This window comes from Chiloscyllium plagiosum, chromosome 36 (genome assembly GCF_004010195.1).
Source record: "Chiloscyllium plagiosum isolate BGI_BamShark_2017 chromosome 36, ASM401019v2, whole genome shotgun sequence".
Classification (NCBI taxonomy): Eukaryota; Metazoa; Chordata; class Chondrichthyes; order Orectolobiformes; family Hemiscylliidae; genus Chiloscyllium; species Chiloscyllium plagiosum.
The window spans coordinates 2,701,521-2,816,021 of record NC_057745.1 but is presented as its reverse complement, the minus strand read 5'-3'; the positions used below and the strand labels follow the sequence as shown (position 1 = coordinate 2,816,021).

General features: G+C 44.2%; 1 protein-coding gene across 18 annotated transcripts; it reads left to right on the top strand.

Annotated features, from left to right (window-relative positions):
• Nucleotides 1–26,313: 26,313 nt before the first annotated feature.
• On the top strand, nucleotides 26,314–100,139 carry LOC122540892 (transducin-like enhancer protein 3). 18 transcript variants are annotated; one of them, XM_043677151.1, is made up of 21 exons: nucleotides 26,314–27,023; nucleotides 27,198–27,295; nucleotides 27,651–27,714; nucleotides 28,333–28,377; nucleotides 49,571–49,633; nucleotides 51,700–51,774; nucleotides 61,238–61,264; nucleotides 63,441–63,642; nucleotides 65,307–65,323; nucleotides 73,539–73,655; nucleotides 74,433–74,483; nucleotides 76,655–76,807; nucleotides 79,839–79,965; nucleotides 82,105–82,286; nucleotides 82,415–82,491; nucleotides 84,485–84,734; nucleotides 88,049–88,296; nucleotides 89,749–89,896; nucleotides 92,913–93,063; nucleotides 96,237–96,313; nucleotides 97,498–100,139. In XM_043677151.1, the coding sequence occupies exons 1-21, from the start codon at nucleotides 27,000–27,002 to the stop codon at nucleotides 97,603–97,605; spliced, it is 2,304 nt and encodes a 767-aa protein (XP_043533086.1). In that variant the 5' UTR covers nucleotides 26,314–26,999; the 3' UTR covers nucleotides 97,606–100,139. The 18 variants fall into 18 exon arrangements, with proteins under 18 accessions (XP_043533086.1, XP_043533084.1, XP_043533085.1 ...); XM_043677149.1 differs by having other exon boundaries at nucleotides 63,438–63,642; XM_043677150.1 differs by having other exon boundaries at nucleotides 61,235–61,264.
• Nucleotides 100,140–114,501: the final 14,362 nt, after the last annotated feature.

The window sequence follows — 114,501 nt, the reverse complement described above, 5'->3', positions numbered from 1 at the left end:
GCCTTACTAAAATCCATATGCACCACATCTACTGCTTTCCCCTCGTCCACCTCCTTAGGCACCTTCTCAAAGGATTCAATAAGGTTTGTGAGGCACGACCTGCTGACTATCCTTGATCACATTATTCCTATCCAGATGTTCATAAATCCTATCCCTTACAATTCTCTCTAAGATTTTACCCACAACAGAAGTGAGACTCACTGGCCTATAGTTACTAGGGTTATCGCTACTCCCCTTCTTGAACAAGGGAACCACATTTGTTAGCCTCCAATCTTCTGGCACTACTCCTGTAGACAACGAGGACATAAAAATCAAGGCTAATGGCTCTGCAATCTCCTCCCTTGCTTCCCAGAGAATCCTAGGATAAATGCCATCAGGCCCAGGGGACTTGTCTATTTTCACCCTTTCCAGAATTTCCAACAACACTTCTCTACATGCCTCAAAGCCATCCATTCTACTTAATTGTGTCTCAGTACTCACATTGACAACAATGTCCTGTTCCTGATTGAATACTGACGAAAAGTATTCATTCAGTGTCTCCCCAATCTCTTCAGCCTCCACACGCAACTTCCCTCTACTATCCTTGACTGGACCTATTCCTACCCTAGTCGTTCTTTTATTCCTGACATACCTATAGAAAGCCTTAGGGTTTTCCCTAATCCTACCAACTAAGGACCTTTCATGACCTCTCCTTGCTGCTCTTAGCTGAAGGATGTTGTAGGTTACAGAGGGACATAGATAAGCTGCAGAGCTGGGCTGAGAGGTGGCAAATGGAGTTTAATGTGGAAAAGTGTGAGGTGATTCACTTTGAAAGGAGCAGCAGGAATGCAGAGTTCAGGGTACTGGGCTAATGGTAAATTTCTTGGTAGTGTAGAGGGGCAGAGGAATCTCTGTGTCCATGTACATAGATCCTTGAAAGTTGCCACTCAGGTTGATAGGGTTCTTAAGAAGGCATACAGTGTGTTAGCTTTTATTGGTAGAGGGATTGAGTTTCAGAGCCACGAGTTCATGCTGCAGCTGTACAAAACTCTGGTGCAGCCGCATTTGGAGTATTGTGCACAGTTCTTGTCACCGCATTATAAGAAGGATGTGGAAGCTTTGGAAAGGGTTCAGAGGAGATTTACTAGGATGTTGCCTGGTATGGAGGGAAGGTCTTATGAGGAAAGTCTGAGGGACTTGAGGCTGTTTTCGTTAGAGAGAAGGTTGAGAGGTGACTTGATAGAGATATATGAGATGTTGTGGTTCTGTTCGCCGAGCTGGGAATTTGTGTTGCAGACGTTTCGTCCCCTGTCTTGGTTAGAGGGAAGAAGATTGAGAGGTGACTTAATTGAGACATATAAGATAATCAAAAGGTTAGGTAGTGTGGACAGGGAGAGCCTTTTTCCTTGGATGGTGATGGCTAGCATGAGGGGACATAGCTTTAAATTGAGGGGTGATAGATAGAGGACAGGTGTCAGAGGTAGTTTCTTTACTCAGAGAGTAGTAGAGGCGCAGAATGCATTGCCTACAACAGTAGTAGACTCACCAACTTCAAGTGCATTTAAATAGACATTGGATAAACATATGGATGATAATGGAATGGTGTGGGTTAGATGGGCTGCAAATTGGTTTCACATGTCAGTGCAACATTGAGGGCCGAAGGGCGTATACTGCGCTGTAATGTTCTATGTTCTATGTGAAAGGACCAGCTTCTGCTGCTGAACTCCAAGTTCTGTTCCACTTAGAAAGCGTAGAGTATTAGGGGCTTTGCCACGTCTCTGTGTTGGTACTTGTTGCAGGAAGTGAGAGCTGTTAACTCCTACTTCGCACTGTCGATGGGAAAGAGAAAAAGCATTCAGTAGCATTTAAACTGATCAAAGCAGGTTTCTCATTACAACAATGCAGTTGTAATTATACAATCATTCAAAGCACTGAGAACTGTCAACAGAGTTTGGTGTGCAGTACTCTACTCCAGTATTATACACAGCCTCTCGTTTGAAACCAGTCTTATTTATGTTTCATTTTCCTAGCCTTTCCTAGGGAACATGGAAACTGGAGAAGACCATTCAGTCTTCAAACTGTTCCAACTTTCAATAAGGTCATCATTGGTTGGTATCCTAACTCAATCTACCCCCTTCATTCCACCGTCCTTGCCTAACGAAAATCTTTCAATCTCAGTTTCGAAATTTTCAGTTGTTGACAGCTGGACCAGCTTCTTGGGCAGTGTGAGACAGATTGCCCCCTGTGCTTTGTGTGATGAATTGCTTCCCTGAAGTGCCTGCCTTTAATTCTAAGATTCTGCAGATACCCCCGCCCCATGCTCTGGACTTGCCTCCACCAGAGGGAATCATACCTCTATCTACCCTATCAGAACGTTTAATCATCGTAAAAACCTCAATTCGCTCATGCTCCCCTGAAGATTCTGTCTGACTCTTGCTGGCTTAGAGTGTCACAAATTTCAAGCACTCTCTGTCACGTTGCCAAAGTGCCTATTGTGTATGCATGAGCACAAGTGTGTCAGCTGCAGCTCAGTTGGTAGTACTCCCACCTCTGAGTCACAAGGTTCAAGTCCCACTCCAGGGCTTCAGCACAGGAAACCAATGTTGACTCCAGTGCGGTGCTATGAAGGTGCTATCTCTCGGATGTGATGTTAAATGCTGAGCCTCCTGGGGCATGTGAAAGAGCCACTGACATTTCTTTGAAGGAAAAACTGGGAGTGGTTATCCATCATTCAAAAGAACAGGCTAGCTCACTGCTGTCAATGGGAGCATGCTGTCAGAGAATTGGCTGGTGCCACATCTCAACAGTAACTCCATTTCAAAGGTACTTTATTGTCTCTAATGTGCTTAGAGCTCCACAAAAATGAAATTTGTTAAATCAAGCTGCAAGCGTCAGCAAGCCATTTGACTGCAGAGTGTGGTACAGGGCAATCTCTACACACAAGGTCACAACAAACTAGCAGATGAGGAAGGCTATTCAGCCCATCTTAATTCTTCTAGCCAAGAGCTGCTATCCATTCCTCTATAGCAGCTTCTAATTGTTCCTTACGTACCTGAGGGTTAATAGTTCCAGTGCTCTCTCTCTCTCTCTCTCTTTCTTTCTCTCTTATAAATTTATCCATATGTTAATAACTCTTTCTGTAAGCAAAGGACAAAAACAATCCCAATATCAATCCTAAAACTCTCCTTTACTGTGAACCCAGCTCTAACCCACAATTTAGGTTAATATTCTGGTTACAATTTTCTATAAATGTATAAAATCACCAAACAAACAAGTTTAGATCATTCCCCTACCTCACCTTTCCTCCTAACTCAGTCCCGACTCTGCGTTCAGTCTCCAAATCCTCTCCGTAAAATCTCCAGCACATCCAGTTCTGTCCGGCTGAACTTTTATTGAAAGCACTGTTTACCTGGAAATCTCTAACATGGGGTCAGTTCCTCCTTTGACAGGGACTCTGGCCTGGTTGAACATCTTATGGGTTTTACTGGTTGCCACTTTGCATGCTATTGATGATGTGTTTGAGTCATAGTCTTAGAGTCATACAGCACGGAAACAGGCCCTTCAGCCCAACTTGCCTGCACTGACTAAAATTCCCAACCTAATCTGATCCCATTTGCCAGCACTTGGCCCATACCCCTCTAAACCCTTCCTATCCATATATTCCTCCAGATGCCTTTTAAATGTTGTAATTGTACCAGCCTCCACCTTCTCCTCTGGCTGCTCATTCCATGCACATGTATGAAAAAGTTGCCTCTCAGCCCCCTTTTAAACTTTCCCCCTCACCTTAAACCTATGCTCTTTAGTTTTGGACTCCTCCTTCCGGGGGGATAAAGACTTTGGCCATGATTCTCTTTAAAGACTCTGACAGAAGCACTGCAATATAGCTGATCTCTGTCAATCTACCAATGACACCTGTTCCCTAAACTCTGGAATTTCTCCCAAAAGTCTCAACCTTTTTTTCTCTGCTGCTTTAAGATGTGCTGTTTTCCTAAATCTCTACATGTGACTGGGTGGCAAGTTTAGTTTACTATGTCAAGGATACTATACAAATGCAAGTGGCTATAGTTGCTGGTCTGTGATGCGGGGGGAGGAGGCAAACATTGGGCAACTCCACTCCCCTCATCCCTCATCCCTCTCCATTTCAGCTGTTCTGCAATCCAGTTACAATAGTATAAGAGTTGGGCCATCACCTTATGGCTGTAGAGACATTGGTGAGGCTACTTTTAGGATACAGCATTCAGTTCTGGTCTCCCTGCTGTAAGGAAGATATTGCTAAACTTGAAAAAGTTCACAAAAGATTTACAAGGATGTTGCCAGGGTTTGAGGGTTTGAGCCAAAGGGAGAGGCTGAATAGGCTGGGGCTATTTTCCCTGGAGTGTCAGAGGCTGAGGGGTGATCTTATAGAGGTTTGTAAAATCATGAGGGGCCTGGACAGGGTAAATAGACAAGATCCTTTCCCTAGAGTGGGAGAGTCCAGAACTACAGGGTGACAGGGGAAAAGTTTAAAAGGCACCTAAGGGGCAATTTTTTCACACAGAGGAGCTGGCACTGTGGATTGTCTCCCAGTGACCTCCACTACAAGTGTGCGGCAGGATTCTGAAGACTCCCACTGTCGATCAACCTGTCAGTATCAGGCCGCATGAGGATGGACTGTGAGAGTGAGCTGGAGTTGCATCATCACCTTTTCCCCAAACAGGAGTCAGTTCCAGCACACCAGGAGTTAAGCTGACTCCACAGCCAGACTTTCAGTGAGCTCAGTATGATTCAACCACATGTGGCAGAGATGGGCTGCACATCCACTCCAACTGCAAACCCAACATGTGAAATGGATAACAGAGAGACTCAGAATCTAAACAAAACATGAGCCGTTCACCACTAAATAACCACTAAACTGAGAAATGTGTACTGTCTGGATTACATCTGGCAGAGATTTGAATCTCGATAGCATCGATCTCCAATGACACATACAATCCTAAAACTGCATTAAAATACTGCCGTATGCACCATATAAACAAACTGCATTCAGCCCATTTTAGTTCATTCATGCAGAGTGACTCTGCCGCTGCAGCAGGAATGTTTACAGCAGATTTTTACATGGTCCCGAGGTGTTTACTTGGGCTGTTCTCAGACAAAATCTGACACTGAGACCAAGGGTGGAAATAGGGACGAATGTCAAAAAGGCCCAAAGCAGCATTACAAAGGAGAGATGTGTGTGTGAGATGGACATGTTTATGGTGGAAATGGTTAGGTTTGGTGCTGAAGGCAAGGCCACCATTATCCTAAAGCAGATACAAACCAACCTCACACAGCCTGCCCTTAAGGCATTCGTGTAGCACAGTGGTAGTGTCCCTACCTCTGAACCAAGTGACCTACATTCAGATCCCACCTGTTCTAGAGGTGTGTAATAATGTTTCTGAACAGGATGATTAGAAAATATCAACACAACCTGCCTTCACAAATTTAACTCTTTAGACTCTGATCTGTTCAGTTAAATGGGTAACCATCAGTTAGTGATGGAAATGTGTTGCTGGAAAAGCGCAGCAGGTCAGGCAGCATCTAGGGAACAGGAGAATCGACGTTTCGGGCATTAGCCCTTCTTCACTAACTAACCATCAGTTAGTGTTTGACAACCCTTCTTGGCCATTTATCTGTATCTCCTGTCACTTAGCTTCCTGCCACCACCTGGTTAATAATGAAGAGGAATTGGATAGACTGGGGTTGTTTACTTTGGAACAGAGGAGACTGAGGGAGGACATGAGTAAAATGATGAGGAGTATAGATAGGGTCGACAGGAAGGAACGTTTCCCCTTAGCGGAGGGATCAGTGACAGGGGGTGTGGGGGGAACATAGATTTAAGGGAAGAGGCAGGAGGCTTAAAGAGGATGTGAGGTAAAACCTTTTCCATCAGAAGGTGGTGGGAATGTGGAACTCACAACCTGTGAGGATGGTAGAGGCAGAAACCTTCATTATATTTAAAAAGTATTTAGATGTGCTCTTACAATGGGCCGAGTGTTGGAAAATGGGATTAGAATCGTTCAGTGGTTGTTTTTCAGACAGACTCAATGGGCTGAAGGGCCTTTTTGTGTGCTGTAGACCCCCTATGACTAACTGCTCCCACTCAGTTAAAAACCTGTTTTCCTGAAGTTCCAGATTTTGTTTTCAGACAGCTAAAGAAACAAAACCCGAGCAAAGAGAGTTTTCTTCTGATACATTTGTTGCTTTCCCTTCTGTGTCGCTCAAAGTGTGATGAAACAGGCCTGAGAGTCCAGGCCAGAGTCAAACCCATCCCTCCCCCCCAGTGTGGTCACACTGCTTGTTCTGGTAATCAGTGGCCCAGGGGTGGAACGTCACCGAGGGGTTAGCAACAGGGTACAAGGCTGAGCTGTTGATGCTGTTCAGGCAGATTGTTACGCCACTAATTGGCTTCATCGATCACAAACACACACAAGAGAAAAAAATCTTCTGTGACTGAGCAGTTTGGTGCCAGCACCCAGGGATTGTTGGTGACACTGGGGAGGGTGAATAGTCACGGTTTCTCCGTGGCTACACCCATTCATTCTGCCCGCATTGATTCCAGCCAAGAAACGGCTATTCCGAGGCTTTGGAAGGCATCCAACCCCTTCTGTCAGACACTCGACTTCACTAGTTGTTGGAATGCTTTCCTTTTGAGCTGCTAACCCCAAACATGAAAGCTGTCTTATAAGTTTCAAATTATGCACCCTTTGTTTCTTAATTATATTCATTCTGGGAAAGGATTCTTTTCATCCCACCATTTCATCTCGCTACAGCGAGCGAAAGCGAATGTATGAAGTAGACAGGAACAGAATGACTCGGATTTACACAAGCCATTTAGGCCAGGCATATAAAATTAGGCTTTAGACAAAGCCTTTGTTCCTTTAGTGCTGCTGCCTTCAAAGGCTTCTTTTTTGTTCAGTTTTATTTTTTGTTTCTTTTTTTCCAACAGGACTGTTGATTCTGTCTAAGGTCACGAAGCTCATTTGGGATCATCCCCTAGGTGAAGATAAAGTCACTGTAGCCCCATAGGGCTGCGCTCTCATTACAGATACACAGAGAGAGAGAGAGAGAGAGAGACGATTGGTGGTGGTTTAACCTGAGGGCCACCATGCCTCAGGTGCAGAGTAAGGGGGGAGGTTGAGAAAGTGGGAGCTATGTGGTAACCTCCGCCAGTGCAGGAATTTAACCCACGCTGTTGGTGTCACTCAGCAGTCCAGACAACTGAGCTAACTGACCCCCAACCTTTAGGTACCCCAGTCATAGTATATTTTGCAAATGCAATGGAAGAAAAGTTACACTTACATAGCACCGTTTAGTCAAAAGTGCTTTAAAAATAATGAATACTTTGCTTGTTGTAATGTAACAATCATAACAACCAAACAGCAAATTCCCACAAACAGCAATGTGATAATGATCAGATTTTTAAAAATGTTATTAACTGAAGAATAAATATTGGTCAGGACAACAGGGAGAACTCCATTTCTCTTCCTTGAATCAGGATATTGTCTATCCCTAAGAAGGCATTGCTTTAATGTTGTATCTCAAATATAGCACCTCCAACATTGCAGCTCTTCCTCAGCACTGACCCTCCGACAGTGCGGCACTCCCTCAACACCAACCCTCTGACAGTGCAGCACATCCCGGTCAGTACTGACCCTCCGAAGTGTGGCATTCCTTCAGAACAAACCCTCCAATAGTGTACCACTCCCTCAAGCACTGACTCTCTGACAGTGTGAGATTCCCTCAGCACTGACCCTCTGACAGTGCAGCACTCCCTCAGCACTGACCCTCCGACAGTGTAATACTCCTTCAATACTGACCCTCCGACAGTGCAGCTCTCCCTTAAGCACTGACTCTCTGACAGTGTGGCACTCCCTCAGCACTGACCCTCTGATAGTGCAGCACCCCCCTCAGTATTGACCCTCCGAAGTGTGGCATTCCTTCAGTACAAACCCTTCAACAGTGTAACACTCCCTCAAGCACTGACTCTCTGACAGTGCAGCACTCCCTCAGCACTGACCCTCCGACAATGCGGCACTCCCTCAGCACTGACCCTCCAATAGTGTAGCACCCCCTCAGTACTGACCGTCTGACAGTGTGGCACTCCCTCAGCACTAACTCTCTGACACTATGGCAGTCCCTCCACACTGACCCTCCCTCCATGTAGTACTCCCATAGCACTGACCCTCCAACAGTGCAAAATTCCCCCTCAGTACTGACCCTCCGAATTGCAGCACTCGCTCAGAACTGACTTTCAGATAGTGCGGCACTCCCTCAGTATTGACCCTCCGAATTGCGACACTCCCTCAACATACACCCTCCGACAGTGCGGTACTCCCTTAGCACTGACCCTCTGACAGTGCAGTACTTCCTCAGCACTGATCCTCTGGCAGTGTGGCACTCCCTCAGTACTGACCCTCCAACAGTGCGGCAATCCCTCAGCACTGACCCTCCACCAGTGCGGTACTCCCTCAGTACTGTCACCCTGACACTGTGGCACTCCCTCAGTGGTGTGTCAGCCTTGATTTTTCACTGACATGGTGAGTAATAAAGTTTGGCCCAACATGTTATCACAAGATGGAAACACAGTTTGATACTCCTTCTTGCTCAGATGCTACCAATAAGAAGAAACGTGCGGGCATGTGCGCAGAGTGTCTGTGGGTGACCACAATGTACTCGCGACGATCCAGCTCAGACATTAATGGAGATATTATCTGACTGCACGCTGTCGCATTGCATCTGTTTATCTGCAGATCTTTGTCAATGCTGTTTGAGTAGCATATCTTTGAGTGCTACATTCATACTCTGGGTCTCTGCACCTTGCTAAAGATTACAAACCCCAATTAAATTATGCAGTGGGTTCTCTCACATTGGGGTTTTGTCCTGAGGATGATAGGCAGTAAAAACAGTGGTGGAGAATGGAATCTGCTGGAACCCTGAAGGTGATGGCTCCATTTCCACTTTGACCTTAATCAGTTTGAGACCTTCCTGCATTTCATACTGACGTGGTCCTTAGCAAAGAGAAAAGAAAGCCAAAATTGAAGAGGCTTTTCTTGAAAGGAAATTTGCGTTTTGGTATAATTAGAAATTAAATTGGCAGATGGGAGGAAATCTGAATTTGATTCTTTCAGAACAATGTTGGCTGTTTGGGATTTTTCCGTGCCTTCAACTATAGATAACAAAACTCTGATGAATAGTCATTGAGCTTGGAGAGACTCTGTTTTTCTCTCGACACAGATGCTGTGTGAACATCTGTGGTGTTTTCATTTCAGATTTACAGCATCTGCAGCACCTTGCTCTCTGTAAAAGCAACAGTTTCCGCTGCCCTTCCCTGGGGAAAGATGGCACTGGTCTTGCAGGCAGTCCAGAAACATTTCACTGGGCCAACTCCAGTATAGAAGGGCTGCCTTATGAGGAGTGGTTGAGTAGTTCGGGCCTGTACCCAATGGAGTTTAGAAGAATGAGAGGTGACCTTATTGAAAGATTTTAGGCTCTTAGCGGGTGTAATGCAGAGAGGTTGTTTCCCCATTTGGAAGACTTCAGGACCAGTGGGTGTAATCTCAGATTAAAGGGGTTACCTATTTAAAATAGAGATGGAAAGAATGTTTTTCTCTCAGAGGGTAGTGAATTTATGAAATTCTTTACAGCTAGGGTCATATAGGTGAATAGCGAAATATATTTAAGGCTGAGGTATTTCATTAGCGATGGAGTCAAGCATTCCCGGGAAAAGGCAGGAAAGTGGAGTTGAGGATTAGCAGATTAACCATGATCTCATTGAAGGGTGGAGCAGACTTGATGGACCGAATGGTCTAATTCTGCTCTTATGCCTTAAACCTATTGGACTATAACCTGGTGTTGTGTGATTTTTAACTTTGTACACCCCAGTCCAACACCAGCACCTCCAAATCATGACTTACATCTTATGGTTGTATGGGATAGGCTGTAACATGATACTGGGATAGTTTATTAAATGAGGACTCTCTGGGATTCCAGGTAAAACATGGTTAAGCCTTGAACAAGATGTGTTCAGTCGCATACCCATTACCTCAAGGTTTTCCCCAGGAATACAGGGGGTCAGCCTGGTCAAAGCAAGCTAATGTTTGTTTACCATTTCCAAAATTAGCAAATTACGTCCTCGACACAATGCCCTAGTGTGCATACTGAGTGACTGCATGCAGTGACTCAGAAGGGTTACACAGATTCAGCAAACTGATACCAGGGTAGAAAGGGTTAAATTACAAAGTTACATCGACTGGACTTGTATCCCCTTGAGTGTAGACAATTAAGGAGTGATCCAAACCATGGGGAAGAGGAAAGGTGGCTGGGGGGTTTGTTGGGGGGGCCAGGGAGAATAAGATGATTAAAGATTCTGATGCGGTGGATGGGGATCTATTTTTTCTTTGGTGGGAGGGGGAGTCTGTAATGAAGTGGAGACAAGTAATGTTAACATTAGAGCCAAACTCTTCATGCAAAAAAAAGAGTGAAAATGCGGACCTCTCTCCCACCCCCTAACTTGGAAGAGGGTACTGATAGTAGCAGTCAGTTTTCAGGCCTGAGTTTAATAGGTTTTTGTTGGGTTAAGTTCTCAAATGATAAAGATCAAAGATGGATAAATAGAATTGTGTTTCTGCATCCATTCATGGAATGTGGGTGTTGCTGTCTGGGCCTACACTTACAGCCCCTTCCTAGTTAGCCTTTGAGTTACAAATCAGCTGTAAATCAATTAAATATCAGTTCAGGCCCAATGGACCAAATGGGAGAAAGTGAGGACTGCAGATGCTGGATTAGATTACTTACAGTGTGGAAACAGGCCCTTCGGCCCAACAAGTCCACACCGACCCGCTGAAGCGCAACCCACCCAGACCCATTCCCCTACATTTACCCCTGCACCTAACACTACGGGCAATTTAGCACGGTCAATTCACCTGACCTGCACATTTTTGGACTGTGGGAGGAAACCGGATCACCCGGAGGAAACCCACGCAGACATGGGGACAATGTGCAAACTCCACACAGTCAGTTGCCTGAGGCGGGAATTGAACCCGGGTCTCTGGCGCTGTGAGGCAACAGTGCTAACCACTGTGCCACCGTGCCACCCACGGTGAGGCTTTTGCCTGAACCCTCGATTCTCCTGGCCCTCGGATGCTGCCTGACTTGCTGTGCTTTTCCAGCACCACACTCACAATGGTCTAAGTGTCCTCCTTCATATTATATTCAACCTGAGAGATTTTTATTGTGTTTAAAATTTTTTTCTTGAACACTGACTTCTCAATTGAAAGATTACAGGCTGGGCTTGGTGTCACCTCCTGTGTGACTTTATCAACAACAACAATTTGTATTTGTAAAGCACCTTTGATGTAATTAAATGTATCATGACTCTTCTTGGGATTGATAACAAACAAAATTTATCACCAAGCCACGTGAAGTGCTTTTGGGGCCAATGACTAATTTGAAACCTTGGACAGAGAGGTGAGTTTTAATGCCTGTTTTGAAGGAGGAGGAGACAAAAAGAGGAAGGGAAAGATAGAGGTTTTGGGAATGGAATTCCAGAGATTACAGCCAAAGGAGCAGGGTCACGCCAATGATGGAATGATGAAAATCAGAAATGCACAAGGGGCCAGAGTTAGGAGCTCAAAGATCTCAGAGAGATGTAATGCTAGAGGATGTTAGAAAGATAACGGGGAAATGGAGAATGGGAGATGAAATGAAAACAATGCTGAGGCACGGGTGGCACTGTGGCTCAGTGGTTAGCACTGCTGCCTAACAGCACCAGGGTCCCAGGATTGATTCCAGCCTCAGGTGACTGTCTGTATGGAGTTTGCACATTCTCCCCGTGTCTGCATGGGTTTGCTCCAGTTTCCTCCCACAATCCAAAGATATGCAGGCCAGGTGAATTGGCCATGCTAAATTGCCCATAGGTTAGGTGCATCATTCAGAGGGGAAATGGATCTGGGTGGGTTACTCTTTGGAGGGTCGGTGTGGACTCGTTGGGCCGAAGGGCCTATTTCCACACTGTAGAAACGCTAATCTAATTTTAGAATCGTTGCCCCTTGGGAAAAAAGGAGTGAGCAAAGGAGGGGAAAGGTCACGGGGGCTTAAGGTACAGGCAGCAATCAGTATACAAAAAAAATCAAAAATACAGAGAATATAAAAATTAGAATTCTTTTAGATCGAATTGTTAATGCAATTTGGAGAGCAACACTGTCTCTTCAAGAGCTACATACCTTCCCACAACAGTTCCCAATGGATTGGAAAATGCAACATAATCACTATTGTCATCAGCTGGGGGTGTATGGAGGCCAGTCGGCCTGGAGATTTGAGTTTGAATGAATTGCTGTCAGGGGGACTGTAGACGGTCTTGGATATTGGGAGGGTTGGAGACTGCTTTAATGTAAACGTCAGCTGAGGCAGTCATCAGGATACTGCTGAATAACGTGGTAATACAGTGAGAGGAGTATACCAACAACAGGACACTCTGGCCTGCATGAGGACTGAGTGATTCAAGCCCAGCTTCAGATATGGTGAATTACATGGAATTAACTGTGCAGGAGCAGATGTCTATTACCATTATAATGAAATGACTTTTGGATTAACCGAAGACAAACAGAACATTCAGGACAGGTTCACACTGACCTCTTCCCACTCTCGTTCACCTTATTCCTCCAACTCCCTTCTCCTATGTTGGTTCTAGGACAGTTCCCCTTAATGGTATCTATACACCTCAGCTCAATGGTGTAGCGAGTTGGAAGGACTTTTGTTCTGAACTTTTTATTTCAGTATTTTCTCATTTATTCCTACGATGTGTAGTGCTGGACTTTTTATTTCTTTATTATTCTAATTTTTTTCCCTAAGAAATTGTACTGAAGAATCTGTACCCCTAGTTATGTTGTACTTAAGATGGCGACTTGTAAACTTTTCACTCACTGTACTTGTGTGAGTACATGTGACAATGAAGCTTTTTTAATTCAGTTCAGTGAGTTCCAAATTCTAAACATTCTGTGGATGAATATATCTTTCCTGAAATCATGAGGACGGGAGTAGACCATTCAGCCTCTCTAAACTGCTCATTTCACTACAATCATTGCTGCTTTGATTGTAGCCTTAACACCACATTTCTTTTATCCCCAATAGTAATAACTTCCCTGTTAGTATTTCAGGATATCTTTGTTACAGTCTTATATCTACAACACCCTTGTGCTGGTCTGGCCCACCTGTAGAAACAGCTTCATTACATTTAACCCGTCCAAACCTTGCACAATCTTAACAACCATGAACAGGTCACTATTCATTTTTCTCTCTTCAAGAGAAAGGAGCCCCAGCCTGTTCCGTCATATTCCAACACCAAAAGATCACAGTGAAGCTGTGTCAGATGTTGATCCTTGAAGGAAATTCCTGGATTGAGAATTCTGTGGGATATGAAAAAGCAGGAATGGTGATCAGAATAATTGAATTTGATCTTAACTCATTACAAGATCTAAAATCATTGACACTATAAACTTTTCTCCCTTATTTGCTTTGTGCAGTTGATCTTGGGATCCATTTACACTGAAACCAGCCAGACAGTGAGGATAAAGCAGGAGATTAGGGCTAGCTGAGTTCCTCTAACAGAGTGACTGTAAAAATTCCATTGCTTTTGTACTGAAAAATCAATAACCCAAAATTCAAGAAAATGTTGGAAAAACTCATTGGGTGGCACGGTGGCTCAGTGGTTAGCACTGCTACCTCGCAATCCCAGGTTCAATTCCAGCCTCGGGCGACTGCCTGTGTGCAGTTTGCACATTTTCCCAGTGTCTTCGTGGGTTTCCTCCCACAGTCCAAAGATGTGCAGGTCAGGTGAATTGGCCATGCTAAATTGCCCACAGTGTTAGGTGCATTAGTCAGAGGGAAATGGGTCTGGATGGGTTACTCTTCGAAGGGTCAGTGTGGACTAGTTAGGCCAAAGGGTCTGTTTCCACACTGTAGAGATTCTAACCTTTCTTGTCTCTGAATTTACACCAACCAGATCCATTGGAACTAAAGAAAAATAAGGTAGAAGTTGCATTTATATATATCACCTTTTATGACTTCAGGCATCCCAAAGGGATTTACTGTCAAGGAAGTACTAATGAAAATTACTTCAAAATATAGGAAAGACAGCAGTCAATTTGCCCACAGCAGGTTCCAGCAAACAGCAATGTGATCATGACTAATAAATGTGTTCAAAATTATGAGGAGTTTAGATTGAGTAAATTAAGGACAAACTGTTTCCAGTGGCAGAGAAGAGTTGGTAACTAAAATTATAGGAAGGATGTTATTAAACTGGAGTGGATGTAAAATAGATTTACGAGGATGTTGAGACTTAAAGGTTTGAGTTGTAGCAAGAGGCAGGGATTATTTTTCCCGGAGCGTAGGAGGCTGAGGGGTGACCTTTTAGAGGCTTATAAAATCGTGAGAGGCATAGATAAGCTGAACAGCCAAGATCTTTTTTCCCAGGGTATGGGAGTCCAAAACTAGAGGGCATAGGTTTAAGGTCAGAGGGGAAAGATTTAAAAAGGACCAGAGGGGTAACTTCTTCAGGCAGAGGGTGGTGAGTGTGTGGAACGAACTGCCAGAGGAAGTGGTGGAGGCTGGTACAATGACAACGTCTAAAAGACATTTGGACAGGTACGTGGATAGGAAAGGTTTAGAGGGATATGGGCCAAATGCAGGCAAATGAGACTAGTTCAGTTTGAAAAGCCGGTCGGTATTGAGCTGAAGGGGCTGTTTCCGTATTGTATGACTCTATGGCTCTATGACACAGATAGTGATTGACAGAGGAACCAGAGGTGACATGAGTTCTTTTAATCACAGTGAGTTTTTCATAAGTGAGTTAGAAAATAATTGATGTTGGTTGAGTGGTAAATATTGACTCAGGTTGTGGGGAAACTGTGCTACTTTGTATAAAGCCATGAGATCCTTCAGATTCCGTATTGTTACAATTTGAATATTATGCTACGATTTGCCAGCAGAGACATTTTGCATTTAGAGAACACCACATCAGATTATTGCAGCAGCTCCAAACACAATGAATTCTTTCAGAAACACATAAAACACTGGGTCTATGGGCAAACACATCCAGCAGACACAGCCAACTAACTTGTTGGAGACCAGCCAAGGTAGCGAGATAACTCCCTGTTTCACAGGTATCTCCTTCAGGGAAATCTTTCATTCCCACCCCCACTACAACCAAACAGGTTACATTGTATTCAGAAGAGAGTTCTGTATTCCAAGGAAATTGACAACATAACACTCTGGGTGTTGAGATGATCAGACTCAAGGAGTGTGTTGACATTGTGGAGCTGGAGTTGAACCTACAACTTTCTGACACAAAGTCAAGAGAGCTACTAGCTCACCAAGTGAAAAACTAAAATCACAACTTAATGTTTTCCATGACTGCAGCCAATATACACACTCACAGAAAGGTTATAAAAGAAAATTTACACTATTCCTAAAAGTAACAGTAGCCCCAAAATACTATTTCACTGTCTCTCAAGGCTGCTTGTTTTCTAGCTGGGTGTTTCTTCTCTTAATATAATTCTGTTGTCAAATAATTTATCTTAGTCCCATAGAACCTGTCAAAGCTGGTTAAGACAGCCACTAAGTTTTCACAAGGGGCAGGTGTGTGACAGCCTGGCAGGCTATGCAGCTCATTCAAAGATGGAATCTTGTGACAATTTACTTCTGCATTTTTAAGGAGGAGTTTCACAGGCAGGCAAATTTGCTTCAACTTGATACGACTATCTTTGTAAATGATATGAGCTCTGTAATTCACATACAGCCCATTGAGGACTGAGGCCTCTTTTGATCTGCAATTGTGTGTTCATTAGTTCTTGTCCTTCCTTCACTTTAGTATGCTGTTATTTGCTGCTCGCAGTCTCCTCTTCACTGGGGAATTCAAATGCAGTATGGGTACTTGCTTTGCTGAGTATCTCTGTTCAGCCTGTGAGTGTGACCCTGTGATCCCAGTCACTTGCTATTTTAATTCCCATCCCACTCCCGTTCTGGCCTGCATCTCTGATACTGTTTCAATCAAGCTCAAAGAAGAACACTTCATTTTCGATTAGAGCCAATACTGAGGTCACATAATAACCACTGCTCCCATTCCTTTAGACCACTCACTGCTGTTGGTAATGTCACTGGCACTGTTCTTTGCACTTTCCTCAGATTTATTGCCATTCATTTTTGTCATTAAATCTCTCCTAACTTATCATAGACATTCCCTTAGTTTCCTCCCTTTCCTTGCTTTGATACTTGCTCATAATCTCTGACACCTTGAACACATTCCAATATTGATAAAATGGGACCAATGCAAAAGGCAAATAGCATATGAGAAGATGGTTGTGGATGTCAGAAATCAGTTATCTCAGCTCCAGGACAACTCTGCAGGGGTTCCTCATGATAGTGTCCTCGACCCAACCGGTTTCAAATGCCTCATCAACGACCTTCCCTCCAACACGACAGAAGTGGGGATAAAAACCAAAACAAAAACAGATGTTTCTGGAAAAGGTCAGCAGATCTGGCAGTATCCACGAAGTGAAATCAGTTAATGTTTCGGGTCCAGTGACCCTTCCTCAGAATGGGGATGTTTGTCGATGATTGCACAATGTTCAGCCCCATTCATGACTCCTCAGGTACTGAAGCAGTCCTTGTTCAAATGCCGCTAGACCTGAACAATACCTGGTTCTGGGCTGAAAAGTGGCAAGTTGCACGGTGGCTTAGTGGTTAGCACTGCTGCCTCACAGAGCTAAGGACCCTGGTTCAATCCCAGCCTTGGATGTTTGTGTGGAGTTTGCACATTCTCCCCATGTCTGTGTGGATTTCCTCCCACATTCCAAAGCTGTGCAGGTTAGGTGAATTTGCCATGCTAAACTGCTCATAGTATTCAGGGATGTGTAGGTTAGGTCGAGTTGGGGAATGGTCCTGGGTGGGATATTCTTTGGAGGGTCAGTGTGGACTTGTTGGGCTGAAGGGCCTGTTTCCACACTGTAGGGATTCTAATGTTCACACCACGTGACTGCCAGGCAATGACAATCTCCAATAAGAGAAAACCTGACATCACCCCTTGACCTTCAATGCCATATGCATTACTGAAGACCCACTATCAAATTCTGGGGGGTTACCATTGACCAGAAGCTGAACTGGACTAGCTATTTAAATATTGTGGCTGCAAGAGTAAGTCAGAGACTAGGAATCCTGCAACAAACTCTTGACTTCCCAAAGCCTGTCCATCAGTCACAAGGCACAAGTCAGGAATGTAATAGAATATTTCCAACTTGCCTGGATGGATGCAACTCCAACAACACTCAAGAAGCTCAACACTATCCAGGATAAAGGAGCCTGCTTGATTGGCACCATATCCTGAAGCACCCTCCACCATCGACGCTCAATAGCAGCAATGTGTACCATCCATAAGATGCACTGCACAAATCAACCAAGGCTCCTTACACAGAACTTTACAAATCCACAACTACTACCATCTCGAAGGATGAAGGCAGCAGATATATGCCCATAAGATTCCTGTCCGAACCACTCATTGTCCCAACTTGGAAATATATCACCATTCCCAGTGTCGCTAGTTTAGAATCCTGGAACTCCCTCCTTAAGGACATTGTGGGTCTATCTTCAGCAAGTGACTGCTGCAGTTCAAGAAGGCATCTTGCCAACACCTTCTAAAGAGCAAGTAGGGCTGGGCAATAAATTGTGACCCAGTCAGTGATGTCCACAACCATGAGTGAATTTTAAAAACCCTGAAATGCTAAATCCGTCTCGGCCTCTCTCTCTGAAACTGCTGCTGGGTATGCTGAGTATTTCCATCATTTTGTTTCTTTCCACTTGTTTTATTTTTGATTAATAAAGCGTCACGTATATTATGGGATCTTGCTATTCCTAAATCAGGTCAGCCATGTGTTAATGTTCTTCTCTGCTCCAATGTCTAAAGATGTTCTAAAGTGCTTTCTAGCCAATTAAAAATTGTTGAAGTAAAGTCCCTATTGTATCATGGGAAATATGGCAGTCCATTTGCACAGCAAGATCCCACAAACAGCAGTGATAGTAAATTAATAATCTGCTTTTGTGATGTTACTCACGAATAGATATTGATCAGGAAATCATCAAGAACATATTTGTATTTCTTTGAAATAACTTCAGGGAATCTTTTACAGGGTAGAGGAATCCAAAGCTAGAGATAATAGGTTTAAGGTGAGTGGGGAAAGATTTGAAAGGGATCTAAGGGGCAACTCTTTCAGGCAGAGGGTGGTGCATGTATGGAATGAGCTGCCAGAGGAAACTGGTATAGTTACAACATTTAAAAGGTATCTGAATGGATATATGAATAAGAAGGGTTGAGAGGGATATGGGCCAAATACTGGCAAATGGGACTTGATTAATTTAGGATATCTGGTCATCATGGATAAGTGGGACCCAAAAGTTTGCTTCTGTACTGTGCATGTCTATGATTGTACATCCACCTGAGACAACGTGCACTTTAACATGTCACCTGTCAGCTGCCATCTCCAATGTGCTTTTGTGCTCAAGTCCTGGAGTGGGATTTGAATCTACAACTTTCTGACTCAGAGTGAAACCCACTGAGTCACAGCTGTTCGGCAACCTATCCACCCTTAAGGTACTCAGAGGCCTCCCTATACTCAGCCAGCACATGGCTTCTCATTTACTTCCAGGGGTAATTTGGAACGGAACCCAATCTGCCGTTGACACATCTGCCTCTCCAGATCACTCAATGAGTCAGGCTTAGGAAGAAAATAAAGTCCAGGCTTTTACAGCAAACTGCCAACTGCTAAACTAGCTGCATAAGTAGAATTGTGGACTTCAATTGATTATGTTTAATGAAAGTGGTTACTCTGTGAGACTGTGAACCCATGAAATGACTCAGCTGGTGATTGCACTCTAGAAGCTAAAGGTCAAAAAGATTCCTATTGTACAGCCATTGTGCAGTGATCACTGCTGGCTGTTAGTCCTGATTGCTTGGGGAGAGATTAACTAGTTACTCACATTATAAGGAAGATCTTTCCCAGCTGCCTAGGAGGGTTCCAAACCCAAAGTTTAATTTTAAATCATGAGACCGGTCTCTTTGGATCCATAGCTTTTCAAATTGCTCATCTCTCCTGATCCCTTTAATCTTCTCCAGCTCCAAAACCCTCGGAGATCTCCGCACTCCTTCAATTCTGGACATTTCAGCATCTCCATTTCTAACTGCTCCAACACTGACGACTGCACCTTCAGCTGTCTCTGTCCTAATCTCTAGAATTCCTTTCCATCTCTTTATCTCCCTTTCCTCCTTTAAGACACTCCTAAACTCCTTCCTCTTTGACCAAGACTTTTGGTCATCTGGCTAATTATCTCCTTGAGTGACTCAGTGTTTTTGTTTGATAATGTTTGTGAAGGGATGGTTTATTAGTAAGGGCGATCTATAAATGCAAGGTGTTCCTGTTGTAAATGCTAACAGCTCTGTGATACCTAACCTTCATGAGTGGGTTGAGAACTTGATTTCAGGTATTCAACCGTGAACAAGTTTATTTCTGTCATAAAAGAGAAAAAGAGTTGCATTTATATAGCACCTTTCAAGAGCTTCAAATGTCCCTAAGTATTTTACAAACAATGATTGTTTATTTTTACTTGAAGTGTAACTATTGCTGTAATATAGGAATTATGGCAGCTGAGTTGTGCGATAGCAAACTCCCACCAACAGCATTGAAGTAAATAGCCAAACAAGCTATTTCGTGATGTTGTTTAAGGGATAATTATTGGCCAGACTACCAGGGAGAACTCTCCTGCTTGCCTTTGAAATAGAACCATGTCCTAAATAAAAACTGAAAGAACTGCTAGACTTCTGAGGAAGGGCCACTGGACCCGAAACATTAGCTCTGATTTCTCTCCATAGATGCTGTCAGACCTCTTGAGCTTTTCCAGCAATTTCAGTTTTTATGTCCATCTGACAGGACAGTTGTAAAGCTGCTAAATAGGGCTGCTCTTCAATAAAAAAAAATGCCAGAATGTTGACTCTGATTCTGTCTCCACAGATGCTGCCAGACCTGCTGAGTTTCTCCGGCAATTTCTATTTTTGCTCCCTTCCTGAATTTTACTTTCAAATCAGACCACCCATCTCCTCCCTTCCATCAGTGGCAATCATCTGTGATACTTCCACTTAAGAGGATAGAGGTGGGGGAACCTCAGTTTAACCTCTCATCAACAAGAGGTACCTCTGGCAATGCAGCATTCCCTCAATACTGCACGGCGACTAACGGTCTGGATTCAGAGTAGAAGCAGGAGCAACAACCTTCAGTCTCAGAGAGGAGGCTATTCCCCATTGAGCAAAAGCAGACAGCCAGAAAATAGCAGGAGCATGCAGAAAGTGCAAATTCTGTGAAGTGTTCACTAGTTGAATATCTAGCCAACACTAAATGCCAAAGCTTCATACTAAAGGACATTATTATATTCCAGTGAGACTATTATTAAGAATTCAGTTGGTAAATAAATAATGAGCTTTCTACTTCTGTTTCACTCAGTGATGCCAGCTCAATTGATGGATGCCTAGATACTCTTTATAGCCTTTTAAAAAGATATTTCTCAATTACTGCATTGGTCAATATGCGGAATATGGTGTAAGTTGTTGTAGATACATGGACTTCGGTATCTGAGAGTCTTGGAGACAGATGTCTGGCGCCCATCAGCCACAATCTTTACAAAGGCTGGAGCTGTGTGTCTCTGCAGAGAAAGGAATGTGTCTTGGCATCACATCCATACACATTCCATGCCCACGAAAGCTTCTTGGGAATTTTTGCTGAATCAGTATGGTGAATACTTCTCACCAGCTGAGTCAGCAGGTCATTGGTGTAATTACCCACTCAACAGCCTTCAGCTCCGTCATCCATTCTCCCACTGCCGGTACTGAGAGAGCAGCGCACTGTCAAACGTTCTGCTCTTTGAATGGGATTTTAAGACTGAAGCCATGTCTAATGTCCACTCTGAATGTAAAAGAAACCATGAAACTATTTAGAAAGGCAGGCAAGTTCTTTCCCAATGTTGTGGCTGCTATTTAGGCCAGCATTCATTGCCCAGAGGACAGTTAGGAGTCAAACACTTTGCTGTGAGTCTGGAGTCACATGTAGGCCAGACTGGGTGATGTTGGCAGATTTCCTTCCCTTAAGGGCATTAGTTAACCAGATGGGCCTTACACCAACTGACAGTTGCATTGCCATTAGACCAGCTTTCCATGATTTTAGTCTCACCATCTGTCATAGATGGATTCAAACCCATGTTCCCAGATCATTAGCCTGGGTAGTTCTGGTAACTAGTCCAGTGACATTACCACGAAAGCACTCCCCTTACGTTCCAACACTTCAGAAAGTGGGAATGTCTTGGCAGGCGCTGTATATACAAAAGCCAATTTTTCAGAGCAATTAGTTGTAGCAATAACCATTGCTTTGAAACTGTCTCCCACGACCCAGGAACGAATAACAGAAAGCAGCTTGAGAAAATCAGCATAGCAGTGGACCATGTAACTCTGAAGATTGAAGGTCAGGACTAGTCACTGATAACGGCTGGGAGATGGACAGAGCCTGGGGTTGGATTTCTCAGAGAGCTGCAGGGCTGGGGGATTCATTTCCAATGATGAGGGAGAAACTCAGTCAACACTCAAAACTGGTTCGTGGAGGTGGATGAAAGGGAAGGGTTCGAAGGGCATGGGAACAGGACAGTTCAATGTGATACAAACTATTTGATGTGTAGCTCAATGGCTGTTTGTATTTTGTAACGTTGAAGCATACGCTGTACCCTTTCTGATGCTGCCATGATACTGAGAATTGGGCGTATCTTTCAAACAAGAATAGCAAAATGTTACATTTAGGTCACAATCTGGATTCTCTATGTACACATAGACATTCTAAAAATGATAAGTTAATAACTCAAATGAGAAAATGCACTGCAGATGGAATGTGGAAAGTACTTGTTCAAAGTTCATGTGGAATTTTTACCTCCGAACAAGGAAGGGTTTAAACCTGAGGCAGGAGCAACAACAATCTATATTTATCTAGCACCTTAATGCAATAAAATGGCATTTCACAATAAGTGTTGTCAGAGCAAATTTGACCAAAGGACAACTTTGACCATAGCAAAGGACAGATGAACAAACACTTGGTCAGGTCAAAGAGCTACATCTTAAAGTTTGTTCTGAAGAAGATTAGATTAGATTACTTACAGTGTGGAAACAGGCCCTTCAGCCCAACGAGCCCACACCGACCCTCCAAAGAGCAACCCACCCAGACCCCTACATTTACCCCTTCACCTAACAGTACGGGCAATTTACCACGGCCAATTCACCTGACCTGCACATCTTTGGACTGTGGGAGGAAACCCACACAGACACGGGGAGAATGTGCAAACTCCATATAGACAGTTGCCCGAGGCGGGAATTGAACCCGGGTCCCTGGCACTGTGAGGCAGCAGTGCTAACCACTGTGCCGCCCAAGATGGAGGAACAGAGATTTAGAGATGAAATTCCAGAATTTTGGGCCCAAGCAACTCAAGGATTAAATCAGACTCAAGGATTAAATCAGACTCAGACTCCCTACAGTGTGGAAGCAGTCAAGTCCACACTGACCCTATGAAAAGCATCCTACCCAGACTCACCCCATCCCTGTAACAATGCATTTCCCATGGCTAACCTAACCACCTAGCCTACACATCCCTGGACACTATCAGCAACTTAACACGGCCAATCCACCTAATCAGTACATCTTTGGTCTGTGGGAGGAAACTAGAGTAGACACAAGGAGAATGTACAGACTCCACACAGTCACCCAAGGCTGGAATTGAACCTGGGTCCCTAGCGCTGTGAGGCAGCAATTCTAACTGCTGAGCCACCATGCTAGTTGCTGCCAGTTTGTCAAAGTGATGGGATTCAGTGATGTGCAGGAGACAGGACCAGATAGTTAGAGAAATCTCAGAGAATTGTAGGGCTGAAGGAGGTTTCAGAGATGAGAAGGTCAAGGGAAATTGATTTTTTTAAAAAAGTAGTAATGTGCACCCTTAAATCCACCACTGCAGATAGAGGAATTTGAAATCAATCAAAACAAAGTCTGGAATTAAGAGTCTACTGATAAACATGAATCCATTGTCAATTGTCAGAAAAGGGAATATCTGAATCATTAATGTCCTTAGGAGAAGGAAACTGCCATCCTTACTCGGTCTGGCCAACATGTGGGAGAAAGTGAGGACTGCAGATGCTGGATGCTTCAACTCTGGCCAACATGTGACTCCAGACTCACAACAATGTGGTTGACTCTTAACTGCCTTCTGGGCAATTAGGGATGGGCAATAAATACTGGCCTAACCATCGACGCCCTGATCCCATGAATGAAAAAAAAATCAACATGCATACAAAGGCAATATCTAATCATTATGATAACTGTTAATTCCTGGAAAAGGCAGATTTTATCAAATACTTTTCATTTTTTCTTTTTTTCAATTGACAAGATTCTAATCTCCTGCTTGTTTTTCCCTTTGTCTTTTGCCAAAAATCAGTGGTGCTTATTCAAAGACTTCATTATGCAACACAGCCAAATATTTTAGAAGAAATCCACTTCAAGAGCAAAAACCAGACTGTATGAGAGGAGACTGCTGATTGGTTGGCCTCTGAACTCTTGATTGCTTGAGGGTGTACCATGGAGAATGCAGTAGTTGATGATGATTGACAATTAATTGCCACACTTCATTTAAAATTTTAAACCAAGCACTACTGCACTTAGGTGGTAGTGTGGGGGTTAAATTAAAAAAAAAAGAAGAAAAAAAAAGAAAAAAAAAAAGAAAAAATTTTAAACCAAGCACTACTGCACTTAGGTGGTAGTGTTAGGGTTAAATTATAAAAAAAAGAAAAAAAAAAAAAAATAAACCAGGCAGGTTGACACTGATTGGTCAAGGCATTACCTTGAGAGATGGGCTGCTGAGTGGCTGTCACCTATTTTGGTAAAATGAAGAACTATGGATACTGGAAATCTGAAATGAAAACAGAAATTGCTGGATAATCTCAAGGGGTCTGGCAGCAGCTGTGGAGAGAGAAACAGAGTTTGGGGTAGCATGGTGACTCAGTGGTTAGCACTGCTGCTTCACAGTGCCAGGGTCCCAGGTTCGATTCCAGCCTTGAGCAACTGTCTGTGTGAAGTTTGCACATTCTCCCTGTGTCTGTGTGGGTTTCCTCCAGGTGCTCCTGTTTCCTCCCACAGTCCAAAGATGTGCAGATCAGGTGAGTTGGTCATGCTAAATTGCCCATGGTGTTAGGTGCATTAGTCAGAGGGAGATGTGTCTGGGTGGATTACTCTTCAGAGGGTTGGTGTGGGCCAAAGCACCTGTTTCCACACTGTAGAAACTAATCTAATCTCAACCTTTGGACTCCAGTGACCCTTCTTCAGAACTGATAGAACTCAAAATGGAGTGTCTTTCTTGATGCTTTTTGCCATTTGCTATGTCGGGCTCATATGATGCAGTAATACTGCCCTTATATCTGAACCTGAAGGGCAAGGTTCAAATCCCACCTGCTCCAGAGGTGTGTGTTAACAGGTTGGCTTTAAATATAAAAGCTTGCTGTGAACAGATTGGTTGCCACCATGCATGCTTCGGGGCGTCCTTCGATTATGAGAGGCGCTATATTAATGTAAGTTTCTGTTGAAAATATTGTTGAGGCCCTGTTATACTTGCCTTGTTTTCGACATGTTAACAGGGCGGGCTGCTGAGCCAGAAACTCCGCTCCTGGATTTCCTTCTTACCGTCAAATTTCAGCCAAGCCTTTGCCAGTCAGTTTCAGTCCCACGTGGGATGTTTCCAACGTTCTCAATTAACCGGCCAATGAAAACTAATCTTTTCAGTAGCAAATGACCCTGACACTTCATGTAATATAAACAGTTGAAACGATTCCAATTAGGATTCGAACACTTTAAAAATAATTGTCAAGCGCTTGAGATTTATGCACTAAGGTCATAATTTATTGCATGGAACAGATCACGACAAGATGCAAACAAAATAAGATATTTTTTCGCTGTTTCAGTACTTGGGTGATAGAGGAGGCTGAATGGGAAATTAAACAATGACAAGAGTTTGGAGAATCAACTTGCAGCCTGGCTTTCAAAATGACCATTCTGCTCTAGATATTAAGATAATGGGGAAATTTCCCCAATCGACCTTTGCCTCATTCCCACATCTGCCCTTGTTATGGAAGTGTTGATTATAGCTTTTTTTTGAGGAGGTCAAAGTCTTGGAGTTGGAAGTAAGGATCTATCAATACTTAAGTTTTTAAAAGCTTCTGAATCGGGGCAGCAACCCCAAATAGCCTTTTGGTGGGTAGGGAACTTATCTCTTCCAACACCCCCACCACCCCAATGTCCATGAAAGGCGATGGTACAAATTGGCTGCACTCCCTTTCAAAAAGCGTCCCGCAATTAACGTTTGCTAAGTATCGACTGTCACCGGAGCTGATGGGTTTTGTAGTGATGTGATCATCACATTTTATTAATGTGTTTTGAAAAGCGCACACGTTTTAAAAAATAAAGAATTCTGATTTTCTATTTAATCTTTTCCCCCTCCCCAAACTCCAAAACAAAAAAAATCCTCGCGCGCACACACACAGATCCTTCTACCACATGGTACTGACAGATTGTTTGAGCTGTTGGGGGGAAAGACATTCAAAACTAATTAAGCAGCATTCCAGCCGCTATTTGCAAGCAGTAGGCAGAATCAAAGGCATTTGTCAGCGCTACAGCCGCGGCGGCCCCTCGTGGGTTTGATTGACAGCTCGGAGGGAGCAGACGGGGAGGCGGGGCCAGGGCCGGCTTTGACTGACAGGGACCGGGGACGCCAACCAATAGCGAGGCAGGACGCAACCGATTGGCCGGAGGAGCCCACCCCCCCCTCCGGGGATGAAGCTGAGCCCCACGTGGGGCGCGCGGTCTTCGGATTGGCTGAGGCCGGGCCCCGCGGAACGTTGGTTACTTTCCACCCAAATATGGTCAGGCTCTCGGGGCAGTTTCGGAGAAGGAGAAAGGAGAGAGAGAGAGAGAGAAAAAAATAGGAAAGCAAAGGAAGGGGAAGCCGCGTGGTGTGGATTGTGGCTCTGTCTGTGTGTGGCATTCCGTCTGATCGTTCCCAATTCGCAGGAAAAAGAATCCCTGTCTGTCGTCTTGCTACAAAACTGTAACAGTAACAAATATTGTTGCAAAATAGAATTGCAACTACAAGGTGGAGAGAGAGAGAGAGAAATCGGTTTGGGATTATGTCAATTGCAACAATCGCCGCGCATGATCTCTCCGTCGAGGCTTGCGGCTCTGGGATTCGCCGTCGCCCCGCAGCTCCGAGCCTCTCCCCTCGGCTGCTGAGCCGATCCTCCAGGAGGAGGACGGAGCTGGATCCCGGCACAAACTTCCAGATTGCCCGGCCGCACCTTCGCAAAAAAAAAGTGGACGCTATCGCCCTCCTCTTCTTCCTCCCCCCCCCCAATTTCTCTGCCTCCCTCCGGACCACGCTGCCATTCTGTTTTAGGAAACTGAATCGCGACTTTTCTGTCTCTCTCTGTGTGAAGAGAAGCTGATCCTTTTGTTTTTACAAAAAAAAACACATTGTGTCTTTGCTTTTCCCCCAACCCCCCACCTCAGCCGGAGTCGCTGCTGACTGACTGTTGTACCATGAGCTCCCTTAATCCAAACTGTGCTGTCGGAGCTCCCCTCGTCTTTTAGCACAAAGGGACTTTTTTTTTAAACAAAATCTCCTCGCCTGCAGCCCGGAGGACTTGCTGCTTTGTTGTGTAGCATTGGGAGTGGTTCTGATCGTGAGCGGCGTGGCCGTAGACTCTTCACAGCTTTTCTCTTGTGTTGTGGGCTTGCATCTTGTTCATCGATCGTTGGAATTGTATCTCCCTCTTCTCCCCCTCCCGTGGGGTTCTTTCCCCTTTTACCCCTTCCCCTAATCGGGGATACATTGTTTAAAAGATGTATCCTCAAGGCAGGCACCCGGTAAGTGTGTTTCACACTCTCTTTTGATACAAACAATCCTCTTAACTTGAATAGCGAGAGTTTTTGTTGTTGCTCTTAGACGTAACTAGCACCTGATTGCGCCGGTATCGAGTGAGTGGTGTTTGTTGATTCGGAGGTTTTGTTGTTTTTAAAAAATGCTGTTTGTACTTGCAGGCTCCTCATCAACCTGCTCAACCATTTAAATTCACCGTGGCGGAATCGTGCGACCGCATCAAGGAAGAATTTCAGTTCTTGCAAGCTCAGTATCACAGGTGGGTCAATTCGATGGTGTTTACGCTGAGTCGGTTCAAGAGAGGAAGCGATCAGAATCTAGTCCATCACCCCCTATCTCCCCCCAAAATCTATCTTTCAGCCTACACCACTTCCCCCTTCCATTTACAATTCACTAGACAATAAGCAGACTGTATTTTAAAGTGATAATATTGAGCAATAAAGCAGTGAGCAATTTATTTGCTTTGTTTAGGTTAGTAGATGCCATGTAAACAAGCTTTTAAATTATTCAGCGTGTGATGTCAGTTCATTGTTTGGTTAATGTGTTGACACAGTCTCGGTTCCCTGAACCCCTTGAAATTGATACTTTTTCCTCTACGGTTTCTTTTAATTCAGTTTAAAAATGGAATGTGATAAACTGGCAAACGAAAAAACAGAGATGCAGCGTCATTATGTTATGGTAAGTCTCTTTCTTTTACCCCCCCCCCCAAAAAAATATATTTCTGTCTCTCTTTTCAATCCGGGATGTTCCTGTGTTAATCCATGTGAATATTTGTCAGTAAATTTGTTGGCCCTCATTACGAGCTGATTAAAATAGGACATGACATAACCATTGACACCAACTCAATCAAACTTATTCAGTTGTCTGTTTTGCTAATTTCAAGATTTTAAATCATTGTGCTGGGGATTGTTGCTGAATTTGGGAAATACTTTTAAATTACAATCTAATGTTGAGTTGTAAGTAGTTAACCTCCCTTTTGTGGTGGAATAACACTAGTTACTAAACATTCGGCTCTCCTTTACATCTGAGTGAACAGTATTTGGATGATTTTCTTTTGAAAAGGTAAACATACTGTCCACGTGGTCTATGAGTGAACAATTTTATAATTTCCATCACCACAGCTGTTCATTAAAAGGAGGCAGTCAGAGATGGAAGCAGGAATCTTTAAAATCAAATTTAGGTGGAAATCAATTGATGGTACACAGAAAACAACAGACAAGTGGGAAATTTGCAGGGAGATTTTCAAACATCCCAAAATGTAAATTTAATGCATTGACAATTTTTTTATTGTTTCAGTATTACGAGATGTCTTATGGGTTGAATATTGAGATGCATAAGCAGGTAAGAACAATGTGGAAATGTTTCCTTTGGGATGGGAAGATGAATTGCTGTAATTTTGAGTATTGGCTGTGCATAAAACTGGTCCCCGTGATTTTACAGGTGGAGGGTTCGATTGGTCTTTGTGTGCCCTATTTCTGCAGGGGGAGTGAAATTTGGGGTTTGTTTTGAATAGTTTGGATATAGTTTTTTTTTGAGTTGTGAATGGCAGTTCCACTTTCTGCCACAAGTTGGGGCTGCAATCTGCTTCTGACTGATAACAGCTTCACTTTTTGAAGAGAACTCATTTTGCAGTGCTCCAATTCAAACATCAGTCAGTCCTGCTTTCCCAAGTAGCATTGTGTGCTACTAATTGGAGGTAATGTGAAACTTGGGTAATCAGTCAGGGACTTAAAGGGACAGGGCTCCTTTTGTCTCTCCCAAGCAGGCTTTGGAAGGGATCAGTCCCCACCTTACATATTCTTCTTTATAAAAGCTCAGCGATCCTTTCAATGTCAAAGGCATTTAAAATTAATGAGAGGATGTTCCATGAATAAAAAAAACAGCTTGTTTTGGGGGCAATTGTATTTGGCCTTTCCTCTCTCCACCTTTAAGGGAATTATAGTAAGTTTTTAAAAAATATCTTGTTTGTTTTCAATGGTGCTTGAGGAATTTCAGTCCAGTGATAAGTTGATACCTTGAAGCCAAGCAAAGAGAGGAGGTTCATGAGCAAAAAAAAAGCCAGGAATCCAAACTGAGATTCTTTTTTTCAATTTGCTTTGTTGAGTCTTTAAATGGGGAGTGTTCCATAGTGGTCCTATCTAAATGGTCAAGCCTCCAGTAATATTCAGGCGCTTGTTCAACTGCTCCCTTCCCTGACCTGTTCCACAACACTCTTGCTCTCTTTATGTATGCAAGCCCAAGGGCCGTAAAAGATTTTTTTTCTCTGCCCGTAGCTACCTGTAACTGTGCAGTTACAGACCTTTTATCCCTGTTGGCTCGGAATTTGACCAACCTTTAACTTGTTGATGCAGTGTATTCGCAAACCAGTGAATGTCAAATTAGTCCATTTGATTGTTTTCAATCTTGAGCATGTTTCCTGCCCTTTCTTGTGCAACAAGTTTATTGTCAGTTATGTTTGTCTCCAGTTTTCTCTGGTACCCGTCACTTTTTTAGCTTTTTTTTTTAAATGCTGTTTTTCCCTCTGGTACTGATCTGAAATGACTTCAAGGGAGAAATGAGTGCTGTGTTGGAATGTGACGTGTTCAGTGGATAAGATACTATCAGGGTGGGGCTGTGTGCCTGCTGGAGTGAAGATCACTAGATTGGAACAGATTCTGTTTTGGTTACCATTGATTTTGCTGTCATTGCTGTGGCGTTTTTATTTTTTGTCCAGCAGGGAGTTGCCTGGAGGACTGGCTGGATCTGCCACTGTATTGCTGATGATTCTTTCACCTGTTGGTTGGAATCTGTGGACCTTTTGAGGTTTACTGCACTGATGAGGATGCTTTCTTTTTTGTTTGAAGGATGGAGTCGTTCTTCCCAGAACTCTGGGCAAAATGTTTCCCTCTGTCAACGTTTTTTTTTGGGATGGGTGGCAGGGATGAAATAACAGATTATCCAGTTACTGGGAGCTTGTTTCATGTAAATCAGCTTCTGTGTTGTCAATGTTATGACAATGATTTATACTTTGCTGGCTTCCTGAGGTCATGGTACAGTAAAAACCATCGCAGGAATGCAAGCTCTCGTTCTCCGCAGAGCTGCCGATTTTTGGGAAATGTTTCGGTGGCTCCTGCTCTTTGATTTATTGACGTGTGTGCGGCTGCGGCTGGTGCAAGGCGGCCTGGGGTGCTGAGGCGAACAGTCTGACTCCTGATCGAGACTTTTTCAATTCAGCCCTTGGTGTGAATCGAGCAGAGTTTGTGGGTGTCTGTTCACTGACCACTTAGCGGCACGGTAACTCAGTGGTTAGCACTGCTACCTCAGACCCAAGAACCCAGGTTTGATTCCAGCCTCGGGCAACTGTCTGTGTGGAGTTCTGCCTGTGTCCACATGGGTTTCCTTCAGGTGCTCTGGTGTTCTCCCTCAGTCCAAAGATATGCAGGTTAGGTGAATAGGCTGTGCTAACTTGCCCATTGTGTTCAGGGCTGGTGCATTAGTAGTTGCATTAGTAAGGGGAAAATGTAGAATAATAGGGTTGGGGAATGGGTCTTGGTGGGATACTCTTTGGCGGATCGGTGTGGACTTGTTGGGCCCAAGGGCCTGTTTCCCCACTGTAGGGATTCTATGATTCTTGCTGCAGCCGTATCCTTGTAACTGTGAGAGACAATCTGGAGAGCAATTGCATTTTAAACATTGTTTTCACCTTCTGCAGATGTCAGTGAATTATTTACAACGTAACCGATTTGGAAGCGAACAAGACTGTGATAAATTTACTGGTTAGCCTCCTTTCACCAATTTTGCAAGTTAAACGATAAACATTGGCCTGTTCACCAGGAAGAACTCTGCCTCTCTATGAAAATAGCACCATGGGATCTTACCATTCACTTAAAGGACAGGCAGGGCTTTGGTTTGACTTTTGTGACTGAACGTCTGGCACACCCAGCAATGCAGCAGGCCCTCAGTCCTGATCCTCAAACTATTGGAGTATAGCAGAAATTCTACCTGGATCACAGTCATCCTTTTCAGAAAGGAACGTTGCTGTCTATTGCCTGGTCTGGCCTGCATGTGACTCCAGACTCTCGGCGAGCTGGTTAACTCCAGGTTTCCCTCTGAAATGGTCAAGCTGACCCCTCTGCTTTAGGGAGCTCAAGGACATTAAGGGACCGGCAATAAACTGCTTTCCATGTGCCCAAGAATGAAACTTTGAAAGGAAACCTTCCAGCTCAGAATTAAGGGTAGTATTGATCTTATTGCTTGTAAAATATGTGGTTTTGAGACTTTTTTTTTTCTCTTTCTTCTGGAATTCTTGATCAATGTTAGTGAGTTGGAACTTGGTGTCTATCTAGCTGCTGTGTTCTCAGTTTGAACAAGCACAGCAAGACTCTGTCTCTGGTTTCTTCGTGTTTAGTTTATTTGACTGTAGATGGGATGGGAGGCCTGTGTCAAGACCACAGTCTATGTGTTGTGATGTTTTGCGCATTCACAATCTCTCTAGTCGCAATGACCTTTACAGAATACGATTCATCCTTGTCCACATCCATTTCCACACACCGGCTTTCGGTTAGTATGGGGTTTATTGTTGGTAGATTTGTATTAATCAAGTGCAACCTGTTAGAGACCCTCAGTGGAACTGTTCCATTTTTTTCTCTCCACCTTTCCAAATTCTCTGAACTTGCCCCTTCCCTATTTTTTAACCTCCCAACCCCTCCGTCTCCCACCCCCCAGCAGCCCCTACATCCCTCCCCTGTCTCTGTCACCTCTCACCAGCCCTTGCCACTGAATATTTATATCTTTTGCCCTGTCTAAACAAAGCTTTCTTTGTAAAGATCAGGAAAACAATGAAGCAACTTTCAAGAATGACAAGATAATAATCCATTAGTCTTGTTCCTTTAACGGAGCTGAGAGATTTATTTTGAACAATAATAACGGCTGTACGTGATTTTGGCTTTTGCAGTGGTCCTCGCTGGTTGCTGTTTTGTGTTGGAGTGCAGAATAACTGAGCTAATGAGCTTTTGTATCACTGGAATTTCCCAGCCTGCAATTGGACTTGTGGCATGTTGTTTCCCAGCATATTGCCATGGTTACTGGAGGAGTGCATGCTGGGTGTTGTCTAACAGAAACAGTCACTTTTCAGTAAACACTAACACCCTGTTGTTGTAAGTGAAGAATTCTTTGTTAAGGGAGGTCTTGGATGGACAGTTGTTCAAAGGTCCATTGTTCAGTGTCTCTGGACCATTCCCATCCTTAGCCCAAACCTGGTGTTCACAGTTTGGGGACTTGACTGTGTCCGTTGGCCTGGGTCCTGATACAAAGAAAGGATGGAGTTGTACTGATTTGTCTCTTCCTGCTTTCCTCCAAAAGCAGGTTACTTGCAATTGAGCAGTACGTTTTCCAGCCTTTAGGACATCCAGCAGCGTAGAGAGAGAGAGCAGGAGAAGGCTATTTGGTCCCTCGAGCTTGCTCTGCCATTCTGTAAGATTTAAGGCCGATCTATTTGTGGTCTCTACTTCACACACCCACCTGCCCGTGATCACCTTTTTGACTTTTGTCTAGAATCCAGCTACCTCTGTCACCTTGATGTTCAACGATTCTGGCTCTATTTCCACAGAGTCATGAACCTCTGAGTCGAGCCCAGTTTCACCTCCCCTCCAACTTCAGTGAGAGATCCCTGTTTTTCTTTCTTGAACTGTGCCCTCCCTGATTCAGACTCTTCTCACAAGTGGGTCTTCTGTCTGTGCTTCACTTCCTTGCCCTGTTTCCCCTTGGATTCCAAAAATTCATCTCTGTATTGAAAATACCCAATGACTGGCTCTCCAGGGAGCAGCATTCCAAAGATTTGCACTCCTCTGTACACTGTTTAAAAATGATTGATCCCTCATTCTAAGATGTTCCTTTTTTATGCTTTTCTTTTTGGAAAATGTTTCAACTGGTGAATTTGAGTTTTTAGGTTGTGTAAGATGACACTCAGTCTAGATGTCAAAAAATTGCAGTGTGTGATGGATGAATCGAGTTTATCCCCTAATTCACTTTTTTTTTCCCCTGTGTTATTCTTTAAAGTATCTTGTGTTTTTATATCATACAATCCCTACATTGTGGAAACAGGCTGTTTGGCCCAACAAGTCCACACTGACCCTCTGAAGAGTATCCCACCCAGACCCATTCTTCTACCCTATAACTCTACATTTACCCCTGACTAATGCACTTAATCTGCACATACCTGGACACTATGGGCAATTTAGTATGGCCAATCCATTGTAATCTGCCACTCTTTGGATTGTGGGAGAAAACCCACAGAGACATGAGGAGAATATTCAAACTCCACACAGTCACCCGAGGCTGGAATCGAACCCAGGTCCATGGTGCTGTGAAGTAGCAGCGCTAACCACTGAGCCACCACGCGCTTCTATATATAATGGTCTGTTCAAATGTAGTCCCTGGGATGTAGGAATTGTCACATGTCTCCCAGCATTTATTGACCATCAGCCCGAGACTGACCGAGTTCTAGCATGTAGGAGCTGTAAGATCTCTATAACTTGGAGCATCTGAGACAGTGCATAGCATTTTATGTCCTTTCCAATCACTCAAACAACATTTTTGAAGTTCCCTTTTGTACAATATGAAGATGACATCCCATTGTTCTTTAGGGAAATTGGGGTCGCAGTTTCTCACAGTAAGATCCCATAAGAAGTTGTGAGCTGACTGTGGGGCAGGAACAACTTTTATCTGAATCTCTCTAGGAGGGATGAAGTTGGTACTGAGTTTGTTAAAATCCTTCCTACATCTTGACCCCATCTTCCAACTTAGAAGCATAAAACCAGAATCTCCTGAGCTGTTCGATTAAAATCTGGTAACTGATCTGTTGTTAATTGATAACTTTGAGGGAGGGATATTGGTTTGAACACTCCCACAGCTGGTGCCAGTGCCTTGATTTTACCTCCCACTGAGGGAACTGTGCCTCTGGCTCTGTGGTACTCCTTCAGTACTGCATCCCTGGTTCTGTTATACATGTGGTGCTCACATTGGGTGAGAACCTTCATTCCTAAGCCTTTACGAAACATAACAAACAGATGAGCAAAGATGAAAGTTTAAGGAAGACAGTGCAATTACGTTGCTGAGTGTTTATTCAGTTGGTGACCTGTTGGGGGTGGGATGGATTTGTGCCATGGTTACTCGTGGTGTTTGGCAGGGGGTGGTGTGTGTAGGGGATGGGGCAAAGAGAGAGTGGGTAAGTGCTACATGCAGCAAATTCCAAACTCCCCTTGGGTGCTGTTACTCTTTAGTGGTTTTGTTTAAATTGATCCCTCCCAGAGGCCTGCCTTTGTAATTCTAGCAGGATTACCCCAGGGGTTATCATGGGATACCTATGGCTTATCCTTGTAAACATCAACTTGCGTTTCAGTAGCACCATTTTTTTAAAAAGTAGCAATGAGTCCTGAAGTATATCACTGGAAACTGCTGAGTTGAGATGTTAGCATGTCTGAACAAATGTGTGGTGAATTTTTAAGGTGAGGAAGGAGAGGGTGGGAGGGAATTCCAGGGGTTGGACTGGTATCAGTGATTTCAGCCATTGATGGGATGATGAAGACTCGGTGAGACAGTGGTGTGAATTGGAAGGGCGCAGAGATTTAAGAGATGATGAGACAGGTTTTGAGGGTGGGGTGAAGCAGTGGGAGTAAGTTTGCAAACCATCCTGGAATCAAAGCAGCTGTCTGTGTAGTGGCGAGTGGGTTGGGGTAGGGCTGGTGAATATTTCAAGCAGTGTCCTATCTTCCAAACCTGTCTGTCTGACACCACATCAGGCATTCCTGATAAACCTCAGTGGGTCTGGCAGCATCTCTGGAGCAAAATCAGAGTCAATGTTTCGGGTCAAGTGACCCTCCCTCAGAGCTGTCCATTTCATTGTCCATCTGTGCTGAACCCTGACTCTGCCCAGGAAATGGAGTGCAGCCACTCTGCTGTTTTTCTACCTTGTGGGATGGTTTAGTTTGGAGCTTCGAGTGGGATCCGACATCTAGGGTTAGGGGGTGGGGTGGGGTGAGCACATTGATTGGTGTTAACCGCTTTGGGAGAGAGCATGAGCTAGTAACCAGGGCAGTGAGATGAGTGAAAATGCTCTTGAGTGGAATGTTGCCTAATCAGCTGGTGCTGATACATAGAGTCATAGATACTTTTTGGTAGTGGCCTGGAGCACGCAATAAAAAGCTTTGTGTACATTGTTCAACACCTGCCCTCTGTCGGTTTCTTCTCTCTCTTTTTCCCAAGCCTTGGTTCTCTGTGTTTTAAGCAGCAATTGTGATTCTTTGCCCTTCTCACATTACACGTAGATATTATAAGGTAAAAGTGCTGGCAAAGTTACTGCCTCTTAAACGCATCCTGCAACACTTTAAATAGTAACATCTTGTTCCCATTTTATATCCCAATCCTGCCCCAATAAAAAAAATTTACAGCAACAACACTTGCCTTTTTAAGTGGCACTTTGTTTGAATATAGTAGAGTCATAAGCATGGAAACATAGACCCTTCGGTCCAACCAGTCCATGTTGGACTATGTTCCCAAACTAAACTAGTCCCACTTGTCTGTGTTTGGCCCATATCCCTCCAAACCTTTCCTAGTCTCAACGTCTCAAATATTGTAACTGCCCCTGCATCCACCACTTCCTCTGGCAACTCATTCTACACGTGAATCACTTTTGGGGAAAAAAAAGTTGTCCATCATGTCTTTTTTTAAAATCTTTCTACTTTAAAATATGTCCCCATCAGGGGAAAAGACCCTCATCATTCACCTTATCTATGCACCTCAGTGATTTTATAAACCTCATGCTCCAGTGAAGAAAGGTTTCCAGCCTTTCCTTCGAACTCGAGTCTTCCCATTCGTGGCAACACCTGGTAAATCTTTTCAGAACCACCTCCAATTTAATATCCTTCCTATAGCAGGGTGACCAGAACTGCACACAGTACTCCAAAAGTGACCTCATCAACATGTACAACATGTTGAGGCACTCTGTAGGATTCCCATCCAACAAAGCTTGACATTGACGTAGGGCAAACGCCCCATATAATTCAGTCAAGGGGCATATCTTCCTGAATGTTTGATTTGAGATGATCTGGAGTGATTTCCAGAGTTTTAGCTCTCGGCAACTGAAGATGTGACTTCCAGTGGAGGGGCGATAAGAATCGAGACAGTCAAGAGATTGGATATGCCAAGAGATCTCTGGGCTGGAGAGGTTGATGTATCACTCTGACACCAAGAAGTAACTTTTCTGGTCGTGTCAGTGAGAGTAGGCTTCGTTCTGAGCTGTCCATTCCGTCCTAAATGGTGGAGACAGGCTGGCATTGCTCCAGGATTGTCTGTTCTGCAGACTTGCCTCACATTAGGATTTTTAAATTGTTCTTAACTGACTTGTTTATAATCTAAAACATCAAATGCTCCCAAAGAGGACAGTGATGACATATTTAATAGTAGCCATGATGTGGAGGTGCTGGTGTTGGACTGGGGTGGACAAAGTCACACAATACCAGGTTATAGTCCCAACGGGTTTATTCGGAAGCACTAGCTTTCGGAGCGCTGTTCCTTCATCAGGTAAGCTTCCAGATGAAGGTGCAGTGCTCTGAAAGCTAGTGCTTCCAAATAAACCTGTTGGACTATAACCTGGTGTTGTGGTTTTTAAAGAAAATATAGTAAGTGCTACCATTTTCAAGAATGATTGTAATAAATATTGATTTGGTGAAGGATATAAAATTCAACACTGACCTGAAAGTGGCATACAACAGCCTGTGTCCCCATATTTCCAGTCCATTGTTTGATCATGACACCCCCATTATCCTCTAGTCCTTGCTTTATTGCTGAGACAGGAAGAGACCGCTCCTTGTGTATTTTGGTGGGTCAGTGGTGCTGGGTATTGCTGATTGCACATAGTGGCACTTAGTTTCCAAAGTGAATCTTTTTTAAAGATTTTCTGATCCGTTTTTGTTGAGAGGATCTGTCATAAATTAATTAGTTTTGAACTGATTGCAGTCACTAAGATGGGAGATCTGCAACCAATTTGTGCACAGCAAGCTCCCACAAGAGCAACGTGACCAGTTAGCTTGTTTCAGTCATGCTAGTTTATGGGGCATAGTTACTAATGGGAATGTAGGAACAGTGTGGCTGCTGGGATGGGAGATCATGGGGACAATTCTATGATTTGTGAATCATAGAATCCTTATGGTGTGGATGCAGGCCATTTGGCCAATCGGGTATGCCCTGACCCTCTGAGGAGAATCCTACCCCATCCCTGTAACCCAGCATCTCTCATGGCTAATCCACCATGTTCCTGGTTACTATGGGGCAACTTAGCATGGCCAAGCCACCTCCCCTGTGTATCTTTGGATTGTGGTATGAATCCCATGCAGCCACAGGGAGAATGTGCAAACTCCACACAGTTGTCCAAGGGTAGGATTTGAACCCAGGTCCCTGGTGCTGTGAGGCAGCAGTGCTAACCACTGAGCCACCGTGAACTCCAGTGACTTGTGTACACAAAGTAATTCATTGCATAAAGTGCTTTGACATTTTTTCAGCATGAAAGGATATCTTTTATAGATGCGATTTATGGCTATTAATTGAAATGGTTGTTGGAGTCTCCTTAGCTTCAACAAACACTGCTCACTGCTTTGATTCTTTTCCCTTGTGGCATCATAAACACCAGCCACTTAAATGACATGTTTGCAAGAATTATTCAAGTGTATGTTCACTGGGGGGAGGGAGGGCTGTGCTCAGCTCATTTTTTCTCCCCTTTTCCTGTCCCTCCCCCACCCGTATGTATACTCTGTCTCACTTCTCAGTTCCTAATGATAGTGTAAGGTCAAATAGCTTTCACCATGCTTTTGACGGGAGTACTGAAGTGAGCACTTGAAATGGTGCTAGACAGCAGAAAGTGCTGATAATTGTGGAGCAGGAGTGTGACCACCAGTGCTCTGGGGCTTGTTTTTATTCACTTAATGGATGGTGTAGTGTAATGGGCCTTGCCAGCTCATGTTTTCTCTTCATTTTTAATCTGTCATTCGCATTGTTCATCCTCTCATTCAGACTGATGTGCACACGTATTTGTGGATCTGTGACACTGGCACACATCCTCTGGTTTCTAGTTAAATGCGAAGTTGCTGGTTTGGGTGGTCATCCAGGAATACTACTTGCTGTGACAGCTCCAAGCCACAGGAGTTGGTTTAATACCTTACAATCCAGATCTCTTCCTGGTGATCTTGTCAAATGACCTGTACGTGTCATCCCACCCAGTCCTCTCCCTTTCTCCCCCATTGCAATGCTCTTTTGAAGAACCTTTTTAAAGAGGAAGGAAATCTGTCTCTAATGCTTCAGTTTTTTTTAATTGTTCGCAGCAGGACATTGGAAATTAACATTAAAGGCCAAGAAACTGCAGGGTCATACTGGAGCCTTAGCAGCCCTCCTGGGCATACTTGCTGAGACTTTCCTCTTCTGCATCTTTTTAGAGTTTAGTTCGGACAAAGTTCTAGATTCTGGGAGCATCTTTGCTGTCGAGTAGCCTTTGCCTGATTCGGTCTGAACGAGGACTGGGTCGGAGCAAGTTACACTCGATGCTGGAATCAGAACTGTAAACAAAAGCTGCTGAGTTTAACATTGAGTCCAGATGACACTCTTTGCAGGTCTGGACTTGATGTTAGCCTGCTCTCTCTTCATGGATGCTGTTTGACCTAATGTGATCTCCAGCATTTTTTGTTTTTGGTTTTCAGTTCTGAAAGGGTTAAGTGTTTGCAGGAGCAGATTCCAGTCCTTTTTTCTTTGCCCCGAACCTTTTGTTTTACTTGTAAAGTATTTCTGGCATCACTGTGTCCCAGCCTTTTTTTCTCTCCTCTCTCCTCCATTATGTTTTGACAACAATGTCACCACAACATCTTTGAGAAAAATGTAACCTTGAGGTTGTTTTTGCTATTTTTTAATCTCCGTCCTTATCTCTCACCTGTTGCTGGCATTTACTTGTGGATAGCTTTCCAATCCTCTCCCTCTAACCAGCTGCTGGAACTATTCCACCCCACCCCTCTTTTTTTATCTGCCCCTCCCCCCCCCCCCACCACCACCCCAACCCTGGGTTTAAAAAAAAACACCCAGCCTGTTTGAAGCCATCGTCATCAGTGTTGGGGTGTGGGTGGGATGTCGTTGTAAAATTTGCTCCCTGTTCCAGTTTTGCTTCCTCCCTGTTGCAGTTGTCACCAGGCCAAGATTTGGTCAGTGGGGAGCATTAGTACGTCGTTGGCCCCCCCTGCCCCTCCCGGGGCGGTTTTTCATGGTAGAGTGTCTCTTTTCAAACTGGGAAGCTTGCACATATTGGTTGCAGTGCTCAACCTGCTATCAATTGCTGCCCTTTCCCTCACTAATCTAATCTGAACCCAATTGGATTTTTTTTTTGAGGACGATACTGTTGCTAGAATTATTTCCTCTCTGGAGACTGGAACAAAGAGGCTAAACTTACACCATGTGCTCCAAGTGTGGTGTCACCAAGACCCTGTACCTCATTACAATTGTCCCTGTTTTTGTGTTCCATTCCCTTTGCAATAGATAGCAACGTTCCAATTGTCTTCCGAATTGTGTGCTGTATGGATATCTATTTGTGTGCTGTATGGATATTGTGTGCTGTATGGATATCTATTTGTGTGCTGTATGGATATTGTGTGCTGTATGGATATCTATTTGTATTCCATGTTCCGTGATGCTCATTGCGCTTCGCACTTCAATTCTCCATTTAATAGAACATAGAAAGATACAGCGCTTTGGCCCTCGATGTTGCGCCGATCCAAGCCCACCTAACCTACACTAGCCCCCTATCCTCCATACTGCTAAAGTGGGTGAATTCATGTTTTTTTTTCTCCCCCATTTCCACCCCCCCCCCCCCCCCCCCCCGCAATTATACACCATCTGCCAACATCTTGTTCACTCACCTTAGCCTCACTCTATCCCTCTCTCCACCACCTTGACATCTTTCCTTCCCACCTCTCATGGTGTCATCGGTTATCCAATGTAATTTCGTTGCCCCGTGTAGAAGTACAGTGAAGAGCTTTTGCAATGTCTGTCTCCTTATAGTGACATCTTAGGTTCAATTCTTAGATACAGCAGAGGAATTAAAAGTAGTTGCATTACTTTAGAGTTGAAAAATAAGTTTTTAAAAATAGGACAACATTAGCCTTACTGAAATGGCACCCCTTTCAAGTAGCTACCGTGTGTTCAGTCCCTTTATCCAAATCGGGGGTAGAGATTGCCCTAGTACTGATCCCAGTGACCCTCCCAGGTTCTGGCTTACTCACTGCACCATGTTGCCTGATATGGGGGAGAGAGTGAGAGTGAATAATGTATTCAACCGCCCTGTTGTTTCAGATGAAATTTTAAAGAAAGATATTTGTAGCAAAGGATAGAGCTTGTTTTAAGCAACTTAGCCCAACACATTCCTCTCCAGTCTGCTTTCTCACTGAGGACTTGTTCCACTCGCTTATCGTGAAGAGTCAGATAGTGCCAGACAAAATATTGCAGATTATTGAATTTCGTTCTCCTGAATGTGGCTTTGCTGTCAAGGATGGTGTGTGTTATCAGTCCCTTACTTGCCCCAAGATCCATGTATTTGACTTGCATTTTGAGCTGATGTGGTTGGAGCAGCTTATTACAAAAGGGCAACTTGGGGAAGGAGGCTTGCTTCCTTAAAGAGCACAAGTTTCCTTCATCAACTATTAGGGTTTCTGTGACTCTGACAGCTTAACAACCACAGGGTTATCAAACTATTTGCATCATTGGTACTTGCGATGTTTTCAATTTGATATTTTCTCATCAACTCTATCCAGATTTTTTTATTGCACATCTCTCTGAGCAGATGGCGCTTGAATCCAGACCCCCTGGCTCAGATGTAGGGCACTACCACTGCACCAAAACAGCCCTACTCTTGCAATTTGACTATGATAGTGAAAAGATTTTGATTTAAGACTATGGCTGATTAATACAGAGAAAGCTACTTAAGCTGTTTGCCAGTCCCCAGTGTCAGTGAAACGGAACTCTGACTAGGAAAGTTTTTCATGTGTTCGGACTGTCTTAGGAGGATGCTGAAAAGCAATTTTGTGAATTTATTTCCAGCTTAATCTTTCTTTCAAAAGACTGAACTCTTGGGTAATGCATGCATATTTTCTTAGAATCCCTACAGTGTGGAAACAGGCCATTTGGCCCAACTAGTCCATAGTGACCCTCCGAAGAGTAACCCACCCAGACCCATTCTCCTACAGTTTCCTGACCCATGCACCTAACGTACACATCCCTGAACGCTATAAGCAATTTGGCATGGCCAGTTCACCTAACCTGCACACCTTTGGACTATGGGAGGAAACTCACGCAGACACGGGAAGAATGTGCAAACTCAACACAGACAGTTGTCCGAGGCTGGAATCGAAACAGTGTCTCTGGTGCTGTGAGGTAGCAGTGCTAACCACTGAGTCACTGTGCTGCTCTTCTGTTGCTGACAATATTGTGAGATATAGCCTGTGGTGCAATTTAAAGGTAAAACTTTTAATAAAATACTGCAGTATTAGCTTATTTGATAGCAGGACTTTTCAATGCTTGACACTTGGGGACTAGTTAAATTGGCGACAACAATGAGAGGTTGCAGGAAACACCAGGATCTAAAAACAAAAGTGTGACTTTCCAGGTGTGTGGAATCTGAAAGAAAAACAAATCCTAGCAATACTCAGCAAGCTTGATGATGTTTGTGAAGAGAGAAACCGAGTTCACGGTGTCCTTGACTGGAGGGAGAAAAATATTACACTGTTTCTCACCTGAGGCTGAACTGAATATTTCAGGCACTTTCTGGTTTGTACTTATCAGGTCATGTCGGACAGGAAGTTACTTTGCTGGTTTTTGGAGGCGGAACTTCAAATCATTTCCAGTTTATCCCAAAATATCCTCCCTCCATTTCAATATGGGATTTGTGGAATGGGTCCTAACATCCGTTTACTTTGATCACCTTTTTGGTTCTATTTAAGCTGGCAATGTTATTACTACCAGTTAGTATGTGTTGTGATATTAGCAAGGTGGGTAATGGTGGTGGGGCTGGTTATGTTGGGATTATGAAACAAACTGGGAGTCGGTGTGTGAATGGAGACTGGAGAAGCTTGGGGTTGTTCTTGGAGCACCAGAGGAGTTGGCAATTTAATCAAGGTGTTCGCAATTCTATACGATTTAGATACCAATTAACTGAGGCTGGTTTTTAACCTTGAAAATGTTTATGGTGGGTGACTAGAGAACGAGAGGTGACAGAAAGTAAACCCCTTTTACACCACTATATGTATGGCTGGAAGCAGGTGCCATAGTCGCTTTCTGAAGAAAATTGAATAGAATATTTTTAAGGGGAGATGTTTCCTGGAGACTGAAAGCAATTGGATAGCAGTTTCGAAGGGCCGGCACAGACCCAATGGGCCGAATGGCAACAGGGGTGCTTCCTGTGCTTTTTGATTCAATGATGGTGTCACCCGGAAGAAGTCTGTCAGAGAATGTTAGACCTTTCCGCTCTTCAGAGTCTGTGCCTTCTGGCACTGCACATTACTGAGGGAGCTTGTCCCAAGAAGAGTGTTGTCCATATCTGTCTTTTAAGGATGGTGTAGACAGACGGTGTTCGTCTTGACAGCCAAGTCTGATCCTGGTCTAAATCCAACTGCACACTTCCCTCTGGGATCACTGCTGTGCCATTGAATTGGAGGCTGAGCCAGATGCAGGATAAGCTTGTGGGATGTAGCTTGGTGAAATAACTCCACAGAGGCCAGTATCCTGTCACCAAGTCACCCCTTTATGTAACCATGAGCAATCCTTGACTTTAGTACTGCCTCTTCAGAGTCCACTGTGAGTGTTAGGGGACACCGTGTCAGAGAAACTATCTGTCAGCCAGGGCTCCCTGATTGGACCAAATTAGCAGACTATCAGGCAACTCATTGAGCTCCAGCTGACTGACCTTGTTACAATCACTACCCTTAGAATATCTTGAGGTGCTATCTAAATGCAAATAGAGTGCTGCTCCAATTATGCTTTCCCACTCCTGTAAATCTGTTCTGAATGTAACGAGTCATAACTTTGTGTGTTGCGATATGTGACGTTACCTGAGAAAGTGAAGCAAGATAAATTTGTCTGGGTTATGGTTGAGGGGGGGGGAGGTGCAGGGGGGGGGAGGTGCAGCATGGGGGAGGCTGTGTTGAAGAGTATAATAAATGGGACAGAAGCCTCAAGTTAGGAACCTCCTTTCCCCTCTTTGCCTGCTACTGCTGTCTGCTCACGTTATCTGCACTTAATTTGCAAAGTGGCTCCGATTAGCAGCTTAAACTCCAATTGAATGACCTGCGTTGGTGCATATTGAGCGGTTTCACAGACTGTTGTGGTCAAAGAAAGATGCAATTTACATAACGATCTCTGGGACTGGTTCTCATGTAGCCATAGTAACGGGAAAGATGGATTGAGAATTATTCTTGGCTAAAATTACCATTGCTGTTCTGAGTGGTGTGTTTTTGCCACTGAGGTCTCTGAGTATTATTGTGAGGTGTAAAGCTTGGTAAGATCCACACTCTGCTAATTTGGACTTTGTGTTGTGTGTCAGACTTTTGGTGACTGACTATTCAGATGTGTTTTCAGAGCCCACACTTATCTTGAGTTGGGTTGAGCAAACAAAACCCCTGCGGTTCACTGCTGTCTAGTTATGGTATTTGTAGGTGGTAGGGCAATGCTTGAATTTAGTGAGCATATGGTCCTGCAGCAAAGGGATCAGGCAAGTCAATTGCATCGTAACTGGCTGATTGGAATCATTTGTCCAGCCCAAGACTCTGTGCAAAACCCGTGTCTAACAAAAATCTATCAATCTCAATTTTAAAATTTTCAAGTGATAATGATGCAAGGCTGGTTTGAACAGATGGACTGCAGAATTTGATGACTCTGAAATAGTATTTGCATCTGCGCTGCAGACTCGTTCTGTCTGGCAAGGTATCATTTTTCTCATTTTTTTTTTTGATTTCCCCCCCCCCCATCCCCGTGTACATATGCTTACAATCTGAACATTAATGAGGTTTTTTTTTTAGATTTTAACCTGTTGTAAGTAGAGAACTCCTTTTTCCATATTAAAATTGGGGGTGGGGGTGCAGGGGTCAGGAGGAGAAAAAGAAACCACTGTCATTTTGTTTCTGGATAAACAGAATGCAACCTCCCAGTTTCAAATGGAAAAGAGGTTTCAAGTCTCTGTTTAAACACACATACCTGGCCAGCTGAAAGTAACTGCGCTGTGCTGAGTCGTGGTTAACTGTAACCCACTAAGACTTTCCATAACAGGCTAATAACTGTTAATTTTTGCTCCATCCCACTTGGGAACAGGTTTTTTTTACTCATTCACTGGATGAGGGTGTCACTAGGTAACTGCCGGCTGGCATGGGCAATAAATACTGATTAAGAGTCAACCACATTGCTGTGGGTCTGGAATCACATGTGGGCCAGGCCAGGTAAGGACATTAGTAAACCAGATGGGTTTTTCCAACAATTGACAATGGATTCCTGGTCATCACAGACTCTTGATTCCAGATTTTTATTGAATTCAAATTCCACCATCTGCCATGGCAGGATTAGAACCTGGGTCTCCAGAGTTGGGCCTCTGGGTTAAGAGTGCAGCGTTTTAATACCACTTGGCCATTGCCTTCCTCTTGAAGGGATTCCCACCTGCATCTGTTGGTCTGTGGGTGTGCCTGTCTGGAATTTGGCCCCTGCTGTAGAGAAGGTTGCTGTGGTCCTCAGCAGTGTCACTAATTCCTTGGGTGAGCAAAGACTCCAATGCCGTGACAGCGTTTCCTTTATCTCCACAATACCCTTGTGCTAGTGGGTTCTCCATCCCTGCCACTCTCTGGGTGAATAGAACCTTCTTCTGAATCCTCGACTGAACTTGCTACTAAACAGCACAGAGGGGAAAGAGCTTGTTGCTGTGGTCACATTGGCTGCCAGGTTCAGGGAGAATGTGAGGACCGCAGATGCAGGAGAGTCTCAGTGTGGTGCTGGAAAAGCACAGCAAGTCAGGCTGCATCTGAGGAGCAGGGGAGTCGATGTTTTGGGTGTAAGAAATGTGTTGGGGGTGTGGGGTGTGTGGTGTTAGGTTGGAATGGATGGAAAGGAAGATGGACAGGTCAAGAGGGTGGTGTCGAGTTGGAGGGTTAGATGGGGGAGAGGGGTAATGAGGAAACTGGTAAAACCGACCTTGCTCCCGTGTGGTTGGAGGGTCCCAAGGCAGAAGATGAGGCATTCTTCTTCTGGGCTTTGATTTGATGGAGGAGGCCCAGGACCTGCATGTTCTTGGCAGAGTGGGAGGGGGAGTTGAAGTGGTCAGCTATGCAGCGGTGGGGTTGTTTGGTGCATTTGTCCCAGAGATGTTCTCTGAAACGTTCCGCAAGTCTGCATCCTGTCTCCCCAGTGTACAGGTGACCGCATCAATAGCAACAGACCAAGTAGATGAGGTGGTGTGTGGGTGTGCAGGAAAATCTCTGCTGGATGTGGAAGGATCCTTTGGGGCCTTGGATAGAGGTGAGGGGAGAGGTTTGGATGCAGACTTTTCACTGGGCAGACTTTGCCCAGCTCTGCACTGTGACACAACAGGGGAAGCACTTAGTCAGCTATAAAGCATTTTTAGAATGATTAGATTCGATTCCTACAGTGTGGAAACAGGCTCTTCAGCCCAACAAGTCCACACCAACCCTCCGAAGAGTAACCCACCCAGACCCATTTCCCTCTGACACTATGGGCAATTTACCAAGGCCAATTCACCTGCCCTGCACGTCTTTGGACTGTGGGAGGAAACCGGAGCATCCGGAGGAAACTCACCCAGACACTGGGAGAATGTGCAAACTCCACACAGTCACTCGAGGCTGGAATTGAACCTGGGACCCTGACATTGTGAGGCAGCAGTGCTAACCACTGAGCCACTGTGCTGAGGTTATGAAAGATGCCATATAAATACAAATGTGGAGGGCCTGAATACCAGGAATCTGTCATGAGTTAATGCTGTGGACTTGGCTTGCTTCCTAGTTCCACCAGGTGGGGTATGCTTTTGGTCAGGCAGTGATAGGCACATGCCCTCCATGTGTAGAGTCTCTCCCTATACAGACATACGTTAAAATGCTGAGTGCTTTCTTGTGTTGTTTTGTAAAGTGGATTTTTTGTTTTTTATTTGCAATTGTTTGGCATCTGTGTCGTGTGGGGATTGCAATGTTGAACCACCAGAAAACCTGGAGGCCAGTGGACAGGAGTGACTTGTGAACTGTCCCTCTGTCTGAAAGTGGTTGGTCACTTCGAGAATCCCCAGAAAGATGCAGTGGGGGAAAAAAATTCCATGACCATTTTAAAAACACCACTTTACTTGAGTAGCAGTTGTAGGGCTCTTAATTTACAAGTTGATTAACAGGAAGAACTCTTTTCCCCCCCCCCGCCCACCCCATCATTTGATGCATTGGGAGTGTAAGGAATGTAAAAATTGTCAACGTCCCCAAAGTCTCAACGTACATAAAATATTGTAATAAAGGTTTATAATATAATTATTTATAAATTTCACTCTAAAGCAGAGGAGAATGGGTTTTAGTTGAAGGGTCAAACATTTTTTCTGTTCAGTGGGTCTAGACAATATTCCAAGCAAATTATATGATTTTAAGCTAAATGAGTAAACTAAGCTACTGGTGAGATAATTGTTCAATCCTCTCTACCAAGTTTAACATATTAGTTCAGTATTTCAGACAAAATCCACAATGTGCTGTTTAGCAGAGTAGAATTAGCAAATGGCACTAGGTCTGATTTGGGATATCTGTACAGTGTGGATGATTTGGACCAATAAGACTGTTTCCATGCTGTATGATTGATTCTTGTTGAAATAAGAGGGGGAAAAAAACTTCCCACCCTCCATTTGACCCATCGGTGCAACCTCACTGAGCTGGCTAAGCCTGATGGAGCAGCCTCCGCTTCATTTATCCTCCTCTGACTGACTCTCAGCCCCTTTGTGAAAGTTAGACAGCTGAGAGGCACGGACTGGTTTGAGAGCATCTGCTCTCTTCCGTTGGGGTTGGGGGGGGGCTACACTGATACACTGAGACATGGTGCTGAGGGACCTTCTCAAACTGGGGCATGGCAAGGTGAAGCTCAGTGAAGAGTTGGTGAGCTGAGAACAGCTTTGGTTGTTACTTGCATTAAGCCTACTTTAAGATTCAGTTTTGGTGACATCCTGTCCTGGTGGAGGTTTACTGAGGGGGTCAGCATGTCCTTGGGTGGTGGTGCCCGAGGGAGTTCTGTGTTCAACATATCAATTACCTAAAGAGTAGCACAATCCCAGCCTAAAGGTGGACAGCTTCCTCAGTCTACGCCAGCCTCCTCCTCTGTCTCTATCTTGTGTTTTTTTTCCCTCTCTTTTTCTCAGTCTGTGTCTCTCTCCTCACCATCACTCCCCCTTTTCATGTGGAGCAGGCCTTGTGAACTGATATGTTTACATCTTCTATGTTATTGGTCTGTTCAAACTGTCTTTGACTTCAGAAGTCTGCTGTACTCCTGATCTTTATGCTGGAGCCCACAGAGAATGCTGAAGGTTGGATTTGATGTCGTTTTGACAGCTGTTTAACATCAAAGACTACGTGCAGGTTTAGTGATAGAGGGAATAGGAACATCTACCATGGTGATTGTCTCTTAATGAAACTTCAGATGTCTGTGAGCTGAAATGTACAAGAATAATCCTTTTGAACTGTTTAGTCAGGTAATCGTTCCCTTTCAGTGTACAGGTACTTGTGAAATTTATGGTGTGTAAGGAATGTGTTCAGCAGTGACTGTTTCACGTAGTCAGGAATAAATGTTTCCTTAGCATAGGAGCTTTGCGATTGCTGAAGTATTTTTGCTTTACTGGCCTTGTTTTCTAAGTGAGGGCTGACCATGAGGGAGATTGTTAATAGAGCTGCATAAGGTGCAGCCTGTGATTTGTTTGGATGGCAGACTGTGTGCTTAATTGGGCAGCGTGGAGAATTGCGTTCAAGCAACTAGAACGAGAAGAGCAAACCTCTGTGTATTTCAGAGCACTTGGACTGTGCCCGAAGTGTTCTCTAGTGCCTTGTTTAACATGTTGGGCTAAAGTACAATCCCTTTTGAAAGCTCCTAATTCAGTAAAGCAATCTCCAATCCCTGTTGTAGGCTTGTCTCATCTGAGCTAGGAAGTCTCCGGTTCCTGTCTTCTGAGTGAAGAGGCAGAGATGCAACAAAATTGATGCATTATGTACCTGCAGTGCTGACTTGTTCCCATGGCAACGTGCTTGTGGGCCATAGTCAAGGAACGCGGGCTCAATCTCCCCACCATTTTCTGGTCATTCTATCCCTGTTGTAGGCTTGTCTCATCTGAGCTAGGAAGTCTCAGGTTCCTGTCTTCTGAGTGAAGAGGCAGAGATGAAACAAAATTGATGCAATCTGTACCTGCAGTGCTGACTTGTTCCCATGGCAACGTGCTTGTGGGCCATAGTCAAGGAACGTGGGCTCGATCTCCCCGCCATTTTCTGGTCATTCTGGTTAAACCTCTATCGCGATTTCTGGTGGCTGTTGGGAATTACTGGCTTTTTTTTTGCCAAGGATTGGTCCTGGTGTGATGGTGAGCAGCCAATATCTATAGGCCTTAATGGTCTCACCACTGTACAGGAGTGTGCGGGAAGTTAGGCTGAAAGTTGAAGATTATCCATCAAGTTGTTTGAAGTGTAGGAAAAGCTGGAAGTGTTTGAATGATTTCTGTTTGTTTGTAACTTGAGCAGCAGCTTTTTTGATCCAGTTATTGCACTTTGTATAACTGAGATTAAATAGAAGGGATGAAATCCTGCTTTGGATGGTGTGTGGAGGTGGTTTTTCTTTTTAATGGATATATGATTATTAAATGTGACTCAGATCTTCCTATCTCCAAATGATCAGACACTAGTCCTGAAAGATACACTGTGATCACTTCCAAGCAATTACCATGTGGGACTTCAAAGTTTAAACCCCATGTAGGCAATGACCTGGCATCTATAACTCTCTAAGTCTCCAGCTCTGAATTAGAGTTGGAGCCTTCAAACTGACTTAGCTGATTCAGGAAAAGTTTTTAAAGGAATTTTAAAACCAATTTTAACTCCTGGTCAAGTGTAAAACTGACCCTTCTTATTCTGACACACTTACCCCAATAAATTACACTCTCGTTGATTTGCCATCATCTGCTCTCTTGCACAGTCGTTCTCTCTTCCCCCAGTTACTGCTGTAAAACTGGATGTGACTTCTCTGTGAATGGGCATGCACCGTGTTTCTCATGGACACTGACTCCTGCTTGGCTGTTGTTATTGGACACAGTCGCATTCTGTGATATCGTTTCAATAAGTAGTTAGCTCCATAATGGTGTTATCTCCCCCTGCCTCTTTGCTTTGTGTTTGTCATCTGCTGATGCCATGTGGTTCTGCAAAACAGTTTGTTTGAAATACTAACCAAAGATTTTTTATCTCTCTTGTTTCCTTTTTCTCCTGCTCAGACTGAAATTGCCAAAAGGCTAAACACGATCTTGGCACAAATCATGCCATTTCTTTCACAAGAGGTAAGTGGTCCTGCTTGATCTTCCAGTTCCTTGCTATTCACTGCTTTGTATGAGAGTACTGAAGCTGAAATGTATCCAGTTTGTATTCAGTACATGTCACGAGAAATCTTTCCTGTCTCTTTCATTGAAACACCATCTCTTCAGTATCGCCTATACTGACCACCTTATTCTGTTATTATACCCCACTCCACAAAAGGCTATTCCGAACGGGAGTATTCCAGATCCCAGTGCTAGTGTGATCTGAATGGGTAACCTCTTAATTACCCCACTTACATGATGTTGTCTTAATGGAGGAATGCTGTGCAAATCTGTCTATGCTCCATCCATACAGGCACATGTCAAAATTTAAACCCTGGCTGTGAACTATCTGCGGTTGAAATAGAAGAAAGTTTGCTGGTGTGGAAGGATCCAACCAGGGAGCACGAGTTAGATTGGCCAAGTTCTGGATTTTCTCTTGGTTATGTTGGCATGCCCAGGTTAACAGTTGGTCAATGCTGTTACAATGCCCACTCCATCCTAGCGTAGGAATGGCTCATTCAGTACCTTGTGTCTTTTTTGCTCTCCTTCTACTCTGCTGCATTTTGTTTGCCCCCTGTTTTCCCCATGCTCCCGATATCCTGGTCTAACAAAAGTTTGTCTGTTTCAATCCATATTTGCAATTGGAGGATCTATAGGTCATTCTTCTCAACATGATGGTTGCGTCCTTGTACAACCCTGTGTAGGAAAATTGCACATTAATGTTTAAAGTGATGGCGATGTAATCGCGTTAAAGTTACAACTAAAAGTTTGCACTTTAGAAACAGCATTCCCAATTTGTCAATGGCGTTACAGCAAATTAGTGTTAATGAAACGCACGTTATGGCAAAATGGCCTGTAATTCCAACTTGCCATCATTCTGAGTTTGAACTGGAGAATTTCGTTGGCCTTCAATGGTGGGCTATTCATGACCTCTATTAACTCCCCACCCCCATTTCTGACCCAGGCTTGTACACTGCTGATTGGTGGTGTCTCTGTTGATTGAACAATGGTTCCTCAACATATTTCTGATCACCATTCTCACTCTGTTAAAGATTAGAGCAGAGGAAAACCAGTCCCTTGTGTGAGATTCCCACTGTCTGTAACTGCTCCCACCTCCACGCTGCAGGCTGCGCCGATCAGACCCTGCATGGTGCGTGGGCTGCATTACCCTGACTGTGGGGAGGTGCAGCCTCTTCTGAGCTGGCAGCTACAATCCTAAAGCTGCTCAAAGACCCTCTAACATGCTGCCCTCTGAAGGTTTGTCAGGAATTTGGAGGGGGTGGGTTCTCCAGTTGATATTCCCTGACACTCGTGGCCCCCAAAAAGACAGGATTATTTTCCCAGTGTCTGTGCGGTCAGTGGAGGATAGTTATGTAAATAGTGTGTAAAATTGATCCTAGTCTTATCTGAAAATGCAATCTTTAGGCATGGAGTAGAGAAATTACCCAACATCTCCTTCTGAGCAGGTCTTGTGAGATGAGAATCTCTATCGAGTGGGAAGAGGCCATTAAGTCCACTGAGTCGCTACCAACCCTCCAAAGGGATCCCACCCAGACCCACCTCATTCCTGAAACCCTGCATTTTCCGAGGCTAGCCCATCCAGCCTGCATATCCCTGGAAACTATGGGACAATTCAGCATAGCCTTTCCACCTGACCTGCACATCTTTTGGAGGCAACCCATGCAGACGTGGGGAGACTGTGTACAAACTCTACAAAGACAGTCACCTGAGGTTGGAATTGAACCCAAGTCCCTGGTGCTATGAGGCTGCAGTGCTAACCACTGAGCCACTGCAGCACACCGTGACTGATATTGTTCTGGTTCAGCCTATCTCTTGCTGGTGTCTGATCAGTCCAAGCTGAATTGAGTTAGTGTTTATTGGACAGCACTAGTTGAACACCACCTGCTGTTCAATCTTTTTTTTAAAATGTGGTTTCACCTTGTTTACCTCCATCTTAAAAAAAGAAATTGAAACTGCATAATTCCTGGATGTTTTTTGAATGTGTTTCTTCTCTTTCCCACTTCCTGATTCTCCCCTCAATCTCTCAGCATCAGCAGCAAGTGGCACAAGCTGTTGAGCGTGCCAAGCAGGTGACTATGACGGAACTAAATTCGATCATCGGGGTACGTGGAGTTCCCAATCTGCCTCTCACAGTGTGTACACTCTCCTTTATTATTACTTGACAGTATTGAAGAGTAAACTAATACATTTGGCCTGTTGAAAGGACGGTGGTGCTTTAATGATCTGTAACAAAGACTATCTTTAATGAAACAACAAAAATCAAAAACTGCTGTTTGCCAGCAGTAAATGTTGGCACAGCCTGTGTGCATAATTATAAATCTGCACTGGCTGTTCAATCCATTGTCCAATTAAAAGCCTCCCTCTCATTGAAAGTTTTTATTTAAAAGGGATAGATGGGCCAGATGGAAGAATGTTTCCCTGATTGTAGTGTCTTGAACTAAGGGCACAATTTGGACTGAGATAAATTGTTTTCATTCAGGTTGTGAATCTTTGGAATTCTCTCCCCCAGATGGCTGTGGAAGCTCAGCCTTTCAGTCTGTTTAAGGTAGATTTTTACAGACTGAAAATGTAGTGGAATATGGCAATAGGGGACAAAAGCATTGAAGTGGCTGATTGAGAGCAGACCCAATGGGCTGAATAACCTATTCCTGCTCTTGTGTTGCTTCCAGTTGCTCCCACACCTCTCCTCCTCAATGTATCTGTCCAGTCCACAACATCTAGAGTGGTGGAATTTGAACCTGGGGGTTACCTGGGCCTCTGGATTAACAGTCCAGTGATAATACCAAAAGGCCATTGTCTCCCTTTAAGAAAAGAGGTGTAGCTCATGTGGTATTGGAAGATCCAAAAGGCATTTATTGTAGCTCATTAACAAGTACAAGTATCATACATGGGCACATCAGTGCCAAGGCTATATTAAGCAATTTGGTTACAACAGAGCAGCATGCTTTCAGCAGTCAGTTAGGATGGAAACCTGCTTTTTCCCCCCAACCATTCTTGGGTCACATCTTCTGTGAGATTCACGAGCATATCCCTTTTTAAAGGGGTACTGTCACACTGTCTCTTAAAGGGTATGCCCGTTATCCTAACACAGCAGTGCTGGCAGTACCTGGAGGAGATCACTGCAGAGCGTTAGAGAGAGTTCCTTTGATCTTAGTCACCTACAGTATGAGACTAAGCTTTGTGAAGTAGCAGGTTTGCAACTCCTGGTTTTAGGTCATTGATGTTTAGCTGTACTCTGAAGCCCCTAACAATTTCCACCAACTGAAATGAGTGTTTGTTTTGGAGGGAGAGAGGGGGCAGGGTTGCAAAGCTAAACCCATTGCTTGGCAGATCAAGTTTTGCCTTGAATCCTGTTCCATTTTATTAAAAACCTGATCACTAGGTCTGGTGCCTTTTTATTAAAGAGTTGTCGCTCACCCTCCTTTCAAGTTGTGACTGCACAATTGGCTCTGACAATGTTGTATTTTGATGCAAGTCGCTATAGAAATTAATTGGGTTAAATTAGTGTTTAGCACGTCTAATTAATGGTTTCAATGGTGTGTGACATTGCAGCAACTGGAGATATTTGACGTGAAAAGACTCTGGTGGCTGTCAATGAAGATGCTAGAGGGGGTGGAAAGGGGTTTAACACAACATGATCCGCTAAGTGTTGGAGATGTGAGCAAGGGTGTAATCAGGAAAAGGAGAAATCCAAAGCCTCAGACACGTACTTTGCTTTAATCTTTTCTTCTGATGCATAAATGAATAAACTACCTTCAGACACTCCACCCAACTCCTGAAGACAAATTGATCTGGTCTCCTCTTGGATGCTTTATAAAAGATTTTTTTTTCCCTTCTTTCAAAAATGGCAAGATGTATAGGAGGCTTCAGAATAAAGAGGCCACAGTTTGATTAGCCTCCTCCTTTTTTTTGTGTGTGGGAGAGTTGAGGCCAAGAGATGGGTCGTGGCAGCTGGAGGCAGATATTGGAATTCAATTAAGGCAAATGAGTTAGGCCTGTGACCCCATTTTTGAGGTAATTGCTTCCTTGAATCTGGCTGAATACAACTGTTGGGCTGTCATTAAAGCAGGCAGCCAGTCAGCTTGTCTGATGAACCGTTGCAATGATGGAATTATGGGCAATCAAGGAGCGCCTCTACTGTGGTTGTGTTTGTGTGTGTGTCTCTCTCACACGCTGCAGTGTTGTTCAGGCATGGCCTTTTTTTTTGTCTGTCCTAAGAAAACGGAGGCTTGATTTGATTGGGGGGTGGGGGTGGCAGGAGGCACCTGGGTGTAGGGTAACAGTCTCCCCTCCCCCACCCCCTACTCCCCGACAAAAGGCCACTGGTGGTCTCTACATTAATGGCCAGCCAATCCAGTTACTTTATGGTGCAGGATGTGCTCTGTGCTGCCTGTGGCTATGAGCAGGATGATGGGGCGGCACCTTTTTATTCTAATGTTCTCTCCTCCTGACGGTTCTTGGATTAAGGCAAGTTTGTTGTCAGATGCAGGATCCCGCTTCTGCGGTTTTGTTTTAAATGGTTTGTCTCTGACTGCTTCTGGTTAATGTTCTCTTGCTTTCAACTCCTCCAGTCTCCACAGTCGTGGGAAGTGTTACCTACCAATCATCTTTGGGAAAGGACAGGGAGCAAGGGTTTAATTTTGCCTTACAGCCCTCACTTGTGAATTTGAGCCAATGTGTTACCTTCTGAAACCCCTTTTTTTTTAAATTAAGTCGCTCTCTTGCTCTCTCCCCACACGTGTTCAATAGTTTATTTTGTGATTATCTCCTTCTTCTGGATAAAGTATGTAAACAGCCTGGCCTTTGGAATAATTTGCTATAACTGTCTGTTCCCAGTTGTGATTAAGAAGTTTATAACATAAACTGTCCCCTCAATGTTTGGGAGTGAAGGTGGAAAATATTCAGAATTGCAAGGTTTTGATGGGAGCACTTATCATGTATGTAAGGCTTTGCTTTTTGAATGTTTTATATTTAAAAAAAATATTTGTGTTTGAGAAGCTCTGATCTCTGTCTCTGGGTCAGTAACTCTGCCCCTGCAGTCTCCAAGGCCAGGCACTGTCTCCTGTCTCGGTGAGATGCTACTGTGCGAAGGATTGTCCTCTTTTTGTGTCTGGAACTTGTTAACAAATAAAAAGGCCTCCTGGCTGATATATAATACCATTTGCAGGCATAAACAGTCTGGACAAGTTGTCCTCTAGAGTTTTACTTCCTCCCTCTAAATTTAATCTTCAAACAGCAAAACTCTCAGCATCATTTTCCAGCAGAATGAACAGGCACAGATTTTCACTCTTTCATCACGGGTCATTTCACAATGATGCTCATTGACGCTTGCTGACCTAACTGAGATCCCAGTCAAACTCCATTGTTGCTTTTAATGCTCTGGGGTTTTTCCCCTGTTCCCTCGGTTACTGTGGGATGTTCACCTCCCTCCACTTTATCTCTGCCCATTGGAAGCAGGCACTTTGTGTCAGTAAATCTCCATCTCTGGTGCCTTAGTTTTCGTGAAGGGCCTGCAAGAATAGGCCTGTACCACCCTTCTGTTCAATGGTGGCTGATCTTAACTTTAACTTTCCTCCTTTAGATTCCCTGATTTATTCTTTTTTTTCTCTTTCTTTTTTGACTCTTTCCAACATGTTCTGATCTATTGCTGAAATCTTCAACAGAGCCCCCTCCTCCAGCCTCAGCACTTTCTGCTGTGCTTGGGGGAAAGAGTTAATGATTTCCTCACCCTGTAAATGAGGATGGTTTTCTGTTGTCACTCTTGGATTTTAGCTTGGCACTCCATTTCATATTTAGATTCCCATCCAAACCATATAATAGCGAGGGATAAACTATTGGCTCACTTTACCCAAAAAGATGTGAATTATGTTGCTGTTTAATTTTCTACAGCCCTGTGAGTGAGAGCTCAGTCTGAGACCGTGCCTTACGTTTAACCACCTTGGCCTTTTCAGTTTTGTTGAAACCATTCTGCGGTCTAGAGAGATTTCCCCTGCATGTCAGTGATGTATAAAAGGCACCTCTTAATTGTAATGGTCACCAGATGTCTGCCTGACTGTAAAACAGACCATTCCTGCTGAGAGAAGATCCCAATGTGTGCTGCGCTGGAGGTGAATTTGTGGGATCGGACACTAGCCAAGTCGTTCCTCTTGTTTCTGAGGTAGAACGTTGTACGTTATAATCCCGGGAAAGAGACAGGAAGAACCATCCAGACAGAAGCCCCAGGTGTCTCTATGGGGGGGGTGCTGCCCTGTTGGAGGAGCTGTCTTTGACATATTAATCAAACGAAGACTCCTCTTGTATCCGTGTGTGTGGATATATGGAATATTGAGGCACGATATTAAAGAAGAGTGAATGAACTTATGCCTGATACCCTGGCCAATCATTACCCCTCAATCAACGCCATCTTTTAAAAGAGAGGGCTGATTATTTGGTCATTATCGTCTGGCTGTGCCCAGGTTAGCTGAGATTCCAACGACCCCACACTGCTGCAATGCTTCAGAGTTCAGGAGTCCATGTCGGACTTGAAATGTTATCTCTGCTTTCTCTGCACAGGTGCTGCCAGACCTGCTGAGTTTCTCCAGCAGTTTGTTTTTGTTTTAGATTTCCAGTATTTGGAATTCTTTGTTTTATTCTAGTGGGTTTATTGAAAATAATTGTTTCATTCCTATAGTTGAAACACAGAGGAAAAAAAAGTAGCAGGAATAGGCCAATATGAACGTGACTGATCATCCAGCTTAGTCCCCTGTCCACTTCCCCATATCCTTCAGTCCCTTTAGTCCTGAGAATTATATCTAAATCCTTCTTGAAAGCGATCAGTGATGTGGCCTCAGTCGTGTTTTGTAGCAGAGCTTTGTGGGGGAAGAGAAGTGGGACAATTTAAGCAGAGAGGGATCTGACCATGATGATCAGGTTTTTACAAGTCTCAACTGGGGATTGAAGAAGCCCCTTTTTAATGACTCTTTATTCTCCTGCAACCCCTCCCCTCCCCCAAACCAACCACCCTTCATGGAGGGAAATTGGGAGGGGGGAGTGGGGGAGCTGGTGTGTGAAGGTGTGTTGGCTTGATTCCATGTAATAGTCACTGAAGTGATGGTTTATAGATGGCCTTGGAGGAGGTGCATGCAGGATGACAGCACACGTCCTGAGGGTTTGACCCCTTTCCAATGAAATATTGAGGGGAGCATTGCGGTGGTGGCTATTACATAATCCTATCACCTCCTGGTGACCCCCAACCAAACCTCACCTGCCTTTGCTCACCTCCCACATCCATCCTTGTTTCCCACAGTCAATTGGAAAGTGAACAGACTGTGATTAAACCTAGGTTCCCAATTGCATTTTTAAACCAGATGACTGAAAATTAGAAAGTTCCTTCAGAGATGTTTTTCTTTACCCATTAGTGTTACTAGCTGCAGTGCCCAGTTCTTAGTTTCTGGAGTGTTGGCAGCCCAGGCTCCGATCACTTCTCCATAAGTTGTGAACCTGATGTTTCTGTAACCATTTTGCCGTCCTCTCTCTGGGCATCCAAACTCAGCACAACAAGCAAACCTTAAGTACTCTCTCTTTGCTCCCTGACACTTTTACTCTTCGATAGAATGATTGAATCTTCCAAATCCAACACGCGAATGTAAGGAATAGCTGCTGGCGTGTGCCATTTGGCCCTTCCAGCCTGCTTCAACATGCAACGGTGTCATGGTTGACCTTCCACCTCCATCCCACACCCCCTTGTTGACCCCAGCTTTCCCAAAAACGACTTCCCATTGGGTGCCTGCAATCTGTCTACTCCTGGTTGGAGGATACTTGACAACAGTGTATTCCTCCCGATGTCTCTGGGGTAGAACACTTTGGAGGATCTCGATGAAGAAAGTTCTCATCCTGGGTCAGCTATGCCGGGCTCTCTGTGACCCGATGTTTTATATTCCCTAGATGGTGGTAACAACCACAGTATCTACTTATCAAACTGCTTTGATACGTTTTTATAAATAAGGGTAAGGCCACAGCAGATTAAGCTGTCTACCACTTGCCTTGTAATCTTGATCTCCTTATCCTCAAGAGGACATACTTGCCATTGGATGGAGTTAAATGAAGGTTCATTATTGGCTTCCTGGGGTGACCAGAGTCAGCCGGCACTCTTGGGTTTAAAAGGATGGGATGTGATTTGATGGAAACCGATTTTCTTGGTGAGGGTGACGGGCGGAAAAGCTGCTTCCCTCTGACTGGACACCCTTGAGCTGGATTGTGGGGTGGGAGGTGTTCATGGTTACTGGATAAAAGGCTGCTCTATTTGGGAATGGAATTCTTGCTGAGGTTTGGGAATCTTTGCAATCCTCTCTCTTACACGATGACGCTGCACCATCTTTGAGTAGATTCTCTAATGAGGTTAAGGGAGTTGGCAAGAAAGTGGAGCTGCTGGTGAAGACCCATCGTGATGTTGAATGGTGGAGTGATTCTGATGGAGTTGAATAGCCCTCCCTCTCTCTTTCCCCCCCCAACCCCCCCGACCAGTTTTGAAGATGGATGAACCAGTGTTGGAGATGAGAAATACTCTTGCTGCAGCAAGTTGGTGTGATCTGGAACAGGTGGTAGACGCACAAAGATGGAGTAATCCAAATGGAATCGGATAAATACTCCAGGACCATGGGGAAACATCAGGAAGGAAGTGAAATGAGTTGAAGAGCTGGCAGAAGGCATAATGGCCTCCACTTCATGGATGGTAGGATTGTCAGATTTGTCTCTCTCTCTTATCCCAATTAGATTGTATTAACACCTGAGAGAGCAGTCCCCATACAGCATGGTTTTAATCCTTGGTGGAATGTGGGTGTTGCTGGCTGGGCTGTCATTCCTCGTCCAGTCTCACCTGCCCTGCAGGAGGTGCTGCTGAGCTGCCTCTCTGAACAGTTGTGATTTTGACCCAGTGCCAGTGAAGGGACGGTGAGTGTGTTCCTGATCAAGATGGTGAAGATATGACTGAACATTGTAGTGGGTGTTCCGGTCTTTGTGCCTCATCCCTCGCAGCGCGATGCTTCAACTCTTTTTACAGAAGCAGCTTCCAATTTCAGTTGCCAAAACAAAATCACTGGCTTCTTTCCCCCTAAATGCTCCGTGGTTTGTGCAAGCAACCCCCCCCCCCCCCCCCCACCCTTCCCTGCCTTGGGAAGTGAGGAGAATATCGAACCCCAGCTGAGATGCTTTTCATGGTTAAATAAACCAAGCAAGGCAGTCAACAGCACGTTCACAAACTGTGGTGTGCATTACCATTTCATAAGTCAATTGTTGTTTCTAATCTCTAAACAAACCAAACACATGATAGCTCTCTCGCTAATGGGTTGCCATCTGAATCGAGTGGGCCATTTAGAAAATTAGCACCAAAGTTCAACTGAGGCACTGACCTGTTATTGAAACAGTAATTGCTCCATCTCCACGTTCCGCTCTCCAGGTCACATTATCAGATGCTGCTGCATGATCTGGGGGACTGATTTCTGGGTCTCTGACTCCCTTGTATCAGCAGCCCCTACTCCTGTAACTGGTTAAATATGAGTCCTGAAGAAGGGCTTATGCCCGAAACGTCGATTCTCCTGTTCCCTGGATGCTGCCTGACCTGCTGCGCTTTTCCAGCAACACATTTTCAGCTCTGATCTCCAGCATCTGCAGACCTCACTTTCTCCTTTAAATATGAGTCTGTGCAGTGACCATTTCCTGGCTGCTTGACTGTGGAGTTCATCAAGTATCTATTGACTAGCCCAGTGTGCGTGCACTTTCAAACTGATCAGTGATCAGGAGTGGTTTGAATTCCTGAGAATGGTACATAGTTCCTCATCTTTCTCCTCTGTACCACTGCCTTTCCTTCCTTCCCCCTCCACTCTGTCTTCAGCTGTCACTTCTTTCTTCCCCTCCCACCCCCACCCCCCTCCCCATACCAGCAAAACAGAGCTATAACTCCCTCCCAAAGACAGAGCCTTCATTGAGCAGTTACTGTTTAATTGGTGACAACAGCTTTGCCTTGTTTTAGGCTGATTTCGATACAGGATTGCTACGGGTCACCAATCCCTGTGGCTGTACGTTTTAATCTTTTCTGATTTATGGAGTTGGGAATTGCAAATTTGCCAGCAAATGAGCATTTTTACTGTGAATCCTCAATCCAAGTTTTAAGATTGTACTTCATACGTATAGAATTGCTCACAGTGTGGAGACGGGCCATTCGGCCCATCAAGTCCACACTGATTCTTTTTGAAGGGCTTCCCACCCAGACCCAGCCTATCCCTGTAACCCTGCATTTCCCATAGCTAAACCATCTAACCTGCACATCCCTGGACACTATGGGGCAATTTGTCAGAAGATACCGAAGGGATTGTAACTGGAATGGGAGGGGTCTTTGGCTGCCTTTTCAAGGTACTGTGACGTGTAGCTGAACAGAAGGTTGGCTTTTTTGATGGACTGGGCTGATCCTTCCCTCAGTGGGGACAGTGGGCAGTAATATCCAGGCTCCAGGCAGACCCTGGGGTGTTCGGGTGAAGGAATGCTTCACACTGTGGGTACTAGGATGCTCTAACAAGTGCAGCCCTATGGATGGTGTGATTTTGTGAATGTGGAGCAGGAGATCAATGCAAGGTTATTGTGAAACTACAGATGTACAGTTGGCAGGATCTTTCATGAGGAAAAGTTCAATGTGTATCCACGGAAGTCTAGAAAAGCTGATCAGGAAATGCACATGGTTCTGAGTGGACTGCGAGAGGTGGATACTCCCAGGATGTTTCCTCTACAGTTGGAGTTTGAACATTAGGGAGCTTCCTTTTAACACCAAAAAGAAGCAAATCATTTTATTTTTGAGTGTTAAGGGTCTATCACTATATAGTTGGTTCTGCTATAATGTGCATTTCTTCAACACTAATTGCCTATAATGTGATTGAAGAACTTAGACCGTTATTTTGTAAAACACGATTTTTCCTTACCTATACTGGCTATAACTCCATTTTGGCCCCATTAGTTTAAATGGTGCTGCTATAAAGTGGAATTGCACTGGAACGGAACTACTGTTCTATCTGAACCGACTGCATTCCCAGAGAGTGATGGAGGTACAAACATGGAATTTTCAAGGTGGATATAGATAGATAGTGTCTTCACTAACAGGGAGTTGAGGAGTGTCAGAGAACGGCCAGGATTGTGGAGTTGAGACTACCACCTGATCGGCCCTGATCTTTTTGAGTGGAGCAGGTTCGAGGGGCTGAATGGCCTACGTCTCGTTCCTATGAGAGTCCATGCGTTGGCGGCCGAATGGAAGGAGGTGGAACAATGACAGGAACGGATTGCTCATTGCGTGTGATATATTTTTTTCTCTCCGTCTCACCCTGGCCCGTGTCTCACCACATCCTGTGAACCTGCTTATTCTCATTCCGATCAAAAGACCAAATTGACTGTTGGCTTTTGTGAAGTCATCTTTTTGAAAGGGTTTATTGTGTGATTTTTATTTTTAAAAGGGTGGGGTTGCTGAGATGCAGACGGTGGGAGTTTATGGTCGTTATAATTTAACATCTGAAATCTATTTTGTTTTCTTTTTCATTTCCCCAGCAGCACCATGCTATCTACCCACCTCTCACGGTTAGTCCCTCCCAGTGGAATTCTTTATACCTGTTTTTAAAATATGTCTCAAATATGCTCCCAGTGTGAGTTGCTGCTTTTGTGCCAGTTGTGTGTGCACACAGACCTGGCTGCTTCTGGCATTGCAGTGTTCTTAATGCTAACTGGCAGTGTGGCTGAGCTTTAATAGGGACTGTGTGGATATCAGCTGCTATCCCTAAACCCCTTCCTTCTGCTTTCTAAGGTCACGTTAACTCGGGTCAATGGAAGAAATGGGGAGAATGGGGACGGTCCTGTGCCAGATTTTATTCCTCTCTGAGCCCCGATCATCAACTTTCACCCTCCGTCCAGACAGGGCTGGCTACGAGGGGTCAGCAAGTGTCCGAACAGCAACTGTGGTGGGGGTGTGTGGGGCAGGGGCGCTTAGTGAGGCAGAGAAATAGCTGGAGTGCAAGAGTTCAGATGAATGAGTTATTGGACCCTCCATATTGGACCAAATCTGAAGAGTAAGTGTACAGGGCTGTGGGGTGGGGGGGGGGGGGGGCGAAGCCATCAAACACGGAAACAGACCCTTTGGTCCAACAGTCCACACTGACCATGTTCTCAAACTAGACTAGACCCACCAGCCTGCACTTGGCCCATATCCCTCCAAACCTTTCCTAGTCCTGTACTTGTCCAAATGTCTACTAAATGTTGTAACAGTTCCTGCACCCACCAGTGAAAAATGTCCCAGCCTATTTTTTTTTACAAGTCCAACCCCTTAATTCCCAGAAACATCCTGGTAAATCTTGGAGTAATGGGTACATGTTGTCATAAAGCTGGTACAGGGGTGATGGCCTGAATGGCCGCCTCCTGTTCTCTGACATTCCGATTTTCTTTTCCCCTCTCCCCCCCCCCCCCCCAATGAGAAGAACAAGCAAGGTCAATGAAAAGTCCTCTGGTTCATCCCTCCTGTCCGTACGATTGGATGGCGGGTGTCTCAATGACCAGACAGCCCATTGTGTCTTGGCTCATTCCGGTTTTTAACCAACTATATGTTTGTCATCAGTGGAATGGGAAGAAAAGATTAAAAATAAAGATCAACTCACTCAAAATGAGAGGACACTAACCTATTTATCTTCTGAATGTATCTGTTATGAATGCTACCGAGGTATCCCAGAACCTTGACTTGTTTAAAGCCAATCCCTGGGTATTCAATTGAGGGACAATCTGTCAAGGATGAGAATGATAATCTGAGAACTATAACAGCTACAAAGCATGCCCTTGAGCCAAAAATCTGAACTTATATAATATGTATGGGCCGGGGCTGTGTTGCGGTGGGTGCTTGTGTGGGTAGGCCGGGGCTGTGTCACGGGTGCTGTGTGTGGGCCGGGGCTGTGTCACGGGTGCTGTGTGTGTGTAGGCCGGGGCTGTGCAGCTGACTGTACTGATGTTATCTGTTTTGGGTGGTTTGATTTTTTTGCGGAGCTGTTTTCTGGACTATTTGTTCTGGTGTGTGCACATACGTATGCACTTTGGTTAGAGTTTGACTTGTAAATCACCGGTGAGGTTGCGATGTTGGTCTCTCTGGACTTGGGAACGAGCTGTTGGTTAAAGTACACTGCGTGGGTCTGTGCTGATTTACCAGATTTTAGCTGGAGATGGGGTGGGATTGGTAAAGTAGATGCTGCATTGTCCTATTGCCTGGGGCAGCTGGGCAGTGCAGAAGACCTGGGTCAGAGTTCCAGTACATCATTGTACATCAGGTCCTTCCTTAACCATCTCCTCTCTCATCCCAGGGCCATTGCTCGCTTGAAGCTAAGCGGCTACCACTGGTGGTGTAGATAGTCCCCATCCCACAACCCCTGCATCCTGTGAGCAAGACACAGAGGAGTAATAGAGCTCCATTTGGACATTACTCTGATGTATGGAGGGGGTTTTAAAAAAACCAACCCAAAGCTTCATTGTTGTCTGGCTGAAGTATTTTTGTTGCTTTGTACAGTTTGGGGTTAAATTAACCACACTGTTTCTGGCATTTTCTCTCTCGCTCTCGCAGGATGCTTTTTTGTTTTGTAAATTTTGTTTTAATCATGAAATGTTACTGATGAGATTTTCCTGTCTCTCTCTTGCATTCTGTCACTTCCTCATTGTCCTCACTGCTCTTCTCCATCTCTGTGTTTCCTTCCAACACATTGTGCCCTTACTTTTTCCGCAGCAGCAGCAGCTCCAGGCCCAGCACCTCTCGCACACCCACCCACCCGCTGTCCAAATGCCACCCCATCCATCAACCCTGCAGCCTCCAGGCATCCCCCCAGTTACTGGCAGCACCTCTGGTCTCCTGGCACTTTCCAGTGCTCTGGGAAGCCAGGCTCACCTGTCAGTGAAGGACGAGAAGAATCACCATGAGTTGGATCACAGAGGTGAGGATTGAGTGGGCTCTCTGTGCTCGGTTTTGTTTATTTTTGAAAGGGTGAACGGGTCTTAGTGGGTGGGAACACCACATTGGAGAACTTACTCTGTGGTGTTTTGAGTCCCATCCTGGGAATGGTCACTTCCTTTGGCCGGTGACCCCTCCCTGTTGTGTGTGAGACTCAGTTCCCGAGGTTCTGTTTCTTGCCGTTCTCCGTGCGTTTGAAATTTCAACAGGGAAACGATTCAATGGGACTTCACAATGTGACATTTAAAAGGAGTGAATTGACATTGTTTATAAAGTAGAGGATAAGAAATGAAACTAAACTGTAAGGAGCTGACAGACACACAGCACAATGGGATATAAAATCATGTGATTAGAACTTTGTAAAGCAACTCGTAGCAAAAGGAAACAATCCATAACTATCTCCGATTAGCCACTATCTTAGTGAGTGCTACAGCATGTTAAAGGGGCTGAATGGTCCATTGTCATGGACATTCCTAGATATTTTTCAATTCCCTCTTGGGATGTGAGCACTCTGGGGAAATAGGCATCTATTGCCCATCCCTTGTTACCCTGAGAAGGGTATTTAAGCTGCCTTCCTCATTGAAACCTGTAGTAGAAGTGTCTGACTGAGTGGGATAGCAGCTGATTGATCTAACATGGTGGAAGCTGAACACCAGCCAGCGTTAGGGAGGTTTGAAGTCAGCAGTTGAACAAGTTCATTCTGAACTTGAAGTTTTCTTCATTTTGGTGATAATGAAGTTAATTGCCATCCAGGTTTGGGGGTGGTGGGGGGGAGTTTACCAACTCTGCAGGTATCCTTTAGAGTCTCCAGGACAGCCGTGCATCTTGTGGCTTGGCCAGTAGTGCCCTCACCGCTGACTGACTGAGTCCTGGGTTCAATTTCCACTCTGTGCCCCCAAGAGCACAAATGCAGTGCATACTGAGGGCGCGCTGCACTGTTGGAGGTGCAGGCTTTCAGGAAGGACTTGGAGTCCCTATCTGCCTGCTCTGGACAACGTGGGATGGGGTGGGGGTTAGGAGGAAAGTACCTGTGACCCTGCTTTACAGATCAGGACTGTTCTCCCAGGTGCCCTTGCTAAGGTTTACCCCTCAATCAACATCACCGAATAAACATAAGCTGATTAGCGCACTGTTAAATGTGGGAGCTTGCTGTGCAGAAATTGGCTATGGAGTTTCCTATCTTGCCACAGCAAGCGTACATGAGTGTGGGATTAGCTGCAAAGTGTTTGGAGTCATCCATTGGTGATAAACGGTGCTATATAATTGCAGCTCCCTTATTGCACTGCTTTGGGGGAAAAGCCCAGAACAGAGAACATTGAGGCAATTGATAGGAAACATTGGCTGCTGAGAACATCAAACCATCAAAGACTGATAATTAAAAATGATCCAATTGGTTCAATATGTGATCCTTTTCCAATTGGCTGGAGGATGGTCTAATGGAGGTTGGGACAGCAGACACGCAGGGCAGGATCTGGTCAGAGTTGGTGACTCAACCCCAGGTTCACAGTGCATTACTGGAATGCTGGACTGAATATTTGTTGAGAATTCAGACACTAATTGCTTCTCTCTTTCCCGTGTTTATCTTTGTCTGTCACTACCTGGTCACTGATCTCATTGCTGTTCTGACATGCCATCGCCTTTGACCAGAGAGAGAATCCAGCGTGGTAAGTATACAGTCTGTCTCGCGTAGTTTTGTGATGTGATTTTTATTTGACCTCCTCGTTTCCCTCTCCTTTTGAGCTTCACACCACAGGAAGGACAAAGAGCTCAGCACCTTCCCGGTGGCTGCACGCTGAATTCCTCTGTAGATAATGATCCAATTTTCTCTTGAAAGCCATAATTGATTTGACCTCCACCATGCACGCTTTCGGGCAAGGCTGTGATCGCTCGCTGTCTAAGGGGGTTTTTCCTCCTATTGCTGTTGGTTCACTCTTGCCCTCTGCCTGATAGCTGTGTGAAAATGTACTGGCTAACATGACAATTACCTCAGACTAATAAACCCCAAGTTGCAAGTTTGTAGTTTGAATAGTTACCACATGGATCATGAACCTTTCACCACCGTTCTAGTCCTGTTCCTAACTTGGCTGTATTTTATAAAGTTTATCACACAGCTGGACTGCAAACTCTCTTTGTCAGTGTCCTAAATTGCTCTCTGTTAAATCTTTGGGAAGCGGAGTAAGAACTGACTACGTTTTATCTTTCTAATCAGTTGCTGTCTTGCTTCTCTCTCCTTGGTCATCTTTCTGTTCTTTTTGCTTTGCTCTGTCCCTCTCTCTCTTTCCTTGTGCAAGTGCTCATTCACACACTCGTGTTAATGTCTGTACGTTGCTTTCGCTGTGGGTCAGTGACTTAAGACAATTAGTTTTCATAAGATGAAGTTTGCTTTTATTCATATGATATTTGGTGTAGAGTAATTACAATTCAATCTCCAGAAAACTCAGACCATTGACACGTGCGCAGGGTCTGGGTTAATGGATTTTAAATGTCGGGAATGTTAAATAAAAGTTTCGGTGTAATTGGAGATTTTTGCGGTGGATGATAATGAGATTTGTAAGTGGAGTGGTGTGAAATAATGATTTGTGAAGGCATTGAACTAAGAAGTGTATTGCTCTGCATTGTTCCAGTTTCCCAGTCTGTCAGGGAGGGTGAAGAACATGGTTCTAGCTCTGTAGAGTGGCCTGATTTACAAATCGTTAAGAGCCTTTGAAGATGTTGCCTAAACAGGAGTACTCCCTTTTGTATTGCAAAATAAAACACACTCTCAGTGGTTAGCACTGCTGCCTCTCAGCGCCAGGGACCCGGGTTCAATTCCCGCCTCGGGCGACTGACTGTGTGGAGTTTGCATGTTCTCCCAGTGTCTGCGTGGGTTTCCTCCAGGTGCTCCGGTTTCCTCCCAGATGGCCATGCTAAATTGCCCATAGTGTTAGGTGGATTAGTCAGGGGCAAATGTAGGGGAATGGGTCTAGGTGGGTTACTCTTCAAATGGTCAGTGGGCTGAAGGGCCTGTTTTCACACTGTAGGGCATCTAATCTAATCCTGCTGCCCAGGAGCTTGGCTGTATCACAATATTGTTTTGGGATTGGCATTTGGGGGTTTATTGTTCCTTACGTTGGTCTGACAGATCCAGGGTCAGTCAGGGCACCTACCCCCCCCTCCCTCATTCAAGCCATGTTCAGGAGTGAGGCAGCTTCACCCCTTATACTGAGGAGAAGTGATGAAGTGATTCAGGAAAATGGCCTTCAAAGACCAACGCAGGAACTCTCATCGTGTGAGCCAGGCTGGAAATGCCCAGCGGCTGACACAGTGTCTGTGGGTGTGGGGAGAGGGCTCCTGGTCTAACCCTCTCATCGTGAAACTGAGTCGGTCCCCTCTCCCCAGGCAAGTCCTGACCTGCTCCATGATCTCAGCCCACTGCATTGGTCCTGACCCTAATGGGGGGCATTGACTGGTTGCTGAATGCATGGCACAGACGTGGTGGTTAGCTCCATGTCTCTGATAGAGTTGGGCACTGACAGCCTCTCATCAACTACCTTCCATTTTCTCAAAACGCACTTTGCTCACCAAAGCGGTTTCCTGTTGGTGTGGAATGATATTTCCTGGAGAAAGTGAGGGCTGCAGTTGCTGGAGATCAGAGCTGAAAATGTGTTGCTGGAAAAGCGCAGCAGGTCAGGCAGCATCCAAGGAGCAGGAGAATCGACGTTTTGGACATGAGCCCTTCTTCAGGAATGATATTTCCTGTCTACCTTGGGGCTAATACTATGACTGCACACCACAGGGGATCGACCCTCTAGTCAAAGGCCAGTTTGTGGTTTTTTTCAGGTTTTTTTTTGTTTGACCTTTTTACTTCCACCAGCTCTGTCCCCCACCCACCTTCTGGGTACTTTGAGTCTTTTTGCTATTTTTGCCTCTAATTTCCTTTGTAAAGAGAGCTGCCCTTTAGGGTGAGACGGCATGAGGCAGTTAGCAATTCCTTAATTTTGTCAGAGTGAGCACCAATTGGCACCTTCCCCCAGAGGCTCTGGGTTTCTTTTGTCCGAGGGTGACGCGGGAGTACACGTAGCAAACTGTTAGCTGAGGCTGCAATAAACCATTTTGTTAGTTGAGTTTAAAGCATTCTGATGCTTTGCACTGCCATTGCAAGTTTATGTCTCATGCGAGTGAGTTTTCTGAATATGTGCAGTCAAGTCTAAAGAACTAAAAATCCCCCTGTGATTAAGTAACGGTTTTATCCTTGATCAGGCTCCTGCGTTATTGCTGAGGCTCTGTAACAGACCCTTAAGTCTAACCCGTCCATGCCGGCCAGATTTACTAAACTGATCTACTCCTATTTGCTGGTATGTGGCCCGTATCCCCTCAAATATTTCCTATTCATATACCCATCCAGATGCCTTTTAAATGTTGTAATTGTACCAGCCTCCACTACTTCCTTTGGCAGCTCATTACGCGCACGCACGCACGCGCACACACACACACCACCCTTTGCGTGGAAATGGTACACCACGAGCCCCTCTTAAACCTATCCCCTCTCACCTTCATACCCATGCCCTCTGGTTCTGGACTCTCCTACCCTGGGGAAATTATCTATTTATCCTACCCACGCCCCTCATGATTGTAAAACTTCTACAAGGTCACCCCTCCGCCTCCAGCGCTCCAGGGATATACCCAGGCCCCCCAGGTCCGGACTCTCCTACCCTGGGGAAATTATCTATTTATCCTACCCACGCCCCTCATGATTGTATAAACTTCTACAAGGTCACCCCTCCGCCTCCAGCGCTCCAGGGAGAACAGCCCCAGCCTGTTCAGCCTCTTCCTATAGCTCAAAATCTTCAACCCTGGCCACATCCTTGTAAATCTTTTCTGAACCCTTTCAACTTTCACAACATCCTTCCTATAGCAGGAGGATCAGAATTGCACAAAGACTGATTTAACAACAGCGTTGAACTTATCTAGCATCTTTTTAATGGACAGAATTGCCTCGGTGTTTCTCAGAGAGATTCTTTAATAAGAAATTTGGCACTGAGCTCTGAGAGGAGATTGTTTGTTAGCCCAGAGTTGGCCAAAAGAGGTCATTTTCAAGTTGGTGATCTCACTATTGAAGTGGCGATGGGATCAGTGCTGGGGCTGCAACACTCTATGACTTGGATAATGTCTCTGTTACCAAATTTGTGAATAATACGAAGACGGGAGAGCAAATTTTGAGGAGGCTGCAAGTCTCAAAGCTGACAATAGACACTGCAGACGATGGACGTGTTCATCTTCATCTCAAAGGGTGAATGTTGTCCATGCCCCCTCCCCCAAACCACCTTAACCCAGCCCCAACAACCTGACTGTTCCTTGTCTAATGACGGACTGAGCACTGGACGTCAAACCTCATGATGAAGGTTTGAATTGAATTGAATTGAATTGAATCTGCATTGAATTGGATTCACCCCATGAGCTGTGTAGGTAACTGCCTACTCACTGTTTACAGTGACAGGGTCAACTGGGGCCTTGAACTGGTGGGCCTCGCCTCCATAGTGAGATGTCTCCACAGAGAGTCCCCTGCTCCAGGACAGACAGTGGGACCAGAGAATGTTCCGCAGTTATAGCGAAAGAGGTGGAATTCCCACTGGCTACTTGCAGGAGGAAAATCCCTTTTAGATGAGGATACTCCACACGCGCACGCACACACCCCTACCCCTCATGTGTTCTGTTCCTGAATCGATTCACTCCTTGAAACTGGTCATGAGAGCAGCTGAGGAGGAAAATGAAAGATGATGAGTGGAGAAAATAGAAGAGGACTATGTCCAAGCTAAAAGTTGGCAGGAGAAGGAATTCAAAGCGACAGATTAGCACAGTTTCAACATTGGCTGTATGCTAATGTCGAATCCACAGTAAAACAGCTGCCCAGCCATCCCATTTCTATTCCAAACCAGCTAACCCCACCCTAAACCCACCACTCCTTCTATTACCCTCCCACCCAGCATCTTTTTCCCTGTTCCTCATGTAGGTATCAATGATTAAATGCAGCACAGGTCACTTGGGATTATGGTCAGCGCAGGCTGGTTGAACTGAAGGCTCTGTTTCTGTGCTGTATGACTGAGGTACAGATAGTGAAACCAGGAACATTTAGTGTTCTTAAAACACAACTCCGTGCCCTGTCATTGGTGTTAAATTAATATCCTGACATGTCAACTGTGGTTTAGAGTCCCACGCAGTCTTCCAAGTTTGAGTCTAAACTTGGCCACTGTGAAATGTACAATGTGGAATAACATTTACTTTCCACAACCAGTGACTCAGTCCCATTTATGGAGTATTTTGAAGAAGCCAAACTTCTTTCAAATAAAGATACTTTATAGGAGGAGAAGCTGCAGTGTAATGGGGCAAGAGTAGGCAAGTCAGGCTGACTAGGACCTTTATTCTTCAAAAGAGCAGGAAGAAATTTGATGACCTGAATGGTCTCAGTCTGTACAGTACTGATTGTTGAACTCACTGCCACGTACAATTTTGTCATTTTCTTTTGGATAGCTGTTTAAATTGTGGTTTTAAAAAAACTTAAATTGACTCCATCAAAACTGAAATTGATCCACATCTTCTGCCATCTCTTTCCCAGGATAATGTGGCTGAAAATTAATAATTCCATCTTTATTTGTGAACAGAACTCTTGGGTAAAACTGCAGTCCAAGCTGACTTTTTTTTGACTTTGCATCTGGAGTTTTGGCTGAATTGCTGTTACAGAGGGCTGACAGTGCCATGATGGGTTAAATGGCCACCATTTGTGCAGTACCTGCTCTGATTCTGTTAGAATTCAGCAGGAAAGGTGGTGTGTAGGGGATCTCGCCTCCCCTCACCCAACTCCCGAGTGTGAGATGGGTTTTGTCATTTAGAGGTGTTGCTTTGAATGGCTGTAAGAAATGAGAATTTTTGACCTGTATTTACAGAAACCCAGTTTTCTCATTAAAACAAGAGCCAGAAAGAAGCTCTCTAAATTGCCTGGCTTTTGATATGGCCCTTGTGTTGAGCTGTAGAGAACTGGCTATCTTAAAATCTCTACCTCCTGTGTCCTCCTTTTAAAGGAATTTCTTTGAAACTTTTCTTGGCTGCTTGTTCTCCCATCTCCAATCACTCGAGGTTGAATTTTGTTTGCCAGTGTGTCTGGGAAGTGTTGTGGTGTTTTAGAGCAAACTGCTATTGGCTGTAATAAAGGATGATCTACTCTGGTCTTGGTGTGACCCATAACATCCCAGAGCTGAAATGTTTGAGGTTAGGAACAGTCCTGAGTGTACCCAGAGCATCTACACCAGTGGGTAATGGAGCAGGTATTCACAGATCTGGGCTTATAGCACTACTTCAGTCCATTTGACAGTTTGGACTGTGATTTCATTTTGGCACTGCCTGAGGGTGGGGGTTGTGTAGTAAGGCAAGGGGTTTACTGCTTTCATATCTGGGCATTTTATTTTTCAGTCAACAGGTGTATGAAGATCTTGACTTCAGTAAGTGTGCTGAAAATATTTTCTGTCCTTCGCCCATCCCCCACCTTTCTGTAGACTATCCGCAAGAGTCTCTGAGCCGAATCTTGTCTTTTAATACTTGGTCCCTGTTTCTTTTAACATAAAACTTACTTCAAAGTCGGGGGGTGTGGGGAGTACAGGAGAGTGACCCCTGTCAACTTTGAGGCTTTTATGTAGTGGGAGGAGCTGATGCTGGGATTGGCCCTGACCACGCCTCACACCCAATCTCCCACCCACCCACACTTGCAAGCAGGTGTGCACACACACATCCACGCTCCACCAGTGGCCGCTTGATATTGATTTTTCAAAATGTCACTTCACACAAAGACTTTGACAGGGTAGGGGAGTGAGGCGAGAATTCAGCAGATCTTTAAGAGTCCCAAACGTCTGCAGAAAGAAAAACTTTGAGTAGCCCGCCTGCTCTCCTATAACCTTTATAAAAAATTCACAGCGGCCGAAAGATAAAAGCGTATTATTTTATTACACTCCAAAAATGAGAACCATGAAACCCCATTGGAGAAAAGCTCTATAAAGGCCTGAATGGGTTGTGATCTTGGAAGAGCTCCATTCAGAAAAATAAAAAAAAATTGTCGATGATGTGAATATTACCGCTGTGCTGGCAATGGGTCGCTTTTTCTGAGGGATTGAATGGATTCTGGAAAATGTTTGAAACACTTCTCCAATATCCCCAGCTTTTTCTTCCCCAGTTTGATTGACTTCTGTGGTCTTCCCCGCAGTCATGAGTTAATTCTCCCCTCAAACCCCCCACCAGCAAACGAAGAAAGGTTGATGATTCTGAAGGAACACTGTTGTTATTTCTCTTTGAGCGCAATGAATAGATGCATCATTGAGAAATGAAGACAAGGCACTATGGTTTCTCTCTCCGTCTCTGTGTCTCTCTCCGCCTCTCTCTCTCTCTCTCTCTCTCTACCAATCAGCCTGATACATTCTTTTCGTGCCTTTCCACTCTCAGCGGTTCACTCAGGCAGCTCACGCTGTGAGAGCTCCTTTAGGGAGCTTGCCTCTTGAACTGCCTTATTCTGTACCTGCAGCAGTTTTGGAAATGAATGAGTTGATGCTTTAAATGTAAAGCACGGCTGATTAGCAAGTTGTTAGGCCTAATGTTGGCTTGTATTACAGTCTCCAGGCTAAATCCCTTCTCTTTGTTTCGCTGAATGAGTGGGTTTCTGGATGGAGTTGAATAGAGATTGAAATCTCGCTGATTTGTGTGTTTGTCCCCTTCCTCTTTTTTTTTATTTCTCAAGCAATGAGGCGTCTGTTCAGTCTTCATATTCCGGCCTTGCATTCTGTAAAGTACTGGAGTACTTTGAGAGCGCTTGTGCTCTGAAGTGATTGACAGTTTGAAGCTGGCTTTCAATCCCAGGCTAACATGTCTTTTCCAATAACACACAAACCTGTTGCATATTTCCATTCATAGTGACATGGGAATGCTCTGCTGTGTGCAGTTTAATTTCTTTCCTCGCTGGCTTGTAACAATCTTGAGGGGTGTATTTTAAAGAGGAGCTAACTGAAAATGACTCTAGTTTGCTCGCTGTATGCCTTGGTTGTTTTCCTCTTTGCAATAAGATGACTGCTAGTTTCGTCGCGTCCCTGTTCCTTGTCCGTGCTTGCCTGCTGCGTAGTCCTTCTCCCATTGTTCCTGGTGCTGCTGTGTGAGGGACAATTGCTGTCTCGAGTGTTGATGGGACTGCTGTGGGTCTAGAGTCATGTGGTCCAGACCCAATAAGGATGGTAGTTTCCTTCCCTACAGCAAGTAAAGCATTAGTGAACCAGATGGGCTTTTTCCAGCAGTTGACAATGGGATTGGCAGTCAACATTAGGCCCTTATTTCCAGGTTTCATTTTTTAAATTGAATTCAAATGCCACCATCTCCCGATCCCCAGAACATTACCTGGATCTTTGGATTAATAGTCTAGTGATAATGCCACTAAATCATCACCATCCCCCCATCTCCCCTCCCCTCCAATGGATCTTGAGACTTCCTGGTCCAGAGGTAGGGACATTACCACTACACCACAAAAGACTCAAAGGAAGCCATTTGTCTCCCTTGTGGCATCCCGTCCTCCCTCAGTCAAGGAAGAAGTGAGAAGAATCTGATGATTCTTGGCTGTTCAAATAAAAATAACTATTTTAAAATGTTTACCCCTCGCACCACCTTTGCTTCCAGTCATGTGGCTTTATCTCCGGGATAATTCAGGCAATACAGAATGACTGTGTATCTTGCTGTACGCTTTCCGATTGCACGTCTGTCTTGCACTCTTGTATTGGATTTGATGTTCAGTGATCTTTGATCAGCTCCGTTCTTGGTCTGAGTGGTAATGAGTTGCTCTGCTTAGGTCTTTGACTAACCCCTCTGGTTTCCCTGCAGAATAACTGTATCTCACCATCAGACAGTCTGAGGCCCGAGAGGAACAGCAGGAGTTCCTCAGAGTATCTGGATGCAAAGAAACGAAAGGTGGAAGAGAAGGAGGCCATGAACAGATATGTAAGTTGGATTGTAGTGCTGTTTTTGGAAGATTTGAAGATTTAGTGAGACTGGGCTGGTGGGCTGTGTGTGGATTTTAAAGCCTCTCAAAATTTGATTCTCCAACTCAGCTGTCGTCAGCCACAGCTGAGCTAGGGTGAGTTCAGTCCAGAATGTTGCGTACAAGATCCAGGCTGACATTCCCAGTGCAGTACCAAGGGAAGACAACACTTGAGTCAGTGCTGTATTTCAAAAATGCATATAAATCGATGTCCCATCCACCTTATTATATAAAACATCCTATGGCACTATTGAAGGAGGGAGCGCTGGGCTGATTTTTTTTTTTCCTCCTAATGTCCTGGGCCAATTTCTCTCCCTCCACCTATACCTCATAGTGCACTACGCACGAATGGGCTGCTATATTTCTACTTGCTTGACTCCTGTGTCCCTCTCTTTTCGTGCAGCCCTAAGGTCTGTGGGTAGCTGTTACTTCCATAAGTAGAATGCTGGGAATGGTGTTTACACATCAATTGTCACTTGAAGCTTAGGGTGAGCGTTACTCAGCTGTAATACACTTTTTGAGATGTTTAGAGATTGTGAAAGGCACTATATAATTAAATGTTTTCTTTTATGCATTTATTGATCTCCTCCTAATCTCCATATGGTATCCATTGAGCACACCCAGCCTCTAAAAGATTTATTTTACGTTGAAGGTGCTGGAAGTTTTAGTTGTGAAGTGAACATTGGTCAGTCTTTAACTGGATGCTGAGTAACTTTAGTTTCTCGCTCTTTCTGTAGGACAGTGACGGTGATAAAAGCGATGACTTGGTTGTAGATGTTTCCAATGAGGTAGGAATTAGTGATTTTTCTTTACACCAGGAAATAAGGGGGAGGTGATGGCCTGGCGGTATTATCACTGGAGTGTGAATCCAGGGATCCAGATAATGTCTGTGGACCCAGGTTAGAATCCCACCAAATTTTTAAATTCAATTTTTAAAAACCGAATCAAGAGTCTAATGATCATGAATCCATCATAGGTTCAGGGAAAACCCCATCTCCTTCACCTAGTGTGGAAGGAAATCTGCAGTCCTTGCCTGGTCTGGCCATCATGTGAGTCCAGACCCACAATTTGGTTAACTCTTAACTGCCCTCTGGGCAATTAGGAATGGGCGGTACAGTCTGTGATGCCCACATCCTGTGAATGAGTTTAAAAAATATCTGATCATTCTATGCTGATTTTTTTTTTTTGAGTGGCTAGAGCAGGCAAAATTGCTATTTTCACACTGCCTTACTAAGGTTCCTTTTTTGTTAGAGGAACTTTAGACCAAGATCAGTTATATGAAGATGGGCATCTTTCTAAATTTGGTCTAGAAATTGAAGGAACCTTCACCTCCTTCTGCCTGCCTGCTCTTTTGTACCTGGTGAAAGCCAGGATAAATCCTAGGATTTGGAAAAGAGTGACATTACCATCACATTTCCAGATTTCCTGTCAGATGTTGGCTCTCGTGGGAGATTTCATCTTGTTTATCTGACGTTTTTACTTTGTTTTGTCAAGAGAGATTTCCAGAATACCTCCCAGAATGTTTGTCTTGGCGTTTTCCTTTCTGTGATGCCCCTAATTCTGAGCACCTGTTTTATTCTGTCCTTGTTAAATAACCATTGACCGTGTCCCTGAATAACTCCATGCACCTTGTCACCTGGTGTGAAACTGGGCGTTATGAACTCCGGGAGCCCCTGTTGGTTTTGTGGTGATGTCCTTGGATTTTGTATTCCACAGACCCAGGTTAACACCCTGTATCAAACCCCACCATATCAACTGCTCGAACTTGCTTTCAGTTTTATCAGTCAAATCTTGTGACAATTAACTATCAATTTTTTTTTCTTGATTTTTTTGAAAACCACAAACATGTATCTGGTTCACTGATGTTCTTGACGGAAGGAAATTTGCTGTCTGGTGTGACTTCACACCCACTTTGTGGTTGACTTGTAACTGCCCTCTGCACGAGAAACCTAGACAATAGGTGCAGGAGTAGGCTATTTGGCTCTTCGAGCTCTCATTCAATATGATCATGGCTGATCATCTAACGCAGTCCCCTGTTCTCACTTTCTCCCCATTCCCTTTATCCCTAAGAACTATATCTAACTCCTCCACCTTGGAATGCAGACAGCTGAGTGAGCCTCTCAGTTGAAGGGTGGCTGGGAATGAACAACGCACGATCACTTTGCCAATGTGTCCTTATCCTATGAAACCTCCTCACTGGCCAATGTAGGCCTTGTCCAATTGGCCTGAGTGTCCTTATGATAGAGGTGAAAATTGACCATTGTTCCCACATCTGTACAGATTTTTAAAGCGCGGGATGAGACTATAGAGTCTGTGTCATCTGAGGGAGTTGTCTCTGACTCCTCTTTGTTCTCATACCCAGAGAGTCATAGTTTCAAGTATTTGCCCAATTGTCTTTTTGAAAGTTGCTGCTGACTGTGGTTGCACCACCTTTTTTTTTGTTTTTAGAGAGTAAATTCCAGATTACAATGACCCGCTGTGAGAAAACGTTTTCTCCTCCCCATCCACAACAGAGGCCTATGCCAAAGGCTTCTTATAGATGAAAGAGAGAGCCTTCCAGCTACTGTGTTGTTGCTCTTACTGTAAGACAGCTGTTGGCAATGAGCTAGGGGGCGGAGCTGTGAGTCCACTGCAGGAGGCTGTGTCTTTTGAGATGGCAGGGTAGGGATTTGGTGGCGGGAGGGGGAGGGAACTGACAGGTTCTCTGGAAAAGCCCCTCCATGACCTTCAATACTTTGACCTTATTGAGTGTTGTGTGGCGTGGGAGGATTTGCAATGTTCTGGAGAAGTGACCAGCTCATGGGAAAGGAATTTTGCTGTTATTCCTGGAAATATGGCTGTTTGATAAAAGAGTTAAATTATTTGAGGGAGACCACACTGGCTCATCTCTTTAAATCTTGCTCAATCACTGTTTGTCAGTGTCTCATTCCAACAATTAGTGCTGTGTTTATAATGGCAGGACCCAGCTACACCCCGTGTTAGCCCCGCTCACTCGCCGCGGGAGAATGGCCTGGACAAGGCCCGAGGGATAAAGAAAGATGCACCCAACAGCCCAGCCTCTATTGCATCATCAAGCAGCACCCCCTCGTCAAAAACAAAAGATATTGGACATGTGAGTATAACCCACTGCTCTCCCTCTGCCTCTCACTCGCTCGCTCTGAAAGGGTTTAATTTCTTGGCCTACCATTGAGGTTAGGTGCATCTGGTTCTACAATCAGACAGGAAGGAGAGCATGTTGTGGTCAGTGAAATTCTGACCATTGTCTAGACTGAACAGCCAGAGCTAATCCAGAGTGATTCCCAGTGTGCTCTCATTATCATAATCATCCCCCCCCCCCCCCCCCCCCCCCCAAGCAATTCTCTCCTTATCTCCCCTCCCTACCTCCTTCCCTCTCTTCCACTGGGAAGGGGATCATGAGGCGTGGGTAGAGCTGCAAGGGCAATAGTGGGGCAGGTTTCTTTATTTTAAGGGAGAAAATGCCCCTATACTAAATGGGGTTTGGATAAGGTACCAACAGAAACAGCAACAATTCTTCAATCTGGCTGTGTCTGGTTAAAACACAGGAACGTCTTGTGTCCATCAGACCCCCAGTGACCTTGTTGACCCAGTGTGACAATCCGGCCTCCTCTGATATTGTTGACATACAGCAGGAGTGTGTTTGACCATCTACAAAGGACTCCGGCTGATAACCTCTGGGTTTAGAGGGAAATGACTTGAAGTGAACCATTGATTCCATTGGAAATAGATGTTGAATTTGTGTTCTCTAGGAGCTCCTTGCAAGAGAACCCTAAAGCAATATACATTGGAAGTTGAAACACATTTTGCATTGCCAGTGTGCTACATTGCTAAATGAAATAACTTTTTTATTTTCATAATTTTCAAGATGTAACTCACTACTCGCTCAGAATTTGTCAAATGCCTGACCCCTTCCTTCTCTAGGGTTGCCCTACTTTCTGGTTTCTTGTTTGACTGTACAGTGGTTACTCCTTAAGCCAGCTGGCTGTCATTTGCTGGAATTCTCTCTCAAATACATCTGCTCCTGTAAAAAGCTCCAAGGTTACTGTCGGAGTCCAGGATTGTTCCAATCAGTGATGTGTTTTTTTTTTCCTTTCACTGACTTGCCAGTGTTATGTATATCAGTTGCAGCAAGTCAGTGGAAGGGTAGTGGCCTTGATTCAGAGTTGGAGAGCAAGAGAGGCTGCGGTTTGGGGGGGGGGGGGGGGGGGGTCATGTGATGGTATTATGTTGAAATGAATCTTGCAATGTTAAGGCTACATTGCTGTATTGTGCTAGCAAGGGAGAAGTTGAAAGTAATGGGGATGAATGTAGCCTTAGATGATTTTCTTTTAAATCTGTTTTGTGTTTGGTGTGTGTTCCTACAGGAAGTTTTAGCTGGTGTTAAATGGAGTTTTGCAGTCAGTTTGAGAGAGAGATCAATGTGTACATCGCCTTTCACCAACCCATTATCACTGGCTTTCCACCACGTCACTGCACTCAGTTTAAGACGAACAATTCAGGCATCCACAGAACTTGGAAATAAATCTTTTTTTTTTCCATAACCCTTCAACTCCAATCATGAAAAAATATTAAATACAAAGCCTTCATAGCCATCTAGATGAGGAATTCTGCGGACACTTCATGGGGGTAGACTGAGGGCGGAATAAGAGAGAAAATGAGCTGATTTGGGGAGTGCAGGTGGAGGGTAGGAGGAGAGCTCAGGTAGAAGCATGAGCACTGACCAGATGGGCTGAATAGCCTGGCTATCTGCTGTAAATTCCATGTGATCATCCTTACCCAGTGAGTGGTTAAAATGTAGAACTTTTCTGATATGGTTAATACAAACCACATGAGTGCATTTGCAGGCAAGCTACAAAAGGACCCATTAGGGATCTAGTGGCACAGTGGTAGTGTCCTGATATGAGCCAGGAGGCCTGGGTTCAATAGTCACTTTCCCAGACCAGGTTGGTTAAAAATGAAGGGTCTGTTGATGTAGTGAGAGGGGGTTAGAATGGAGTAAAGACCAGTCCTACAAAATGGTCTGATCTGGGCCATGTGCCAGTTGTAATTTGCTGCTTCTCTGTGACTGATGTTAGCTTTTCTCAAAACACAAAATCCGTTATGTTTGGAGGATGAAAGTTAGAATCAAACTCCCTCCAAGTACTCAGAATGGCATATGATCAGCTGAACATTTTTCTATTTGGCACTTACACGGGGTGTAGTAAACCTGTCTTGTGATTGCGGCATATCTGAGTAATTCTGGGGTGAGCTCAGTGTTGCATAAGTGACTGATACAGTAAAGGGTTTTGTAAAAATCCCACTAAACACCATTCAGTGGAGAAATCAATGTCTCCCACTGACCCACAACCTTCCAAGGCAATCTTTAATGTCTCGAACTTATTTAGCTGTGAAATCCTTGGACCATTCTAAGGACGTGGAACACCTTATCTATGCTCCTCGTGACCGTATAAACCTCTATATAAGGTCAGCCCTCCGCCTTCTAACGCTGCAGTGAGAAAAGTTCCAGCCTCTCTGTGTAACTCAAACCCTCGTTCCGGGGGAGATTTCAAGACTAGGAGCATGTTTTTAAAGGTGAGAGGGGAAAGATTTTAAAAAGAACATGAGGGGCAACTCTTTTTACACAAAGTGGTTTGCATGTCAAAGGAACTGACAGAGGAAGTGGTGGATGCGGGTATGGTTACAGCACTTAAAAGGCATTTGGATAAGTCCATGATTAGGAAAGGTTTGGAAGGAAATGGGCCAGATACAGGCAGGTGGGACTAGTTTAGTTTGGGAACGTGCTCATGGACTGGTTAGACTGAAGGGTCTGTTTCTGTGCTGTATAACTGATTTCAGTAGAAATACTTTTGTTTTGTGCCGAGTCAGTAGATGTGAAGCTGGAAGGGCACAGCAGGCCAGGCAGCGTCGGAGGAACAGAAGACTTAATGTTTGGGACCAAGACCCTGATGAAGGGTTTCAGCCTGAAACATTGAGGTTCCTATTTCTTGGATGCTGCCTGACCTGCTGTGCTCTTCCAGCTCCACATCTACTGACTCTGACTTCCAGCATTTGCAATCTGTACGGTCTGTAGTTCTTTGTTTCGCTCGGTCAGATAGCCTCTGATCATTTTTCGTTTTTTCTTTCAGAATGATAAATCATCGACTCCCGGGCTGAAGTCAAATACGCCAACCCCACGGAATGACGCCCCGACTCCCGGTACCAGTTCAACACCAGGACTGAGAGCAGGGAAACCCCCAAGTGTGGACTCGCTAGGTAACTGTCTCCAACTCTGTTTCTGATTCTTGTTATGTTTATTAATACGCGAAGGTCTTGGGTTTGGTTTGTGTTCCATCGTTGATGGTCACGGAAAAATCACGACCATCTAACAACGTGTATGATTGTGTGTACCATCCACAAGATGCAATTCAGAAAATCACCAAGGCTCATTAGACAGCACTTTCCAAATCCATGACCCCTTCCATCTAGAAGGAGACGTGCAGCAGGTGCAATGGAACACCACCGGCTGCAGGCTCCCCGCCAAGCCCCTCACCATCCTGACTTGGCAATCCATCACTATTCCTTCAGTGTGGCTGGGTCAGTATTGCTGAAACTCCTTATCCGCATTGTGGTTCTACCTTCAGCACATGGACTGCAGCTGCTCAGGAAGGCACCTCACCCCCAATTTCTCAAAGGCAGCTAGGGACTAGCAATAAACGTTGGCATTGTCAGTGAAGCCCCCCCCCCCCCCGCATCCCCCATATGTCCACTAAAATAAAAACAAAATCAACTGAGTGCCACATGGCACCACAACCCAAATTGACCTTTAACAGGAGGGGCAATGCTTTACACATGGTTTGTGTCTGGAAGTGATAATGTAGTAATGGCTGATGAGAATGGACTCCAGGGTTAAATTACAAGGAGAAATCTCAAACCAGGGTGGTTTTTCCTGGATTCTAGAAAGTTATGGGGTGATTTGATCAAAGGGGAAATGTTGGGGTGGTTTGAGATTGGTGCTGTGTGCAATTGGGAAAACTCTTCTGCATGCAAAGCGTGGTAGAGGTTTGGAACACTCCCATGAAGAACAATCAATTCAATTATTGATGGTCTGTCTCAAATGGGTAAATATCGTTAAGGTTATTAAAGAGGATAAGCCAAAGGCAAGTCTACAAGAGTTTGGTCATGGATTAACTATCATCTCTTTTGAATAGCAGAGTAAAGAGACCATATATCATCCTCTCTTTCCCATATAAGACCGTTATTGTTTTTAAACCTTGTATTGTTTAAATTTCTTAGACACAAATGGACAGGCTCCTGTGAACTCGACTTTATAGAAATTAGGCCATTTTGTTTTCAGTGAATTTTGCCTGACATGTTTATTTTGGAGTTTAGACTCTCAGCATAAAGTAGGAACTACCCTAATATAAGGTGGCAACATTTTCCCCTATTCTCCAGTTCACTGGATAAGTGCTGAATAAGTTTGTCTGTTGAAATGACCCTTTATTTTGACACATGGTCTATTGTAAATCACTTCACCTGAAGAAGGGGCAGCGCTCCGAGAGCTGGTGATCTCAAGTAAACCTGTTGTACTAGAGCCTGGTGTCATGTGACTTCTGACTTTGTCCACCCCAGCCCAACACCAACCCCTCCACATCCATCTCTACGTGAAGTGGTTTGGGTGGAAGATTCAACACTATTGAATCTTTAGGAGTTTCTCTAAAGAGTTGAAATGTAAAATCAGCCTTGCAGTTGAATTATAGGATGAGTTCTTAAAGAGAAATCATTGTCTTTTAAGGAGGTTTTAAAGATGCTGAATGAGTGGAAATGTTATGTGCATGCCTGTATGTGTAGGTTTACTTTTGCAAATAGGAGTCTAAGTTCAGCAGTAGTTGAATCATCTGTTTCTGAAGTGTTTTTATAACTTGGCTAATGAGCTTTCTCCCAGATAACTTGGTTGTGGTAGATTCCTGCAAATTAATTTTATGAATCTTGCAGACTCCAGCCCAATCCTGGTGTATTGGCAGCTCTAGTTCCGTGTTGTACATTTGGGATGCTTTTGTGTTAAAGTGTACTATCTAAATGTGTGTGTGTGTGTCCTCTGTAACCCTGCATTTCCCATGGCCAATCCATCTATCCTGCACGTGTTAAAGTGTACTATCTAAGTGTGTGTGTGTGTGTGTGTGTGTGTGTGTGTGTGTGTGTCTCCTCTGTAACCCTGCATTTCCCATGGCCAATCCATCTATCCTGCACATCTGTGGGAGGAGACCCACACAGGGAGAATGTCCAAACTCCACACAGACAGTTGCCCAAAGTCCCTGATACTGTGGGGCAGCCATGCTAACCACTGAGCTGCGGGTTATGACTTGCCAGAGGAGTTACTGACCAGCTTGTGTGAACTTGTTTATTGGCTTCCAGCACCGACTCTTCGTGCCCCGATCTCTCTGACTGGCTCGTATGCCCCATTTGCGATGATGTCTCACCATGAGATGAACGGCACACTGACCAGTCCAGGAGCTTACCCTGGTCTCCACAGCATCTCACCGCAGATGAGCGCTGCAGCGGCCGCCTATCGATCTCCTATGGTGAGCTTTGGAGGTGTACGTAATGAACTTCACTCTTTCTCATCACAATTCCTTGCAATTTTCTCCGAATTAAAAGTGGGCTGTTATTGACAGCGCCTGTCAATGAATATAAACTCAATTGTGCATTGCATCTCTCTGAACAGGTCAGCTTTGACCCTCATTCGCACATGCGAGCGCCTGGACTCCCTGCCAGTCTTGCCTCAATACCTGGAGGGAAACCGTAAGTTTTTCCAATCCCGCTGTGCATTTTCGGAATTATGGTGGAAGTGTGTTATAATGTGGCTCGATTATAGTGCTAATTTGCTGATGTTTCATGGCTCATAAAAGAAATAAATCTTTGTTTTTTGAGTAAAAACTGGAGTTTTGGAGCGGTTCAGTTATAGCACACAGAATCCTGGAGAAACGCAGCAGGTCTGTGGAGAGAGTTGGGGATGTGGGAGTGCAGAGTCGAGAGTGTGGTGCTGGGAAAGCACAGCAGGTCAGGCAGCATCCAAGAGTAATGGTGACCTCATTCCTGATGAAGGGCTTATGCCCGAAACATCGATTCTCGTGCTCCTCGGATGCTGCCTGACCTGCTGTGGTTTTCCAGCAGCACACACTCACCTCTGATCTCCAGCATCTGCAGACCTTGCTTTCCCTCCACCCTGGTCGTGCCATGGCGAAGTCACCAAACTAGCGCTAAGGCCGGTGCTCAGCTTGAGTCCCACCATGGCAGATGGTGAAATTTGAATTCAACAAAATCTGGAATGAAAAGAAAAGCTAGTCTAATGATGACCATTAAACCATTGCTGTTTGTTGTAAACAAACCGTCTGGTTCACTAATGCCCTTTTTAGGCAAGAAAACTGTCATTCCTGCCTGGTCTGGCCCACATGTGACTCCAAACCTGCAGCAATATAGTTGACGCCTAACTGCCCTCTGAGCAATTAATGCTGGCCCACTCCACATCCCATGAATGAATTTAAAAAACAGTTAATGTTTAAGTCAGTATGATACTTTTTTTTTTAAACCGTTCCACTGAAGATTCAGACTGAACTCAAAACATTAGCTCTGTTTTTCTCTCTCTATAGATACAGCCAGGCCTGCTGAGTTTCTCCAGCAATTTGTGTTTCGGATTTCCAGCATCTGCAGTATTTTGTCTTTAATGCAGCTACAGTACATACTCAGTTGCTAGATACCAATATTGCTATTATGTGAAACTATAGGCTGTCTATATTTCAAGCCCAGTATGAGAATGGTGAACTCCAGTAGGTGGGAAGAGAGATGAAACCATTCAGAGTTACTTCCTCTGCAGTTTGTGTGGAACCTGAGGTTATTATCCATTGAGCACCCAAGGTTCTGAAGGGATCTACTGTAGACGCTGAACAATGTGTGTTGGTTCAATTGGATTAAGTAGAAGTACTTGTTTTCTATTTGTAGAAATAGCAGGAGACTAATGGAAATAGCACCACCTTCCTAACCTGCAATCTTCTTCCTGACCTCTCCGCCCTCACCCCCACTCCGGCCTATCACCCTCACCTTATCACCCTCACCTTGACCTCCTTCCACTTATTGCATTTCCAACGCCCCTCCCCCAAGTCCCTCCTCCCTACCCTTTATCTCATCCTGCTTGACACACTCTCCTAATTCCTGAAGAAGGGCTCATGCCCGAAACGTCGATTCTCCTGCTTCTTGGATGCTGCCTGACCTGCTGCGCTTTTCCAGCAACACATTTTCAGTAATGGAAATAGGTGTAAGGTAGAAGAAGCATTAGCAACCTGTTCTGTTTTTTTTCCTTTTTCTTTTTCTTTCTCTTTCTCTTTTTCTCTTTTTTTTTCTTTTTCCTTTCTTTTTCCTCCCAAAACCTCCCCTGCGCACCAGCACCATCCTAGTAGTATGTTATCGGAACTTGGATGTGCTGTTGGCGCTGTGGGAACAGCAATGCATCTCATGAGAGGATTGGATAAACATTTTATTAAAAATGACTGACGGACTGACTGGGTTAGCGGACTGGGACTAATTGGGTAGTTCTAGCAAGGGGCCAGCACTGGTCCGATGGGCCCAATGGCTGTCCTCTGCACTGTAAGATGTCAGTCTGGAATGCTGACAGATTCTTGTAAATGCCTGTTGTGCGAAGGGAACTATTGTGCGCTTAGTGTTTAAAGCGAGAATGTTTCGCGTTTTTCATTTTTCTAAGCCTGTTATCTAATTTCTCTGGTGTCTCTCCCCTCCCCAGAGCGTATTCCTTTCACGTGAGTGCAGATGGACAGATGCAGCCCGTTCCCTTTCCCCCCGATGCCTTGATTGGGCCTGGTATCCCACGACACGCCCGGCAGATCAACACGCTGAACCACGGCGAAGTGGTGTGCGCCGTCACCATCAGCAACCCCACGCGGCACGTGTACACAGGAGGCAAAGGCTGTGTGAAAATCTGGGACATCAGCCAACCAGGCAGCAAGAGCCCTGTCTCCCAGTTAGATTGCCTTGTAAGTGCAACGGAGCTAGGCGCTGGACCAACTCCGAGTCGGGTGGGCAGGAGTTGATTAGATTAGATTCCCTACAGTGTGGAAACAGGCCCTTCGGCCCAACAAGTCCACAGCGACCCTCCGAAGAGCAACCCACCCAGACCCATTCCCTTACGCCTAACACTATGGGTAATTAAGCATGACCAGTTCACCTGACCTGCACATCTTTGGACTTTGGGAGGAACCAGAGCACCTGGAGGAAACCCACGCAGACACTGGGAGAATGTGCAAACTCCACACAGACAGTTGCCCGAGGTGGGAATTGAACCCGGGTCCCTGGTGCTGTGAGGCAGCAGTGCTAACTACTGAGCCACCTTGTCATGTGTCAGAGTTTTGAGGAGCTGTGCAGTTTGTGGGTGGGGGGAAGGCAGGGATTTCTGAATGTTTTATACAGAAGGGCGCATTCACCTTGACACAAGAAATCTGGGTCACCTACTGACAGATGTTGTTGGATTAGACGTCAGCATGTTCTGCGTATAGTGCGACTTAACATGTGAATGTACCACTGAGAGCAACCTCATTTGTGGGACATTGATGTTGCTGGCTGGGCCCAGTGTTTATTGCCCGTCCCTAGTTACCCCTTGAAGGTGGGGGTGAGCTGCCTCCTTGAATCGCTGCAGTCCACCTGCTGTGGGTTGACCCCAATGCCCTTAGGGAGGGAATTCCAAAGACTTGCATTCATATGCCACCTTTTCACCACCTCTAAACATCCCAAACATTTGCAGTCAATGAAATGAACTGAAACCAAAATAACTTTTGTTTCTTTTGCGCTCTTGAAGTGATGTCAAAGCCAACTTTTTTCTGTTTTCAGAGATTTTTCAGTTTCACTAACTCTTCCTTCAGGTGCTGTCGTCTCCCGTAGTAACAATACCTTCTGTATTTGTGGTGATGGGTCTGTTGTCCCTCAAAATATAATTTTGTAAAATTCATTGTTATTCTTTACCACTCCTCCTCTCATTAAACTTTAAAGTCACAACTGTAAGAAAAGCTTTTAAATTCTGACACACATTATTTCGTTGAGCACACACTTTGTTAAAAAACTTGTTAATCTTGAAGAAATTTATCTCCTCACTGAGCTCCTGTTTTCCTGGTTCCTAGTTACTTGCGTATTCTATGCTTTCATTTCTTCATACGCTCTCTCTCTCTGCCTCCCTCGATCGGCCAATCCCCCAGTTGGCAGCCAAACACCTTTTCCACCCTCCCCTGCATAGTCACACTCTTTCCCTTAGTTTCACATTTCCTTCGATCAGTCAGCACCTTCATTACTTATTTGGGCCTGAATTCATTCATGCTCCTGGTTTATTTTGAATGCTGGTTGTAATGTAGGAGATACAGCAGCCAATTTGCACATCGTAAGTTCCTAGGGACATCAGTGAGAAAACCATGAGGGATAAATTTTAGCCATGACACTGGGAGATCTCCCTTTCTCTGCAAGGCAGTCTAATGCTCATCTGAGGGGACGGCCGAGTACTGGGCAGCATGGTGGCTTGGTGGTTAGCACTGCTGCCTGACATTGCCAGGGATTGAGTTTGATTCCCACCTTAAGTGATTGGAGTCCACACTGTGTGTGTGTGTGAGTGACCTCCCATAGTGCAAAGATGGGCAGGTTAGCTGGATTGGCCATGCTAGATTTCCCATAGTATCCAGGGACATGCAGGCTGTGTAGATTCGCAGCGGGAGTTACAGAGATAGGGTAAGGAGTGTGGATCTGGGTGGGATGCTCTTTGAAGGGTCAGTGTGGACTTGATGGGCTGAATGGCCAACTTCCACACAATAGGGATTCATATGATTACTGCACAGAAGCATCTACCTGGATTTTGTTCAAACTCTGGAGCAGAGCTTGAGGCACAGTCTGGAGCCTTGAGGTGAGATTGTCACCCATGAAGCTGCTATTACCAGCTGGGCACTGGAGTGAGAAAACATTTAAATTATTCCCACATCAAAGAGTCACCCAGAGGAGGTTTACCAGAATGATCCCAGGGATGAAGAACTTGTCGTATGAGGACTCTGGATCTGTACTCACTGGGGCTTTAGAAAGATGAGGGAGGATCCGGTTTGAAACTCTCAGAATACTGAGGCCTGGACAGAGTGAATGTTGAGAAGATCTTTCCACTAGTAGGCGAGACTAGGACCCAAGGGCACAGCCTCATTGAAGAGATGACCCTTTTGGAACTGAGAGGAGGAGGAATTTCTTCAGCCAGAGGGTAATCTGTGGAACTCATTGCTGCAGAGGGCTGTGGAGACCAAGTCATTGAGTGTATTTAAGACAGAGAGAGAGAGAGAGAGGCGTTCCTGACTAGTAAGGGATCAAGGGGAGAAGGCAGGAGAAGGGGATTGAGAAACATATCAGCCATGATTGAATGGTGGAGCAGATTCAGTGGGGTGAATGGCCTCATTTTCCTCTATTTTATGGTGTAGATGGTAGCTAATTGGCTGACCCAGATTGGACTGATTGGCCTGAACCACATCAGTTTTGTGAACGATAGTTAACTTTCTGCAAGATGATTGTTACTGAACTTCTTGTTTTTGAAAGGAGAGCCTAAACAGAATAAATGTTGCTCTTATTGAATGCTGGGATAGTCAAAATCCTTTGGCCCTCTGAGCTGTGCCGTGCCGTTAATGTGATAGTCTTGGGCATCTCGAAATGACTTTAACTTAAGGTTTGATGATAACTGATTTAACCTCCCGAGATATCGTGGGGAAAGCCATTAGAGCATATGAGAGTTAGCAAACTAAACCACTTGGACATTTCTATGGAGTTCAGGAACCCAGTGTTTGGAGGAAAGCCCTCTCAGCTTTTCTAAGTCAGTCTTAGAGGCCATTCAGCCCGTTACACAGCTCTGATAGTGTCCCGGCAGGTCTGTACTTTTAACGGGATCTATTCAGCTGCAGCCTTTACTACCTGAGCCTAACTCTAACCAGCTTCAGTTTTGAAGTTTTTTTGAATACCTAAACTTCAACAGTTCCTCTTTTAGAAGGAAGATAGTTCCAGATTGATTGTTATGGAGGGTTTCCATTTTCCACTTCTAATCTGGGTTTATACTCCCTTTGACCTGGACTCTATACCTTCCTGCCCAGACAAAACCTTCATGCTTGTATTGGCTAGATTTAGTTTAAATTTAGTGTTTTACTGTCTGGCGTCAGACTTGACTCCACGACCTCATGATGCAGAGGAGTGCATGCTGACCCTTGCTTCGGTTGGGATGGGATGCCCTCTGTTTTGTGTAACGTGGTTGTTTGTCTCCCTCTGTCCCCCGCTCTGATTTTCCTCACAGAACAGAGATAATTACATCCGTTCCTGCAAACTCCTCCCGGATGGCCGTACGCTGATTGTGGGAGGGGAAGCGAGCACGCTAACAATATGGGATCTCGCTTCCCCCACGCCAAGGATCAAGGCTGAGCTCACCTCTTCGGCGCCTGCCTGCTACGCGCTGGCCATCAGCCCTGACGCTAAAGTCTGCTTCTCTTGCTGCAGCGATGGGAACATTGCTGTCTGGGACCTACACAACCAAACACTGGTCAGGTAAGGCTACTGGCTTGGTGGTTAGCACTGCTGCTTCACAGCGATAGGGACCCCAGTTCAATTCCAGCCTCTGGCGGCAGTCTGTCTGTGTTTGCATGTTCTCCCTGTGTCTGCGTGGGATTCCTCTGGATGCTCCAGATTCCTCCCACAATCCAAAGATACAAAAAAACCAAGGGGCAATTTTTTCACAGAGGGTGGTATGTGTATGGAATGAGCTGCCAGAGGAAGTGGTGGAGGCTGGTACAATTGCAACATTTTAAGAAGCGTTTGGATGGGTATATGAATAGGAAGAGTTTGGAGGGATATGGGCTGGGTGCTGGCAGGTGGGACTAGATTGGGTTGGGATATCTGGTCGGCATGGACAGGTTGGACCGAAGGGTCTGTTTCCATGCTGTACATCTCTATGACTCTATGTGCCAGTTAGGGTGGATTAGGTAAAAACAAGGGCTGCAGATGCTGGAAACCAGATTCTAGATTAGAGTGGTGCTGGAAGAGCACAGCGGGTCAGGCAGCATCCAAGGAGCAGAAAAAACGACGTTTCGGGCAAAAGCCCTTCATCAGGAATAGAGGCAGAGTGCCTGCCGGGTTAGGGTGGATTGGCCATAATGTTCTGGGATGTGTAGGTTAGGTGCATTAGTCAGGGGTAAATGCGGAGTAATAGGGTAGGGGAATGGATCTGGGTGGGATACTGTTCAGAGGATCAGCGTGGACATTTTGGGCCAAATGGCCTGTTTCCACATTGTAGGGATTCTATGATTCTGCTCTTCTATGGAGGTAGGGTAGGATGCTCTTCAGAGGGTCAGTGCCGATTCAATGAGTTGAATGGCCTTTTTTCACTCTGTAGGGATTCTGAGATTCCAAAATCACAACTTGTTTTGTACTGTTTGAGGTTTGTCATTTGTGCCTTGAAGGTCCCCCTGTGTGTGATAGTCTGTGAGTAAAACCAAAAGGACGAATGCCTGTCCTATTCTAACATTCAATTTCTCCAAGTGCCTCCATCACTCTATAGTGACTGGAAGGTTAATACGCTGGTCTTCTATTGGTCTGAGAATCGTGAAAAGGACAGGAATAAATGCAGTAGGATTTCAGAAGTAAATTGTGTTGGGGGTGCTGGGAGGGGGGGTTGGGGGAATTGCCACTTTTTTTTTGATCGATCACAATATAAATCAGAGAACGTTGGAGAAACTCTGGGTCTGGCAGCATCTGTGGGGAGAGAAACAGTTAATGGTTTGAGTCCAACCTGATTCCTCTTCAGAGCTGGAGTCCTTCAGCTCTGAAGAAGCGTCATGTTCGACTCAAAATGTTAACTGTTTTCTCTCTTCACAGGCACTGTCAGACCCATTGAGCTTCTCCAGCATTCTGTCTCTGTTTTTGGCTGTTTCTGATCTCGATCATCTACAGTTCTTTCCATTTTAAACTGTAATTAAAAAGCAATGACTTGTGTGGTTTTAGGCAATTTCAAGGGCACACAGATGGTGCCAGTTGTATTGACATCTCCCATGATGGCACAAAGTTATGGACGGGTGGCCTGGACAACACAGTGAGATCGTGGGACCTGCGAGAAGGAAGACAGCTCCAACAGCATGACTTTACCTCACAGGTGAGTGTCTGGCCATCAGTGGGGCTAACCTGGTCTCGTTTGTTTTTCGGGGGACAGATATTGGTTGGTTCCAAACCTGTCAACTGTTGAAAGAATCCATCAAATATGTAGAAATGTAATTTCTTGAAACTGTAGCCACTAACTTCCTCAGAGTACATAGTGTGCCTGGTTTGATGGTTTCATAATCCATGTTCTCACTAGCCTGGCACAGTGCTGTCACATTGATGTGTAATTTCAGTAATACACCGTTGTCTTGTCCCAGTCATTCTTGGGCAACAAAGGATTGCCTCCCCATTACTGTTAATACCAGGAACTGCCAATACATCACTTTTATCGTGGTGCTGATGTTTTACACATTAATGTTGAAACGCTGGTGAAATGCATTTAGCAATCCTTCAGTAAGCACAGAACAAGGAGATATCATTTGTTCTTGTTGGTTCTGGGACTCTACTTCCCTGCATTATCCTGCAATTCCTTTTGTTTTTTTTTGCATTGTGTTTGCCAGGATGCCAAGGGGCGTTAGACCTGTCAGAATGCAGTTAACACAAGCACCAACCTTTTTATCTACCTCTCCCACTGCCTCAGTAACAATCTGTGTGTTGAACCATATTGAGTTAACAACCCAGAAACAGGTGATATGGTCCTGCTGGTCTATCTGTGTCTGTGCTCCTACGGAGCTTCACCTTCTCAGCTTATCTATCAGGCATCCTTCCATTCCCTCCTTCGCCAAGTGTTTCTCTAACTTCTCAAATACATCTATGCTTTTAGCCTTAATGACTGCGTGTGGTCGTGAATCTGACACATCACTTGTCATCTTTTTGGGGCTGAAGAAGAAAGGGAAACGTGGACAAGTAGTTCCACCCTTCCATTCCTCTGTTTCTCTTGCCTGACAGAGGGCTGGTTAACTCCAGATGGCACAGGTTCCATTCTCGTTCCTGTCCTGGCTGATCTGGCTTGCAGCTTGTCTCCCTGTCCCAAGGGTTGGAAGGCAATGGGAATCTACCAATGACCTAATCAACCAAGAAAAATGGCTCTGGATGAAACATCAGCAGACAATGTGCCATCAGACCATGGAATGGAATGTGTAAAGTTGCACCTCACAAAGTACTTCATTGGCTTTCCAGCACTTAGACAGATGTTGGGTTTATGAAGAGAACATAACCTCATATAAATGAGAGCTTGTACCTTGCGTAGTTTAGCCCCTGTCTGTTGTTGTGCTTAACATTTGAGTTACTGCATTGAGGTAGACCCTTCATCCAAATGGTCTATGGCATGTTTGCCTGAGACATACCCACTCCCATGCCGCCTCTTACCCATCAGCATATCTCTCTTAACCCTTCAAGGTTTATCTAGATTTTCTTACAATTTCCAGCAAGACTGATCATTTTTGCAATAAATTCTAGTTTCCTGTTTAAAAACATGACAAAATTTCACTACTAAATACCTTTATTGCAACAGAAGACTAATCTAAAAGCACCATTGACTAAACATTTGACGCAACCGAAAACGCGTTTCACTGATATTTAATTAAAAGGAGTGTATAACTATTCAGTTTTCCTGGAAACAGGCCAAGCTTGTTCCCTTGCACCCAAAGGTTTCCTTTTCCTTTCTTAGCCAAGGAAACTTTTAATTTCAGAACAGCCTTTCATGGTGAGGGTTTCTCTCCCAGAGATCCTCCTCCAAGTACAAGTTAGAAAAATCTTCCAGCTCTGTTTGAATTCCTTGTAAATTTGATCTTTTTATCCCTGCATGCTGGATCACAGATTGCCTGTGGTTGCTACCCCCTTCTCCGATCCTGACTGACTTGACCTAGAGTTTCCATGATATTTTAGAAACTGTCCCCGACCCCCACAAAACCCATCTGCATGGCAACACAAATTATATGGGCCTTGTATCAAGACAGACATGCTGAGTAATTTTCCTTGAGACCGTGAATTCCAAGATAATGGAAGCACAATTGTTTTACAATCTGACATTCTCAGCACTTTATTGGGAGTTTGGAGACTCCATCTATCCACTGTGGAACACCGGTTACTGCCTCTGTCTCCCTAAATACCTGTACTTTTCTTCCCAGTAAATTGATCTGGGCCATCCAATCTCCAATAATTGAATGACCACCAGGCTTCATCAGGCAGACCTTAGAACATGTCTGACGATACACTTCCCCATCCCCCTACATTTTACCCTCCAATTTAAAGACAATCCCCAAAATAACTATCGTTTGAACCTTGTAATTAAATCAATCTTGCCTTTGAATCAATATACACATTCACTGGAATCTTTCCCTGCAGCAGTGAGTTCAAAGCGAGTTTGTTCAATGAAATTTCTCGTGGTCTTTCCACTGCATTGTAAAATAACTCCACAGAGTCACCCTTTATTTACACGTGCATTGTACCTGACACTGGTCTGACTTCCTCAGAGCTAGCTCTAGATGAACAGAACCTCCGAAACTCCTGTTTAGATCTGTCAGCCAGGGCTCCCCGATTGGGACTGTTAGCCTGGTCCAATCAGGGTACTTATTCTATGATCAGCTCGCTGACCTAGAATCACTATTGACATGTTTTTTGATTATAGTACTTTTTTTTAAACATACTTTTACATGCAGCGTTTTCCTTGTCAACCATAACAAACCCGTTTTTCAGGATCTTTGAAGACTTTGTCAGGCCAATCTACTGTCCTCCTAAAAAGGGAAGGCTGAACTTCATTCTGTTTAAACACTTTTTTATTTTTCTTCTGAGATGTATATCCTCTCAGTCCTGGGTCATCTTTGAGAATATTTTTCATGCCTTTGACAATGCTCTGATGATTGGCAACGTGGAGACCAGACTGATTCCATAGTGCAGCCTCTGCAAAGCTCTCTGTGAAAAAATCACCTGCTTTTTAATTCTAGTTTCCAGAACTTAACCACACTGACGCGATTTTATTTTAAACATCTTTTTTTAGCCCTGTGTATTCACCTGTTGTAGACTGCTATCAATAGTGGAAATCACTGAATTATCTTTGCTCCCCTGCACAGATCTTCTCTCTGGGTTATTGCCCCACTGGGGAGTGGTTAGCAGTGGGGATGGAGAGCAGTAATGTCGAAGTGCTACATCACACCAAACCTGACAAGTATCAGCTGCATTTGCACGAGAGCTGTGTCCTGTCACTGAAGTTTGCATACTGTGGTAAGTAGGAAGTTGCAATCTTAACTGTTATTCTCCTGAATTGTCTCCTGGGGTGAGTAAAACTATACAATCCCAAATGTAAAATAATGTGGCAGGGAGACATCACATGAAATAATGGCCATAACATATCCATATAGTTATACATGTGAATATATTCATACAGAAACCAATTTCATAATACCAAAAAGATGAAATTCATTCGGTATTGACAAATCTATGCATCAATTGTTTTCCAGGCCAGCTTCATAGTTGTCCAGTTAAAGGAAAGGTCTTATTAAAGCTCGAGAGGGTTCAGGATGTTTTCAGGTGCAAAAGGTTTGAGTTATAAAGAAAGGCTGGGACTTCCCTCACTGAAGCGTAGGAGGTTGAGAGATGACCTTTGACTTCATAAATGTCTGTGAGAGGTTTAGATACCATTAATGGGAGGTGGCTATTCCTAGGGGGCATACGTTTAAGCTAAGAGGAGAGAGATCTAAAAGAGACATGGGGGCAAATTTTTTTTTAACATAGTGGTTAATGTGTGGAATGAACTTCCTGAGGAAATTGTGACTATGCCCACATTTACCATGTTTAAAAACATTTTTATACAAGTACACGAATAAGAAATGTTTGGAGGGATATGAGCCAGGAGCAGGCAGGTAGGACTAGTTTAGTTTGGGATTATGTTTGGCACGGACTGGTTGGGTCTGTCCATGCTGATTGATTCTGTGACTCTGTAATATATAAATTCTACATTGAGTTTGAAAATGTCATACTTGATTCACAAACCGCAAGCTTAAACTGAAGTAAATCATGTGGGTTGATTGATTGGGTACGGTAGATTTGAAAGGTATGACAGTGAATAAAATGAGAAATAAAAAAAGTTATTTAAAATGTTGAAAAATAGTTCCATTGGTAAACAAAGATTCAGTGAAAATTAATCTCAGACTTACTAAGAAGTGATTAGATTAACAGAGCTGCCGCCTTTGCAGTATTAAAACAAAATCGGAGTATTGGAAGTGTCTGAAAAACCACCGAAAAGTTGATACCATGGGGAAACACAGGCTGAGATTGAACTAGCCAGTCACGTAAAAACAGACATCAAGAGCTTTTGCAAGTATTTAAACAATATAGAGCTAAAGAAAGTGTTTGTTCCTTTAAAAGCTAGGAAAGGTCGAACAATCATAAGGAATAAGGAAATGGCAGAGGTAATGAACAAATATTTTGTCTATCTTCACTCTAGAAGATGAGTTAGACACCAGAAATAAAAGGTAGTCTTGGGGTTAATACAAGGGCAGAAATTCAGGTTTTTTTAGCACAAGCAGCAAAAAACATTACTAGAGAAACCCAAGAATCTAAAATCTGATAAATCCACCCCTCTGTCTCACTCTCACTCTCACTCTCACTCTCACTCTCACTCTCACTCTCACTCCCACCCCCCAACAACAAGCCGCCTCCTTGGATTTCTGAAGCCGCTGGATAATCTGCTGGCTGAGAGTTCCAAATTTCCCTAGACTTTGGAGCAGCCCCAGCAGATTGGAAGCAAGTGTTGTACCAGTCCGCAAGAAGGGAGGGAGGGAGAGAGAAAAGAGGGGAAACTACAGACCAATTGTCATGGCATAAGTCTTCAGAAATGCACAGGAATCTGTTATTAAGAAAGATTTGCAATGCTTTCTGAAGTGTAGTGTTCAAAATTATTACATGTCAACTGGTTTATAAGAGAGTTCCTGTTTGTTTGACAAAACCATTCATTTTGAGAATGTAATTATTAGGGTGGATAAAGGGGAAACACTAGATATAGTATATTTGGATTTTCAAAATGAATTCACTGAAGTGCCATGCAAAATAAGATTTCATGGTGTTTGCATGATGTATTAGCTATTTGGATAATGGATAAGAAGCAGACAGTAGGGATAAATAGGGCATTGTTGGCTTGACAGGCTGTGTCCAGTGGAGTATAACAGGGTTCTGTGGTAGGGTCTTGGCTATTTACAATCTATAGTACATTATGCTTAATCTCCTTGCAAAATTACTAATGTTCCCTCCGCTTGCCAATGGCATTATGTTCAGCTCCCTGGATGAGTAAATCAGAGATTTAGAGTAATTCTGTCTGGACATGAATCAAAATCCTATCAGAACAGTTTGTGGAATTTGTATTCCAACAATAAAGCTGGCACATAGAGGTAGTCTCTGCATGATGGTGTCCATGTAGTTATTGTCACTTTGTTACAAAAACCAATCAGAATCAATAGTGTCCCATGGGGAAAGGAAATGTGCCGTCCCTACCTGGTCTGGCCTATGTGTGACTCCAGACCAACTGGATTGCTGTAGTGGAAGAGGGCAACTCGTCACCACAATTAGGAAATTAAATGGTGAATTGGCCTTTATTGCAAGAGGATTGGACTACAAAAATGAAAAGTTGCTAGGAATGTTTAGAACTTTGAGACTACTGTGCATAGTTTCAGTCTTAAAGAAACATACACCTACTTTTGAGATGGTTTGGTGAGTGTCCATTTCGACTAGTATCTAAGACGAGTTGGGGAGAAGGGTCTGATTCCATGCTGTATGACTCTGTTCTGAAAGGCTGCTTCCCCTAGCTGGGAATGTAGAACATGGGCGTAATGACATGATAAGCACCTGGTTAGTAGTGACCGTACAGAGCCGCTCCATGCTGACGCCTTTTCTGGTGTCTTGTCTAACGCAAATAGTGCCTCGAGATGAAATATGGAGACATTTCCTCAGGAAAAGAATTGAATCTTTTTAGAATTCTCTACCACAGAGTTCTGGAAGTGCTTTCATTGAATAGATTTCAGGCTGAAATGGACAGATTAATGGGCCCTCAACAATTCAAAGGATGTAGAAAATGGAGTTGAAGATGGGCCATGATGTATTAAATGGCAGAGGAGACTGATGGACCGAATGGTCTGCTCCTATTGGTGATGACCTTTTTATATTGGAGGCTTCTTGTCAAGATATGTTTCCCCATTTAGATGGAAGCACCATCCCTTTAATATCTGCCCCCATCAAACCCTTCTAGCTCACCTCCTGGCCTTCCCCCTCTTTAAATGCCTGTTGAGCGCATCCTGATGGGTACAAACTGGTTTGATTATTTACAGCTGTAATATCATTATAAATATAATAGATTCTTAAAAACTTGCTGTTGCTTTACGTAAATCATACTTGTTTATTTACAGGAAAGTGGTTTGTCAGCACTGGTAAGGATAACCTGCTGAATGCTTGGAGGACACCATATGGTGCCAGTATATTCCAAGTAAGTGTAAAGAATTTCTGATGTGTACTTCATTCTCTTAGTTCTTGAAGAGAGATGAGTCTTCTGTCATTCTTTTTTTTGTTTCTTTTTCTCAAAAAAAGAAAAGCAGGGAGAAAGTGAGGACCACAGTTGCTGGAGATCAGAGTCCAAACGTGTGGTGCTGGAAAATCACAGCTGGTCAGGAATGTTGATGAAGAGCTTATGCCCGAAATGTTGACTGTCCTGCTCCTCGGATGCTGCCTGACCAGCTGTGCTTTTCCAGCACCACACGTTTTGACTTGAAGCAGTTTAGCAGATCCTACAAGGGATCAATTCTTGTTTTGATGCTCATGAGTTACCTCCACCTCCACCATCCAAAAGAAAAATGCCAGGGTATGTGATTAATGAGCTCCTCTCTCATTGACCTGGAGCTGTTCAGTAGCTTAAGGGGGTTCCTCTGTTTGTGGATATCTTTCAATGTGTCACCGTATGACCCACCTCCTCGTTCCTGTCATTGACTGCCTGGCATACCCCACCCACCATCCCACAGGAAGGAGAGCTAGTTCTTTATCATCTGAATGGATGATTTCTGACCTCTGCTCACTGGTTTTAATTCTTCCTGTACAAAGAATTAAATTCCTTTTTGGAAGCTCCAGCTGTCAGCCAGCATACAATTGTGGAAGCTGCAGGCCAAATCTAGGGTTATAGGAGGGATTACGGCATTGTGGAAGGCCAGTCAGCCCATTTAAACTGTAAATGAAGGGTACAGTTGAAATCCTGGGCCTGGTGATGGTCACAGTCCATCTTCCCAATCGGAATCACTTGCCCTTTTCTGTTTTGGATGGAGGGCAGGGAGCTGTGTTTGCTCTGAGATGCCTTCTGCAGTTGAGTAGCCCTTTGTTTCCCTCCGAGAGGATTTATGAATGTGTAGATGATCTTTCCAGAAACATCTGATCCACCTAGGAGAGTGTTTAGTTGACCAACATTGGCAGAAAGCAGCAATGAGCTCTGCTAATCCCTTGTAGGTTATTGACTGCTTGTGGGCTCATTCTTGCTGGCCTCACCAAAAGGGCTGTGTGGAAAGGGTGGGGATATACCCACGCTGCTTACTACTATGACCTTGGCTGAGAAGGTTTGAAAGAGGAATGTCATTTGATTTCTTTCATGCTTCCATTTGTGCTAAAACTGTTTTCTTGTCCCTCTAGTCAAAGGAATCATCGTCTGTACTAAGTTGTGACATCTCCGCTGATGACAAGTACATTGTCACAGGGTCAGGTGACAAGAAAGCAACAGTTTACGAAGTCATCTACTGACGGTGGTGGGACTGAACGGCACTTTAAACTGTGGAGTTCGGGGACCGAGTCACTCTGGTTCAAAACACAGCTTTTAAAAAATGAACAGGGACGTATTTGGCATTGTCGTCAAGCTAACGAGGCCTAGTTAACTAGTTGTTTACTAGTTTCCAGACTTGTCTGTCTGGGAAATGCAGGACTTGCGACTGGAAGCATTACAAAGTCTGCCTCTGAACAAACGCTTGTGGTGGCCAGATGGAATCCGAGATATTTTGAGTTTTATAATTTCTCCAAGGTTGGTGTTGAAGACTTTCCTTTTCTTCGTTTAACCTGCAGCGGTAAATCTATTGAGCACAGAAAGCAGGATAGTCCTGCTGATAGAGACTGTGTGTGTGTGTGTGTGAGTGAGAGAGACAGAGAGCGAGAGCTTTTGAACCTCCGAGTGAAGCAGTGCTTCATTATCCTGGATGTATTACACAGTGTACTGTAAATATTTGACAGTGGGTGAACTTTTACGCCTGACCCTAGATGCGTCCAGTGACCTTCTGAGTATGTTCTCTCAGTCCAATGAGAGTGTGGCACCAGTTCCTCATCCAAGCTGAGAGAGGTTTGAATCTTTTTTTATTGCCACTGGAATCTGAAGCGAATTTGTTGGTTTGGAAAAGAATGGATGAGTGGCATTGGGGAAGATGGGGAGAGAGAAAAAGGCAAAACTTTAATAAAGTTGCAATTTTCTCCCATGGTCAATCAAAACATCAAGCATCTACTTTTGGTTCAAGTGCAGCGTTGTTGAGCAGCCCCTATTCTCCTCGCCCTCTCCCCTCCTGCTCTGACGCAGAGGGGCTGAAGAGATCGATCTGGAAAATGCAATGTTGGTGACACAGCTCAGGGAATCAGTGGAACGGATTCGAGTGACTTTTCCTTTCTCTTCTTAAATTTGCCTCTTGAATACAAACAGAAATTCTTTGGATCTCACTGATGAAGACTGTGGACTTTTCTGATGTGAATTTTGTAAATGTCGGCCAACAGGTTTTAACCCTTTCCCCACCCCAACACTGGTTTCTCCGCTTTGCACAATCTGATGCATACAGCCTAGGCTCTGTTATAGTCTGGTTCTGGATATGTTTAATTCCCAGGTCACCTGTGGCACAGTATTGCCATATTAAAATGTCTTGGTTATTTTTAATTTTAATTTTTGAACAGCAAGAATCTGATCTGGATAGTGTCTCCAAACTAACATGTATGTGTGCTGTTTCCATTCCTCCCTTTCAAAGCAATGATGGTACACTAGTATTCATTTTGATTTGTCCCAGTAAATACAGCTTCACAGAGCAGCGAGGATCAGCTCAGACTGAAGTTTCTGGGAAGGTGCATTTAGGTCTGGAGGAAGGGTGCTGAGCTCTGTATGGGGATGTGGGCCCCTCTCCGTGTATGGGGAATATGTGGGGAGGGGGGTTATGTGTGTCTGGGTGTATAAGAAGGGTAGGTTCAAGTGTGGGGGATGTATAACACTGCAGTGTGGTGTGTGATGGGTATGTGGTGCAAGTGGTGGTGGTGTGTATGGGGGTGATGGTGGTAGGTATATGGAGGGGCTGGTGCCTGTGGTGGCTGTATGGGTGGAGGGAGCCTGTGGAGTGCCTGTGATAGGTATATGGTGCAGGGAGAGTGTCTGTGGTGGGTATGTGAGCAAGGTGTCAATGGTGAGTATATTGCAGGGGGAGAGGGGTTGATGGGTATGTGGTGTGTATCTGTGGTTTGAATATGGGGGTGGGGGTGGGGGTGGCTGTGGAGAGAGCTTGGTGTGGTACCAATATCGAAAACCTGATGCCTGCATCCCTCAAGTTGAAGTCTCTACCCTTCCTGTAGCTTTGTCACTGCCCATGGTAGGAGAGGGACCTTTGTGATTCTCCTAGACTTATCATTTTTTGCATTATTTTTAATCCCCTTCCAATCCTGTCTCCTTCAGTGTAAGTTGCTGTGAGGTCACTATCAATGATTCATGCTGTAGCAACGAGACTGGGGTTTGGTGCGTGCTGTTCAGTGACAGTTGCTATTAGAATTCAATCTTTCGGCGCATTATGTAAAGTAGTTCAGTCCCTTCTCCATCTGAATCCTATAACCAGGGTTCTCGTCACCAACATTACTCGAGAAGTCAGTTAGTTTGAATGTGTTTCTAGTTTTGGTGAGCTAATGTTTTGCTGATTCATTTATTTCCCTTTTTTTTTCGCTGTAATGAGCGATTTATGTAAATGTTCACTAACTCCCTCCCACCTAATCCCAGCCCAAAGGTAATCTAATTGGCAGGACTTATTTTGGGTTTAATTTTTTTCTAATGCTTGTGTCAAAATTTTGTTTTTTTTAAGTAAACACAAAACTGAGCAAAAATGTACATAAATGTGTAAATGCTGGTGCTGAGTCATCTAGAAACCACTTGATAAGTCGGTGAAGTGTTTAAGTCAAAATCTTCAACACCGGGATATGTAGCAACTTAACTTTGTGATTTCAGAAGATGATGTACAGTTGTTAATACTTCAATAAAAGTTTTTTTTTAAAAAGCCCTATCTATATATGACTGGAAATCTGGTAAAGGTTCCAGAGATGTTTTGTAGAATTGAAACCAAGGTATTTCTTTCCTGTTGGCCCTTTTCTGTTTGAGCATGTGGATGGATTGTACGTTGAGACCAAAGACTGGCTAGTCATTTTGAACAGGGCAGGTTTGATGCCCTCACTCCCTTCTCCACCCACACCTCTAATGCCCACTCTCACCCTCTAATCCTTACCCAGCCACCTCCTCCACCCCTTTCTCCACCAACTCCGACTTCCCACTCTTCCCCTTTTTTGTCTCCCCCTCCCGTCTCCCCCTCTCCTCCTTCCCCTTCTCCTCGTCCTCAATCCCCCTCCCCCACCACACCTCCATCCCCCATTTCTCTTTTGTCACTTTCCCTGCCCGTCCCCCCACCACCAACTGCACATGTCCGATCCCACTCTCTGCAGAAGTTCCATGATCAATGGGACAGGATTGGTGTTGGTCAGGGTTTCTCACCAGGGGTTACTAACTCTGCATTCTTGGAAACTTCACCCCACTGTCTTCCCTAACAGTGGACCTTTTGTGGGGGTGGGAAGCACAGAGACTGAGTGAGAGCTCCGTTTTTTGGTGTGGGTGGCGTTGGCGTTGATAGAATGGGAACTTGATTTTTTAGGCAGGAGTGAGTGTGGGACAGAGTGGGCGGCATAGTGAGGTGGAGTGAGGCTGTGGGTGGGCATGGAGTTGGAGTGATGGGAAAACTGGCTGGGAGCAGGGCAGGGAGTTACCGAGGGGGAGGGGACTAGGTGGGAACAGGGGTGGTGCAGGGGAGTTTCGAGTCTTAAGTTGCATGCCCAAAGAAAAGCATTCCAATGAGATGGTGTTAGGCTCAAAAACCAACCGGTTTAATGTTTTGGGGAAGTGTTACAAGGGGGTGATGTGAGGCACAAATTTCAACCGAGTGTGTGACAATGACCTGAAGATTGCCACCTGTGAAGGTGATGGAAGTCATGATCTATTTACAGGCTGCTCTGTTGTAATGCAGTAATTCCATTCTCATGTAATCCCATGTTAAAGAGAATCGCATAATAACAGCACCATTTAAACTAATGTGGCTGGAATCACCTTATAACCAATACACGCTTCAACCGTTCGCACTTTAAACAGTGCCCTCCAACTTGTCAATCGCGTTAGTGAATTTGCGTTAATGAAACGTGTGTTATAGCAGAGTCACCTGTAGTCCCAGAGTGGCTCTGGGAAAATGGCAGTGGACCCGACTGGATACTACAATAGCACGTACCGTATGTGCTGAATGAAGGCACAGGAGATGGCCAGGATTCTGTGACATTGCCCAATGATGCTTCCTTTAGACAATGCAGGAAAACGTATAATGGTCACTTGAAGTCGGCACTATTCAGATCAATGCCTCTAATGAGTTGTAGTGAGTTACTGCACATAGAATTCAGCAACTATTTAACCGGAAAAGTTACCAGTTTCTCCCTCTACAGCTGGTGCCAGATTATCTGGCAATTTCTGTTTTAATTTAGCTTTTCCAGCATATCGGTGGTATTTTGTTTTTACCTACACAGTGAAACCATGCACTGTGCTGTAATGAAATGCTGTATGGCTGGACGACACTGTTTTATATATGAGCAGATTGTTTCTTCCAAGATGTAATAAAATGCAAAGCCAGTTAGTGATGGGATGGTTGCTGTGAAGCTGGAGAAAATGAGAACCAATCTGTCTGGATTAACATGCTTTCTCCTGGTTTTCTCACACATCAATGCTTGCTGTTTTCAGTAGCCTGCAGTGAATTGCACAAAGATTGCAAGCAAAGGGTCTATGCTTCACTGTGTCCATAATTTAGGATCTATTTGCCAATAAGACAACTATTGTTTACAAGCTGCCTTTATACAGCGTCTATATTACAACCTCAGGATGACCCATTGTACTTTATCGCGAGTAACACCACCGATCCTGCCAGCAGAAAGTGAGGACTGCAGATGCTGGAGATCAGCGTCAGGAGTGTGGTGCTGGAAAAGCGCAGCAGGTCAGGCAGCATCTGAGGAGCAGGAGAGTCGATGTTTCAGGCAAGAGCCCTCCATCAGAAATGGATCCTGCTAGCATTTTGCACACAGCAAGAGCTCCCAGACAGCAATGTGAGAATGACCCATTCAACTGTGTGCCATCAGAGCAGTGGGTAGAATTCTCCTTGTTGAAGTACTGTGGAATACTCTGACTGGCTGAGAGGCTGCTTGTTTCCACTGCTTTGCCTGCTTGGTGTCTGTGCCACCAGTCCACCCATAGAGGTTCTACAACACTGGAGAAAAAGGCCCTTTGAGCTGTCCAGTCTGTGCCGAGCAAAAGCAACTCACAACTGTGGAATGTTCCCTTAACCCTTCTCCCTCATCTACCTTTTAAAATCCATCTTTATAACTTACTTCTGACCAGGCTTTTGGTCACCTGTGACAAAGCCTCCTTTTTGACATTTGCCTGGTTTTGTTTACATGGATGTTACCCCAGGGGCATTTTATAAATGTGAGTTGCATAAGGAGGTTTGTGGTGAATGGGCAATTCAGACTGACATACTTCAGGCAAGTTGCCCACAATATTGCATGCCATCTTGTTTTAAACATGGAGGTGACTTTCCAATCCAGTTTAAAGTTAGTTTTGTGGACACTGTGTAATTGTGTTGACTATGCAGTGTTCAGTAATTTTCCTGAACTAATAGACTAGATGCCATTTCTTGTCCCTGATGCATTGGGTCTTCTGTGTTCGATCACAGTGTCAGCTGCAGAGTGATCTGCACTGGATTAACCATTGAGATAGTTCATTGATTGTATCCATTATACCCACTGAGATCCCTTCTTGTCAAACTCTCCAATTAACCCAAGGGTCTACCTCAGTCTTAATAGTTAGATTTTCTTTTAATATATTAACTTTACAATATTTTTTTAATGAATCACATTGAATCTTGCCCTCAAATTGTCCTGCTTTTTTCCAACATCTCTCAAAGGGTTGATGGAGGTAACAGCAGTTTATTCGCCGTTTGACTGTCACGCAATCTGAATGTAATATCTTTAATAAGCCTGAAACAGCAAGATTCTGGCACATTTGAAATATTTTCCAAATGAGGACATATGTAATATCCTAGAGGCTTGCCTAGTGATGTATTGAACATGACAGAACCTGGTGGGGAAGAGAATTTTGAATAGGGAGAGCGGGTGTTCAGGAAGTTCTTCAGACACAAATGTTTTTAAAACCATCTACGTAGGACTCCCAGCTGATCCCGCCAAGTATCCTACACATGGCATTGGTATAACGTCCTGGAGGTGGGAATTACAGATTCCAACAGCTGCTGCATTAACATTTTGTATTGTCACTTACTTCCTGCATTCATTTAACATTATCAAGTTTGCCTCACTCAAAAGAAAGAACCCTCATTTATATTATGGAAAACTCAATGTCCCCAAACCCTTCATTGCTCCAAAAACACTTAGTGCTAACTATGAGCTGCAGTTGATTTGGGTTCAGGAAGATCACACAAGCAGCAGTGTGGCATTTATTATTGCTTTTTTTAAAAAACACACATTGATTGAGGAATATAACTAAATATTGGAAAAAGATACCTTTTACTCTTGTGATGTAGTGCCAAGGAATTTTCAAATTGAAATACAGGTTGCAGCAAGATTCAAATGGCTGCGAAGTCTATTGAATGCACAAAATCCTTCTGCTATTTGTGCTTGAACATGAAGCAATGAGTCCAATGGGATAAATAAAGATTTGATCCAGCAGCCTGATTTTGCTGATCTTGGATGAATTGCTGAAAGACCTGCTGAAGAAACTTACATCAATGGTATTTCCACTGCATCCTCCTGCTGTTGAAAAATGTGCTAGTGTACTTCTCCCAACCACATCGGCAAGCATTTGGTGCAAAGCTCCTATGGTTCAAACTTCTTGCAAAATGTTTTATGTTGTCATGGGAAAAGGGAGGGCTGATGAAGGCATTTTGAGATCAGGTTACAGGCTTCCCTACAAATCCATGAATATCTCAAATGGGCATTTTACGTGGACAGCAGAGAGAAAATGTGCCTTGCGTTGGTGAGTCACCACAGTTGGCTGCAAAAAGGTGATGTCTTCAATTGAAGCAACACATTCTCCTAGTCCTGGAGTGACTGGGAATATGAAGTATGACTGTCTGAGGCTTTGTTGGTGATGGATTTATGGAGATCTCCGAAAAGTACGGAAAACTTTACGGCCGTTTCTCAAAATTACTGCTCAGCTAAACATAGACAAGGAAACTGAAGAGAATCAACTGTGGGAATCTTTCTAAAAGAATTGTAATTCTATCTGGCATGGAATATGTAATAAGTATAAAATGACAATGGTTTCTGTAGTTTAAAATATACATTGCTTGCAGATAAAATAATGTTTAGTCGATAGTTTTTTTTGTTAGTCATTTGGTATTGTAAAAATTGGAAATGTGACATCCTTTTAGCTATTAACTGGAAGTTCAACTTAACTTTTTAAAATGTTTATCAGTCTTTACAGAGATCGTAAACTTCAGAACAATTAGTGGAATATGTATTTGACTTATTTGCTACATTGTTGTGAGATTCAGTGGGAGGACCTGGCATTTTCTTGTCAGCGGATGTCAGCTTTTATTATAATACTGTCTGCCCCATTGAACTGGGTGTACCTTTTTACCCATTTCTTTTCCTTTGCAAACAGACTGGAGAGAGTTGGCTTCCATTCAATGCAGCAGAAGATTGACATATTACTTGGCTCATTTCTGAGTTTGCTTCATTAAACTTGTAAACTGTGAACTAATCCCACTGAGCACAGCCCTCTGGGGTAGTGAACTCAGAGGTACCACTCTCTGGCTGAAGAAATTCCTCCTTATCTCAGTTCTGTTGGGTCATCCCTTCAATCGAAGGCTGTGTTCTCAGGTCCTAGTCTCTCCTACTAATGGAAACACTTTTTTCACATCAACTCCTCCAGGCCTTTCAATATTCTGAAAGTTTCAATGAGATTTCCCCCTTATCATAGAACGTAGACTGTAACAGTGCAGTCGAGGCCCATCGGCCCTTGATGTTGCGCCGACCTATGGAATCAATCTGAAACCCATCATCCTTCTAAACTCCCTCGAGTACAGATCCAAAGTTCTCAAACACTCCTCAAATGACAAGCCCTTCATCCCCAGGATCGTTCTTGTAAATCTCCCGCAGATCCCCTCCAACACTGGCACATCCTTCCTTAGATACGGGACCTAAAACCCCTCTTAATATCCTAAATGCAGTCTGATCAGAGCCTTATACAGCCTCAGCAGTACATCCCTGCTCTTGTATTCTAGCCCTCTTGAACTGAATGTTAACATAGCATTTACCTTCCTAACTGTCAACAGAACCTACATGTTAACCTTAAAGGAAGATGAACAAGGGTTCCTAAGTGCTTTTTTGCTTCCCATGTCCGAAGCATTTCCCCATTTAGAAAATAGTCCATGCCTCTATTGCTCCTAAAGTGTATAACCTCAACTTTCCCACATTGTATTCCATCTGCCACTTCTTTGCCCTCTGTCCTAGCCAGCTCAAGTCCTTCTGCAGTGCCCCGACTCCTCAACATTACCTGCCTCTCCACCTATCTTTGTGTCATCTGCAAACTTAGCAACGATACCCTCAGTACCCATTAGTGATCTGAATAAAGGAAATGTGAATCCTTGTGGTCCTAACTGACCCCCTACAGAACTCCACTAGCCACCAGCTGCCATTGTGAGAAAGACCCCTTTATTCCCACTTTCTGTCTCTGCCAGCCAGCCAGCCAATCTTTAATTTGTGCCAATATCTTGTCGCTAACCCCATGGGCTATTTTCTTTCTTAACAGTCTCCTGTGTGGCACCTTCTAGAAATTCAAGAAAATTATGTCCACTGGCTCTCCTTTGTCTAACTTGCTTGTTAATTCCTCAAAGAACTCTAACAGATTTGTCAGGAATGATGTCCCCTTGATGAAGCTGTGTTGAAAAGTATTGTTTAGTGTGCTCTACAGGCAGATCAAACCATATCTTAAGTACATCAGGATAAGAGAACATAATGTAGAATATAGTGTTACAGCCAGAGAAGGTGCAGAGAACGATCAACTCTAATACTTGAGAGGTTCATTTAAAAGTCTGATAACAGCGGGGAAGAAGCTACTTTTAATTCTTTTGTAATAAACTTATGTTCTATTATTGTAGAACATCTGCAGCCTCATGTAAATATGTTTCAATAACTAACCATGTTACCTAACTGTAAAAGTTAATCTTATCATTATCAACTCTGGTTTCATTCTGAGATCTCATCCATCAAGTATTACCATCAGCTGAGATCATAACCATTTGTATTCCTTATCACTTCCTCTATCTGCATTTTGTCTCATTTTGTTTGTGGATATAATTGTAGATGAATTACAAATGTCAGAGTTCTGCAATTTCTCCCAACTTATAAATTACTGCTTTTCTATTCTATAGGAATAGCTCCCTTTGTCCTGTATTATTATACTCCATCTGCCAACATTTTGCCTGTTCACCAACCCGTGTAAATCGCTTTGCAGACTATCTATCTCCTCTTCACACTTTTATTTTCCAACATATCTTGTTCTCTGTAAATTAGACTACAGTATGTGTGATCAGTTTATCCAAATCATTGATGTAGATTGCAAATGATTTAGGCCCCATTGCTGATCCCTGAGACTCTCTATTAGTTAGAGCTCGCTCACTTGAAAATATTTAATTTGTCCCTTGTCAATGTTTTATCCAGCTCAGTGTTAACACCTACACTATATGCTCATAGGTTGTTTAGCAAACTTATCAAAAGTCTTTTGGAAATCCAAGTACGATCCACATTTACAGGTTCTGCTTTATGTACCTTACTTAATACTCCCACAAAGAACTCCAATAAATTAGTTAAGCTTGACTTTACTTGGTCCTGAAATGGTTTTCTAAATATCCTATGATAACCTCCTTTATAATGGACTCCAGTCATTTACCAAAGATTGATGTTAGATTAACGAGTCTATTGTTTCCTGCATTCTAACTTTGTCCTTTCTCATCCTGCTGCACGTGAAGGTATAGCGGAGACTGATAAAGGGTAAAGTTACCATTACCTTCCCAGACCTTGGGGATGCTCTCTCACTGGAGGGAGACGAGTGGTGGTTTAATCTGAGGATCATCATTCCTCAGGAAAGGATAGAGTTTGAGATGAAGAATCCTTCATCATAACCTCAGCTGATGTGGGAATTGGCCTGGGAGCGGAGCCAGGAACTCCTAGTTGCAGTAGGCCCAGAGCAGGGTCTCCTGGTTATGGTCACTGTAGGCCCGGAGTGGGGTCTCCTGGCTATGGTCACCATAGGCCTGAAGCAGGGATTCTTGGGAGTGGGCTTCCTGGCTACGGTCACTGTTGGCCTAGAGTAAGGACTCCTGGTTACAAGTGGCCACTCCTGCTTTGATGGTGGGGGAGGGGTGATGGCAGTGATCATGTTGCTAGTGAGCTGGCTCAGGGCTCATGGTGGAAGCAGCAGAGTGAAGATAGACTCTCTTTCAGTTTTATCTTCTTACTGTTTTTATACTTAAAACTTTTATAAATAGTGCCGGATTGTGGCGATAGTTGAAGCTTTTTACTGTATGATTGACTGTAAAATGCAAGTGACAATGATTCATTCATTTCAATTCAATTCAATTCAATACAGTATTGAGTACAGGAATTGGGAGGTCATGTTGCGGCTGTACAGGACATTGGTTAGGCCACTGTTGGAATATTGCGTGCAATTCTGGTCTTCCTATCGGAAAGATGTTGTGAAACTTGAAAGGGTTTAGAAAAGATTTACAAGGATGTTGCCAGTGTTCAAGGATTTGAGCTGTAGGAAGAGGTTGAATAGACTGGGGCTGTTTTCCCTGGTGTATTGGAGGCTGAGGGGTGACCTTATAGAGGTTTACAAAATCATGAGGGGCATGGATAGGACAAATAGATCAAGTCTTTTCCCTGGAGTGGGGGAGTCCAGAACTAGAGGGCATGGGTTTAGGGTGAGAGGGGAAAGATATAAAAGAGACCTAAGGGGCAACGTTTTCATGCAGAGGGTGGTACGTGTATGGAATGAGCTGCCACGGGAAGTGGTGAAGGCTGGTACAATTGCAACATTTAAGAGGCATTTGGATGGGTAAATGAATAGGAAGGGTTTGGAGGGATATGGGCCGGCTGCTGGCAGGTGGGACTAGATCAGGTTGGGATATCTGTTTGGCATGGACGAGTTGGACCAAAGGGTATGTTTCCGTGCTTTACATCTCTATGACTCTACTGTCAGTGTTACAGTACATCACAAACCAGCCATTCAGCCAACTGAGCTAAACCAACAATGGATCAACAAAGGCTCATGTCAGTAGGATCCCAATGCAATTGGAGCAGCTTGTCAGTGGCTGGAGGAAAGCTAAGCCTGGGAGGAGAAGAGCTAGGAGCAGGAGTGGGTCATTGAGTCCTTCAAGCCTGTAACACCATCACATCATGGCTATGATCACAAGAGGAAAGACGGTTGGCAGAGGGGGTGTACTCTAGATTAAGAAATCTATCAGAGATTGACAGTAAAGGTTTGCAAAACCATCCACCTCATCTCTAATCTAACAGAAAGGAAAATAGAAAATGGAGCTTTCAGAGGAATGTGCACTGCCTTAGAACATCGCAAAGTGCTTTCTGGATAATGCAGGGCATTTTGACATGTTGGCGATATTTTGATTCAGGATCTGTAGCAGCCAATTTGTGCACACTCAGCTCCCACACTTAGATATAGGCTTGTCATTGTCCTATTGCTTTCAGTGATCGTGTTTTGGGGCCAAATATTGCTCAGGATGCAGAAGAAATGTGGGGGAGGGGGTTAGAGTGGGTGATCTCCCCTTTCCTTCTTCCACACAGTGTTATGGGATGTTTTACATCTGCTTGAGAGAACAGACAGGATCTGGGTATAATACCTCACCTGAAACACCGGGACCTCCGACTGTGCTGCGTTCAGTGTTCTTTGTTGATTTTTCCTCAGTCCATGCACTATCTGAGCTGGAGTTAAAGATCTAAGATGCAGTTATGACGAACCTTGCTGTGGTTTATCCTTTATGGTCACAATCTGTGCCAAATCCCCCAAGGACATCTTGGTCAGTGGTCAGTTGGCACCAGTCTGCAGTAATCATTATCAAGATATCCACTAGACCAGCACAACATGGACAGAAGCTCACTTAACGTACACTGCAGGGACAGAAAAAAATAATTAGCTAACAAGAGTGCATGTCTGTAATAAAGTGACTCAAGTCTCCCCATCTGTATAATTTATGATTGTATAGTTTTATATTTACTCAGTGAGTACTCTGTACTAAACCTCATTCTTCTGGCATTTGTTCCGACAAATATTTCTCTGGCAATCAATCCTTCCATGTACTGATCTTAATACCTTCATCTACAAAGCACCCTAAACAGCAACAATGTACATTTACATAGCACTATTCACACAGTAAAACACTCCAAGGAACTTTAAAAGAGCGATCCTCAAACAGACTTGGCACTGAGCCACGTAACGAGATAATTGGACAGGCAACCAGGATCTTACTCAAAGTGGTAGGTTTTAAATTGATAAAAGAAAACACACAATGTGGCAAAATTTAGTGGAGAGTTTTAAAAACCAACAAAAGATGATGAACCAAATAGAATGAGAACATAAACTTTTAGGTACACTAGTAAATAATCTGAAGATCTAATTGAAACATACAGAATACCGAATGGATGTTGGGAAGATGTTTCCATTGGGAGGAGAGACTAGGACCCGAGGGCACAGCCTTAGTGTAAAGGGAAGACCTTTTAGAACAGAGATAAGGAGAAACTTCTTCAGGCAGAGAATGGGGAATCTATGGAATTCACTGCCACAGAAGGCTGTGTAGGCCAGGTCATTGAGTATATGTAAGACCGAGATTGATAGGTTCTTGAGTATCAAGGGGATCAAGGGTTACAGGGAGAAAGTGGGAGAACGGGTTGATAACCTTATCAGCCATGAGTGAATGACAGAGCAGACTCGATGGGATGAATGGCCTAATTTCTGCCCCTATGTCTTACTGTCTAAGAGGTTCTTTAATTGAATGAAAAGGAATGGGGGTGGGGGGGGAAGTGAACCTGAAGGACATCTGTTGTGCATTGGTAAGACTGGTGTCCCATGAGAACTGTCCAAGCGTGTTATGGAATTTTGCACAAAGGTCATGAAAATCAATCTTAAACAAAAGCTTTGATCCATCTTTAACTTGCTGTCTGCACCATGTTGCTGTAATGGGTCAGTGAGCTGGTTTCCAATGCACAGTGATGCCAAGAGGCTGAGGTCAGTGGGAAGGTCCTACCTTCTCAACCTTGCCCCTCATCTGAGACATGGTGACCCCCAGGTTAAACTTCCATTGGTTGTTTCCCGTTAGCGAAAGAGTGGGACTATGGTGACGTCCTTTCAAAAAAAAAAGGCAAAGACCATTACCGTGGTAAATGCAAGTCAATGTTTAAAAGCAACTAATTCAGCTGAAGAAAGTGGGTGTGTGGTTGAATTGTTTGTAACATTAAAGTGTGCCATGTTACTGAAAATGTTGGGAACCATTGCCTGAGAGAGAAAGGGTGGGGAAACAATAATGGGGATGAGGAAATGGCAGAGGAGTTGAATAAATACTTTGCATTAATCTTCACATTAAAAGACATTAATGGAATTCCAAAAATACTAAATAAATAAAGGCCAAAGGTTGGGAGATGCAGGAGGAAATATGTACATTAACTATCACTATAAAAAATATACTAAGGAAAGTAATGGGTTCAAAGACCAATAAGTCCCCTGGACCTTATGGATTGTAGCCCCGCATAGTAAAAAAATAGCTACAGTGATAGTGGATGCACGAATAGTAAATCTCCAGGAATCCTTAGAGTTGGTAAACTGCCAGTGTAACACCTTTAATTAAAAAGGGAGGGAGACAAAAAACAGGTAACCTCAGACCAGAGAGTTAGGGAAACAAGGAGTTTATGGATAGCAGGTCAGAACAGAAGAAAAGCCGAATAAATGATGAGAGTTAAGAGTGAGAAAATAGGTTAGCTGTGCTGAATGTAGCCTAAATAATGGGAGCCAAACTGGTTCTGAGGAAGGGTCACTGGACCTGAAACATTGACTCTGATTTCTCTTCACAGATGCTGCCAGCCCTGCTGAGCTTTTCCAGCAATTTCTGTCCCTGTCCTAACAGGAGTGAAAAACATGGATGGATGGACTCAGGTTGTAAAGTGATTGAACTTGATGTTAAGCCCTAGAGCCTGCAGGAACCTTGCACAGTGCACAGTATTGCAACAACATGCTTATAGCAATCAGTCCGAACACTCCTCCCAATTCCACCTTGCTCTCCAATATCTCTTTAGGTTGGTTCTTGCTACTCTTCAGAAATAACTGAACATAAAAGGAAAATCAAAGAAGGATATCCACTGTGTGATCTGACTAGCTGGCAATGAATCAAGACAGCCACATGCTTTAACATGGACTCTACATTTCAGAGAAATGGCATTTAGAAGCGGGAAATTAAGTGAAATCTATAAAGACCAGCCCTCCTAGATTTCAGCACTCTCCAATTCTGGCCTCTTCAATTACAGTTCCATTGGCAGACTCCAACAGTCTAACTCAAGGATTCCCTCTCTAAATATATTTATAATCTTTTAATCTTCAAGAGACCACAGTCATTGCTAAAAGAAAATCGAAACAGTCGTGAAAACATTTTATTAATTCTAAAAAATTGTGCCAGAAATAAAACGTGAACAATTTACTGAAAGTTCAAAGATTTTCAAGAGGGTTAACATGTGAAGTATATTCACCAGTCAATCACTGAATCTCAAAACACTGCCAATAGGGGGTAGCCAGCAGTCCAGAGGTATCTGGAGCTTTGGGGAGTACAGGTTAACTGACAAACCACCACTTTCAGCAAGGACTGGCTGAGGACAGTCCAAGTCACAGTTGAGCATTGAGCCTTAAATTCCCCACCAAGTTAAATAGCCTGATAATTAAAATGGTCCAGGAGAATTTATAAAGTCCCCCCCCCCACCCCCCCCCCCCCCCCCCCCACCCCACCCCCCACTGCCCACTGCTGTCAACCCCCCCCCCACCCCCCCCCCCACAACCCTCCACCATGACTTTTCTTGCTTCTAGTAGTATTTTGGTGACTCCATGATTGTTGTCCTCTTTCAGAACTCTCTCTTACTGGGAAATGCCCTGTGTAATGATAGGCTCAACTCGTATTAGAGATGTTCAGTGTCAATTCCTGCTCAGCACTGCATCACCTCAGCTACTGTCAGATGATGTGATTTTGTCTGGTGAATTTTCATGTTTTGTGTGTGGATTTGGGTTAGTGGGGAGCTGCAGCAGGAGCTGAGTTTTCATAGCAGTTAACGTTCAGTGGAACACAGTCTGCCTGTTCAGTGAATAAGCTGCTTCCTACATTGCTTCATTCATTGGTCAGCAGCAGGTATCTCTTGTGATCTCGTCAAAATCTCGTTAAAGCCACAGTTGTAATTGGCAACAAAGCTTCGCTTTTGCTCGTCACATCATCTCAAATGAGGGAACACATTATGATCAACTTAATACGTTTCCTTCTGAGGCTGGGGACTTGTGTTTCCATGGGTACAGACAGCCTTCTGTTGTAACATCTGTGCGGTGAGTCGTCAAGTGAGAGACTGAATTATAGAGCTCTAATCGGTTGCTTGAACAAAGAGAGTAGCATCATACCTGGATCTCCCCTGTACCTGATCAAAACATAAGCGTACAGAAGCGTCAACTTGTCTCTGATAGCCAATGAAATACTTTTGAATTGTTGTCATTATAGCAACCAATTCGTACACAGCAAGTTCCCACAAACTACAGTGTGATATTGACCAGATAATCCAGCTTTTCCGGGTGCTGGTTGAAGGTAAATATTCGCCAGAGTGCCAGGGCTATGACTGCACTGCTCTCTATCGAAACATTGCTGTGGGATTTTCACATGTCCACCAAAAAGTGCAGGCAAACGTCAGACAGGATATACACAGGAAGGATGTTCCTGACGACCAGGCAGTCCAGAACCAGGGCTGACGGTCTAAAGGTACAGGGGAAGCCATTTTGGACTGAGATGAGGAGAAATGTCTTCACCCCGAGAGTGGTGATCCTGTGGAATTCACTGTCACAGAAAATAGTTGAGAACAAAATATTGAATGTTTTCAAGAAGGAATCAGAAATAGTTCCTCGGTTTAAATGGATCAAAGGGCATTGGGAGAAAGCAAGAATAAGGACCTGGAGTTGGATGATCGGCCATGATCGTATTGAATGACCGAGCAAGTTCAAAGGGCTGAATGGCCTACTGCTATTTTCTACATTTCTGTGACTTGAAAAGGAACTCAGGGGTTCTGATGCCTTTGTCCTTTTCAGCACTGGATGCCTCATGCTTGATCAGTGTTACAGCGTAACTGGTAATATGCATTGATTCCATTGGTGGATCCAAGGAGTGCCAATCAAACAGGCTGCTTTATTGTGAATGGTGAAGATCCTTAGGGGTTGGAGATACACTCACCCAGGCAAGTGGGGAGTGTTCCATCACACGCCTAACCTGGACCTTGTAGTGCATAGACACTGGGGAATCAGGAGGTGAATTAAGCACTGCATTATACCCAGACCCTGAACTGATGTCAGAGTTGCAGGAATTATATGGCTGGTGCAGTTGATAGACTCATACAGTACAGAAAAGGCCATTGGGTTCTCTGATAACTGTAGTAACTGGACATCAATGTAGTTTATTGTGTGTGCAGCACTTTGAGATGTCATGATAAAGTTCTAGACAACTCTATCTCTGTAATGCTACATGTTCTAATTTGAACATGACATATTTTTCACTGTGTATTTAGAGCCTTAGTGCACAGAAACAGACCCTCAGTCCAACACATCCATGCTGACCACATTTCTTAAACTAATCTAGTCCCATTTGCCAGCATTTGGACCATTTCCCTCTAAATCCTTCCTATTCATATACCCATCCAGATGCCTTTGAAAATGTTGTCATTGTATCAGCCTCCACCACTTCCTCTGGCAGCTCATTCCACACACACACCACACTCTCCATGAAGCAGTTGCCCCTCAGGTCCCTTTGAAATTTTTCTAGTTTTGGACTCCATCTCTTACACCTCCCTCCCCTTCCTGGACCTCTCCATCTCCATTAATGACGACCGACTTGACACTGACATTTTCTACAAACCCACCGACTCCCACAGCTACCTGGATTACACCTCTTCTCACCCTACCTCTTGCAAAAATGCCATCCCGTATTCCCAATTCCTCCGCCTCCGCCGTATCTGCTCCCAGGAGGA

What these genes read in the sequence shown, in the direction of transcription:
- LOC122540892 (XM_043677140.1), top strand. Translation starts at nt 27,000, where the DNA reads ATGTATCCTCAAGGCAGGCACCCG. An exon ending in ATATTGAGATGCATAAGCAG is followed by an intron (nt 28,378 to 49,570) that starts GTAAGAACAATG and finishes TCTCCTGCTCAG; the next exon opens with ACTGAAATTGCCAAAAGGCT. An exon ending in CTATGGTGAGCTTTGGAGGT is followed by an intron (nt 82,287 to 82,414) that starts GTACGTAATGAA and finishes CTCTCTGAACAG; the next exon opens with GTCAGCTTTGACCCTCATTC.